General features: G+C 36.1%; 1 protein-coding gene across 1 annotated transcript; it reads right to left on the bottom strand.

Annotated features, from left to right (window-relative positions):
* Window positions 1-56,394: 56,394 nt before the first annotated feature.
* Window positions 56,395-115,203, bottom strand: LOC148944051 (uncharacterized). The gene is made up of 4 exons (XM_089100838.1): window positions 114,893-115,203; window positions 111,391-111,550; window positions 60,944-61,176; window positions 56,395-58,007 (listed from the first exon to the last, which is right to left on the bottom strand). The coding sequence occupies exons 1-4, from the start codon at window positions 115,028-115,030 to the stop codon at window positions 57,495-57,497; spliced, it is 1,044 nt and encodes a 347-aa protein (XP_088956964.1). The 5' UTR covers window positions 115,031-115,203; the 3' UTR covers window positions 56,395-57,494.
* Window positions 115,204-144,179: the final 28,976 nt, after the last annotated feature.

Genomic DNA, 144,179 nt, shown 5'->3' with positions numbered 1-144,179 from the left:
CGAGACAAAAGCGGAATTTAAGCAATATCTTCGTTTGGTTTGTTATAATGGTACTGAGTTCCCTAAAACTATATTACAAAGGAATGAAGTTATTAATTTGTCTAAATTTGATTCATTAAGGACCATAGATGTTATCCCAGATTTCCTTTTGCTTAAGCATTCTAAAAACATTTTTAGTAATTTTGAGTAGTGTCTATTATCATTTTTAAGGCTTAGTTTGTAAACTTTAACCTGCTAAAGTTGTGCCATGTCATGTTATTTCTGTATCAACTAAAATTATTGTTAATGGTATGCTTAAATTTAAGTCTAAGTCGAGGGATCTTGATGGGATTAGAGCTCGTCATTGTCCGGCATTAGTCACCCAACTCCAGTTACCATTCCACTTTTGTTTATCAATGGTACAGTTCATATATAATCCAGTATGATCATACTCTATCTCACCCATTATAAAAACCCGGACCGGGGTGCGAGTGCTCCGGAGAACGTTTCTGCAGATATAAACATAGGCGAAGTCAGATTAGCGGGAATGCAGGTTAGTATGTTTACATCAAAGTGCATTGAAACAATTGGAATCAGACTAACCCGCATTCCCGCTAATGCAGAAATAAGTGGGAGGAGCTTTTTGTTCGCAACGAGAACGAAGACCAGAAATGATCTGCGATAAGCTTACTGGTATATTCTGTCTACTGTGATCAATGGTGACTGATTCCTTTCTTTGCGGCTTGTTAACCCCTGTTCTTAAACATGGAACAACCTTTCGATTGCAGTTCATAAGAGCCTATCACTATTGCATGCAATATTAGTAAGATTTTTTAATTTATTTTGCTCCCATATACAGCCGAACAGACTGCGAAAAATTCAAACCAGTTTGGTTTTCAACCTCGTCTTGGGTATCAACATGCATAAAGTTTTAGCTTTATTTCTTTATGATGCCCAGTCTTTTGATGTGTCTATTGTCGATATAACTTGTCAATAAAATGAAAATTACGCAGGACTACAGCGCCAATTACATTCGCCATTCGTAATTTCTCGAGTTGAACACTGTTCAGCTTTCAAACATAAATTTCTTGACTGACCAATCAGAGTCAGCGTTTGAGGCATACTTTTTGAAACTAGAAAGATGGACACTTAGAACAGCGGTTTTTCTATCTGGGAGAGGAATTTGACAAAAGTTAAGAAGACTTAGCATTTGTAGGGAACAGTTGGACACAAATTACTTTTGGAGAAAACTCTTTAAACTAATTTCTTGCAATTTTAATTTTTGCTTTTTAAATAAAAGTGTGACACTAAAATCAAGAAAATTGCCATGTCATTCATGATATTTGGCTTTCTTTATCGGTAGATGTGACTATTATATAGCACGGGCATAAGAATTTCAATAGTGTTTGCCATGCACAAGTGTGGCATTTTTGGTCCGAGTTTGGATGAAATTCTTCTGCTGTACATATGCTTAAATTTTGGTGTAGTAATTCGTTTCTCCTTTTGAAATCGCGTACAGGGTTATTATTACCCTGTACGTACAGGTGTACGCGATTTCAATCGCGTACTTATTATACCAATATACCATTTCAGTCTGGAGTACAACTGGGTGGAATACTCCCACCTTATCTATTTAATGCTGGTATTCATAATGTGCTATCAGGAATTAGGCCTTCGTATTTCCTGATAAGGCCCTGAATTAGGCATCGATATAAGTTTATCTGATGTGTTTTATACTGCATACACAGGCGACCTGTTAGTTTTAAACCGGGCGTTGTTTACTTTGGTATCATTTCTACAACGTATTTCTATAAATAATCAGTCAATAACTTATTCATCAATAAACTTACAAGAAAAAACCTTCAATATAGGCTAGTCTCCCCCGTATGGCTCTAAAGCAAGGAAAAAACAGAGGCGAAATAAAGATGAAACAAATATATAACAAAACATTTTCAACAAAATACATTTACACCTCCAAGAGACTCAACACACGAAATTTTTTTTAATGCAGGCCAAAAGGAAAAAATATCCTATCATCTACCTAAAAAAAAAAAAAATCATAAGCTAGGCAAGGAATTGCCACATGATTCTAAATTCCATATTTGAAACCAAGCCACGAGATATGCTGCGCACAGGTCATACACGACTCACAGCAAAAATTTATAACCTGGACCGGATTCGTCCATCCCATCAGTAAAAACAATAATAATAATAAATATTTGAAAATAAAATAAAATATTAAAAAAAAAAAAAATTTAGAAAAGATATGAGGGCAACTATCCCCCAACCCCCCTCCCCTCCCGTACGTCTTCTTTTCCCCAAATGCATCTGATAGAAATCTTAGATAGTCATCTAGTTCAAAATAGGTCTAAACATTATATAGCAAGGTCTTCGGGGTTAAATCAACCCCTCAGAACCTGGGGACAAGGGCTGTAAGTTATGCCCTGGAGGATTTTATGGAAGGTGTGGTCGTAAAAACTTTAGAAGTGACTCATTTGATTGGAAACTGGAAGTTATAGTGCTCTTTTTAAGAGTCACAAAAGTGAATTGAGGGCAACCAGGAGCCTGCGCTCCCCCACGCCCATAGTTTTCAAAAACAAACAACCAATCACGATTTTCAGATATCTATTTTTGCAGCATTGTTAACAGTTCCAGTAATTATGCCTTTGGGGATGTCAATCATATTGCAGCCCCCAGGATAAGGGCTGTAGGCTAGGCAATTTGCTCACTGTTCCTGGATGTCCATAAGGTTTTTCTTTTTTTAACTCATGGGGTTCTGCTTTATAAGTTATCGCACAATGGTGTAAGAGTGCATGGTCAACCTTTGTTTGATTCTTATTTGTCCGCTCTTCGTCTGAAGTCGAATTTGGCGTTCGTCAAGGCTCTGTTCCTTGACTCCTGATTTTTATTTATGCTAATGACCTTATAGTGGCGGTTAAGAAACATAGACCTAAATTTTGCTGCCACCTATATCATCCTGAATCTTTCGATGCTCAAAAACTTCAATTAAATCGTCTCCATAGGATGAGGACACTCTCGTCGCTTTTGCCGATTATAGGACCCTTGGTACTGCATTAGGAACAGAGTGTCAGATGCTTCCCAAACTAGTAGATCTTTTTGAGAGGGTCATCAGTTGGTTCGAGAATGGTCTTGCTCTAAATGTTACTAATTCAAGTTGTTTATTTTCTCCTGTATTTCTCAGGCTTGCCCTCTGTTATCTAATATTTAGCTGTCAAGCTGTGTAAATGAGTGTTTTTTAAGGTATAGTCTCGGTACATTTTTCTTGTTTCAAGGCTGGTAATCAAGATAAACCTTTCAGGGACTGTTCTCTAGAGGAATATCAAAATCACTTCAAACTTAGTTTTGAGGATGGAAAGAATGCTTGTTTAGTGAAATTCATAAAAAGAGTACACCCTACGATTGTTTATTTTTCTTGTTAACGAGGTTTCGCTTCTAATTAGTGGCATTCATTTTCATATGTCAATTGTGCTTTCTTATAGAATACACAGTCGAGTGGCAAGAACTGGTAACCATGCCAGAAAAAGACCATCAGTAATAATAAACGACAAAATTGTGTACTAAAGACAAATGATAACTCTATTTTTTATGACAATTTCTAGCTACATTTCTAGGGTTCTTCTTCTAGGTTCTAATAAAATATCTACTGGCAGTTCTAGTACGATGAGGGTAATGAATACAAAGCTCTTTTTGTAGGTTACGCTAGATATCCTCCAAGGAATGCAGAGCGTGAGAGAACACGAGTTCAAAGTCTTCGAGATGCGTTTATCTCTCTCCAGTGTTCACTACCGGAAGTCCCTCCAGATACAAAACTCTCCAAACTGGATGTTCTTATCCTAGCTTCTACCTACATTGGTCATTTGACAAGACTTCTTCAACTTTCAGAAGGTAAGTTATAAGGGCTACTCTGACCCAGAGGTGGCTTGAAGGGGTGGGGAGAGTTGAGAGGGTGACTCATCCCCCCTCGTAATGTCGCAAAACCAGGTTTAAAGGGACTGGACTGGTATCATCTCATGCTTTAAAAACCTGCTTATGCTCGCGCATTATTTGTTTTTGTCTGATTGTCCAGACCTAGTCCTACTTTTTGTGATGTCATTTAAGTCCTTATTTTCACCTTATTCAGTTCTCAGGTGCCAAATTCTTTCAGAGACAGTCTACGTTTTATTTTCCTTCTCCTGAAAAGACTTGGGGATTTTAAGACTTCTCAGCAGAGAAATGGTTGATTTAGCTTTACTGTTTAACTTCAGTCGTAGATACCGAAAACTGAATATACATTTAAATAGCATAAAGTCGTTTAATTTTATCGTTTAATTCTTATTTTTAATCATTTTGGATTGAGACAGAGTCGTTTAAATTAAACCATATTTAAAGGGACTGGACTGGTAGCTTAGCAACTCGCCTTAAAAATAGGGTTGTGTTCTAATATGATTTATTTTTGTTTGATATTGATGGTTCAGTAGTCTGGGAGAATTCAATTGAAGCAGGACAAGATAATATGAACAAACCAAAAGCAAGAGATGAAGTTAAGTGTCGGTCAAACTTGGACTACGGATGGAAAAGAAGGGAAAAAAAATTAAGCACATTGGAAAAGTAATTAAAATTCAAAGAAAAGGAGTCCACGAGACCCTTTCAAAGCAAGTGTGTACAGAACAGTAAAAAAAAACTCGAATAAAATACGAGGTTGAGGCGGATACAACGCTTTACAAGGACAAGCAATATTTGGCTATGTATCCAGAATTTTATCCCAGGACAGGAGCACTTTTGAAGACACTGGAATACCTAATTCAAGCCCGGAGGTAAGTTAATGCCTGGGACGAAAGTAATTAGCACCATTAAAAGACATAAAGAACAGAAATTAGATAAGAAAATATTCCAAATGTGTGCCTACGGCTCTTTACGGTAATTTTTGTTGTCACGCCATCGATCAGCACAAATTATGAGAAGGAGTCATTATAGGGCAAGGCGTTTCCGATCAAAAACCCAACAAGGTATTTGTTTTTACATGTGTTACTAAGCTGGAATACATTATATCATTCTAATGAGTAGTGAGTAATGAGTAGTGAGGGCATTTCAGGTTTGAGCGCACAAGTAGCAGATTAACATGGGAATACCCCTTTTTCCATAGGATTCCGAGAGCATGCCCTGGCAAGATTCCCAGGATGCCAGGTGTTTATATTTTGGTTGCTATATAATATGGATGACGCAATATTGTCTCAGCATAATTGATTGGAGTGTGGACGGTATATACACAGGTAACAATAATAGGGGTCACTAGCCAATCTGTTCTAATATAGGGAACACAGCTAGTGACAAACCCTTGCCTTTTAAATGGTCAGATAGGGATATTAGCATGGGATTTTAAAGGGTCAGATAGGGAGCCTATAAGTGCAGCTTCTAGCCCCTCAAGCCGTTGCACATGTGCAATGCGGCTCCTGTTTCCTGTGTAATATGCTTGACACAATCTTATTTCAGATGTTGAGATTCGTACGACACACCCATCTGGACTCCAATGACGTCACGGGAACCAAATATAAAATAGAGAAAATACAGAAGAAGAAAAGAAGGCGTAAATTATGATTCAAAAGAAAAAGTTGACTCCCCCCCCCAAAAACAAAGTATTAGTTGGCTCATAAGAGAAGGATCAAGAGTAAAGATTAGACTTTATGTGATGCAGCAATTCCATTTTTATATTAGTTTTGCAAGCTAATGTTGAAGTTAATCAATAAATTAGGCTAGGCATTAATCTTACATTAGTTTTACAAGCTAATGTTGAAGTGAATCTATAAATTAGGCTAGATATTAGTTGGCCTCCCCCAGGCAATTCAGTGTGTCCCCAGTTGGCGATAGGGGAACACCCTACAGATATGTAGGGTGCCTCCAGAGGAGGCACGGACCAAGGGGGGGGACCTTGTCCCAGGGGGTCCATAACAGAAACTGGGGCACCCTCACCCGGGGCCATAAATACAGGCGGAAGAGGAAGAAGGCCCCTCAAATGTATACTCAAAAGGGCCCACTGGTTTGTCCAGAAGTCCCAGGAGTTACAAACCTTCTCCCAGTAATGGGTTAAATTGCATGGTGATGCAGAACACCATCGCGGGAGGATCCTCTATAGTAGGACAACTGCGGCAGGGCGTAAGATCCAGGTTAATGGACAACGGCCTCTGCAAAGGGTTGCCTCAACCCTTTCGGGGTACCTGCAAGACTGGGGACCTTGCGGTCAACTCTATTCCTACTTGAGGAGTGGCGCCCTTCGAGGAGTTTATAGCCTAGTAGACGACACAGCATTCGCACGAGATTCTGACTAATGGATAATTCTTCTGGGCTTGGTATGTTTTGACGGGAGTTTTCGGGCTGAAAAAAACTCTTCCTAGCTAAATTATCTATTATGGACTGCCTCCCCGTAGTAGCATAATATTTGTAGGCATGAATATATAATGAGTCGGAGGTAACAGGCTTGAGATTGTCTGTGCGGGATTTCGACTCTTGTTGATAGAAGAGCATCGCCAAGTGCTGAAAACCATGTAGTGACTAAAATGGGCTCAGGATTGCACAAAGCCCCCTATTCATGGAGGTACCAGGGACTTCTTGGTGTCCGGTCCTAAGCCGGCTTAAGCACTTCGGTGTAGACTTGAGAAGATTTGTGATCCCCGTCCTGCACTGGTATCCGGGATCATTGCTTTTCTGGAGGCGAAAATAATTTCAATCATTTAAAGAACATGAAAATTGGAACTTGGAGTGTTACGAATTTAAAAAATGACTATCGTATCGACATTTTGAATGACGAATTCAGACGATTCGAACTGGATTTATTAGGAGTTTCAGAAACTCATATCCCAGGGGTAGCAAGCATGAAATTAGGTAATATAGGATTTTTTTACTCAGGTAGTAAGGATGGGGTATATAGACAGGGAATAGGGTTCACTATTAATGAGGAAGCTGCTAAGTCTTGTTTAGGCTGGTGAGGTATTAATAATATGAATACTAATTGCTCATTTTATGACTAAAAAATTGAGGGTATCAGTTAAAGTAGTATATGCCCCTGTAGAGCCGACTGATGGAGATACTAGTGATTCAGATGGATTTCACTTAAAGTTACAAAAGCAAATAGACAGGGTTCCAGGTAGAAGTATGATGTTTTTATTAGGAGATTTTAACGCCCAGGTTGGTAGAAATAGAGATAGATGGTACCCTAGCCTAGGTAAGTTTGGTGTAGGAAAAGAAAACAGTAATGGATACAGACTTTTGCAATTTTGTAGGTATAACAATCTAGTTATAACCAATACGGTGTTTGGTCATAAGATGGCTCATAAGTTAATATGGTATTCACGTGATGGTAAGACAGCAAACCTTAGTTATTATGTTATTGTAAACCGAAGACTAGCAGGATCAATACAAGATAATAGGGTATATAGGAGGAGTGCCGTTATTGATGTTAAGAGTAAAGATCACCATCTAGTAGTGTCAAGGGCTAATTTAAAGCTGAAATATCGGAAGGGTAACTACCTTCCGGGAAGTTATGATGTTGGTAGACTCCAGGATAAGAATTTGGGAGAAAATTTCCAGGAACAGTTGAATACTAAACTTACGAGTTTAAAATTGGATACTTCTGGAAGATGGTGGGAATAATTTTAGAAAAATAATTTGCGAAGTTGCTGAAGGTGTATTTGGGAAGAAAGCTAGAACTGCAGCTAAGAATATTAGTGAAAAAGCTTTATGTTTGATAGAAAGGAGAAAGGACTTGTACAAGAATTACCTTAGTGATAATATGAAAACAAAAGGAATGTAAAGAAAGTGGAGAAAGCATTAAAATATGAACTAAGAAGGTGTGAAATAGAGGCCATGGATAAAATTGCCGAGGATCTGGAAGATGTAGTTAGACGGCATAATAGTAAAATATTGTACTGGCATGTTAACAAATTGAAAGGGAGTAGTCAATGCGGACTTGGCCCAGTTAAAGATTAAATAAAAAAAACAAGTATTTTAAACTGAAAGTAAGGAGCGACATTAAAACTTAAAACGGACAGAAATTATTCCGTATATGAAAGGGGCTGTCCCCTCCTCAACGCTTCGCTCTTTACGCTAAAGTTTTTTATTGTTTTAAAAAATTAAGTTGTGAGACAGAGTCAAACTTTAGCGTAAATAGCGAGGCGCTGAGGAGGGGACAGCCCCTTTCATATACGGAATAATTTCTGTTCGTTTTAAGTTTTAATGTCGCTTCTTACTTTCAGTTTAAAAAACTTATTTTTTTTATTTAATTTCTGATCGTTTTTTAGTTAATGCAGCTTTTAGTTTGGTTCACCGTCATTGAATAAGTAAAAAAAATTTGTATAAAAATTTTACTTTCCTTTTGCTAAATGGGTGTCTCTAAATTTGGTTATGACGTAATTTACAAATTAACTTACGTAACTAACTTCTATATTCGTATATTTTTCTTCTGGCAAAAAATACAAAGTTGCAGATTTTTGCAGATATGAGCTTATAACCTATAGGGTTTTTTGATACTCTGAATCTGACGGTGTGATTTTCATTAAAATTCTTTCACTTGTAGGGGATGTTTCCCCTCTCTTTAAAAGATCGGGTAAATTTTCTCAGGCTCGTAGCCTTTGATGAGTAATTCTAAACTTAATAAAATTTATATATTTAGAATCAGCATTATACACCCATTCTTTTGATACATTTATTGACATCAAAATTCCGTTTTTAAAAGTTTCGATGTTGAGCCGTATCGCTTGTTTTTTTATTGTTTTTCTTATTACGCATATGTTATTACGTATATGAGGGGGTTCTCCCCTTAGTCAATACCACGCTCTTTACGTTAAAAGTTAAAACAAATTTAATTCACAAATCCCTGAATCACAAAGGCCGTTTAATTAGAATAGATAGCTCTTTTGAAAGCACTAAAAAAAACTGTAGCGTAAAGAGCGAGTTAATGACTTGGGGGAAAACCCCCTCATATACGTTATAATTTCTGTCCGTTTTAAGATCTAATGTTGCTTCTTATTTTCAGTTGAAAAAAACTTGTTTTTTTTAATTTAATTTCTGATTGTTTTTTAAATAATGATTGGAAATCCAGCGCCCCCTTCATAGAAATGTCCCTTACCCCAAAGAAACACCCTCCACGGAAAGATTCTCCCGAGTAACCCCCTCCTCCAGCCCCACCCTCCAGAAAAAAATCCTTCCTGAAAATGTCTGTATATTTCCCAATAACCAATAAATAATGCTGGCAAGTCCGGCGCCCCCTTCATGGCAATTTCCCTTCCCCCATGAAAACTTCCTTCATGGACAGATCCTCCAACATAACCCCCGACCCAACCACCCCCCACTACCAGAAAAAAACCCTCCTGAAAACTTCTGTATACTTCCCAATAACCAATACTATATGTTAACATTGGGTAAAGTTCATAACTTTTAGCCCCCCCCCGGGGACTTCGGGGGACCAAGACATCCTAAAAGAAATAGTTATCACATTTCCGACCATGCTCAGCGAAATGGCCATCCCAATATTTTCATCAGGGCACTTTGGGCAAAAATGAGCGTGGGAGGGGGCCTAGTTGCCCTCCATTTTTTTGGTCACTTAAAAAGGGCACTAGAACTTTTAATTTCCGTTCCAATAAGCCCTCCGACGATATTCTAGGACCACTGGGTCGATACGATCACCCCTGGGAAAAAAAAAATAAACACGCATCCGTGATCTTTCTTCGGGCAAAAAATGCAAATTCCACATTTTTGTAGATAGGAGCTTGAAACCTCTACAGTAGGGTTTTCTGATACGCTGAATATGATGGTTTGATTTTCATTAAGGTTCTATAACTTTTAGGGGGTCTTTCCCCTTTTTTGAAAATCAGCCAAATTTTCTCAGGCGCGTAACTTTTGATGGGTAGCACTAAACTTGATGAAAGTTATATATTTGAAATCAGCATTGAAATCTGATTCTTTTGATGTATCTTTTGGTAGATACATCAAATGTATCCGTTTTCTAGAGTTTCGGTTACCATTGAGCCGGGTCGCTCCTTACTTACAGTTCGTTACCACGAACTGTTTGATAGGAATGGGGCCGCAATTAGCGATAAGGAAAAAACTAAAGAGAGATGGGCCGAACATTTTGAGAATTTGCTTAACCGGGATAGAGTTGAAAGAAGAGATATAGAGGAAAATGGAAAAGTTTGTGCTGCCTTGGATGTGAAGGAAGATTTGTTTTGTGAGGAGGAATTAGCGACAGTACTAAAAGGACTAAAAAATAATAAGGCTCCAGGTGCTGATAGGGTGGTAAATGAGATTCTTAGATATGGTGGCTCTGAGGTTAGAAATACGCTACTGAAGATTATGAATATGATTTTTGAAAAGGGGGAAGTACCTAACGATTTTAAGAAAACTTTAATTAATCCACTTTATAAGAAAGGTGATAAAAGTGAGTGTGGTAATTATCGAGGGATTAGTGTGGTCTCTGTAGGTAGTAAATTACTTAGTAATATGATAGTTTTTAGACTGAGAGATGCCGTAGACAAAGTTTTAAGAGAAGAACAGTGCGGTTTTAGAAAAGGTAGAGGATGTGTCGACCTGATTTTTACTCTTAGGTTAATAATTGAGAAGTGCCTGAGTTTTCAAACACCTTTGGTCCTCAGTTTTATAGATTATGAGCAAGCGTTCGATTTTATTGATAGAAGAGCTTTAGTAAAGGTTTTATCCTTGTATGGTATACCAGACAAATACATTAAAGTGATTAGTGCTATATACGAGAATAACACTGCTTCGGTTAAGGTAGGAAATGAGGTAAGTAGCTGGTTTATATTGAATCAGGAGTTAAGAAGGGTTGTGTTCTATCCGCTTTATATGGATTATTTTGAGGGACTTTGTCTTAAGGAGCACAGGAAAGGCAATGGTAGACCACGGAATCAAATGGGGAGGAAAAAGTCTCCTGGACTTAGATTATGCTGATGATTTAAGCATCCTAAATGAAAGTGTTAGCAAAATGAATTAAGTTTTAGAGGTTTTGCGAGTTCAGGGTGCTAGAATAGGTTTGAAAATTAATGTTAAAAAGACTAAATCACTAAGGCTAGGAATAAGTGAAGATGAAAAGGTGAAGTTGGGTAATGAAAAGATTGATCAGGTGGGCAGCTTCACTTACCTTGGTAGTATTATTAGTGAAGATGATGAGAGCAGTGAAAATGTTAAAAATAGAATAGCCAAGGCTCAGGGTGTTTTTTCACAGTTAAAAAAAGTTTTGCAGAACAGGAAGATAAGCCTGCAAATTAACATTAGAATATTAAACGGTAAAGCGATGACAGTGGTCAATTATGGCTTTGAAGCATAGTCACTTCGAAAAGCAGATGAAGATTTGCTATATGTTTACAAGAGAAATTGTCTACGGGTTGTTCGCGGTACACGGCTGACTGACCGTATTTCAAAAAATAGGCTATACGAAGAATGTGGTTCAATACCGCTCTCTAGGGCTATAATGAAAGAAAGGTTGAGGTGGCTAGTGCACGCTTTGCGGATGAAGGATGACAGATTGCCAAAGATTTTTCTTTTTGGTCAACCGTCTAGGGCTAAAAGGAAAGTAGTTCGTCCCCTTCCGGGGTGGAAGGACGTCATAAAGAAAGATTTAAAGGAAATGGGAACTTCATGGGCGGGCGTAAAAAGGGAGGCTTTGAATAGATTGGGATGAAGACGGAGCGTGCTTAGCTGTGTTGGCCTCAGGCGGCTTGGTACTGCAGTGAGTTGTTAGTAGTAGTAATATGTGTAATATGGATGACGTAAATTTATGTAACCTTGCGACAGGACCCGTATGGAATCCCCACTTGTAACCTAACGACAGTGCACACCTTACGTAAGGACGGCGCAAATCTTACGTAGTGACAGAGCACATATCACTGTCAGATGTTAAATTTTATGGGTTTTATTTTCGCCGAAACGTTCAAAGCGTTTTTTCTTTCCTTTAACTTAATGGCGGTGCAAACTTTATGTAAGGTCAGCAAACTTTGCGTAATGAAGGTGCACATGTTACATAATGACATCACAACCATCACTGTTACATAATACTTTTTTGACATTTTTTTAGCCGAAACGTACCACGCGTTTTTTTCTTTCTTTCAAAGCATTTTTTTTTCTTTAGTTCTTTGTCCTCGCTGGGACTCGAAAGGTCAATTTACTTCCAATGGAACAAGGCTCCAAGTCCCAGGACTAAACTGCTATTCCCAGTATTCTGTATTGAGAACTACGTTCTAAAAATAATCTATTGTACGACACCTGAGATTTCTCCATTTTTCGCACACTCTAGAACGGCATGTTTACAAAACATGTATGAATAGAAGAAATGTATGGCTCCTAGCAGCTAATGCCATGCTTGTTATGTCTTATCTTAGGAAAATGGTCGATTATTGCAAAACTTAATCTTAAATAACTGAAAGAGTGTATGACTTCTTCATTTTACTCATATTGCAAGGGTAATTAAGGAACATTTAATATATTTTCAATTTTTGTGTGTTTTCTTAGAGAAAAGGCCACCATAAATTCTTCATTTTAGTCATATCGCTCGGGTAATCAAGGAACATTTAATACATTTTTCTATTTTTGTGTTTTCTTAGACAAATGGTGTATTATTACTAAACTTAGTCTTAACTAACTGAAAGAGTGCATACATTTTTCATTTTAGTCATATTGCACGGGTAATTAAGGAACATCTAATATATTTTTTCTATTTTTTGTGTGTTTTCTTAGAGAAATGAACCATTATTACAATACTTAGCATTAACTAGCTGAAAGACTGCATAAATTCTTAAGTTTTCAGTCATTTCTATTTTTGTTTGTTTTCTTAGAGAAATGGCCCCGATATGCAAAATTTATCCTTAACTTGCCAAAAGAGAGAGTCTTAGTATTTTTTTTACTCAATGAAGTCAGAGTTGGACTCAGCGTTTGAAAAATGCATTGTTTTCTATGATAGTTTTACGCTTCGTAGATTATTTGATTTTGATTTTGCTCATTTTGGTTTAATGAAGTTCTTTAATTTTCTTTGGAAAAACCGGGATTTTGTTTCACTCCGAAAACAAGCTGGTGAATTTAAATTAAACACTTTAAATTTTTGAACAGAGAGAAGTCGGCATTCCTTTACTGGAGCGTGATACTGCAGCCAATTCACGCCGCATATCACACTATTACTGTTCTGTGGCACCCTGTGACACCCGTCATCTACATTGTAAGCGTCTTCTAGCGTTTGAACATCCTCAATGGATATATCTTCTATTGCTATTATTTGCCATCGATTCCCGGCACTGTGTCACGCTATTACTACTCAGCGACACCCCTCTGGCGTCACATCGCTATTTCTAAGACATTTTCAGACATTTCTTGTTAAAAATTATACATTCAACCCATTGATTCAAGCTTATCGCAACCCAAGCCATTCATGATAACCATCAAAACACTCCCACGCCATTACGGCTTTACACGCCCTGCCATCCACGTGGCATCCCTCCTCATCACCCGTAGGATATTTTCAAGCTTTCCACTTCAAAATTTAGCTGGTAAATCTAAATTAAACAATATATTTTTTCAACAGTGAGAAGTCGGCATTTCTTTGTTAGAGCGTGATACTCCAACCAATACACGACACATTGCCACACTATTACAACTCTGCGACACCCCACTGACATCACATGACTATTCCCAAAACATTTTTCAGACATTTCTTGTTAAAAATTATGCCTAAACCCGCTGATTCAAGCTTATCGCAACCCAAGCCATTCATGATGCTCCACAAAACACACCGTTGCTACGACATTACATGCCTGACATCCAAGTGGCACCCCCCCCCATCCTCCCTAGGAAATCTCCAACTTTTTTACTCCGAAAACAAGCTAGTGAATCTAAATTAAACGGTTTATTTTTTTTTGAACAGCTGGAAGTCGGCATTTTTTCCTAGAGTTTGATACTCCAAGCAATTAATGCCACAATTCCACACTATTTCTGCTTGGTGGCACCCTCTGATATCACATCATCCCCTCCAAGACATTTTTCAGTTATTTCGTGTTAAAAGTTATACTTTAATCCATTGATTCAAGTTTTCGCAGGCCAACCCTACCTTATACACAATGTCAATTCACACCACCATGGTATTATTACATTTTAAAATATTTTCATTGAAAAAGCAACGAATTCTACATTTCTTGTGGATAGACGCGTGAAACCTTTGATTCTTTAATTCACCAAGGTTCTTTGATGTGCTGTATTTGATGCTGTAACTTTTATCGAGACCCGTTACACCCTTTGAGAGTGTTTCCCCTTTTTCAAAAATCAAATTTGCTTCAATAGAATACTTAGATTACTGGCAGAGTTGTCGAGGATTTTTTCACTGATATAGTGAATAATCAAGATTTTTTAAGATTTTGTCCCCTGACTCTTCACAAAATTGAGAATTTGTTTGAATACTAGAACACATTCACTAATCTTACCACATTGAATTTTCCTTTTTTTGCATATTTTTATCGAAAAAGCAACAAATTCTACATTTCTTGTGGTTAGGCGCGTGAAACTTCGACATTAAGGTTCTTTTGATGTAATGTATTTGATGCTGTAACTTTTATCAAGACCCGTTATATCCTTTGCGAGTGTTTCTGCCTTCTTCAAAAATCAATTTTGCTTTAATAGAATTCAAAACTTAGATCAGAGGCAACGCTGTAGCGTTGCCTATAGTAAAGGCCATACGGCTCCAATGTTTTATGTTTTTATTCCCAGAGACACTTCAAATGGAAGGGGTCGTCTTAGAAACTTCAAAAGGGGCTCATTCGATTGGAAATCGAGAGTTCTAGTGCCCTTTTTAATAGTTGAAAATGATTGGAGGGCAACTAGCCCCCCCCCCCCCCGCCCATCCTTGCCCCAAAAACAAACAAAAAAAATTTGAGATAGCCATTTTTTTAAGCGGAGTGGATTTACATATAGAAAAAGTATTTATGAGGAGGACACTCCCCCACAACCCAGAGGGCAAGGGTTTTAAGTTATGCCCTGGGGGCATATAAAGTTTTTACAGAAGGCGTTGTTGTAGAAACTTCAAAAAAAGCTCATTCGATTGGATATTCACAAATCTAGTGCCCTTTTTAATAGTCGAAATTGATTGGAGGACAACTAGCCCCCCCCCCCCCGCCCGTCCATCCCCCAAACACAAACAATCAAAATATTTAGACAGCCAATTTTTTCAGCGTAGTTGATTTCCAGATAGAAAATATATTTTTAAGGAGGACACTCCCCCACAACCCTCAGGGCAAGGGTTTTAAGTTATGCCCTGGGGGCATATAAGGTTTTTACAAGGCGTTGTCATAGAAACTTCAAAACAGGCTCATTAGATTGGAACGTAAAGAGATAGTTCCCTTTTTAATGGTCGAAAGTGATTGGAGGGCAACTAGCCCCCCCCACGCCAATCAGTTCCCCAAACACATCCACTTAAAAAGTTTAGACAGCTATTTTGTTCAGCGTAGTTGATTTCCAGATAGAAAATATATTTTTGAGGAGGACACTCTCCCACAACCCTCAGGGCAAGGGCAAGGGTTTTAAGTTATGCCCTGGGGTATGTACGGTTTTTATAGAAGGCGTTGTCGTAAAAAACTTCAAAAAAGGCTCATTCGATTGGAAATTCAAAAAGCTAGTGCCCTTTTAATAGTCGAAAGTGATTGGAGGGTAACTAGCCCCCTCCCACGCCCATCATTCCCCCAAACACATCCAATCAAAATTTTGAGATAGCCAGTTTGTTCAGCGTAGTTGATTTCCGGATAGAAAATATATTTTTGAGGAGGACACTCCCCCACAACCCTCAGGGCAAGGGTTTTAAGTTATGCCCTGGGACATATAAGGTTTTTATAGAAGGCGTTGTCGTAGGAACTTGAAACCAGGCTCAACCGATTGGAAATTAAAGGGCTAGTGCCCTTTTTAATAGTCGAAAATGATTGGAGTGCAACTAGCCCCCCCCCACGCCCATCATTTCCCCAAACACATCCAAACAAATTTTGAGATAGCTGTTTTGTTCAGCGTAGTTGATTTCCAGATAGAAAATATATTTTTCAGGAGGACACTCCCCCACAACCCTCACGGCAAGGGTTTTAAGTTATGCCCTGGGGGCATATCAGGTTTTTATAGAAGATGTTGTCGTAGAAACTTCGAAACAGGCTAATTCGATTGGAAATTAAAGGTTGAGGAGGACACTCCCCCATAACCCTCAGGGCAAGGCTTTTAAGTTATGCCCTGGGGGCATATAAGGTTTTTATAGAAGGTGTTTTCGTAGAAACTTCGAAACAGGCTTATTCGATTGGAAATTAAAGGTTGAGGAGGACACTCCCCCACAACCGTCAGGGCAAGGGTTTTAAGTTATGCCCGGGGGGCATATGAGGTTTTTATAGAAAGCGTTGTCGTAGAAACTTCAAAAAAGGCTCATTCGATTGGAAATTCAAAGGGATAGTGCCCTTTTTAATAGTCGAAAGCGATTGGTGGGCAACTAGCCCCCCTCCCACGCCCATCACTCCCCCAAACACATCCAATAAAAGTTTTGAGATAGCCATTTTGTTCAGAGTAGTTGATTTTCAGTTAGAAAATATGTTTTTGAGGAGGACAATCCCCCACAACCCTCAGGGCAAGGGTTTTAAGTTATGCCCTGGGGGAATATAAGATTCTTATAGAAGGCGTTGTCGTAGAAACTTCAGAAAAGGCTCATTCGATTGGAAATTCAAAAAGCTAGTGCCCTTTTTAATAGTCAAAAGTAATTGGAGTGCACCTAGCCCCCCCCCCCACGCCCATCATTTCCCCACACACATCCAATCAAAATTTTGAGATAGCTGTTTGGTTCAGCGTAGTTGATTTCCAGATAGAAAATATATTTTTGAGGAGGACACTCCCCCACAACCCTCAAGGCAAGGGTTTTAAGTTGTGCCCTGGGGGCATATAAGGTTTTTATAGAAGGCGTTTTCGTAGGAACTTGAATACAGGCTCATTCGATTGGAAATTAAAGGTTGAGGAGGACACTCCCCCACAACCCTCAGGGCAAGGGTTTTAAGTTATGCCCTGGGGGCATATAAGGTTTTTATAGAAGGAGTTGTCGTAGAAACTTCAAAAAAGCTCATTCGATTGGAAATTCAAAGGGATGGTGCCCTTTTTAATAGTCAAAAGTGATTGGAGGGCAACTAGCCCCCCCTTCCAAGCCCATCAGTCCCCCACACACCTGCAATCAAAATTTTAGAGATAGCTATTTTGTTCAGCGTAGTTGATTTCTACATTGAAAATATATTTTTGAGGACGAAAATGCCCCACAATCCTCCGGGCACGGGTTTTAAGTTATGCCCTGGGGGCATATAAGGTTTTTATAGAAGGTGTTGTCGTAGAAACTTCAGAAAAGGCTCATTCGATTGGAAATTCAAAAAGCTAGTGCCCTTTTTAATAGTCGAAAGTGAATGGCGGGCAACTAGCCCCCCCACGCCCATCATTCCCCCAAATACATCCAGTCAAAATTTTGAGATAGCCATTTTGTTCAGCGTCGTTTATTTCCAGATAGAAAAAATGTTTTTGAGGAGGACACTCCCCCACAACCCTCAGGGCAAGGGTTTTAAGTTATACCCTGGGGCCAAGTAAGGTTTTTATAGAAGGCGTTGTCATAGAAACTTCAAAACAGGCTCAGTCGATTGGAAATTAAAGGGATAGTGCCCTTTTTAATAGTCGAAAATAATTGAAGTGCAACTAGCGCCCCCCCCCACGCCCATCATTTCCCCAAACACATCCAATCAAAATTTTGAGATAGCTGTTTGGTTCAGCGTAGTTGATTTCCAGATAGAAAATATATTTTTGAGGAGGACACTCCCCCACAACCCTCAAGGCAAGGGTTTTAAGTTATGCCCTGGGGGCATATAAGGATTTTATAGAAGGTGTTTTCGTAGGAACTTGAATACAGGCTCATACGATTGGAAATTAAAGGTTGAGGAGGACACTCCCCCACAACCCTCAGGGCAAGGGTTATAAGTTATGCCCTGGTGGCATATAAGGTTTTTATAGAAGGTGTTTTTGTAGAAACTTCGAAACAGGCTTATTCGATTGGAAATTAAAGGTTGAGGAGGACACTCCCCCACAACCCTCAGGGCAAGGGTTTCTAGTTATACCCTGGGGCCATATAAGGTTTTTATAGAAGGCGTTGTCATAGAAACTTCAAAACAGGCTCATTCGATTGGAAATTAAAGGGATAGTGCCCTTTTTAATAGTCGAAAATAATTGAAGTGCAACTAGCGCCCCCCCACGCCCATAATTTCCCCAAACACATCCAATCAAAATTTTGAGATAGCCATTTTGTTCAGCATAGTTGATTTCCTGATAGAAAATATATTTTTGAGGAGGACACTCCTCCACAACCCTCAGGGCAAGGGTTTTAAGTTATGTCCTGGGGGCATATAAGATTTTTATAGAAGGCGTTGTCGTAGAAACTTCAAATAAGGCTCATTCGATTGGAAATTCATTGGAAATGTTTTTGAGGTGGAAAATCCCCCACAATCCTCAGGGCAAGGGTTTTAAGTTATGCCCTGGGGGAATATAAGTTTATTATAGAAGGTATTACTGTAGAAACTTCAAAAAGGCTCATTCGATTGGAAATTAAAGGGCTAGTGCCCTTTTTAATAGTCGAAAGTAATTGGAGTGCAACTAGCCCCCCCCCCCCACGCCCATCATTTCCCCAAACACATCCAATCAAAATTTTGAGATAGCCATTGTGTTCAGCGTAGTTGATTTCAGGATAGAAAATATATTTTTGAGGAGGACACTCCCCCACAACCCTCAGGGCAAGGGTTTTAAGTTATACCCTGGGGGCATATAAAGTTTTTATAGAATGCGTTGTCGCAGAGACTTCAAAAAAGGCTCATTCGATTGGAAATTCAAAGAGCTAGTGCCCTTTTTAATAGTCGAAAGTGATTGGAGGGCAACTAGCCCCCCTCCCACGCCCATCATTCCCCCAAACGCATCCAATCAAAATCTTGGGATAGCCATTTTGTTCAGTGTAGTTGATTTCCAGATAGAAAATATATTTTTGAGGTGGACACTCCTTTACAACCCTCAGGGCAAGGGTTTTAATTTATGCCCTAGGGGCATATAAGGTTTTTATAGAAGGCATTGTCATAGAAACTTCAAAACAGGCTCATGCGATTGGAAATTAAAGGGCTAGTGCCCTTTTTAATAGTCGAAAATGATTGGAGTGCAACTAGCCCCCCCCCCACGCCCATCATTTCCCCCAACACATCCAATCAAAATTTTGAGATAGCCTTATTGTTCAGCGAAGTTGATTTCCAGATAGAAAATATATTTTTGAGGAGGAAACTCCCCCACAACCCTCAGGGTAATGGTTTTAAGTTATGCCCTGGGGGCATATAAGGTTTTTATAGAAGGCGTTGTCGTAGAAACTTCAAAAAAGGATCATTCGATTGGAAATTCAAAAAGCTAGTGCCCTTTTTAATAGTCGAAAGTGATTAGAGGGCAACTAGCCCCCCCACGCCCATCATTCCCCCTAACACATCCAATCAAAATTTTGAGACAGCCACTTCGTTCAGCGTAGTTGACTTCCAGATAGAAAATATATTTTTGAGGAGGACACTCCCCTACAACCTTCAGGGCAAGAGTTTTAAGTTATATCCTGGGGGCATATAAGGTTTTCATAGAAGTTGTTTTCGTAGAAACTTCAAAATAGGCTCGTTCGATTGGAAATTAAAGGTTGAGGAGGACACTCCCCCACAAACCTCAGGGCAAGGGTTTTAAGCTATTCCCTGGGGGCATATAAGGTTTTTATAGAAGGCGTTGTCGTAGAAACTTCAAAACAGGCTCATTCGATTGGAAATTAAAGGGCTTGTGCCCTTTTTAATAGTCGAAAGTGATGGGAGTGCAACTAGCCTCCCCACGCCCATCATTTCCCCAAACACATCCAATCAAAATTTTTAGATAGCCATTTTGTTCAGCGTAGTTGATTTCCAGATAGAAAATATGTTTTTTAGGTGGGCACTCCCCCATAACCTTCAGGGCAAGGGTTTTAAGATATGCCCTGGGGGCATATAAGGTTTTTATAGATGGCGTTGTAGTAGAAACTTCAAAAAAGGCTTTTTCGATTGGACATTCAAAGGGCTAGTGCCCTTTTTGATTGTCGAAAGTGATTGGTGGGCAACTAGCCCCCCCCCCCCCCTACGCCCATCATTCCCCCAAACACATCCAATCAAAATTTTGAGATAGCCATTTTGTTCAGCCTAGTTGATTTTCAAATAGAAAATATGTTTTTGAGGGGGACAATCCCCCACTACCCTCAGGGCAAGGGTTTTAAGTTATGCCCTGGGGGCATATAAGGTTTTTACAGAAGTCGAAAAAGGGTCATTCGATTGGAAATTCAAAGGTATAGTGCCCTTTTTAATATTCGAAAGTGATTGGTGGGCAACTACCCCCGCCCCCACGCCCATCATTCCCCCAAACACATCCAATCAAGGTTTTTAGATAGCCATTTTGTTCAGCGTAGTTGATCTCCAGACAGAAAATATGTTTTTGAGGAGGACCATCCCCCACAACCCTCAGGGCAAGGGTTTTAAGTTATACCCTGGGGGCATATAGGGTTTTTATAGATGGTGTTGTCGTAGAAACTTCAAAAAAGGCTAATTCGATTGGAAATTCAAAAAGATAGTGCCCTTTTTAATAGTCGAAAGTGATTGGAGGGCAACTAGCCCCCCCCCCCACGCCCATCTTGCCCCCAAACACATCCAATCAAAATTTTGAGATAGCCATTTTGTTCAGCGTAGTTGATTTCTAGATAGAAAATATATTTTTGAGGAGAACGCTCTCCCACAACCCTCAGGGCAAGGGTTTTAAGTTATGCCCTGGGGGCATATAAGGTTTTAATTGAAGGCGTTGTCATAGAAAATCAAAACAGGCTCATTCGATTGGAAATTAAAGGGCTAGTGCCCTTTTTAATAGTCGAAAGTGATTGGAGTGCAACTAGCCCCCCCCCCCTCCCTACGCCCATGATTTCCCCAAACAGATCTAATCAAAATTTTGAGATAGCCATTTTGTTCAGCGTAGGTGATTTCTAAATAGAAATTATATTTTTGAGGAGGACACTCCCCCACAACCCTCAGGGCAAGGGTTTTAAGTTATGCCCTGGGGGCATATAAAGTTTTTATAGAAGGTGTTGTTGTAGAAACGAATTATATTACAAATGTTTTCTTTTGTACTTAATATTGAAAATAAATATTAAAATTACAGTAAAATTTTTAACTGATGAGCTTCTAGCAATTAATATCATTATGCATCAAATATTCAGTTTAATTTATTAGTTCTTTTCGAGATTGGTCAAGACAAATATAGTTTCACTACAAACAAAATTTGGATACTGCCCCCTTCTTTAACTGTAAAAACCTAAAGCCTTCTGCGTCATTGGCGCTTACGAAAAGGTACTCGTATATGCCCTGGGGCATATACGAGAATGACTTTGTAACCAATGAGTGAATATAACATCTTATTGTCTTATATTACAAATCTATTCTTTTCCAGTTCTTACAGCATTGAAAATGAAAACAAAAATTACAGTGAAAAAAAATCTTGAACTGATGGATCTTTCAACAATTAATATCATTATATATCTAATATTCAATTTGATTTTGTTTATACTTTCCAAGACTGTTCAAGACTCATATAGTTTTCAGTAAGGCGCCTTACTGAATATAATTCGTTTTCAGTAAAGCGCCGATGACGCAGTAGGTTTTAGGCTTCTGCAGTGAAGCGATACCCAAACTCTTGTTTTTGTTATTTTTATTCGATTCAAACTTGATTTGCATATTCAATTTAAGTTTCACTCGTTTTAAGATTTATTTATTCATTTATATTAATATATATTGTATGTTTGTTCGCATTGATTGTTTATTTAATATATGTTCGTTTTAAGTTTCATTTATACTTTAATAGCAAAATATGTTTTTTCGCTTTAAGCTTGATTTTCATATTCAATCTAAACATTACTCGCTTTAAGATCTATTTATTCATTTATATTATTGCTTGTTGTATGTTTTTTGCTATGATTGTTTATTTAATTTCGGTTCGTTTTGGGTTTCATTTATTCTTTAATAGTATTTTCTGGTAGTTTTGAGTTTGAATTTAAAATGAGTTTGAGTTTAAAATGGCCTTTACTTTTCTTTGAAAAACTTATTTTTCGGAAAGTTTTTTTTAATTAATTACAGAAAAAATTATCGAGGATTTTTCACTAATACAGTGGATAATCAAGATTTACTAAGATTTCTCCCCTGACTCTTCACCAAATGTGAAATTGTTTGACTACTAGCACACATTCACCCATCTTACCACATCTAATTTGCCATTATTTACATATTTTCAACGAAAAAGCAGCAAATTCTACATTTCTTATGGATAGGCGCGTGAAACTTCAACATTAAGGTTCTTTGGTGTGCTGTAATTGATTCTGTGACTTTTTCTCTTCTTTGGAAAAAATACAGAACAGAAATTGATATTTTTCTCTTCTTTGAGAAGATTCAGAATCAGAGTTTAACATTTATCTCTTCTTTCGAAAAAATTCAAAACGTCAAAACGGAAGTTTAACATTTCTATTCCATGGAAAAATTCGAAAGAGAACTTGAACTTGTCTTCTCTTCTTTTAGATGATTCGGAAGTTAAGTGGAACTTTCTTTCTTCGGAAAAATTCAGAATCGAAGTATAACTTTTTCCGTCTTCTACCAAAAATTCAGAAGTGAAGTGAGACTTCTTTCTCTTCACTGAGAAAATTATTTTAACTTCTTTTAACTTATGAATTAATTCCCGTTCTTGTTTCTCTGGCATCGGTAAAAACCCTAAAAATTCTGTTAATGTACCCAACTTTGGATAAAATTCTCGTTCATCTGCCTCTAAATAATGATAAATCCAAATTAATTTTCTTCTACCTCTTAAGAAAACAAATCCGGTTAGCACATCTCTGTCTGGAGAAAAACATATTCATGTGGGTCTGATTGTTGAAAAATTTTGTTGATGCGTCTCTAGCTTTTAAAAATCCCATTCAAATGTCATTCACTTTTGAGTGTCCTGAAGAAATTCTGTTTGTATGTTTTTCAACTTTTTGAAAAAAATCCTGTTTTTGGTTCTCTGAGTTTGGTAATAACCCTTGAAAATCCTGTCTATGTGTCTGAATTTGGAAAAATTCCCATTCACCTGCCTCTGACTTTTGAAAAACATCAATTCACACGCATCTAACTATACAAAACGCATGTTTCTGACTTTCATAAAAATTCCCATTCATATCTCTATGACTGTTAAAAAACTCATGTTCACGTGTCTCTGGCTCTTCAAAAAAAACCTATAATTCACTTGTCTACGTCTCTTGAAAAATAACCCGCTCATGTCTCACTGCACCTTAAAAACATCATTCATGGGCCTTTGACTTTTAAAAAAAATCTGGTTTGCATATTTCTGACTTCGGAAAAATTCCCGTTCACCTATCTCTAATTCTGGAAAAAACAAAACGTGAAAATTCTATTCATATGTCTGAATTTGGATAAATTCCCATTCATGTCTCCTTGACTGTTAAAAAAATTATGTTGATTTGTCTCAAGCTTTTGAAAATCCCATTCACATGTCTATGACTTCCCTGTTCCATTGTCTTGAAAAATTGAAAATTAGAGTGTCCTAAAAAATAAAGGGAAACATAACAACATAATGTAAAGAAACATTTTTATTGAAATATTGTCATGTATTTATTGATACAATGCTATATACACTATTACGCGTTATTAATATCATTAACCAACTTTTAATATTTTGATTCTGTTCTATAAAATAATGGTAAAAAAGTGTTTAGAATTCAAATAAAAATTCTATTCCATTGTGTTAAAAAATGTCCAGAAATAGAAGAATCATAACACTAAAATGCAAAGGAACATTTTTAATGGAATAATTTTCGATACAATATTACACATTATTAATATCATTGAACAACTTTGGATATTTTTCATCTGTTCCATAAAATAATTCATCATTTTCTCTCTTTCTCTGTCCATTCCTCTCTATAAATGAGGAATATAATAATTGTGTATTTATGTATGTATGTAGGCTGATTTTTTTTTTCTTGGAAACGGCTCCATATTTATCGGGAAAATTTGTATCCTGAGATATTCTGGCTAAAACGATCTAAATCGGTCAGAAGTTTGAGGAATTCGTTAAAGACCTTAATTTTGGAAAAAAGAATTATGCTAGTGACATCATTTTAAAATACATCAGTATTGCAATGGCGTTATCATACTTGTCACACTTATGTGAAAAAATTGAAGATTTTCATGCTTGGAAAAGTGTACATTAAATTGCTTAAAGAGCGAAAAACTAGTAATTGAAAAAATATTTGTATATAGTTTTACAAGGGATTACAACAATTCAAAAACCTTGGAAAAGAAAAACAAAAATTTGAAGCTTAGTAGAAATCGCTGTTAAAACTCTGACTTCATTTAATAATCAAATATCTTTGAAAAGACTTCAGTATAAAAAGACATTAAATTCCGTAAAGAGAAAAAACTGGTAATTGCAGAAATATGTGTATGTGTTTTAATAAGGGATGAAAAAAATTAAAAAACCTTTTAAAAAGAAAACCAAAAGTTTGAACCTTATTAGAAATTGTTGTTAGAAAAACATCATTACCAAACTTGTTTTGTTATAAGTATAAGCAAAGCCTTTTTAAGACATAAAAAAAATTGAAAAAATCTGAAGTTCAGTTCATAATCTCTAAAGTTATTATGTAAACACCAAAGATATTTACGGTGCCTTAGAAATAATTTTAGTGCTTTAATTCTTGCTAGAAAATACCTCAAAATTTTAAAATTAGTTTGTTTGTTTGTTATATAAAATCCACTCGCTACGTGATTAAGTTTAAAGGTTTGAACGCAACCACTTATATAATGTCAGTAGGAAGGCCCAAAAAATGAAAATTTGCAATTACCACAAATGTTCGGTTCTCTATTTCGACAAGGGGTTACAAAAATTCAAAAACCTTAAATTAGAAAACCCAAAGTTCGAAGCTTAGTACATATCGTTCTTACAAATCGGACTTGCGTCAATTATCAAATATCTTTGAAAAGACAAAGTATGAAAAAACATTAAATTGCGTAAAGAGCAAAAAACTTGTTATTGCAGAAATACTTGGATATATTTTAACAAGGGATTACAACAATTCAAAACCCGTAAAAAAGAAAACCTTTTTGAACGCAACAAGTTAATGTCAGTAGGAAGGCCCAAAAAAAGAAAATTTGCAATTATTACAAATGATGGTTAACTATTTTGACAAGGGAGTACAACAATTCATAAACCTTAAAAAAGAAAACCAAAACTTTGAAGCTTAGTAGCCTACACATCGTTGTTAGAAATTCGACTAGCTTAAATAATCAAATATCTTTGAAAAGACCTCATTATAAAAAAGACAAAAGACGTTGCGTAAAGAGCAAAAAACTGGCGATTGCAAAAATATTTGTAAATATTTTAACAAGTGATTACAACAATTCAAAAACCTTAAAAAAAACAAAAGTTTGAAGATTAGTAGATATTGTTGTTATAAATTAGACTTACTTTAATAATCATATGTCTTTGAAAATACTGCAGTATGAAAAAACACTAAATGGTGTAAAGAGCAAAAACTGGTAATTGCAAAAACATTTGTATTTATTTTAAGAAGGGATTACAACAATAAAAAAGCCTCAAAAAGGAAAACCAAAAGTTTGAAGCTTAGTAGATATTGTTGTTAGAAATTGGACTTACTTTAATAATCAAATATCTTTGAAAAGACAACAGTTTATTTAGCAATTTCGTATTACGACTGTATTTCAATAAATAACGACGCATATCTTGATTTCTCAAGTGAAAATTTTAGAAACAAAACTAAATTGTTGCAATTTTTTAAAAATTATTTTATATATTACTCGAATGCTTACAAGAAATTGTGTTTAAAATTTCACAATTGGGCTCTACAAGAAACAACCTAAAATTACAGAAAACCACAAGAATATTCTTTAATGCTAGAAGTAAATTTGAAAAGGTTCTTTTTTTACATCTTTTTTTATTAAAATATTCTTGTTCGAACTTTTGAATTTTGTGCTTTTTCAACTATATTACATATGTCATGTTCCAGAGTACGATGATCCCATCGTGCCATGTTATAATTCCCAGGAACAGGGTTGAAGATTCTTGCTAATTATTCGTTTCTTTACTTGACCATAAACATGTTTTTTATTCCCAACATATCACTTGCACACTTAAACACAATTTATAAAAAAAAATGCAATGAACATAGGAAATAATAAATAGCATTTAATTAACATCCCACCTACACCAGTCAGGTCAAAGATAAATGTTAATCAAGGGGAAAAATTCAAAAGTCTATTTATAATGTATTCAAAGGATACAGATGGTGGAGACCTCAAGATCGGAGAGGGTTTAACGATAGAGTTATTGATATGAGGCTTTTAAAATAAAAAATACATCAAGTATTAAGAAAACTTCAAAGTAATTAAGTAATTTAAATAAAAAAATACGCTAGCTGATTCTTATTTCACTTAATAATACCTTTAATCTGCGTTTGATTGTATGTATTAAAAATGGTTTGAACACGTTGCTCGTAGAAGATACCTCAGTCCTCCTACCATTAAGCAGGCAAGCTTAAGAATGAAATTTGCTTTAATTGTGTTTTCCCGGTTCACCCAAAATTTAGACAATTTTTACGATAACAGATAAGTAAAAACTGGAGTTCAATGTCTTCCAGTTCCTAAGTTATATTCTGTCCTGTAATGAGCCCAGTAACAGTTTAAAAAAATGACCGTGGTCATTTTAAGAATTTTGTTTTATCTTTTTATATCCCCCAGCCATAGTGGCATCAATTTGCGGAAATGTAGAGGGAGAAAGAAGATTGAATTTTTTTTTTGAATCTAGGGGCCAAATTTCTTGTTTTTTTTTTGTATTTTTTTATTTGAAAATGCCAGAAGAAAGTGAATTTTCCAAGTTTAACACCCAAAAATATGTATCTTTCAAAATTTAGGGAAGGGGAACGAAATAGTCTTTCGAGGGTGGATTATCACCCCATACCTCAATTGACTTCAATATTACAGTCTTTGAATTAAATTTCATTTCCTTCCTTTTAAGTTAAAGGTAAATTTTGATGTAGGATAGCAGTTAGTGATTTCACTCATTGATGGCAATATTCACCTAGCAAGTATTTTCCCTGATTCAATGGTAATTTTGATAAGAATTCTAAATTAAATTTTAGATAACAAATTGGGAGAAGAACCTTGCACAACGAGTGACTGGATGAACAATTTTGGATGCATACATCCAATTAAGGTAAGTATTTATTCCTGAAAGAACGACAGAGATGAGCAGCAAGCCTTATCACTCCATGGAATTGGTGTTAGGTGTTTCCCTCGGAAAATTCCCTCACTCCCTCGGACTTTGCTCATTATAAATTTCCCCCCTGAAAAGTTCCCCTTTGAAAATCCCCCCTCACGGAAAATTCCCCACACAGGAAAACTGCTCCAGAAAAAACTGCCCCCGGATGATTCTGATCCTATGGAAAGTTTCCTCACATCCGAAGTTGAGCAGCCACGGAGGAATTAATAATTGGGTACCATAAAATGTCCATCAGATGTCCTAAGGGGTAATAAAATGACCAGATGTCTGATTTTTAAATGAAATTTAACAAGCCTTTTTCAGTAACAAATTTAAATGTAAGATAACTGAAATTGAAAATTTCATCTCATTTTCAGAACAAAAATGTGAAAATGGGCAGAACTTCTTATTCCAAATAAGCAAACAATAGTTTGAGTAAACAAAGAATAAAAAAGAATAATAACATCGAGAATTTTGTGATGACAACCGACTCTCTTCTTTAGCACTATAGGAGAAATTCTTAAGAGTATATGCTCACATTTTCTAAGCGAAAATTCGAAAATGAATGAAATTCCTTATTCCAAACAAACAAGTAATAGTTAAATAAAACAAACAATAAAAAAACATCGATCATTGGGTTTTTATAAGGCCAAGGAAAATACAGGAAGAACACTTCGTGAGAACAAACCGCTTCCCTTCTTTGGTGCTATAGGGAAAGGTCTTAAGAAAACACACTCTTGTTTCCACTGTTGGATCTAGGGGTGCCGGGGGGACCCTTCCCCCACCCTCCAGGATTCTTCAAACTGAATGAAAACAACACTCATGATAGCCCTGTTCCCGTTTAAGGATCTCCATGAGCTTTCAGAAGTTCTTATGGTGGCAGCTAATGGAACCTTGCATTCGGGACATCCAGTTCTTCACCAAATTATTAGTTCGGGGAAGGTTCTGTGTGCATCCATCGCGGGTGTTCAGTAGGCAAGGAGGAAATGGGGGGGGCCTTTGGTTACTTCTTAGATGACCTATATCGGTGTCCTCAAAGTAGTATGTTAAGCTGGTAAAATCGCTACCGAGCTCTTCCTGTAAATCTTCAAAACTGACAAAACGTTGCTGATATGGACAAATTTCAGAGATTCTATCTTTCGAACGGGCAAAGAAAAGTCAGAGTCCACTTTTGTGCCGCTCCTGGAGCCCAATTGCCTGAACTTTTCCATATATACTCTGACACAAGTGCAAAGGATAATCTTTTATTTCTGTTGTTGGAATCATCAACTTTAAGGCGTTAGCTGGTGCAGTTTCAAAGTCTACCATTGCTGACGGGGGGAAAGTTTGGGCTCCATGACTCTGATCTCATCCATGAGACGGATGCAGGTGGTCTGGGAATTGTTGGGGAAAAGAACTTAAGGGCAAAGGATAGTGCTGTTATCTTGAAGAGCATGGGTGGTGTAGAGCTGATATATCTTAAAGGTCCCGTCTACAAATCAATTATCATACCTGCTGAGGATACCCAAGTTTTCCGGGTTCCATATATCAGTAACCGTTTATAATCTTCTACGCCACTGTAAAAAAAAAAAAAAATTCTCACCGTTGTCTAGTTTTAAGACATGGTTCGGGATATTGATGTCGGCCCTAGAACCTAGAAGGGCAATTTCGGTGCTAATGGACTTCCTAACTGTCCTAACTTTTCAACTGAGGGACTGGATCATGCGAAGCCTAATGACAGCAAGGTCAGTCAAGCCTCTCGCAACAGTTGAAATAATTTGGAAAGAAGTGTCAGGACTTTTCTTGCGCGTCTCGTAATTTCTTGACGAGCAGCAGTAACCTCTGCAGCCTCTGGATTAGGGAGGTGGGTGTGGTCATGCAACTACCCTATCTTTTTGTCACCAAGCACCTTAATTTATTTGTTCTGTATAAGAGGAGACTGTCCCCTCCCCGTCCCAAGCCTTTCCCCCGAGGTCGTAGAAATTTCGAGGATGTTCAATCGATCGGAAATTGAGAGTTCTATTCTTTTTTTGTTTATCGAAAGTGATTGGAGACCAACCAGTCCTTGTCCTTGAATTTTCTTTGATATCTGGCCCTTTTGCTGCCCCTTACGACATCTGATCGACATTTTGAAGTACCTATTTTGTAAATTCCCTCTGGTTACTCAACTTTGCGTGTGGGGGAATTCTGCGGGGGGGGGGGGGATTTCCACGGAAGGTGATTTCCAGCGGGGGCAGGAATTTCCCTGTGGGTTAATTTTATATGGGGGGATTGGGGGAGGGATTTTCCGTGGAAGATTTTGCAAGGGGGAACGTTGATCCCCAAAATAAGATTCAGAGATACCCTTTGAGAAACAAACAGCTACGCTGAATGACAGTAATAAAATACAGAAGAAATTAAAAGACACACAGAAATATATCCAGAAGCTATACAGAAATATGTTTTTTTGAGGGTGAATAGAGCAATTCTATGTATCTCGAAGTTTCTTTGAAGGTAAGTTTGTTAAGAACTGATTTAGGTTAAGTCCTTCTCGCAAAACTTTTAAAAGCAGTTTAAAATAATAGAATACCACGAGCTAAAATTTTATAGATAACTCTCGATGAAAACATTTGTTTTTATGGCAGTTTTCAAATCCTGAATTAGGTTTTGAATTTTTGGTCTTTTTATTAAAGCACTCATTATTGCTTAGGCTTTTTAGTGAGATGCTGAAGCAAAATGCAAGCAAATTTTATTTGTACAAGTCTTTGCTCGTCCTAAGCTTTAATTATGATCCTTACAATCATTCAAAAGATTTTATGTTTTTACCGTAATTTCTTTTTCTTTACATCGTACCTAGGCAACTTCCACCGAACTTCCACTGAATAAAAGATTTTTAAAAAATTAAAAAATGAAGATTCAAAAGAAGAAGAAGATGAAGAAAAAAGAAGACGAAGATAAAAAAGAAGACTAAAAAGATAAAAGGTTGAAAGTGCTTCAAAACTTTACCATTGAATTTTCCTATCCTTTGAATTAATTGAAAATTAATTTTTGCGCCAGAATTAATATTTTGTTTCATTTCTTTTGTGTTTTTGGTCCATCTTGTCGTTCGAACAAGCCATCCTCTGGTGTCACACACCCTTCCCGCTTATCTTCCCATTGCCGCATTGATTTAGAAATGAATATCGCATCGTTCTATTAATTATCAATTGATTTTTTTTTTTTTTTACAGGGAATTTGCCATAGCCAATATATTTTTTCATGCTTAGTAATGAAAAACCGGATTGGATAGTCCATTCCATAATATCTCTTTACGCTAAAATTTGACTTTTTACCTAGGAGGGAGGTGGGACAACCCCTTCTTATACGGTATAATTTTTGTCCGTTTTAAGTTTTAATATTGCGCCTTAGTTACGGTTGAAAAAACTTGTTGTTTTATTATCAAACAATTCGTGGTAATGAATTGTAAGTAACTGACGACCCGACTCAATAGTAATCGAAACTCTAACAATCGGAATTTTGATACCAATAGATACATCAAAAGAATCCTATTTTTATGCTAATTTTGAATATATAAGTTTAATCAAGTTTAGTCTTACGCTTCAAAAGTTACGAGCCTAAGAAAATTTGCCCTATTTCCAAAAAAAGGGGAAACATCACCTAAAAGTTATAAAATCTTAATGAAAATCACACCATAAGATTCAGCGTATCAGAAAACCTTATTGTAGAGGTTTCAAGCTCCTATCTGCAAAAATGTGGATTTTTTTTCCCCGGAAGAAAGATCACGGGTGCGTCTGTATTTGTTTGTCTATTTTTTCTTTTCCCCAGGGGTGATCGTATCGAACCAATGGTCCTAGAATGTCGCGAGATGGCTCATTCAAACGGAAATTGAAACTTCTAGTCCCTTTTTTAATTAAAAAAAAGTTTAATTACAATAAAACTTTGTTATTGAAATTCCACTACAATCTGCATGTTTATTGCCAATCTTGATGAATGCCAGCTATCCTAACCACTAGTATGCTTACCATTGTACTACCGGAGACTTATGAACAAAACACGGCACTTAGCAACTAGAAGTTAAGATAATAAAGTTGTCTTTTGAATGGAAGTTAGCTGCCTGACTTTTGAGATTCGTCTTTTACTATTCCAAATAAGAATAAGACATAGGCTTTTTCCTGTTTGTAATCCGGGTTGCAACGGTAGCTAGCAACCTAGTTAGAGACAATCCCACCCATTGTAAAAAATGAAACAGATCATAACACCTAAAACTAAAATCAGATCAAAAAATGAAGTACACTATTAGAACCGCCTTGTCCGAAAATGCTATGTAGGAAGCTTACATTCCATTGACTTGAACAAAAAGGAAAACATATTGGATCTACAATCAAGAAAAGTGGCTGAAACCAGGATCTTCTTCATGTACGGCATCTTTTTTTCTTTTTTCTTCTTTACCTGAGGTAACGGGGCACTAGAAAAATGTAGATAGCAGTTTAATGGCTCATTTTAAAGGAAATTGAAAATTGAAAATGCAATTACAAACCTTTTGTAATTAAAAAAAATATATTTTTAATATAAGATCATCTTTTTACGAAAAAATTGCATTTTCATGGTCAAGATTGATGAATGACTTCATAATCGTAGGTATTATCATCATAATAAAGAGTTGTGGAATGGCTCATTTTAAAGGAAATTGCTATATATAGAAACCTTTTGTAATTAACAAAAATAATAATAGCTAAGAATGAATTTTACAGTAAAGAACGGACAGTTAAAGCCCATAATAACTGAATACTACTAAAAGACTAAAAGTTTGCAATAAGACCTTACTTTCCTAGAAACCAGCATCATCCATTTAAAATTAACAAAGAAAGTTACCCCGGGTGAGGCAAGAGCTCACGACCTTAAGATTATGAGACTTACGCTCAACCGACTGAACCACCGAGGATTTTATAATATGAAAGATTATTCATTTTGAGGCAATATTACATTAAAGAACGAACTTTTGTCCATAGTAAATGATAGATTTTCTAGTGAAGATCCTGGTTGTAGCGGTAGCTAGTTTATGGTAAAGAACGAATCCTAGTTCATAGTAATTAATTTAATTTTTAAAAGAAGGAACTACGGCAGAAACCTATATCGTAGTATAAGTAAGCTACACGGTATAAAAAGGCTCCACCGAGATTTGAACTCAGATCCCAGGATTCAAAGTCCTAAATACTAACCATTACAGCGTGAAACGTTCATATGGTAAAAAACTTTAACAGTAAATGATATACATATCAGGTTTGCAACGGTAGCTAGCAACCTAGTAAGAGATGATCACGTCCCATTGTAAAAAAACGAAATAGCCAATAACTCCTAAAACTAGAGTAAGATCAAAAAAGCATTACACTATTAGAACTTCCCTTTCCAATATCCTTGTATAGGAAACTAACTGCCCCTTGGCTTGAATAACAAGTTACATAAAGGATCAATATAGTTGATTATAAACGGGGACTATGTAAGTTCCATCGGATATAGTTATAGTAGAGTAATGATCCGGTCTCTGATTGAGTGGTTCTTTCCCCATTTCGTGAAAACAGTAGTCCAAAATAGTAAGAGTGATGTGTGGCATTTTTATAGCGACTGTGAGAATGATAAGCCCTGTTAGTCTTCCTGAATATGTTTTGGAGTGCGTACGTTTTCTGAATTATCCAAAAATATGATAAGAAATATGAAGTAATCTATGAAATACCAAAGCCATATAGGTCTTAGATCCACCAAAAGGCAGCAAAACGAGAACGCGAACAGCTAAAAAAGAAAAGAAAATCCATCCTATCATGTGTACACTGTATAACACTCAGTAGGCTCCAATTTCTGCCTGATCTAACTTGATATTTTGCTAATCCCATCGTCATCTAGTGATGCTCATTAACTACCATTTACTGGTGTTAGAATTTACTATTACTCTTAAAGAAGCCAGCACAACTTCCTCTTAAGTAGAATAAAAAAAGGGATTTACGCTTGGATAGGAATAACTGTTTTATTTTGTTTCGGCTGCAACAACTTCTTTTATTCTTTTTCATTGTTGTTTATTTTTCAGAAATGGCCTATGAGAGCCAGACTTTACGCAGGAATAGCCTCATTTTGTACTTGCTGTTCTGGCCCTGCTGGAGTAGCAGCTGTCGAAGCAAAGAAAATCGCAAGAAGGCACAAAACACAACCTTTTTTTGGTTCATACTCGGACTGTTTAACATATAGCACTACTAATACACCCATAGATTTTTCAACTGTATTTACGGTAAGCTTGAATTTAGATTTTTACGACTTCAAGGATCTCTCTCTCTCTCATCCTTTCTTTTTCTCTCTCCCCCGTCTCTTCCTCTCTCTGTCTCTTTCTCTGTCTCTCTCTCTATCTCTCTCTCTCTCTCTCTCTCTCTCTCACTCTCTCTCTCTAACACTCTCACGCAATCTATCTCTCTCTCTCTCTCTCTCTCTCTCTCTCTCTCTTTGCCGTGAAATGGTAGCCATAGGTTTTGATGCAAAAGGATCAATGGCTGCCATAAGTATATTTTTAGTTCTTTTTTCACGCTTTTTCACTGTGGATGACCCTTCGAGGTTTGGAAATGATACTTTTTGTATTTTTTCCATTAAGTTTTAAACAGAAGGTTACTATTGGTTTGCACAGTCCTAAAAACCATGCATTTGAAAAAAATTTAAGAACGCGTTCATTAGCAAAGTAAGTTCCCCTTGAAAAACCAACTGTTTATGGTTTGGGTCATATGGGTATTTCATTTACCTTGCATCGGGTAATAGGCTCTTACATTCATAGGAACTTTAATTATGAGAAAACACAAAACACATTTTGCATCATTTTCTTCAGATATGGATAGAATTGTTTCATTTGCGATGCTTAGAATACAAATAGATCTTGCAGTATTTTATTTTTCTTTTGGTCATGCATTATGCAATTAAAACTCAGGAAGAAATAATAATTACATATAAATATATATAAAAAACAGCTATATACCATTGTACAAAACATTGTTATAAGTTATTTTTTAAATATGAGATTATAAAACGGACAATGTATTGCTATTTGGCTGACAGAAGGTTTGTGTCCTCTCAGCTGCACTCACTATGCTAATAAAGTTATTGCTATATTAAATTCAGAAAATTATTTTCTCGACTTTTGTCTTTTATTAAATTTCTGAATCCTTACCTGTTTAACTGTTTTCTACCCCTTGCCATAATACTCAGGTCTATTTGTGTGGCCCCTCTCTCACCATCATTACCAAAATATAAGCAACATCATAGTAATGACGAGAAAAACTTCAGATTGGTGCCCCTCAGAGGTTCAACCCGGGGACAGCTGCCCCATTAGCCCAGTAACTACTCTATTGAATGTTAGCAAGGAATAGTCTAATTAAAAAAATGCAACGGACTCATATTGAGTCAATTTTCGTTTCTTAAAAGGCTATATCCAGGCATCAATGACAGAATGATAATTAATAGGTTAACGCTTTAAACAAATGTTTGGACACATTAGTTTCTAAGCAATTCATGTAGTGATTGGTAATGTTTGATTTCCAGTGTGCCACAATGGTCGATCAAGCGTTGACAAACTTCGAGAAAGCTGCTAAATCAACCGTTTTATAGAATTTGGGTCCTATTGAGTTTCGAACCAAATGTAAACTTTAATTCTGTCTTTTTTAGGTTTAGTAATAATTTATTTTCGTATCAGATTAGTTTTTGTTTTGCCAATGTTTATCAGTTTTTCATCGTTTTCGGTTTCATTTATTATTCCCTGCGATTTATTTTTGGTTATGTTACTATCGTTATTTGGTTTTGTTTTTACTGGTTTTAACCTCGAATTGTGTTTTACTGGTCTTTTAAAAAGTTTTGTTATGTGCTTTCAAATTCATTTTTTTTTATTTTGATTAACGTTGCTTTATCATATCTGGTGGAGAAATATTCTTGGTATTGTTTTTAGTTATAGTTGTTAAGAACTAGTATGCTGACTGCAGTTAAAATTTTATAAAGTATCAGAACTTGCTGGGCTTTTTACTCTATCTTCAGGCTCGTTTTCGTTTATCTTAATGTCCTTTGCCATGGAGACAAACATTTTTTTCTATTATTTTTTTGGTTGATTATTTAAATTTTTTACTTCTTGCTCCACACCACCCTCGGACTTCAAATTCGTGGCTCTTGTAATGAATGAGCGCTCTTACAATTGCATTTGGATCATCAGATTGATTCCCAAAATGTTTTAAATAAAGCATTTTTCAAATTTTGAGCAAATGCCTTTCAATTCACCTTGATCTAAACTGTAAGGAAAGACTAACAGCAGAAACACTTTAGGCCTTAAATATTTTTTTTTTAATTGAAATAAGTATTTTTGCCTCATTTCTTCGTACCAACAAATAGTTTAATTCCCCTGGTGAAACACTTAGGGAAAATTCTATCTTGATCCCCCCCTCCAAACTTTTTCTGAGATTGTACAAGTTGAAAATTCTGAAAAGTTCCGTAAACATGAGATATCTTGGTATTTTCAGGGGCGCGGGTCATTTTATAAGTAGCCTATATACATTAAAGAGTTTCAACCCAATCAGGGAGTCGAGATCAAACATACCCCTCTCTTCTACTCAAATATGTCTGAATAAATTAGGTAAATAGTGGACTTTGGGTATTTTATGACCGAAGAGCAGTTATACTGACTCAGGATTCATACTTCTGAGACATTTCAGCCATTTTGAACAAACAGGCTATCTATAAAAATTGTTGTGTAAGGCAACTGGCATATACAGAGGCACTCAGGAACATATTTGGCCTTGGAGAAGCCAAAGAATGGGTTCTGGCATGCGAAAAAGCTATTAGGAAAAATTTTTACGCTACACTGAGCATGGCTTCAAGTGACGACAATCCATCCATAGAATGTGAATATTATTATTAAAAAATAATAACTATGAGGTATCATTTGCCAAGAGTCTGCTTAAGCACCATTTTTGACAAAAAAAAATTATTGTTCCAATGGTTCTCTCTGATGATTTTAACACTATTTCTAAATTTTTTTGGCAGCCCTGAAAAACTTAATATGACCTAATTTTCTGCTAGACGTTGGATTCTGTAGAGCCCACTTTCTCAAATCTATTTTATCTCTTCGTCCCTTATTTATATATTTACCCCATACTGGATGAGGAAGGCAGGTAGGGATGCAGGGACTGACAGTTTCGTGGCACCTATGAGGCGACTTTCCCTGGTCCTGGTGGCACAGCAGTGCTGCCTAAGTAAAGAGTGGAGTAGGCTGTACGCATTAGTCGTGATTGAAATAACTCTTAATCGAGTCACTTTGTATGAAAGAAGTTGTCATGTAAACTTCGGAAGGGGCTCATTCGGTTGGAAATTGAAAGTTCATGTTTATATTTTATAAGTCACAATGATTGGAGGCAACCCAGCTCTCAGCTATGTCTAATTTTTACTCCCCTATTCCCAAAGACATCCGATCAATATTGGGAGATAAAGATTTTGTTCAGCATAGTTTAAAGGTCTGAAATATGTTTCTGGAAATGACAAAACCCCCACATCCCTCGGGGCAAGGAATTTTCATGTTGTTTACATATAAGATTTTCTATTGGGAAAGTGAGCATATAACTTCTTACTTTAGTAACTGCTAGTAACTAGATAGTAACTACTGTCATTTAAACTTTTTTATGTTTATTACGGATGAACTGTTTCACAAAGTTTAAATAATGATAGTAAGTTCTTTTGTGAATTATTTCTTGCTGTAGTAGAAGAGCAGAAAGGGCTTATACGTTGGTATTAATTTCATCGCTTCTTTCATACAATCCATCAAAGTCTACATTTCATTACTAAAGACATTCGAACCTTGTCATACCTGCTCTAGTAACTAAAAATTTCCTAGCGTTGTTTCTAGAGAGTACGAACAGTTCAGTCTTCATTGACATGCTCCGGAATAATGATGACTGATAGTATGTTGATTGACCGACCTGTCAAAAGATGACCGATCTTTGTCAGTCCAGATACTGGATTATGTCAATGAAGACTTGACTAACTGTAGTAGGAAGGTCAAATACGTTCCAAAAGGGGTTACAGGTTTTTGGGCACTTTTCATAGATTTTCGAAATTTTGTTTTGAGGGGTTTTTCCGCCGTCCAACAGAAAACTGTTAGCCAACATTTTCCCCAACAATCATTTTCCCGCCGTCCAACTAAAAATTGTTTGCTAACATTGTTAGAGGATTTCTCTAGCAAATCGAATACTTGTTGAAGGGAATTGTTGGGGAATTTAATGCGAAATGTTCAAAAATAAGCAGGAGCAGGATGGGTGCTTTTTATGCTTACAATATTGATAGAGAATCGAGCAATGCTACTATTTCTTTTTTTCTTCCTTTCCCCTTCTAGTTTTTTAGAAATATATTTTCTGGTCATCTCATTGAAAAAAAAATCAAATCTTCTTTTGAAAAATAGAAAAACAACGAAATTGCCACGTAGTCATGTCAATTTAATATGATCAAAAATCTAACGATTTAACTTATGCAATCAAATTATATTTTTTACTAGGTTGATCCACTTCCTCCATGCATGGGACAATTTATGTAAATGTACTAAACAGTTCCTTTAGAAATGCTTGAGCACTGGTGCTTTTATTTTCGTCTAAATTCAATGTACTTTGCCAATTAATAAAATGGTTTGTGCCTTTGTTTCACTTGCTGGCATTAATAGTTATGTTTTATTTCTGTAAGATATGAACACTTTGAATTATTCTATTAATTGAATTTCAAAGCTTTGGTGTCAGCTGGGTATGATCAATCTGAGATAAACTCACTGCAACACTATCTTGGTCAGAATTTTTCTTTTAATTTCCTGCCCAATATCATGTTTCTGCGAACTGTGAGCTAACTATTTCTGTTTGCTAACAATTCTGTTTCCGCCGTCCAAACAAATTTTTGTTAGCAGACATTGTTAGCTAGCAATTGGAACCCCTTTGGTAAGATTGGCTCACGCAGAGCCGGGGCACAGGTTTTCAAATTCAAAATCCGTGAACAGAGTGGAATCCAATATTTGCTTTCTAGTTAATTAAGCTACTTCATCCGAAAGTTTAAAGATGTAAGGGTTTAATCTTGATGTTTGGCTTCTATATCAACTGGTGCAATAAAATTTCCCAGGCCACTCTCTTTGGGCTACTGAAACTCATCAAAACAACGTTTAAGATGGGTTAGGGTGAAATTCCAGTGTTTTCAATTACTTTGCTTAGTAGGAGATGAACAGTCTAATAGACATGTCTTTATATTTTCTTTCCAAGTATATCAATTCATACCAAGATGTATTCTATTTTGGGCTCATAAAGTAACACCTAAGCATGGGCACTGTTTCTGTTTTTAAAGTACCTGTTTCTGTTCTTACAAAAAAACACAAACAAATGACCAGTTTTTAATTTACCTGTTCTGTTTTTGTTTTTATAATAACTATTTTGTCCTGTTTCTGTTTTTTTCTAACTTTTTTTCTTCTGTTCTTGATTTTACTTTATTGATTCAAGAATGAGATATTAAGAAATTTTGAAGAAGTGTGGTTATGCCCAATAGGCTACAGGTTTTGGAATTGGAGTGTTAGTATAAAGTAGATGTAAGTAAAATGATGCACTCAATGTGTCTGACATATCAAATGTGCTGCTAGATTGTTTAAGCTAGGCAAAATTAGGGCTTATGAGTCAGGTTAGAGTAGGTAGGTGTGTAAATGGGAGAAAAGTAAAGATGCAGTTTTGTTCACTAAAACAACTTATTTTTTAGTGTATATTATTCAGTCAATTGAGCAGCAAAGTTGCATAGATACTGTCTAGGTGAAGCACAATTCAAACAAATCACTTATTACTGTATATTCTGGTTCTATTGGTAGGGCCTCTGTATCCTACATTTCATGGGAAGTAATCTGCACCTTTAACCAGAAAACTTTAGTTCAATGTTTTTTATTGAATTTATGCTGCTAGATAACAGTGGCTTGCTATGATTACCACACTAGACTATACATGATAAATACTGATGATTAATTGCAAATTTTGTTAAATGTTTAGTCAGAGAGGAATGTAAATATATTGAAGTCTTGTCCAGTAGAAATATATGTTTTTGCTGGCATGTTTTATTGCATCAACATAACAACATATACTTTTTCAAGATGCCAAATATACTCTTCCTACCATCTCTAAATATATTCAATGGAAGCCCTTTCAGAGAAAAACCTAGAGTTAAAACAGTGACCTAACTAGCTGATTCTGGCCTAGCTGGCCAAAATCTTATAAAATGCTGATGCACTTTTCTCATTCTGTAGAATAACACATCTTCCAGTGAACACAGTAAATTTGCCATACAGCACAATAAATTAAAAAAGATGCCACTAAGCAGTATATTATTTCTTGTATCTGTCTTTTAAATACCTATTATAGACAGGCAAATTCCCGTAAGAATGAATATGATATAATATGAATTACTAACACTGAAAGCCCTACTGGGCCATGGTTAATACACGATATACTTCAAAAATAATAATAAATAAAAATAACCTTCAAATACTGTATATTATAATACTGTGCTGCAAATTTTCTAAGTTTGTAGGAAACCATAGTTAGTAGCTATCATTTTGCTTTTATTTGCCTACAGGTTTTCTTGGCTCATTGTGCAAACAAAACTGCTCAGTTGGAAATTGGCCCCTTTTCCCCTATTTACGCCACTGAGGTGGAAGAGGTCAGATATTTGGCTGGAGGTGCAATTTTCAAAATGGTAGGCTACTGGAAAGTGCTTCCAATTTTGTGAAAAATCCTAAAATCAACCTTTGTTTTAAGACAAGCATGATTTCATTTTCTGATGACAACTTGGATGTTCCAAGACATCTCTCTGGGTACCCTCTGGAGAAAAGGAAGCAAAGGAAGTATTAGGTGCAACTTCTGAAGAATGTCTCTAAAGGCTAAGGGAGTGTCAGAGTGTCTGCCATGACATTTATATATTATCTTTAAAGGAAGCACACAATTGATATGCACAAAGATAAAGTATACATGGCTGGTGCAGAAAATAACAAACCCAAACCAACTAAAAAGTATATCAAGTCAGGCAGCTGCCCTTGAGAGAGCTCCAGATAGTAAAGCAAGTGACACATAGGGCAATGGATTAGTGAAATTTGGAATAAGAAGAGCAGAGATACAATGGTTTTTTATTTCCAAACAATCAAAACAAGCTGGTCTGTGGATACTTTGCTGCAAAACCCTGTTTAAGGACAAATTGCCACTTTCTATGTTTGATAAGCCAGATATGAAACAGCTTATTAAAAAAAAAACAGGGGGCTTGAAAGCACCATTTGGGGGAACCATCCACCATCACATAAGTTTTGCAGCCAGAAAAAAAGAAGTTCAGAAGGCTGCTTTAAGATCTGCCACTCAGACTAGCTTGATTTTTCACTGCTGGTCTGCCAAAGGATCTGGCTTAATAGGTATCACTGCCTATTACCCCAGGAAGATGAAAAATAAGCAGAGTTTGCACAACTATCTTTCACATTTCAAGAGGCCTAAGCATTCTCATACAACTACTAACATCCTTTCAGCAATCCAAGTTGCAATCAAGAAGTTTTCAATGACAGATAAGATGTTCCACATTGTGGCTGATTCTGGGAAAAATGTCACTGAAGCCTGTAGGATATGAGCCCTTTCCTGAACTTCATGTTTTTAAGATTGTCTTCATTCATCTGTTGCATGCGTTCTTGGATTTTGTCCACTCAAAGCTTAGCCAATGACATCTTGGAAGAAGATTGCTTGGAATCCTTTGATGAAGTCAAAGATGTTGATCCAACTGTTGAAAACGTTTCAGACAGTCTTTCTGTGCCTTGTTCTGAAAACTCCTGAAATGAAGATAGCCTACACTTGCTGAAGAATCTGAATAAACTGATGCAGTGTCTAAAGAAGAGGATAGTGAAAGTAATGGAGAAAAAGAGTGGGGAGCTGGGAGTCTGTCAAAAAATGAGGTTGCAACACAAGCTATCCAATCCAAAGACACATAACACTTGCTCAAACATTGATAGTTGAGGTTGTCACTACCCCTTTTCCTTTGGGAATGGACCATGAAAACGTGCCTAAATAATCAAAAGCATGCCCACTCATATTCTTAAAACAAAAGTTTGATGTAGTAACACTTTCTATAATGAAGCAAGTGTATGGGTTAGAGAAAGTATTTTCTGCCGCAAAGTGAAAGAATTTTCGAAATAAGTTATCAAAAAGTACAATTGTTTTTATATTGCATCCCTTTGAAAACCTATTAAGAGAAGAGAATTCTTAAAGAAAGTATTGTGTAGCAAAGGGTCTAAGTTTCTTTGAAATTCAGAATTTGAGAAATTTCATTTTACATATTTACTTAAGAATGAATTTGGTGGAGGGCCTAGAGCATTATTTTCTAGCGCAAAGCGCCGTAAAAATATACAAAGTACCCTTAAACCATGAATTTTCCTTTTGTCTCACATACAAATTGGTTAGGAAATAATTAATCTTAAAAAGATGTTAAGCTGCAAGGCAACAAACATTTTTGACTTGGCAGTAAGAAGCTAAAGCAACTATGGGCTCTGCTTAAAAACTAATGACTTTGAGCTGACTGCACATTGGCCAAAGCAACTATGGGCTCTGCTTAAAAACTAATGACTATGAGCTGACTGCACATTTGACAATGAAAATTATTTTATTTTCAAAACATCTCAAATAATTAGAATGCATTTTTTCGCCCCTTTATTGAAAAACTGTTATTTTTGGTGGAAAATGCTGCAATAGTACTGATAATAAACAAAAACTTATCATTTACAAATTTTTTCTTCTTTAAGCTTTAGGTGTTCGAAAAACAGCTGTTTAAACAGCAGTTTTTTGAATGAAAACAGCTGTTTTCTGTTTTTATGAAACAACAGAACAGAAACAGGTCTTCTGTTTTCTTGTTGAACTGTTCTGTTTCATTCAAGCCCTGTTTTTTTTTTTTTTTCCTGTTTTGTCAGAAAAGCAGAACAGTGCCAATGCTTAGTGACACCTTGTTTCTTCCAACTACCCTAGAAATAACCTTGGTTAAAAAATTTTTATTGCATTGTAAATCCAATGTTAAGCTAGTATATCACAATAATGTATTTAATATGCATGTATTTATTATGGTCAAGTCTGATGTGCTTGGCAGTGTACCAGCTAAACATTATAATTTTGCCATTTAGGCCTATCCTAATTAGGCTAGATTAAACATGTTCCTAAATTTTTAGTGTGCTAGCCATAGGCGTATAGTGTAGGTGGGAAATGTCTGGGGTTTCCTCTCTTAATGAAGAAGCATTTAGGCCTACCCGATTTAATTTTTCAACCAATGCCATTTTCAGTACTTATGTATTATAACTAAACCAGCACTATACATGCCAGAAGTCAAGTTCTGTTAATGCTAATGAAATAAAGTAGGATGAATATACAATAGCTTAGAAACAAATTTGGGCTATATATTTGCACATTAGGGGTGGGGGTAAGCATAGCTTATATTAAATATGGAACCTAACCTAGTTACCTTCCCCCCTCTAAACCCCAAAAAACAATTGTTTAAATATTACAAACTCAAAGAGAAACTATGCTTTGCCATCAATTTATCTAGCAAATACCCGTTTGTCTGGTTTCCTTGTACAGTCTGTAGTGCTGGTTTAGTTATAATGCATAAGTACCCCATTTTCATATGGGCCTAAGCTAGGCTGTAATGCCCACTATTATGATACCCCTGCCCTCTACCTGAATGAGGTTAGGCTTAAACAAAATAACATGAAAACCCTATAATAATTCAATTCTTTGTATCAGTGTATGATCAGCTCTATTGAGAAGGAACTTGTTAAGAAAAAAATTATTACTTCATAATATACAGTACCAAAAAGTTGTAGTTAATCAGATTTGAAAACAGAGAAAACATGTATCTCAAGCATGGTTTTTTTCATAATTATTTTTGCAAAGTTGGAAAAAAGGAAAGAAGCAAGGATAAAGGTTCTCCCCTAGAAAATATGTTATCTAGGATTGTTTTCCATATTATGAAGTAAGAATTGTTTTCTTAATCTGTCTCCTTATGACCTGTAGTGGTCCCAAATTTATACTGTTAATTATTCCTACAAGTGCATTACTTTACTTTACCCCCAACCCCCCAATGTGCAAATATATAGCCCAAATTATCTATTTCATATGCATTCTATGTTTCTTGATTTTCTCGACATTGCTTCAGTTTACAGGTATTAAATTAAAACAAAAGTGATATACAGCAACATATATAACTTTTGGAGTAGCCAATATTTACACATTAGAAAGGGGGGTGGTTAAAGTAAAGTGAAGTACTTTTAGGAATTATTAACTGCAATTTTGAATATTATGAAGCAAGAATAGCTTTATTTACATGTTTTCTAACAGACTGATATGCCTAATAACACAATGTCCTAATACTGTGAAGTTTCTAACTTCACACTGTCCAAATCCTGAACCTCTATCCCCCCCCCCCTAATTTACAAATATATATCCCAAATTAGATATTTCCCATCTATTCTGTCATTTCTCTCTGTCTTGTATCATGCTAAGCTGAAAGAAGCTAACAAAGAAACTTCTTCAACAGTGCATCAATGGATGAAGAATTTACCATAGGCATTATAAAAGATAAGTACCAAGAGCATTATTGAAAGTTGTTAATATTGAGATTTTCATGTTTCTATCCATGTTTATCAACATTCTTAATATAATTTTGATTATTTGATTCTGCATATTATGAAGTAAGAATAGCTTTCTTAATGTGTTTTATTTGTAACAGGCCTAATTACACACTTTTATTAAATCCTTTCTTTACAATTTCCTGGAAGCTTTTATTATTGAGATTTTCATGTTTCTATCCATGTTTATTAACTTCTTAAGATCATCTTGACCAATAAGTTATGACACCCAGCCTAATCTGGGATAAATGTCTTGATTAAAATGTTGCCTATCTTTTACTAAGCATGGACAAAAGGCTCCCAATCTTAGATGTGATGATTATGGGGTTAGATAGTTGAAATGGAGTAGTAGTGCTGGGCTGGGTTAGCATTTGGGTAAAGATGTAGAGTAGGGTTTTCTTAGAATGTGAAATGCTAAGATGAAAAGTGAACGTTTTTAGATTGCTAAATTTTGCTCTTCTCTATGGTTATGTCATGTTTGTGATTCAAAATGTACAACATATTTCTTTTAATCAGATTATAATGTGTCTCCCAGAAGATTGAGATTTGTGGAGATTTCCCCCAATATCTTATGTTTCCCTTACAATATGCCTATTTTTTGAAGCTCTGTCTTATCCAATATAAAATCCTATTTTTGTGTTAATTAAGCCAAGGTGTAGCCAAAAAAATCAAGTCAACAGTTTTGAATTAAGATATTACCCCAACTTCGTTGATGTATTGAACACAGGAAGCTTTTGTTACTAAGCAAAAAAAAATACTATATTACCTGAAATCTGGTTTGAATTAACATTGTGCTGAACACTAAATTTCACTGTTGGAACTGCACTTTCATAAGTTACACTTTAAAAAAAATAAAATGATTACATGCATTGTCAAGCAATAGTAATAATTCTATTAACAACAGTTTTTAAAAGCTTTACCTTAGGTTCTCATATATTCAGTATTGTAGCCATACTTGAGTTCTTCTAAATAGTCAGAAATTAAAACAACTTTTTTATAATTTTAGAAAAATCTTATGCCAGCTTTCAAGAATTAATTCTGTGTTGTCAATGATAAAACAATGTGGCGTGAAAGATCCTATTGTGATAACATAGGTAACAAACATAAAAAGTAACAAACATTTAATTAATTGGGGTGTCAGTTTCCCATAACCTGTATTCTGGAGTTTTAAATTTTATAAATTATTGAATAGGGTAATTTTTTTTTAGTTGTCTGTTATAATTTTTAATATTTTCCAAATTTAGATATGTTTTCCTGAATTAAAAAATTAGATTTGCTGTAGGCTATGTTTATGTTAAAATTTATAATGTCACTAAAGAATTGTTGGTGTGTTTATATTTGTATTTGTTTGTTGTCTTATCAGAGGGCATGTTATAGCTTTGCCTATAGCAAAGGACACAAGGCTTCAATGTTTTAATTTTTTTCTGAGGCACTTCATATAAAAGGGTTGGGAAATCGGAAGTTCTAGTGCCCTTTCTAAGAGTCAAAAGTGATTGGAGAGCAACTAGCCTGCTGTCCATGCCCTCTTTTCTTCAAATGCATCTGATCAAATTTGTTTAGATATAGCCATCTTGTTCAAAATAGTCCTAATGTCAGATAACAAACTTTGCAGGGTTGACAAAACCCCCCAGAGTCTGCAGGAAATTTTTGTAAGTGATGCCCTGGGGGCATATAAGGTTTTTATGGAAGGGGTGGTTGTATAAACTTTAGAGGGGGCTCGTTTGATAAGAAATTGAAAGTTTTAGTTTCCTTTTTAAGAGTCAAATGTGATGGGGGAGGGGGGCAACTAGCCCCATGCCATCTTTTCCCAAAATGTATCCAATTGAAATTTAAAGATAATTAATTTGTTCCAAATAGTCCAAAGATCATATAACAATGCCTCCAAAATTGACACAACCCACCAGAGCCCAGGGGTAAGAATTGTAAGTTATGTCCCTGGGGCATATAAAATTTTTATGGAAGGGTTGGCTGTGTAAACTTTTGAGGCGGCTCATTTGATTGGAAATTGAAAGTTCTAGTTCCTTTTTAAGAGTCTGAAGTGATTGGAGGGTAATTATTTTTCACCCACCCTCACGCCCTCTTTTCCCCAAGTGTGTCAGATCAAAACTTTGAGACAACCATCTTGTTCAAAATAATCCAAAAATCATATAACAATACCTTCAGGGTTGACACAACCCCCGAGCCTGGGCGCAAAGGTTGTAAGTTATGCCCTGGGGCATACATGGTTTCTGTGGAAGGGGTGGTCATATAAACTGTGGAAAAGGCTCTGTTTATTGTAAATTGAAAGTCATAATTCCTTTTCAAGAGTAAAAAATAATTGAAAGGCAACCAGCCCCCCTCCTAAATTTTCTAAATTTTAGAAAAATTTAAATTTTAAATTAAAATTTAATTTAATTTTAAATTAAATTTTAAGATAGCCATTCTGTTCAAAATAGTCAAAGGCAAGACAACTATTCCTCCAGGGTTGGCTACCCACTCCCCCGCTGGTTTCTATGACAAGGGCTATAAGTTATGCTAGTTGCCACTTGTTACCATATTAAGTTTTTATGGAAGGGTTGGCTTTATAAACTTTGAAGGAGGCTCATGTGATTGGAAATTGAAAGTTCTTGTTCCCTTTTTAAGAGTCAAAAGTGACTGAAGGCAATTTTGTTCACAATAGTCCAAAAGTCAAATAACTATAGCTCAGGGGTTAAAACCCCCCAATAGTCCTCATGGCAAGGGCTGTCACTTATGCAAGTGTTTCATTTATAGCATATAAGGTCTTCTATTATGGAAAGAGGTTTTATTTAATCCTGGGTCTTAAAAATTGGAAATCAGAAATCCTAGTGCCCTTTTGACAGGTCAAAAGTGGTTGGACAGCAACTAGCCCTCCACGCCCTCATTTTCCCAGATGTATCCAATTCAAATTTTTATTTTAACTCTGCTTCCAGAGTTGAAACCCTTCCCCCAGCCGCAGGGTCCAGGGCTGCAAGTTATGCAAGCTGCTTATTTTTACTTTATTTACTTTGGTTTACGGATTTACTGTGCAACTTTGATCTATGGGGCAAGGGTTGTAGGTTGTGCAAGTTGCTTATTATTACTTTGATACTTTGTTTAATTTGATTGGCCTACTTAATGTTCTTCTACACTTTCCTTACTTTATTACTTTGATACTAGGTTTGATACTTTTATGAAATTTTGATGTTAAAAAAAATATATATTTTGAAATGAGGAATGATGAAAAACTTGAAACTTTGACTATCAAAACGAACAGAAATTAGTTTAAAAAAAAATTTCTGAAAAAATCTTTTCATAGAAAATTCAAGGCCATGTTAAATTTCGTATTACCAGAAATATAAACCTCAAATTCCAACTTAGAACAACCAGAAATTACTATTAAAAAATAAATGAATCCCAAAACGAATAAAATCAAATAAACTATCATAGCAAACAAACATGCCACAGGTACTAATATAAATGACTAAATTAATTTTAAAGCTAGTAAAGCTTTAATTGAATATGCTAGTCAAGCTCAAAAAGGAACAAAAATCACTACAAACAGGAGTTTCGCTACTACCTCCTTCCCTAAAGGGCTGGGCACACGTAGCTGTTTTCGGGAACTGATTTCCAAATCAGCGTCGATTTTAAAAGAAATCGGCGTCGATTTGAGCTGGAAAAAATTTCTGGTTTTCGGCGCCGATTTTCATCATGATAATCACAAAAAAAATAGGGATACAAATAAATAGTCAGCTAGAGTTGTCTATGGTGAAAGGCCCCGCTACTGAGCTAAGAACTAAACTGAGAACTAAGCTGAGATCAATCATGCAAATATTAATAAACTCCAGCTGACTATTTGTGTCCATGATTCTGTGTTTTGAAAATCTTGCACAATAAATTTTTCTTTCAACAAATTTTTCTTGCCGCTATCGTTTGTCCACTGATGCTGAAATCGGTTCCCAAAATCAGCTACGTGTGCCCAGCCACTAACTGTAAAGATACAAATGAAATACACAGTAAAGTATTTGAAAAGGCCAATAAAGTTAGTCAGCTGTTGATTCAACTCCGGTCCTTGAAAAAAACGCGATTGCTATGATTCTCAATTCTAATTCACCATCCCATCACTAGTATTGATATATATTTTGCGTGGTTTTCAGTAATCCTGTTTTATCTGTTTTTTTTTTAGGCCTTCGGAAACCACTGATACTATTAGGAATGGAAGATCTGCACGTGTAATGACATTGGCGCCAAGACCTAGGCCCTACAAAGCTCCTAGAAAACCACCAAGAATAGCTGATAAACAACTTCACGAGGAGATATTACACGAAAAAAGACTCAAAAAGATCCGCGAAATATGTAAACAAATCGATGCTGATAATTGGATGTATCCAGATGTTGACAAGCTGCTTGGGCATTAGAAGTCCTCTCATTTGTGGATGGACATGTCATTAACTAAAATCAGTTTGTTTGTAGATATGTGTAAACCAAATGTTCCTTTAAGAGCTACATCAATACCATAAGAGTTTTTTTCAGACAATACCCAAAAACTTAAATATTCAGGTTGAAAGTGCAGGTTTTGGAGTATTGGATTAGCATGAACAGCTGATAAAAGTGAAAACTTAGTGAACTCGTAAGGGAAAAAAATAGTTTTTGGCACTTAATGTTATATTGCACTATCCTAAAACTGTTTTTTTTAGCTATGTTTATTTGTGAAGTATTTTTTTTTTTTTTAGCAAAGCTTCTGCTTTTGGAGCTGTTGCTATGAACATTTCCATTGCGCTTTTTTCTTGTTCTTTTTTTCTGGGTAATACCTTATTTCTTGTAGTGCTTGCAGTTTTTATTGCTATTCCACTCATGTTGAACCATGCACTTTTACATGGCTAGCAAAACTCAAAACTTTGGCACAAATATCAGGATTTATCTTCAGTTGGTAGGGGTGTGGGGTCTGTTATATAAAAGAAGACATTTTACAAAACCTAGAATTCCTTTTGTTAAGTCTTTTTTCTTCAACTTCTTCTATTGGATTCTATGACGCTTTATAGAGAATTGTAATATCAGCTTCCCATACTCAGCTCCTGCTCTGTGTCTGTAAGTATGTGGATTGTAGGGCTCAGCAAGACAAAAATATATGAAAGAAAAAAGACTCACAACAGCATGCAACCAATAAAACCAAAAATTAAATTTTTTTTTCAAAGCAGTCCTAGCATCCTTACTTCAGCGAAGTTCAACCAGGACTTCGCTGAAGTAAGGATGCTAGGACTGCTTTGAATTTTTTTTTATTTTTGGTTTTATTGGTTGCATGTTGTTGTGAGTCTTTTTTCTTTCATATATTTTTGTCTTGCTGAGGACGGCCCTTGGACATAGGGCCGAAATATTCATTCAAATTATCTCCACTGTCTTGCAAAAAGATTTCCCTATTGTTCTTCGTTCTTTTGTTGTTTCCTAAAACTATCCCTCCTTCTTTTTTGGAATTGAGCTCTACATTAGATTCAGATATAAATATAGTAAAGGTATAACTATATAAAGGTAAAAAAAAGGTAAAGGGACAAAACCGTGAAGTGGTTATGAAAAATGCACTATTGTGATGTATTTCTTACATAAAAGAGAGCAATTGACTATGCCGAAAAGCTGTTTGTCAGAGAGTTCAAAACCAGGAAAATGGTGGTATCGCTGTTAAACGTGCACAATTGCAAGAAATTGTTTTAATTAAATGCTATTTATTTATTTTCATGATTTATAAAATAATATAAACTCACCCTAAACGTATATACTGAATGGCTCTAGTGTCCCCAAACTTTAAGAAGAGTATACTATCAAGAAGTTTTTGGGCCTATGCATTGTCTTATTATTATTTTTGTTATGTGTTATTTTTCAGTAATTATTAATCCTTATTTATTATTTTTTTTATTTAAGAGAGCGATAAACTGCGGTAAGTTGTTGTTCCATACGGAGTTCAAATAGCGAAAAAGTAGAGTTTTAGGCTACAGACTGTCAATGAAGGGGGGGGGGGGGTCTGAAATATCGTAAATTTTACTAAGTATTTCAAGTCCCGTGGTGGCAAAGTAGGTTTGATCTCAGCGTGGTAACACGGGATTATAGTTTGAATTCAGCTATAGCGACACACAGCACGGCCGACGCAAGGATCTTAGAATTGAAGAAGCGTCTTTAATACAATTAGTAAATTGTCTTCTTTTGTTCTCCTTTTGTGGGAGTACCGTGAAAACACTTTAACAGGGTAGTGGGAGGGCGTCCTCTCCCCCTCCAGAGGCTTCCAAAAATATCAATAAAACTGGCAAAATTTTATAATGTTGATAGATATAGAAAGGTGCATCCTTCGATGTTTGTAAATTTTGCTTTGTGAAAATATTCCTTTAGAAAGAAAAAATAGTTATTTATCCTTAAGTTATTTGTTTATGTTTTTTTGGTGGTGCTGTCAAAAATTTATTGATTATAGGTTACATGTTTAGTCTGACTTATTTTTGGTATTTTCTTTTTATGACGGGAGATACTTTTGATTTTTAATTTTCTTTACTCATGTGTAAACTATAAGCGTTAAACATGAGCACAAGAAAGTGCGCAGGAATTTATTTTGAGTGGTTTTAAATCTTTCAATAGATGGTAAAACCAGCTAATTAAGGGGGAGATAATTAGCATGTGGAAAATGTTCTGGTTTGGGTGGCGTCTCTCTAGCTCTCCTTGCTCTAGCCCAGATTGAATATGGCTGTTAAAAAACTAATTTTATATTTTGTAAGATTTTGAATTTTCGTCTACCTTTACGCCCCTCTGGTTAAAATTTTTTTCAAGGACACTAAAGTTAGGCAAAACTCAAAAAGACCAGCCTTCATTTGGTTTGTTGCATAAGTAGTTGGAACATTAAATAAGCTTCCTGAACGTTGATGAAACCCTGATTGGATATTTAAAATCTGTTCTAGTTGCATGGGTCTTCAACATAGTTTTAACGCTATTAAACTGCATAAAGTTCAAATCTTTTGAGCATTAAGTTGTATGGCGTTTAGGTTGCTGGAACCCATCAAAACCATAGAAGCTCCAGAACAATTTTGTGAATGTAAGGTTTTTCATGCCTTATCATCCAGATAAAATGATCCAGGAAGTCGGGAGACAGCCAATTCGACTGGAAGTATTTAGATCTAGCTCCTACCGTTATTGACAAGAATTATTAGTGTACTCTCCTCATTAAGGACTCTCCTCAATGAGGAGAGTCCTACTCTCCTCATTAAGGAGAGTAGTCCTACTCTCCTCATTGAGGAGAAAATTGAGTCTACTCTCCTACTCTCCTCATTGAGGAGAGTAGGGAGAGGGGCTTATCTCCTCTCCCTACTGTCTACAAACACCATTCTATTGATGTGACCAGGATAAGTAAATTTTATTTACACAAATATTTTCTAAAAGTGGAGATCTTAGAAAATTGTATTTTAAAGTAGCACATTCATTTTTCTTATCGTTCCCAAACTTCATCCCACTGATTGTTTTTGCCAAATCAAATCTCTGAAATAATCATTTTAATCAAGGGGTCTTTAAACCTGAACTTGGTAGAGATTCTAGAAATTCGATGCGTTGTCTCAGACATTGTGCTTAATACCCTGTATTCAAAATAGTTCCATATAAATATAATTGCGCTATTGCTTAGCCTATTTTTAATCGTTGGAAATTTGACCATTTTATTCATTATGCCATGCAAACTTAATGCTTAAGTGAAAATACATCAAAATGTATCTGTAAGTATAAGCCGGTACTTTATTAAAAAAAGTATGGCTTAGAAAAATTTGTAAAAAAAAAAAAATATTTGTTTAGAAATCTTAGCGAAATCAAACACTTTTTTCTAAAACATTAAATAAAAAAAACAAGTTTTTTTTAACTGAAAGTAAGAAGGGACATTAAAAATTAAAACGAACAAAAATTATTCCGTATATGGAAGGGGCTGTCCCCTCCTCGACGCCTCGCTCTTTATGCTAAATTTTTTTATTGTTTAAAAAATAGAGTTGTGAGAAAGAGTCAAACTGTAGCGTAGAGAGCTGAGTTTAGCTGGTTTTGATGGGTAAGACTAAACTTGATGAAACTTACATATTTGAAATCAGCATAAAAATCTGATTCTTTTAATGCATCTATTGGTATCAGAATTCCGTTTTTTAGAGTTTCGGTTACTATTGAGCCGGGTCGTTCCTTCCTTACAGTTCTTTACCACGAACTGTATGATGACCGAAAGAGGACATTCTTTGCACAAACTTGGCTATATCTGTGGTAACACTGAACCAAAGTATGAAATGTTTGTGGCATTATGCCCGAATCCCATCTTTGTCATATTTGTCGAAAAAAAATAACAACGAAGTTTCATTAATTACATGATGTTTTACTTGATTTTTGCGACACGCTTGTGTTTCAGAAGCAGAAAACTAAAATTAGTTTAAAAAGTTTGCACCAACACTAATTTGTTTCCAACTCTTCTCTACTAGTGCTACATCTTCTGAATTTTTGTCAGATTTCTGTTACAGATAGAAGAATTGTTATTACAAGCATCCATTTTTTCTAGTTTCAAAAAACTATGTATTAAATCTTGATTTTATACATACGGCGCGTAGTTGGCGCTATAGTCGTTCGCGATTGTGATTTTATCGACAAGAGTGACTATAATGGGGCATGGGCATTAATGTTTGAAATATATGCGATAATGTTGAAAAAGTGTTTGGAATAATATTTGCAACCAATGAAGAAGAAGAAGAACGTTAGGATCTTTTAGCAAAACTTGAAAAAATACGTAGGAAGAAGTAGTTCAATCGCGACGAATTATAAATGTTTCAGCTGAGCGTGTAAACTCAATGAACAGAAAATGGCACATCTGGATATACAGATTGCCCCAAAAGCTACCTACAATAGCTTGCCTTCATAAAGGTAAATATTCAGAACATGCAAATGGGAGGAATGTTCTTTAGTGTGAGCTTACTGGGACTTAGAGACAATGTAAAAGACTCCTAATTTTCTAACGAGAAACTACTATGAATGGTTATACATCTCGACCGGCGTTGTCAACGCTTTGAAATAAGAAGTACCAGTTTTTCTGACTAATATTTTACCGCAAGCGATCAATTTGTACCAGCTGAAGAGCAGATTGAAAATTTTCTGTTAGAAGAAAATTGTCGATAATTTAAAACTCGAAACAGATATCAGATTTAAAAAGGAGCAAGTAAAACCAAAATGTACCGAAGAATTTGATTGTACCAAAAAATTTCCAAAAGCACAGCATTGTACCAGGAACTAAATTGTACCCAAAACGGTACAGTTGTACCACGTTGGCAACGCTGATCTCGACTACTCTGTAAATAAAAGACACATGTTTCGCAATGCTCCAGTCGAAATTCCAGTTAAAAGGAGAATTATTCTGTGGTGGGGTGTCTGATGTTTTAAAAATTTGTAGGCTGGAGTTTAAAAGAGCTACTGGCTAGAACATCTGAATTTTATTCGTTTTTTCTAATTTGTGCAATATTTTGTGTTAAGGGACAACTGTCTGTGTCTCTGTACTGAAACTTATACAGGGGAACACAATTTTGCAGATCGCGGTATGGCTGGATAGTTTCACAATTCTAATATACAAATATGATATGCTTTATTCATATAATTTTTACAATATATCAATTATGTTATGCATTTCGATTTTGTTTTTTAAGTTCTGGTGATAAAATAGTTTTTTCACTTCTTGAGCAACATTAACCTATTTAACATTGTATAAAACTTTGATATTCAAATATTTAGGGCCTGCTCCGGTGGTTCATCCCTGAAGCTGGTGCCAACATCTGGTCTAGATCATGTTTTTAATTACCTCCCGAAGTCCAGAGACTGCTTGCGAAAAAAGCGTCATAAAGAATCCTATTATTTTTAATGTAAGAATGCAAAAATTATGGGGAAAGAGCAGAACGCTAAAAAATCGAAGGTTCATATGAAAAATTTAAGAAAATACAGGAGCATTTGAGAATTGCTGGACCCAGGGCATGCGTCCCTGCCCTCTCGACATTTAACAAAATCAAGATCATTCATACAAAGTGCTACTTTTCGAATTATGCGCCTTTGATGTAATGATATCCCATTTTTGGCATTATCGTCTTCCAAACATTCGTGTAAGGGGAGGGGGATCATCAAAATTAGGCGAATAATATAGGAAATCTGAGAAATCATGGCATAATCACAAACCTTTTGATATTTTTGGAGGTTGTGAGCACAAAGCCATGACCTCTTTTAGATCTTGAGTTTTAGCGTCTGGTTTGGCATCCTGTCCTTTCGTTATTTAACAACATCAGATGGTTTCTAGGATGCGTGACTTTCGGGATTATGTGTTTTTGGTACAATGGTATAACATAAAGGGCAGTATTGTCTAGTATGAACTTATTTCAGGGGATTTTTTTTGTTTATAACTCATACAATCCGATAATACATCAGGCAGAGTAAATAAATAGGGAGAAAAAAAATAGATAAATATTCAACAAATATCTGATAAGACGGTGGTGAGGGGATAAATGCGAATAAGCAATGAGAGTTCGTGATAGCCTATTATAACTCTGAAATTATATCAGAAGCATTTAAATTACTCACAAGAAACCGTTTTTTGGGGGGACGGTAGGAGATCGAGAAGAAATTTAAATAACGTAAGCAGATTCTTAAGAACCTGAATTCTTAAGTTACCTTTAATAAGAACAGGGACAAGACCTGAAGCATACAGAACAAAATTATCACAGAAAGTTGAGTATAAGCTAGGCCACAGCCAGGCCTGGATTTACCAATAGGCCCACTAGGCCCAGGTCTAGGGGCGTACAATGCCAGGGGGCGCAATAAATTATGACGAGTGATTTTTTTCTTAACAAAAACAGGACCAATGTTATTTGTCGTCAAAGAGCCAGGTGCACTTCCCCGAAGTTTGGAGACTTCCCCGAAAGTCTCGCAAAAACGGAGAGGCAAAAACGCTTGGGTCTGGGAGCGTCAAAGCTTTAAATCCGGGCCTGGCCAGAGCACTGAAATAAGCTAAGCCTCCACAATTTTAGGTAACTTTATATTTCTTGATTCCCAAAAATAGCAAGCCCCGACTTTAGAGCCGAGAAAGGCTTACCTGGATAACAAACCGTGACTTTTATTTTAACGATTTACCACTAATTTCTATATGAATCGTGACGTCTGGTTAATATTGGACGCTAAATAACGTAAGCAGATTCTTAAGAACCTAAATTCTTAAGTTACCTTTAATAAGAACAGGGACAAGACCTGAAGCATACAGAACAAAATTATCACAGAAAGTTGAGTATAAGCTAGGCCACAGCCAGGCCTGGATTTACCAATAGTCCCACTAGGCCCAGGCCTAGGGGCGTACAATGCCAGGGGGCGCAATAAATTATGACGAGTGATTTTTTTCTTAACAAAAACAGGACCAATGTTATTTGTCGTCAAAGAGCCAGGTGCACTTCCCGAAGTTTGGAGACTTCCCCGAAAGTCTCGCAAAAACGGAGCGGCAAAAACGCTTGGGTCCGGGAGTGTCAAAGCTTTAAATCCGGGCCTGGCCAGAGCACTGAAATTAGCTAAGCCTCCATAATTTTAGGTACCTTTATATTTCTTGATTCCCAAAAATAGCAAGCCCCGACTTTAGAGCCGAGAAAGGCTTACCTGGATAACAAATCGTGACTTTTATTTTAACGATTTGCCACTAATTTCTATATGAATCGTGACGTCCGGTTAATTATTGGACGCTAAATGAACCAGCAAGTAAATAAAAGCCATCATCTCTATAGTTTTTTTTTCTGCGTGCATTGACTTGAGCGCGAGTTCGGCTTGTCATATTCATTTTTTATCAACTATATCTTACCTAGAAATATTTTTTTTTTCAGTATTAATATAATAATATAAAATATCGCGACTTTTGGTTAATCATTGAATACCAGAGTTAACAAGTAAATGAACAAGTAAGTGAATTGAAGTGAACAAGTAAAAATAAAAATTATCTTGAAATATCTTTATTTTAGTGACAATATATTCGTACAAAAAGGCATAGCAAATGATCAACAAAATTAAACAATTTTCTCTAAATGTCAGAAATTAGAAACTATGTTTTAGTAGTATTTTAACAAAGGGTATAAAAATGACTGAATATGAAATATTTATCTTTTGATTTTCATACTCAGTGTAACAAATATACTTCAATTTGACAATAATAAAAAGATGAAATTCCATCTTTTATAAACCAACCAAGCACTATGTTAAAGCAATATGTATTGACGCATAGGTGTACGCTAGAGACGTTTTGGGAAGTAAATTACACACGTTTTTAACTTTTTTTTTCTTTTTTTTAGTAGTAGTAGTAGTAGTCATCAAATTTGATTCCTCATTTGAACTGACTACTATAATAAGGAAATTTTCATTTCATAAGATTGAATTTAGTGGAATTTAGTTGGGAGTTTTTAAGTTCCATTGTTAGTTTAGGTTAAAAGGTTAGGTGAAGAAACTCTGTTCTTTTATCATTTTTAGACTCTTTTTCTTTTTTTCCTTTTTCGATTTTTTTTTTTTTACTTTTGTGATTTAGGGGCTGGCATATGAAGTATTCCGAGACGTTGCTTAATTTATAAGATTTGCTGCCAGACTTGCTCAATTTACGAGCTAAAAACAGTAAAGATCAAAGCTCTGGGAACCTCAATGCACTATGTCAGTGATTCTAGTGCAGAAAATAATATGGCACAAACAGCTAACATGTTTTGTCAAGAACTATACCGTAAACAGGGTCTACTGATGTTTTCAATTTATAAGATAAATAGAGTAATGTTCAGATTTTTGGAGCCCTTATATACTTTGCCCGTAACTCTAGCATAGAAAAGGTTAAAAAGATAGTATGTTGTTTGACTTTTCTTTCTGTTTTACTCCTTTTTTTAATTCTCTTCCACTATTTTTTTCTTCTCAAATTCAGGGAATTTATTATGAAATATTTCGGGGAGCATTATACTGGATATACTATGCCAGGGGTACTGACACAGAAAGGGATGAAAAGACAGTATTTCTCCCCCCTTTTTTTTTTCGACTCTTATTTTTCGTCCTCTCTCAGTTTTCTTCTTCTCGGATTAAGGGGATTAACACATGAAACACTACGGGAAGTATTGCACTATGAAACAAGGGCGAACAAACTTGCTCAATTTACGAGCCAAATACGATAGAAATACTATACCAGTGCTTCTAGTACAAAAGAAAAGAAATCTTTGAGTTTTCTTTATTCATCTTTATTTTTTTCTTTTACTTTATCAACTCTTTTTCTTTTTTATGTTTTTCAGGCTTTTATTCTTCTCAGATTTAGGCAACCGATGCACAAAGAGAAAAATTGTACTATATAACAGGAGCTAACCAATTTACTTAACCAAAGGGTAAAGTGCAGTGAAGATCAAATATTTGAGGACCTTGGTGCACTTTGCCAGTAATTCTAACACAGAAAAGAAATAAAGATAGAAACGAATAAAATAAAAGCAATGCTCGGGACGGATCCAAAAACAGCTCTTTTAAAAGATGATTTTAACATGAAATAATAAACTCTGTACCAAAAATATGACAATAAAGCAAGGGAGACTGAAACCCAAGAATTCATCTTATCACAATCTAGATATTTCTCAGTTTTCTTAATAGCAATTTTCAAATCATCTTCTGGAATTTCTGGAAAATATTTTCTCACTGTTGGATACAATTCTCCTTTCTTAAGAAGACTAACCATGCCAAATCCACTGTCGCTAGTCTTGAATAGTCTTCTGCCAATGATTGAGATTGTCGCACCCTTTCGTCCTGGGTACCGTGTTAGGTACAAGTTGTGCAGAAGTTTATTTTCTGGGTGGAAATCTGTGAATATTGGGTATGTAAACTCTTGAAAGTGGGTATAGTCAACTTCTTTGTCATTGTAATCGAATATTTTGCACCATTCGCCGTTAAATGATGGATCTCGGACCTTAAAGAATGAAAATGATTATTTTAGGTGGAAAAAGTAATTCGATTAAACAAAAGTGATCATGCTGGAGCGAAAGATGATTGATTGAGAAAACGTCCTTGTGTTAGGTGAAATGGGATTCGACGAAAATGTGATGATGGTAGGTCAAAAAGGTGAGTGGAGAACGTGAATTTTACTAAAACTGAAAGCTTCCTGCTTGAAATACGTACTATTGAATGCGCAATACCAACACGATGTATTTCTGAGATTCTTCTTTAGATATGTGTATAAATGAAGAAATGGGGGCAATTACGTTGCATGACGAGACTTATTAGAATAAGAGATGATGTAGATCAATTTTTTGATGGAAGGGGAAATTTTCACTCTTAGATTGATAATTGAGACGTGTCTGAATCACCAGACCCCTTTAGTCCTCAGTTTTATAAATTATGAGCAGGCTTTAATGTAGATCCGCACGTTATATTGAAATATGAAATAATGTGATAATAAAATAATAAAAATAATATGAAATATGAATGAAATGAAGATATTAAAATAATGCCTACAGGGAGCTAACCTTGAATCGATGGTACCTATTATCAAAATACATTTTATGATCCACCAATTGAAACCAATAAAAAAAAAAAAAAAAAAAACATGACAACTTAGGGCAGGAAAGGGACAAAGGAGGCTACCCCAGCGTGGCAAATTCACAATATTGTACTTCAAAATAAGAATTATAGAATAACAAGTACCTTTCATCAGGACCGTATCCAGTATTTTGTCGAGGGCGGGGGGGTACAAAAGGATTTTTTCGAAGGGGGGAGGTACAAAAACGCATAAAAATTTGTTTGTATTAATTTTGTCACGTTTTTACGAGTCGGACAAACATTTCCGGGGGGAGGGGTTTCAAACCCCCTCCCCCTGGATACAGCCTTGCCTGTCATCAAGGGGAAATAATATATTCTGTTTACAGGTTTTCTTTAATAGATATCGGCTATTTAGGTTTTAAAATTTAATATTGAATTTAAGCTTATCTTCTGTGAAAATAAGATTTAAAATCTCATCGAAAATGTAGCTTTTGCACAATTTCCTGAGGGTAGTATATGTGATCCGAGACGAACAGGAGAAGAAACGAGTGAGCGAGAGGGGGTGGCAAGAATAGGTGAATCATAATAACAATTAGCAGAAAACTGACTATCGTAATGTCAAAGTGATGACTGCAAGTCTTTAAGTTGACTAGGCTTAAAATATTAAGCAATTTAGAGAGAGCTTTTGTTTCCGAAAGACTTTGAAGTCGTGTAGGTAAAGTCGTGTAGATAAAGTCGTGAAGTAAAGAAGAGTATCAAGAAATCTTATGGCTTTATTTTCTATTATCTGGAGAGGTTCAAAGTGAATAGGGAATGCATTTAAGTATATCATTGTCCGGTAATCTAGATAAGTACATAAAAGGGATTAGTGGTACACACGGAATTGTTACTTTGGTTATGGTAGGAAGTGAGGTTAGTTATTAGATTTGAACGGAATCAGGGATTAAGGAATGTCCTATTACTGTTTATATCGATTATTTAGATGGACTTCGTCTTAGACTTAGAATTAAACTCTCCTAGACTTTGATTAGGTAGATATTTTGAGTTTCCCAAAATGTTAGCGAAATGAATTAATTGTTTCCGGTCTTGAGAGCTCGTTGTGCAAGAAGAGGTTTGGTAACTAATGTTAGGCACACTAAGCTGCTTAGACTATGAATAAAGAGGTGATGTTAGGTAACGAGAAAATCGATCAAGTGAGTAGCTTTACTTACCTTGATAGTATTGTTAATGAAAAGTGAATGCAGTGAATATACAAAAAGTAGATACCACCCAAGGCACATGGTATTTTTGGCTGTTGAAAAGCTTAGAAGAAAGGGAATACTAGTCTGCAAATTCAGATTAGGACATTAGAAGCCACGGTCAAGAGTGATTCTCAAACGTGGACACTTAGAAAGGCGGAGGAAGATTTGTTTAAGTTCCAAGGACAGTAAATATAAATTTGATTGTATGTACTGGTTAAGTGGGGACTTACACAACCCAGTATATGTTAAAAAATAATAAAGAAAACCAGGAACTCAATTTTTAAGTAAAAGAGTTTAAGTTAAAGACTTCCATATGCGGTTGCACAGTTTTTGGTAATAATATGAGCTAAATTTAAAAAAAGTAACATGAGTGAAAAATTCCCCCCAAAATAAGATACAAACATAGCTACAATATGGCATCAAACAGCATGAGGAGGTTTGGCTTGTCCTCTAGTTTGTAGTTGCCTTTGAAAAAGAAACTAAAAGAAATAATTTAGAAAATCCTATTTTAAAGATATGAAAATTAATTAAGGTAGGTTCATGCAACCAAAAATGTTTTTATTTTGATGTTCTTAGTATTTTAAATGGTTTTCAAGGGGATTGTTTAAGGAAACTTTCCGACACTGTTTTGACTGACATTAGATCAACTGTACGAGAAATATACTGTACGAGACACGTGGCTCGATCCTAAGTTCTAGGGCTATAATGAAAGAAAGGTTCGAATCTATAGATCACGTGGTGGCTTGCCAGAGTTTGTATTTTTTTTTTTGGCAATCTATCCGAGGCCAAACGAAAAGCGAGTCGTCCCCAAATATAAGAGGTCATAAGAAAGGGTGGAACAAAATTGGAAATACATGGGAGGAGGTAAAGGAAACTTTGAATAGGTTGGAGTGGATGAGCATGTGAAGCACTGTTGGTCTCAGGCAGCTTGGTGATGTGGTGAGTTGTTAGTAGTAATATGTAAATGAGTTTTTTTTTTAATAAAGTTTCTTCTATTAGAGAATTTCAGTCTCAATCAGACATATGTTCCGTCATTCACATAGTAACATCACTTGGTAATTTTACCTGAAAAAGTTTGTCATAAACAGTCAAAACTCTGATTTTAGGGAGAAAAAAAGTGACAAACCTCCTTTGCCACAACGACATCTTTCTTGCTATGCCACCGTATATATCTTCCTTTGGCTGAAGATTTGGTAAACATGACCTGTCTTCCTGTATACACATAAACTTTTGGCAAATCAAGCAAAGAAAGAGCTTCAAACATTGGATAGCCTCCGATATCAACAAGATGGCGTGATCCTTCATATTCCATATTTTTGACTATGCATGCCATGTGGGCCTCGGGGAAAGGGGAAGCACCTAAAAAGAAACATTAGATAGGTTTCGGAATGCCGTAAATTTCAAGAAAACGTTAAAAGATATAGTAACTTGAAACAAATGAATAACATGTTAACAGTATACAAAAATATTAAAATATAATAAGGTAAAATAATAAAATAAAAACATGTACAAAAATATTAAAACAAAACCGGATATGTCAGAAATACATGCGAGACTAATAACCTAGGAATTACCTAGGATAACCTAGGAAAAAAAACATTTAACAACCAAAGAAAGAGCGAATAAGCATAGTTTTCCTTTTTTTTTCCTTTTTGGTGGAAACTTGACCCAAGGAATCCCCGTATCCTGCATATCTGCGTGATATAAACAAAGCATGAAGGAGGAAAAAATTCACCAGCCAAGAGAGGAAGGCCGTATCCAGGGGTTAGGGGGTTCTTCCGACTCGTAAAAACATAGCAAAAATAAATATAAACAAATTTTAATCGGTTTTTAAAGTTTTTTTTTAAACTTTGTGTATTGTGTATTTCTGGAAGGATCGGTCAGAACTTAGTTAAAATGGAGCTTGGGACCCTTTTGGAACAATGGATGAATCCTAAGGAGTAATCCTTCACTCCCTTTCTATACGGAGGCATGAACATTTTTTCCAGAGGGGAAATCAATTCAAAAGACACTAAACGTGTTTCAAACTTAAATGTCAGGGTTGCCGCTCACATCAACAAGACGGCTTTTTTTCGGTATGTCATATTTTTGACTATGCAGATTATGCAGGCCCTAGAAACACCTAAAAGTCAATATATCTTTTTACCTCTGACACATGTTAGTTGGACACAATTGAATACTAAATGTCGGTTCCATTATTGGACTAACAAAAACGAAAAAGTTATTTGAACCGTGGTGGATATAAATTATTAAGCTAAAAGCAAAATATTCCCTAAGAAAGGCACTGCGCAGTTAAAATCCACGAATCTATATTTTACCGCTTTCAGGGTTGTTCTTATTATATAAGCTTCAGCTAATATATGATATTATTAATAATATTACTGCAATGTGTCTTCGTCATATGTTTGAGACAGCTGCTGATGTCCATTGGCATGTAACGAAACAGGCTGGTATGTATAGAAGGCCTATTAGAGCAAGGGCGCCGGCAGAAAATTTTCCAGGGGGGGGGGGGCAGACGCCAAAATAGCAGTGGTGATTGGGTGACAGTTTGTGTGGTTTAGGGCACCAAACTACGACTTTACCCCGAATAGTTCAAATTTACAATCAATTAAAATCCTGAGAAGCTAATTGATTTAAAAGTATCAATAACTATATTTTAGGCTTCCCAGTTGCAAAAAGAGTCAATGCCACACGGTTGCAGTACTGGATTCAACCAAGTTGATTCGCTTTATTTGTAATGAAATTATGCTACTTTTGATGTCTGTAATTGCGTATCAGTTATAATGAGGGAGGGGGTGAGTCATTGTTTAGGTGGGGGTAGGGTAGATTCCTACAAAAGTACATTTTAATGGACAAACTACTTACTTTTTATGAGGCTTCAGATAAATTTTGAAAAAGGTAGGGGGGGGAGTAGGAATTAATTAAATTGTTTCTCTATACAGCTAATATGATTCTCTAATTTCTATATCTACCAGCACAGAGGTGTAAAAGGCAAGGCAGGTCATCATCAGCCCCGCCATGAAATTTCTTTGGGGTGGCAAATACCGCTATGAACTTAGTTTTCAGCAATTTTAAATGAGAATATTTTTCTTTTCTATTTATATGAAGTACTTCAATGTATTTAAAAAAATGTATGTAACGTATTTATCGATAAGAAAATTCTATTGTAGAGGTTGTGATGGCTTCAGTTATGTAGAAGATGAAAAGTCTCACAGAATGTCCATCCATACAAACAACAATACTCCTTTTCATTCAACCGAAATTCTTTAGTAGTATAATATTAACAAGGACTTTTCACCAAAATTACTATTCATTTCCAATTTTTAAGTTTATTCAGATTTGATCCAAAATTGAAATTGCAAATTTAAACGTAGGACAGTACTAATCAATTCAATTTATTCAAATAAAAATGAAACATAACACCAATAATAATAAGGATACTGGAAGCGAACTTGTTGAGGATCATAACAATAAGAAATTGAAAATGAAGAAGAGAGAAAAACAAGAAAAAAAAAAAAAAAGAAAGAGAAAACACGGGTAAATTAAAGCAAATTGATTAAAATTTAGAGAACTATAATATCAAAGTTTAGTAACATTGTTATACAGCATGCGAAAACTTGTGGATAGCTCGATACTGGAGGGTATTATATTCCATTGAAGTATAGATTTTATAAACGGGGGATCGCTGGGCGGAGCTAGAGACACACTTGGGGACAATAAAGGAACGGTTGGATGGATGGAGACAGAGGCCTAGTTGGGGAGGAAGATTTTTATGGTAAGCGGAGTAGGCAAGGGATAGATTTAATTTTTTAATGATTTGTTCAAAAGGGATAATACCAAAATCGGAGTATAAGTCTTGGGTGGGAAATAGTCGGGGCAGCCGAAACCTGCTTTGATGGCACGGTTTTGGGCAGATTTTAATTTATTGGTAACTGAAGGATAAGTGTTGCCCTAAGCAGATCCGCAGTATGAGATATATGGGTAAATAAAAGAGTAATAAAGGGTGACAAGGATATCAGGAGGGAGAAAATAATTCACACGATTAATCATACTTACCTGTCGCAAGATTGTGGCTCTGATGTAGGAAATATGTGTTGCAAATGATAGGGAAGAGTCTATGTGGACACCAAGAAACTTGGCAACTTCGACCTGCGGGAGGAGATTGGTGAATATGTTAGGCCAAGTGCTTGCTGAGCTTCATTTTTTTTGTAAGGGGTTCGAAATAACACAACCTGACTTTTCTTGCTGTTAATGGTCATGCAGTTAACTAGACACCACTCCTGTACTCTATTCAGAAGGATTTTGAGCTGAGGTGACGACGGATGGTAAATTAGGGCCGGTGATGGAAAAGTTGCTATCTTCTGCAAAAAGTGCTGGATGCACTGATGGACCCAGGTCCGTAACCAAATCATTATTACAAAGGAAAAAAAGTATTAGCCCAAGAACAGAGCCGTGCGGGGCACCCCTCCAGATAGGTAGGGGATGCGAAGTCACGCCACCCAGACTCACACTTTGTACTCTACCAGAGAGATAAGAGCCGAACCATGAGAAAGGAAGTCCACGAATCCCTATGTTCTTGATTTTACTTAATAAAACACTGGGATCAACCATGTCAAACGCCTTAGAAAAATCCGGAAATAAGTCCAATACAGCATTTTTAAGGTCAAGTTGGGAACGTATAAACTGTGTGGCGTCGATTAGTGCATGAGCAGTTGAAAATTTGGCACGGAGACCATATTGATGAGGAGAAATCAACGAATCTGAAGGATTAATCCCAAATATAAAGGGAGAAAGACGTCGGAAGATAATTATCTCGAGCACTTCGGATATAACTGGGAGAAGTGAGATTGGACAATAATTACTTATCTCAGACGGATCGCCTTTTTTATGAATCGGGATAATAATTGCTGATTTAGATATTTCTGAGAAGACTCCATTGATCATAGACAGGTTTGCTATGTGTACAATGGGTTCACAAGCATAGGAAGATGCGGTCCTAAGAAGCTTATTACTTATGCCAAAGCAGTCAGCTATACTACTATTATAGAGAGATTTAATAACTTGAACTTCATCTCTATCAGTTGGAGAGAAAAATATGAATCTGAGATTTTTGCTAGCGCATACTGACTGAGAGGGGGACGAGGAGTTGGCGTTTGCAATATTGGTGAAATAATTATTAAAACCACCCAGTACTGAAAATGGGTCAATTAATTTGCCACTGATGTCCTTAAGATTAATAGGCATAGATCTTGAATTCCTTTTTTTTAAAGAATTTCATTTATTGTGAACCAAATGTTTTGCACGTTTTCTTTGCAGTGAGAGATTTTTGAATAATAATAATTTTTTTTGCTTCCCGTACGAGTTTGGTATATAACTTTTTGTATTTTTTATAATTAGTTTGGTCAATAACGCTACTGGTTTTGCAAGCTAACTTATATAAGTCATTTTTACGGTATGAAGAGATTATCAGGCTATTGGACATCCAGGGGCGTATATGAGTAGTTTTTTGGTTTGATTTACGGACTGGAAAGGTTGAACTGATAAGATCAGTCAGTCCCTTAGTAAAACCATTTGTGGCTGAATTAACATCCTGACAATCAAAAACCTTGGACCAGTCAAAGGATTTCAAACGATCCGTGAACCGGTTCATATTCACAATATTATATGTTCTATTAGACGTAGGGGTATTAGTTCTAGAGGGTTGAGTAGTTGGCCGGGAGGGTAGGGAGGGATAGATTGGAAAGTGGTCTGACAGGTCAGAGAATACTATTTTGGAGGACAGGTCATTTCCCAGGGAAGTGGATACAACAATGTTATCACTTACAGTAGCAGTAGAACTCATAGGATCAACTCTAGTCAGAAAAAGGATTGTTGGAAGAAGACTAAAATATCAACGTACAATTATTGATTTGCAAATTTTAAAAGCAGTTAACCAGGGATTTAAGGGACGTGTACTTCAAATTATATCTTGGTTAGGCCTGGGTATGATTTGGAAAATAATCAGAAATGAAATAAAGAAAAGAGCTTTTCAACTGAAAGCAAAGAACAGATTTGAGATCTATTTGAACAGACTATTCTTTGTATGGAGAGGGGTGTCTCTTCCTTAGCTCCTAACTCTTTACTTAACTCTTTGGCATTTTTCCAATTTTTTAAAGAAAATGTGCAATTGGAAAAAAAGGATTTTCCGAAGTGCTTAAAAACTTCTGTTTAATGAGCAAGGTGTTGAGAAGGGGACAGTCCCCCTTATATACAGAGTAATTTATATTTGTTTTAAGTTTTAAACTTGCTCCTTACTTTAGTTGAAAAACCTTTCTGTTTGCTTAATTACATTTCATGAAACTGTAAAGTTTTATGAATACAGTACTTTTGGTAACGCAGAAAAAAGATCAATATTTCAATGATCTCTGTTTGAATTTTGATTGGTAATCAAACATTTCGTCGTAATGAATTGAAAGTAAGGAGCGACCCGGCTCAATAGTAACCAAAACTCTAAAAAACAGAATTTTGATACCAATAGATATATCAAAAATATTGGCTTATTATGCTGATTCCAAATATATAAGTAAGGGTATATATAATAAATTTATATTTCATTAAGTTTAGTCTTACCCATCAAAAGCTACGAGACTGAGAAAATTTTTGGAAAAAGGGAGAAAGACCCCTTTGAAGTCATAGCATTTTGATGAAAAATACACCGTCAGATTCAGCGTATCAAAAAACCCTACTATAGAGGTTTCAAGCTCACATCTGCAAAAATGTAGGATCCTGTAATTTTTGCCAGAGGAGAAATCACGGATGAGTGTTTTTTTCCAGTGGTGATCTTTTCGACCCAGTGAGCCTAGAATGTCGGGAGAGGGCTCATTCTAACGGAAATTAAAAGTTCTAGTGCCCTTTTTAAGGGATCAAAAAATTGAAGGGCAACTAGGCCCCCTCCCACGCCACTTTTTCCCAAAATCATCCGATCAAAATTTTGAGATACCGTAAGTTTTTGTTCAGCATAGTTGAAAGGCCCAATATACTATGTCTTTGGAGATAAAATGACCCCCTACAGCCCCTAGGGAAAGGTTTTTAAGTTACAAAATTTGCCCATATTGGGAAGTATGCATACATTTTTCGGGTGGGGAGAGGAGGGTGAATTTTCTGCTAGGAGAATTTTTCATGGAGAGGGTAGTTTCCAGTGGGTGAACTTTTCAGGGGAAATTTTACACTGGGTGAATTTGCCAGAATTCATATAGGAAATTTCTTTATATGCCTTGCTTTCTCTTTACCGATTCAATTTTACGCGTGAAGAAGTTAAGGGTAATTGTCCGGGATAAATTTTCGACAGGATTGAATCGTCCAGAGAATATTTCTATCGGGGATTCTTCCGTGGAGGTGGAGCCAGGTATCCTGGCGTTAGTTTAAAAACGATCAGAAAGTAAAAAAAAAACACGCTCATTTTCTCCCAAAGTCACCCAATCAAAATAATTACAGAAGAATAGCGAGGTATCTAAAGCGAGAAGTTAAGGGTAATTGTCCGGGATAAATTTTCGACAGGATTGAATTGTCCAGAGAATATTTCTATGGGAAGGGGGATTCTTCCGTGGAGGTGAGGCCAGGTATCCTGGCGTTAGTTTAAAAACGATCAGAAAGTAAAAAAAAACAAGTTTTTTCGAGTGAAAGTAAGGAGTAACGTAAACTGAAAACGAAAAGAAATTATTACGTATATGGGGGGGGGGTGACCCCTCCTCAACACCATACTCAATAGTAACCGATACTCGGAAAAACGAAATTTTGATACCAATAGATACATCAAAAGAATCAAATTTGTTTGCTGATTCCAAATATATAAGTTTCATTTAGTTTAGTCTTACCCATCAAAGGTTAAGAGCCTGAGAAAATTTGCCTTATTTTCAAAAAAGGGGGAAAACCCCCCTAAAAGTCACAGAACTTTAACGAAAATCACACCATCAGATTCAGCGTACCAGAGAACCCTACTGTAGAAGTTTCAAGCTCCTATTGACAAAAATGTGGAATTTTGCATTTTTTTTGGCCAGAAGAAAGATCACGGATGCGTCAGAGGCGTGTTTATTTATTTTTTTTTTTTGTTTTTTTTGTTCCCATGGATGATCGTATCGATCCAGAGGTCATAGAATATCGTGAGAGGGCTCATTAGAACGGAAATTAAAGTTCTAGTGCCCTTTTTAAGTGGTCAAAAAATTGGAGGGCAGCTAGGCCCCCTCCCACGCTCATTTTGTCCCAAAGTCACCCAATCAAAATTTTGAGATAGCCATTTTGTTCAGCATAGTCGAAAATCTAATAAATATGTCTTTGAGGATGACTTAATCCCCCACAGTTTCGAGGGGAAGAGCTGCAAGTTATAAACTTTGCCCATTGTTTACATAAACTATTGGTTATTGGGAAGTATACAGACGTTTTCAGGAGGGATTTTTCTCTGGTAGGGGAGGGGGGTTGAGAGTAGGGGACTACGGGGAGGATGTTTCCTTGGGGGAAGGGAATTTTCTATGAAGGGGGCCCCGGATTTCCCAGCATTATTTAAAAAACGATCAGAAATTAAATAACAAAAACAAGTCTTTATCAACTGAAAGTAAGGAGCAACATTAAAACTTAAAACGAACAGAAACTATTACGTATATGAGGGGGTTCGCCCCCAAGTCAATACCTCGCTCTTTACGCTGTCTAAATATTTTACCCCCCTCCCTCTAATGTGCAAATATATAGCCCAAATTATATTTGGGCCAAAAATCCAATGCTTTCTGTGAAACTAAATAAGTCTTGTAACTATGAAATATGGAACCGGTTTCTAAAGATCTACAGATCAAAATTCTTGAGTGTGTTCTGAATAATTAACAAGTACCCATGGTGTTTTCAACCAGCTTACGTCAAGGCTGGTAGTGTTGGTTCTAGGCATCCCCCCCCCCCGGCGATTAACTCCCGTGGAAAATACCCCCGCGGAAAGTACCCCCCGTGGCAAATAAGGCTTTCCAAATTTATGAATTTTTTTTTTAAAAAAAAGACAAACACTTCTAAAGGCAATGGAAAAAGTATGTCAATTAAAGTAAAATTATATAAAAATGAAAAAAGTAAGTAATTACAAAAAATACACATAACAATAGCCTACTTGCAGAAACTAAGATGTGTAGGACGGATATTTTGTAACAATATCGACAGTTTTGAACTTGGTTATCAAACGAAAACATTAAAACAAAGATTAAGAATATTAAATAAAATTTTTTAATTCAATATTTTCAATTTAATTTTGAATACCAAAAGAAAATGTATTTGACACCTTTACACTTCATAACTGTAAAAAATTAAATCTTTTTCGAAGCGACAACTAGATAGATACAATCACTCCTGAAAAAATGATAATAAAACGGAAAAACGTATCCGCTCATGGGGAAAATACAGAAATTTCCAGCATTCCGTCCAGGGGAAACATTTCTGATTTTAGTGGCTTCATATATCAGCTCATGGGTACTCTTGCAATGCAAACAAAATTTGACGGCAAATTCTTTCCGAAACTGCACCTTATTAAGTTGTTTTCCTTGTGTTTTCTATAATTATACGAACTTTCTTGTGTTCTAATAACTGCACTAATTATTAATAAACAAATACATATTTAGGATCACCATGAAAAGATGATTCTTTGATTAAATGTTATCAATAGTTAGGCTCTTATACCTTTGTTATTAACAAGGATCGTTATTTACTTACCATTCATTACTATTAAGAATTTTTTTTTTTTTTTTTTTTTTTTTTTTTTTTCCTCTCCAACCAAATCATATAGAAAAAAATGTTTGCGGGAAACTTGTTAGGGGTCACTCAGTCACAAATTAAAATTTATATTTTTCTTATTGAGGATCAAAATCTATGGGCAGGCAGCCAACAATGGGGCAAAACACATTTTTCCATGGTTTTTCCCTATTCTGCTCTCTTTCCTTTGGTTTCCTTATAATTACTTTGTAGTCCGAAATTTTCAGGGGTGCATTGGCCCCCCCTGCTGGCGCCCATGGATTACAGTGTTTGCGAGGTCTTTTTTCTCTGCTCGTCATATTCTTCCGGTGCTGTGGTCTCAAACGCCATCTTTTATTAGGGATATTGTTGAAAGCTCTGGCTTGCGTGAGCAGTTGAGACACCATTGCCTGCAGGTTTATGAATTGTGATTTTTTTTTTCTTTTTCTTTTTTTTCTCAAAAAGTTCTATATGTTTTATGTATTTTTTTGTTTTGTTGTGAAATGGGAACCCGAATGCACTGATGTTAATTAACCCTTTGATGCCTGAAGGTTCCCTCAGGAACCACAAATTTCAGAATTTTTTATTATCAAAACTACACAAGCTAGCCCCTCAGGGTTGCTATCATTGTGTGATAGTCAACGAGCTTTATTCCCAGTAATTTTTACAGTTTATGATCGTCTGCCTTTGGGTGAGATAATCACGTTCGAAGTAAGTACTTTTTACCTCATTGGATTTTTCAGAAAGGTGGGGATGAATTTTTGTAATTGACAACGTAGTGATTTGTTCTAGTGTTTTTATTTCCCTGGCCTGGCAGAGAGGAAGGTCTGACAGTTCAAATGAAGTGTCGTTTGCATATATAGTGTGAAAATTAAGGGAAGGGAGGGGCTCTAAAAATCGTGGTTCCTAGAGGAACCATCCATCAGAAATGGGAACTTTTCAGGCGACTGAACATATATGGAGTGTGCTATTCTAAGATATCCCGTAACCACAGTTTTTACGCCACTATCTTATAATTTCTGATGATTCGACCATACTAAATAGGATCTGTAGCTCTGAGGAGCTTGAGCTTGGGGTTGCCATTGTCAACAGTAAAATAATAAACTTTCTGTAACTTAATTACGAAACTTCCTATAGTTACAATTAGTAAGATTGACTAAGTTTCTCAACCCATATGTCTTTTTTAGGGTTGCAATGGACGCATCTATATCTATTACACCAAAAACAGCGGAAGATGAGTAATCTACAATTATGAAGAAACTACGTTCACGCCCGATTTCATTGGCACAAGCTGTGAATTTTGTTCTTTGTCCAGATGATACTTCTGACCTGGAAGACCTGCCAAGTGAAGATGAACCTGCCAAGTATACCCATCTGATCCGCAGTTTGTTCCTCCTGACGAAGTTTTCGAAGAACTGCTCCAAGCTGAAATAGAAACCGGCCGAATTGAGCCCAACGACTGTGACAGTCAGGATGAGTCTCAAGCTAATGAAAGTGAAGAAACACAACCACAACAAGCCTCAAGTATTCCTACTTACAAACCAATGAGACGATGAGACATTGCTTGGAGGAAAGTAGATTTTATCCCACCAGACACTCTTTGGAAAGATCAGCTTCGAGTCGACCAAAAAATGAGCGGCAAGACCCCATTGAAATATGTCATGTTGTTTTTCGATAATGAAGTAGTAAGCAACATACGCGATCAGACGAATATATATGCAATTCAGAAAGATGGCAAGCAGTTAGGCGTTTCTACGGCTGACATTGAGCTTTTTCTGGGAGTCCTTGCGTTTACAGGAATAGTGAAAAGGCCCTCCTATCACAGCTACTGGTCAAAGGAAACTCGTTACTCCGTGATGGCCGATGCTATGTCACATGACAGATTTGAACTGATAAAGAAGTATTTGCATTTCAATGACAGTGTATCGCACAAGCCTCAAGGTGACTCTGGTTACGACGAGATTCATAAAATTTGTCCCTTGATAGAGAAGGTTCGAGCCAACTTCATGAAGATACATCCGGAAGAACACCAGGTCATTGATGAGCAAAAAGTTCCGACGAAGCAGCGAATATCACTGAAGCAGTACACTCCGAAAAAACCACATAAGTGGGGATACAAGTTCATGTCCAGAGCGGGAATAAGTGGGTTTGTGTATGATCTAGTAATTTAAACTGGCAAGGGATCAGTTGATACAAGCGATTTGGGGGTTGGTGCTGACTTTGTCCTCCGACTTGCGAGGGGAATCCCAAACCACATGAACTACAAGCTCTTTTACGACAACTGGTTTTCGTCACTAGACCTGGCCCAAACGTCACTAGACCTGGCCCTAAATGACCAGGGTATACTTGCACTGGCTACAGTTAGAGTAAACATGTTAAAAGGTTGCGCTTTGGAACTAGATAGCAAAATGAAAGCGCAAGGAAGAGGCTCGTATGACTGGCGGGTGGAAACGCAGTCGAATATTGTAGTGGTGAAGTGGTATGATAATAAGCCGGTTCACTTGATATCAACCTATGCAGCTGTGGATCCTGAAGATACCTGTGAGAGATAGGATGGCAAGCGAAAAGAGCATATAGAAGTGAAGAGACCACACTGCGTGAAGGAATACAATCGCCTTATGAGTGGCGTTGATCTTGCCGATATGCTGATAGAGCTGTACAGAATTGACTTCAAGTCCAGAAACAAGTGGTACATGCGAATTTTCTTTTTCTTGTTTGACCTTACCATTGTAAATGGGTGGATCCTATATCGCAGGTGTCTTCCTACTGGACAAAAACCTATGAACTTGCTGCAGTTCAAAACGGACGTTGCACGCGCCTTACTGTCTGGCGCATCCTCAGCGACACCTAAGAGAGGCAGACCACTCAACGAAGCTCTATCCCACAAGAAAAGAAAGTATAGTTGCCGCCCACCAGACTCGACGAAACTAGACGGCCAGGAGCACTTTCCAGCTTGGATAGACAGCAAACAGAGGTGCCGAGCTTGTGTTCAAGCCTACTCCAAGTTGAAGTGTATTAAGGGCGAAGTGGTTTTGTGTTTCACGCCAAACAGAAACTGTTTCCTAAATTACCACACTAGCTAGGCGACGTGTGACTATGTGCTGTTACTGCCGGATGTTGCCTGTGGGAACCATCCTGTAGTTTCTTCACTTTCAACAATTAGTTTTTTTTCTTGACATTTTCGTCGCGGAATAACCTTAAATAAAGCACAGAAACAGGCGCAGAATTTGTTCCTCTCTTTTTTCAATATTCAGGCATCAAAGGGTTAATGCCTTTTTGGAGTGGCAATACAAACCCAGTTTAATGGGCTTCATGACTTCTTTTGTTTATTTTTTTTTGTGAATAAATTATATCTCCATTGGAAAAAAATAGCACTTATATCAGACAGTTCATGGTAACGAACTGTAAGTAAGGAGCGACCCGACTCAATAGTAACCGACCTCGAAAAAACGGAATTTTGATACCAATAGATACATCAAAAGAATCAAATTTGTTTGCTGATTTCAAATATATAAAATTTATTAAGTTTAGTCTTACCCATCAAAGGTTAAGCGCCTGAGAAAATTTGGCTTATTTTCAAAAAAGGGGGGAAAACCCCCTAAAAGTCACAGAACTTTAACGAAAATAACACTATCAGATTCAGCGAATCAGAGAACCCTACTGTAGAAGTTTCAAGCTCCTATCTACAAAAATGTGGAATTTTGCATTTTTTTTTTTTTTGCCAGAAGAAAGATCACGGATGCGTGTTGATTTTTTTTTTTTTTTCCAGAGCTGATCGTATCGATCCAGAGGTCATAGAATATCATGAGAGGGCTCATTTGAACGGAAATTGAAAGTTCTAGTGCGCTTTTTAAGTGGCCAAAAAAATTGGAGGACAGCTAGGCCCCCTCCCACGCTCATTTTCTCCCAAAGTCACCCAATCAAAATTTTGAGATAGCCATTTTGTTCAGCATAGTCAAAAATCTAATAAATACGTCTTTGAGGATGACTTAATCCCCCACAGTTCCCAGGGGATGGGCTGGAAGTTGTAAACTTTGCCCATTGTTTACATAAAGTATTGGTTATTGGAAAGTATACAGACGTTTTCAGGAGGGATTTTTCCTGGTGGGGGGGGGGGTCAGATTAGGGGGTTATGAGGAGGATCTTTCCATGGAGGATGTTGCCTTGAGGGAAGGGAAATTTCTATGAAGGGGGCGCCGGATTTCCCAGCGTTATTTAAAAACGATCAGAAATTAAATAACAAAAACAAGTCTTTATCAACTGAAAGTAAGGAGCAACATTAAAACTTAAAACGAACAGAAACTATTACGTATATGAGGGGGGTCGCCCCCAAGTCAATACCTCGCTCTTTACGCTGTCTAAATATTTTACCCCCCTCCCTCTAATGTGCAAATATATAGCCCAAATTATATTTGGGCCAAAAATCAAATGCTTTCTGTGAAGCTAAATAAGTCTTGTAACTATGAAATATGGAACCAGCTTTTACAGATCTACAGATCAAAATTCTTGAGTGTGTTCTGAATAATTAACAAGTACCCATGATGTTTTCAACCAGCTTACGTCCAGGCTGGTAGTGTTGGTTCTAGGCGTTCACCCCCCCCCCCCCGACGATTACCCCCCGTGGAAAATACCCCCGGGGAAAATACCCCCCGTGGAAAATAAGGCTTTCCAAATTTGAGAGTTTTTATTTTTTCAATTTCCGTAGGGGGAAGGAATTTTGGTACTTGTGTATTATGCGCATAGAAATAAATTTGGGCTATAGATTTGCACATTAGAGGGGGAGGATGAAGTATAGAGGTCTGCATGCAGAATGTGTTTGGTACAATTATTCTGCATATTAGATAGATAAATAAGTGTATTTTAAACCCAAATATACAGTCTGAAATAGGACAGTTGAAAGCCAAGTAGGACAAAAAATTACAGAAGAATAGCGAGGTATCTGGAAATTTTGTTAACTAAACAGAAAAAAAAGGAATAAAAATCCCAGTATAAAGAAATATAATGTTTCATTGAGGTGTTTTTTCCAAGTATTGTGTTTTTTTTTCAATGACCGTTTTTGCAAGAATTAAGTACTATTATTAGGTTAATGTAGTGTTTCATTTAAGTGTTTTATGATGATCGCTGATCAAAGTTTATGTTTTTTGTGCCTTTCATTTATGTTTTTTAATGTGTTCATGGCCGTATATTTGGCTTCTAAAATACACTTATTTATCTATCTATCTAATATGCAGAATAATTATACCAGACACATCTTGCAGGCAGACCCGCTATACTTTACCCCCCCCCCCCCTAATGTGCAAACCTATAGTCCAAATTTATTTCTAAGGTAACGAAGAAACTAACAAAAAAAAACAACAATGTTCTCGAATTTTACACAGCGTAAACTTGAGTGAGTGGCGCATAATACAGAAGCACCAAAATTCCTTCCCCCCACGGAAACTAAAAAATAAAACTCAAATAAAATTCTCAAATTTGGAAAGCCTTATTTTTCACGGGGGGGGGGGTATTTTCCGGGGGTATTTACCGGGGGCTATTTTCCGTGAGGGGGGGATTTTCCGGGGGGTGTTTTACGCGGGGGTATGTTCCCGGGGGGTAATCGGTGGGGGGGGGGGTAAACGACGGCCACTGGTAATGTGTATTATCCATGATGCACCTCAAGAGAATCCCGGAATTAAGTTGGGTTGGCTGAAGTTTCCCAGAAGATGGAGCCAGAGAGCCAGCGCAAGGTCCATCTATATGAGTTTTGGCTCATATAGATGAGCCCAATCTATATGACCAAGTTTTAGTCCTATCTATATGACCAAGTAAATTTGAACTTTCCAAGCTTGACTAAACCATCCATGCGAATAATTATTTTCCAGTAGTAGTTATCTAAGTACCATTTTGCCCACTTTATGTTCCATCCTGTGTTATTTGCGGCCTTTACATTCCCTGGCACCTTTCCATGGCAGATTACTAGACTGATTATTGCTATTGTTGTCAATTGAATATGGAATTATACAAAACCTACCAGACAAGTTTCCGGGCCAACCAGACATATTTCTGGGCCAATAAGACAAGTTTCTGGGTCAACTATAAGTTTCTGGGCCTTTACGTTCCATGGCACCTTTCCAGAGCATGTACCTATGGATTTGGGGCCTATAATCTGGTTTGGTGGGTAAAATCTGGTTTGGTGGGCATAGTCTGGTTTAGTTTTTCAAAGAGAGTGAGTATTTGACATTTTTGCAAAAAGGGATAAGGAATTCGCAAATTGGACACTATGAACGATATTAATTAATGTTTTGAATAATAGGAGTGGGAATGATTCTAATTAGTGATTGTATGAAGGTGGGGAAAAAAAAAGGATTAAACTGATTAACAGTTAAGGTAACCCCGAAAAGTTGTTAACTCAGGTAATTTGTTATAAATTTGAAACAACATCAGTCTATGAAAATGACTAACGACGATAGAATGACATGAGTTGACCTAGCTTTACCTCTCCGATGTGTCAATTCTGGAGGGAAAATCAAAAATACTCAGAATCGAAAATAAATGGGATCTGCCTCAAGGGGAAGGCTCAAAGACCCTTCATTCCCCCATTTCTGAGGGCAGAGGAGGGGGGAGGGGGGGTTTAATTTTGGAGGGAAAACCAAAATTACTCATAATCTAAAATAAATGGGATCTACCTCAAGGGGAAGACTCAAAGACCCTTCGTTCCCCCATTTCTCAGGGCAGGGGAGGGGGGAGGTCAATTTTGGAGGGAAAACAAAAAATACTCAGAATCGAAAATAAACGGGATCTGCATCAAGGGGAAGGCTCAGAGGCCCTTCGTTCCCCCATTTCTGTGGGCAGGGGCGGGGGAGGGGGAGTCAATTTCTGAGGGAAAACCAAAAATACTCAGAATCTAACATAAACGGGATCTACCTCAAGGGGAAGACTCAAAGCCCCTTCGTTCCACCATTTCTAAGGGTAGGGGGGAGGTCAATTTTGGAGGGAAAACCAAAAATACTCAGAATCGAAAATAAACGGGATCTGCCTCAAGGGGAAGAGTCAGAGGCCCTTCGTTCACCCATTTCTGAGGGCAGGGGGGGGGGGAGGGTCAATTTTGGAAGGAAAAACCAAAAATACTCGGAATCGAAAATAAACGGGATCTGCCTCAAGGGGAAGGCTCAGAGGCCCTTCGTTCCCCCATTTCTGAGGGCAGGGGAGAAGGGGAGTCAATTTTGGAGGGAAAACCAAAAATACTCAGAATCGAAAATAAACGGGATCTGCCTCAATGGGAAGGCTCAGAGGCCCTTAGTTCACCCATTTCTGAGGGCAGGGGGGGGGGGGGAGGGTCAATTTTAGAAGGGAAAACCAAAAATACTCAGAAAGTTTATTTTGAACTTCCTTCATTGAAATGCAAGACTTGGAATATTTCAGTAGTGTTTTGTTGTGCTTTACCTTGTCATAGTTACATTCTCTTAATTTTTCAAAGTTCATTTTGAATTTCTTTCATTGAAATGCAAGAGTTGGAATATTTCAGTAGTGACTTGTTGTGCTTTACCTTGTCACAGTTACATTCTCTTGATTTTTCGAAGTTCATTTTGAATTTCTATCGTGAAATGCAAGAGTTGGAATATTTCAGTAGTGTTTTGTTGTGCTTTACCTTGTCACAGTTACATTCTCTTGATTTTTCAAAGTTCATTTTGAATTTCTGTCGTGAAATGCAAGAGTTGGAATATTTCAGTAGTGTTTTGTTGTGCTTTACCGTGTCACAGTTACATTCTGTTGATTTTGATATGTCATTTTGTTTTTCTTTCAGTGAAATGCAAGAGTTGGAATATTTCCGTAGTGTTTTGTTGGGTTTTACCTTGTCACAGTTACATTCTGTTGATTTTTCAAGGTTCATTTTGAATTTCTTCCATGAAATGCAATAAATTGAATATTTCAGTAGTGTCTTACTGTGGTTTACCTTGTCACAGCTACATTCTCATGATTTTTCAAAGTTCATTTTGAATATCTGTCGTGAAATGCAAGAGTTAGAATATTTCAGTAGTGACTTGTTGTGCTTTACCTTGTCACAGTTACATTCTCTGGATTTTTCGAAATTCATTTTGAATTTCTGTCGTAAAATGCAAGAGTTGGAATATTTCAGTAGTGACTTGTTGTGCTTTATCTTGTCACAGTTACATTCTCTTGATTTTTCGAAGTTCATTTTGAATTTCTCTCGTAAAATGCAAGAGTTGGAATATTTCAGTAGTGTTTTGTTGTGCTTTACCTTGTCACAGTTACATTCTATTAATTTTCATAGTTCATTTTGAATTTCTTTCATTGAAATGCAAGAATTGGAATATTTCAGTAGTGTTTTGTTGTGCTTTACCTTGTCACAGTTACATTCTCTTAATTTTTCAAAGTTAATTTTGAATTTCTTTCGAGAAGTGCAAGAATTGGAATATTTCAGTAGTGTCTTGTTGTGGTTTACCTTGTCACAGTTACATTCTCTTGATTTTTAAATGTTCATTTTGGATATTTTTCGTTGAAATGCTAGATTTGGAATATTTCAGTAGTGACTTGTTGTGCTTTACCTTTTCACACTTGAATTCTCTTGATTTTTCGAAGTTCATTTTGAATTTCTGTCGTGAAATGCATGAGTTGGAATATTTCAGTAGTGTTTTGTTGTGCTTTACCTTGTAACAGTTACATTCTATTAATTTTAATAGTTAATTTTTAATTTCTTTCATTGAAAATCAAGAGTTGGAATATTTCAGTAGTGTTTTGTTGTGCTTTACCTTGTCACAGTTACATTCTCTTAATTTTTCAAAGTGAATTTTGAATTTCTTTCGCGAAGTGCAAGAATTGGAATATTTCAGTAGTGTCTTGTCGTGGTTTACCTTGTCACAGTTACATTCTTATGATTTTTCAAAGTTCATTTTGGATTTCTTTCGTTGAAATGCAAGAGTTGGAATATTTCAGTAGTAACTTGTTGCGCTTTACCTTGTCACAGTTACATTCTCTTGATTTTTCGAAGTTCATTTTGAATTTCTGTCGTGAAATGCAAGAGTTGGAATATTTCAGTAGTTTTTTATTGTGCTTTACCTTGGCACAGTTACATTCTATTGATTTTCTTAGTTCATTTTGAATTTCTTTCATTGAAATGGAAGAGTTGGAATATTTCAGTAGTTTTTTGTTGGGCCTTACCTTGTCACAGTTACATTCTCTTAATATTTCAAATTTCATTCTTAATTTATTTAGTGAAATGAAAGAATTTGAATATTTAAGTAGTGTCTTGTCGTGGTTTACCTTGTAACAGCTACATTCTCATGATTTTTCAAAGTTCATTTTGAATTTCTGTCGTGAAATGCAAGAGTTGGAATATTTCAGGTGTGACATGTTGTGCTTTACCTTGTCACAGTTACATTCTCTTGATTTTTCGAAGTTCATTTTGAATTTCTGTCGTAAAATGCAAGAGCTGGAATATTTCAGTAGTGACTTGTTGTGCTTTACCTTGTCACAGTTACATTCTCTTGATTATTTGAAGTTCATTTTGAATTTCTCTCCTGAAATGCAAGAGTTGGACTATTTCAGTAGTGTTTTGTTGTGCTTTACCTTGTCACAGTTACATTCTGTTGATTTTCATAGTTCATTTGAATTTCTTTCATTGAAAATTTCCTGCTTGTAATACTTAAGTTGCTTTGTGTTTCACATTACAGTGTCAGACCCACATTTTATTGAGTTTTCCATTTTAATTTCAAATTTAATTAGAATCATGAGAGAATAGTACTAGTTCAGTTGTGTCCTGTCATTGTTTATATTGTCACAGCTACATTCTCATGATTTATCAAAGTTCATTTTTGATTCTTTTCGTTGAAATGCAAGAGTTGGAATATTTCAGTAGTGACTTGCTGTGCTTTACTTTGACACAGTTACATTCTCTTGATCTGTCGAAGTTCATTTTGAATTTCTGTCGTAAAATCCAAGAGTTGGAATATTTCAGTAGTGTTTTGTTTTGCTTTACCTTGTCACAGTTACATTCTATTGATTTTCATAGTTCATTTTGAATTTCTTTCATTGAAATACAAGACTTGGAATATTTCAGTAGTGTATTGTTGGGCTTTACCTTGTCACATTTATATTCTCTTGATTTTTCGAAGTTCATTATGAATTTCTTTCGTGAAATTCAAGAATTGGAATATTTCAGTAGTGTCTTGTCGTGTTTTACCTTGTCACAGCTACATTCTGAGGATTTTTCAAAGTTTATTTTGAATTTCTGTCGTGAAATGCAAGAGTTGGAATATTTCAGTAGTGACTTGTTATGCTTTACCTTGTCACAGTTACATTCTCTTGATTTTTTGAAATTCATTTTGAATTTCTGTCGTGAAATGCAAGAGTTGGAATATTTCAGTAGTGTTTTGTTGTGCTTTACCTTGTCACAGTTACATTCAGTTGATTTTCATAGTGCATTTTGAATTTCTTTCATTGAAATGCAAGAGTTGGAATATTTCGGTAGTGTTTTGCTGTGCTTTACCTTATCACAGTTACATTCTCTTAATTTTTCAAATTTCATTTTGAATTTCTGTCGTGAAATGCAAGAGTTGGATTATTTCAGTAGTGGCTTGTTGTGCTTTACCTTGTCACAGTTACATTCTCTTGATTTTTCGAAGTTCATTTTGAATTTCTTTCGTGAAATGCAAGAATTGGAATATTTCAGTTGTGCCGTTTCGTGGTTTAACGCGTCACAAATACGTTCTTATGATTCTTCAAAGTTTATTGTGGATTTCTTTCATTGAAATGCAAGAGTTTGGGTTATCTCAGTTGTGAATTGCTTGGTTTTACATTGTCAGTGTAACATTATCATGATTTTTTGAAGTTCATTTTGCTTTTCTGTCGTTAAATGCAAGAGTTGGAATATTTCAGTAGTGTTTTCTTGTGCTTTATATTGGGGCAGCTAAATTCTGTTTATTTTCATAGTCCATTTGTGTTTTCATTTATTGAAATGCAAGAGTTGGAATATTTCAGTATTGACTTGCTGGGATTTACATTGTCTAAGTTACATTCTGATGAATTTTAGATTTTAATTTTGAATTTCTGTAGTGAAGTGAAAGAGTTGGAATATTTCAGTAATGTTTTGTTGTGCTTTACCTTGTCACAGTTACATTCTGTTGATTTTCATAGTTCATTTTGAATTTCATTCATTGAAAAGCAAGAGTTGGAATATTTCAGTAGTGTTTTGTTGTGCTTTTCCCTATCACGGTTACATTATCTTAATTTTTCAAATTTCATTTTGAATTTCTGTCGTGAAATGCAAGAGTTGGAATGTTTCAGTAGTGACTTGTTGTGCTTTACCTTGTCACAGTTACATTCTCTTGATTTTTCGAAGTTCATTTTGAATTTCTATCGTGAAATGCAAGAATTGGAAAATTGGAGTCTTAGTCCACCACCCTGAATGCTGGAAATCCACCAGCTCAGTATTAGGATCCCAGTCCACCAGCCTGAAGGGTCGAAAGTCACGCGATCAATAGTGAGAGCTCAGTCGACCATCCGGAACGTTGGAAATTCTCAATCTCAGAATTGGGGTCTTAGCCCACCAGCCCTAATTGTTTAAATTCAGTAGCTCAAAATTAGGGTCTCAGTGAATGTCCATAGTGGAGCATTGGGGTCCGACCCTCTGGGTTTTATTTGTCAAGGCGGGTGCCCACCTCACCTGCCCAGAGTTTCAGGCAAGTGACCCTAAATTTGAAAAAGTGGAAATTGGCTCAGATTTTCTAAACTGAGCTGAGACAATGAATAGATACTATTGGGAAAGTGATTGGAGACGTTGAGCATCCGTGAACAAGTGCTAAATTGAAAGAGGAATTTGAGACAATATTTGGGGGCGTCCACCCGCCCAGAGTCTCCGGCAGGTGACCCAAAAATTTAAAAAACATAGAGACGACATATACAAAGAGACGAATCACACAAAGATATGAAAAACACACAGAACCCACATATAGAGACGACACTTGCACAGAGATGATACACAGACACACAGAGTCAACACACACAGAGAGACGAGACTTACACACAGAAATGACAAACACACATAGAGAGAACACACACAAAGAGACTTCACACACACACACAGAGACGAAACACACATATGCACAACACACACATAGACACAACACCCACACACACAGACAACCGCCACACGAAGACGACAAACACACACACAGAGACGACACACACACAGCGACGAGTTACACATAGAGACGACACACACACACACAGAGACGACAAACACACAGAGACAACACACAGAGAGAAAACACACACACACAGACAAAAAATACACAGAAACCACTGAACCCTACAGACTACATACGCAGACAGACTAAACACACACCCGGACGACACGCAGAGAGAGACGACACGCACACCCCCCCGCACCAAAGCCACAGTCGCCAGACACACACATCCGACACACACAAAGCGATGACACACGCACAGAGAGGACAAACACACAGAAACGACACACACACACACAGAGACGACACACTCACAGAGACAACACAGACATAGAGATGACAGACACACAGATACGAAACACCCACAGAGACGACACATGCACAGAGATGACACACACACACACACACAGACCACTCACACAGAGAGAGGACAAACACACAGAGACGACAGACACAAAGAGACGAATCACACAGAGAGGACAAACACACAGAAACGAGACATAGAGACGACACATGCACAGAGACGATACACACACACACAGATACGAAACAAACAAAGAGACGTCACACACACACAGATACGAAACACACACATAGAGACGAAACACACACACAACCACACAGAGACGACACACATACATAGAGACAACACAGACATAGTGATGACAGACACACAGATACGAAACACCCACAGAGACGACACATGCACAGAGACGATACACACACACACACACAGAGTCCACTCACACACAGAGAGACGACAGACACAAAGAGAAGAATCGCACACAGAGAGGACAAACACACAGAAACGACACATAGAGACGACACATGCACAGAGACGATACACACACACAGAGTCAACACACACACAGAGAGACGAGACACACACACAGAAACGACAAACACACATAGAGACGACACACACAAAGAGACGTCACACACACACACAGATATGAAACAAACATAGAGACGACACACGCATAGAGACAACACACACACACACACAGAGACAACATCCACACTAGAAGACACAAAAACAGAGACGACACACCCACAGAGATGACACACACATTGAGACGACCCACGCACAGACACGACACACAAACAGAGTCATAGTGAGAGAGATATCCAAAAAGTTGGGATGATCTAGGTTCACTTAGAGTGGCGCGCCACTGAACTTCGAAAAATCATGAGAATGTAACTGTGACAAGGTGAGCTAGTGTGTGTGTCGTCTCTCTATATGTGTCGTCTCTATGTGTTTGTCGTCTCTCTATGTGTGTCGTCTTTGTGTGTAAGTCGTCTCAGTGGGTGTGTGTCGTCTCTATGTGTAAGTCGTCACTTTGTGTTTGTCGTCTCTGTGTGTGTGTTTGTCGTCTCTGTGTGGATGTTGTCTGTGTGTGTGTGTGTGTTTTCTCTCTGTGTGTATTGTCTCTCTGTGTGCTTGGTCTCTGCGTGTGTGTGTGACGTCTCTGTGTGTGTGTCATCTTTATCTGTGTTTGTCTTATCTGTGTGTGTCTCGTCTCTCTGTGTGTGTTGACTCTGTGTGTGTATCGTCTCTGTGCATGTGTCATCTCTATGTGTCGTTTTTGTGTGTTTGTCCTCTCTGTGTGTGATTCGTCTCTTTGAGTCTGTCGTCTCTGTGTTTTTTAAATTTTTGAGTCACCTGCCGGAGACTCTGGGCGGATGGACGCCCCCAAATATTGTCTCAAATTCCTCTTTCAATTTAGCACTTGTTCACGGATGCTCAGCGTCTCCAATCACTTTCCCAATAGTATCTATTCATTGTCTCAGCTCAGTTTAGAAAATCTGAGCCAATTTTCACTTTTTCAAATTTAGGGTCACTTGCCTGACACTCTGGGCAGGTGAGGTGGGCACCTGCCTTGACAAATAAAGCCCAGATAGTCGGACCCCAACGCTCCAATCTGAACACTGACTAAGACCCCGATTCTGAGCTAGTGAATTTCAATAATTCAGGCTGGTGGACTAGGACCCCAAATCTGAGTTAGTGGATTTCCACCATTCTGGCTGGTCGACTGAGACCCCAATTTTGAGCAAGTGAATTTCCACCGTTCAGGCTGGTGGACTGGGACCCCAATACTGAGCTAGTGGATTTCCAGCATTCAGGGTGGTGGACTAAGACCCCAATTTTCCAATTCTTGCATTTCACGATAGAAATTCAAAATGAACTTCGAAAAATCAAGAGAATGTAACTGTGACAAGGTAAAGCACAACAAGTCACTACTGAAACATTCCAACTCTTGCATTTCACGACAGAAATTCAAAATGAAATTTGAAAAATTAAGAGAATGTAACCGTGATAAGGTAAAGCACAACAAAACACTACTGAAATATTCTAACTCTTGCATTTAAATGAAAGAAATTCAAAATGAACTATGAAAATCAACAGAATGTAACTGTGACAAGGTAAAGCACAACAAAACACTACTGAAATATTCCAACTCTTGCATTTTACGACAGAAATTCAAAATGAACTTCGAAAAATCAAGAGAATGTAACTGTGACAAGGTAAAGCACAACAAGTCACTACTGAAATATTCCAACTCTTGCATTTCAATGAAAAAAATCCAACATTAAATATAAAAATCAAAAGAATGTAACTGTGACAAGTTAGAGCAAAAAAAAACACTACTGAAATATTCCAACTCTTTCATTTGACGACATAATTTTAAATTTAACTTCAAAAAATCAAGAGAACGTAACTGTGACAAGGTAAAGCGCATCAAGTCACTACTGAAATATTCCAACTCTTGCATTTCTATGAACGAAATCCAAAATGAACATTGAAAAATCATGAGAATGTAGCTGTGACAAGGTAAACCACGACAAGACACTACTGAAATATTCAAATTCTTGCATTTCACGAAAGAAATTCAAAATGAACTTTGAAAAATCATGAGAATGTAGCTGTGACAAGGTAAACCACGACAAGACACTACTGAAATATTCAAATTCTTGCATTTCACGACAGAAATTCACAATGAAATTTGAAAAATTAAGATAATGTGACTGTGATAAGGTAAAGCACAGCAAAACACTACTGAAATAGTCCAAATCAATGAAAGAAATTCAAAATGAAATTTGAAAATCAACTGAATTTAACTCTGACAACTTATTTCACAACAAATCATTTATGAAACATTACAAATTGTGCATTTTATTAAAGAAAATCAATATGAACATCTAAAATTAAACAGAATCTTACTGTGACAAGGGAAATCACAGACCGTCAAAACTTAAATATTCCAAATCATATATATCACTGACAGAAATCCAAAATGAACTATGAAAATCAACAGAATGTAACTGTGACAAGGTAGAGCACAACAAAACACTACTGAAATATTCCAACTCTTGCATTTCACGACAGAAATTCAAAATGAACTTAAAAAAATCATGAGAATGTAACTGTGACAAGGTAAATCACAATAAGCCACTACTGAAATATTCCAACTCCTGCATTTCAATGAAAGAAATCCAAAATTAAATTTGAAAAAGAAAGAGAATGTAACTGTGACAATGTAAATCACATCAAAACACTACTGAAATATTCCAACTCTTGCATTTCAATGAAAGAAATTCAAAATGAAATATGAAAATCAATAGAATGTAACTGTGACAAGGTAAAGCACAGCAAAACACTACTGAAATATTCCAACTCTTGCATTTCACAACATAAATTCAAAATGAAGTTCGAAAGATCAAGAGAATGTAACTGTGACAAGGTAAAACACAGCAATTCACTACTGAAATATTCTAACTCTTGCATTTCAATGAAAGGAATCCAAAATGAACTTTGAAGACTCAGGAGGATGTGGCCGTAACAAGATAAACCATGACAAAACACTACTGAAATATTCCAATTCTCGCATTTCGCGAAATAAATTCAAAATGAACTTTGAAAAATTAAGAGAATTTAACTCTGACAAGGTAAAGCACAACAAAAAACTACTGAAATATTCAAACTCTTGCATTTCAATGAAAGAAATTCAAAATGAACTATGAAAATCAATAGAATGTAACTGTGACAATGTAAAGCACAACAAAACACTACTGAAATATTCCAACTCTTGCATTTTACGACAGAAATTCAAAATGAACTTCGAAAAATCAAGAGAATGTAACTGTGACAAGATAAAGCACAACAAATCACTACTGAAATATTCCAACTCTTTCATTTAACGAGAGAAATTCAAAATGAACTTCGAAAAATCAAGAGAATGTAACTCTGTCAAGGTAAAGCAGAACAATTCACTACTGAAATATTCCGACTCTTGCATTTCAAGACGGAAATTCAAAATGAACTTTGAAAAAGCATGAGAATGTAGCTGTGACAAGGTAAACCACGACAAGACACTACTGAAATATTCCAATTCCTGCATTTCATGAAACAAATTCAAAATAAACTTTGAAAAATTAAGAGAATGTAACCTTGACAAGGTAAAGCACAACAAAACACTACTGAAATATTCCAACTCTTTCATTTCAATGAAAGAAATTCAAAATGAACTATGAAAATCAACAGAATGTAACTGTGACAAGGTAAAGCACAATAAAACACTACTGAAATATTCCAACTCTTGCATTTCACGACAGAAATTCAAAATGAACTTCGAAAAATCAAGAGAATGTAACTGTGACAAGGTAAAGCACAACAAGTAACTACTGAAATATTCCAACTCTTGCATTTCAACGAAAAAAATCCAAAATGAACTTTGAAAAATCATGAGAATGTAACCGTGACAAGTTAAACTAAAACAAGTAACTATTTAAATAGTATCATTATTTTTCTTTAAGTCATAAATTCAAATGTAACATAGGAAAATTAAGAGAATTTAGATTTGACAATTTAAAGCACATAGACTAACTTCAAAAATATTCCAAGTGTTTCTCATAAAGAAAATAAATAAAAAATGACCTATGAAAATCAACAGATTATAACTGTGAAAAGGTAAAGCACAACAAAACACTACTGAAATGTTCCAACTCTTGCATTTTACGAGAGAAATTCAAAATGAACTTCGAAAAATCAAGAATGTAACTGTGACAAGGTAAAGCACAACAAGTCACTACTGAAATATTCCAACTCTTGCATCTTACGACAGAAATTCAAAATGAACTTCGAAAAATCAAGAGAATGTAACTGTGACAAGGTAAAGCACAACAAGTCACTACTGAAATATTCCAACTCTTGTATTTCACGACAGAAATTCAAGATGAACTTTGAAAAATCATGAGAATGTAGCTGTGACAAGGTAAAGCACAATAAGACACTACTGAAATATTCAATTTCTTGCATTTCACGAAAGAAATTAAAAATGAACTTTGAAAAATTATGAGAATGTAACTGTGACAAGGTAAAGCACAACAAAACACAACTGAAATATTCCAACTCTTGCATTTCAATGAAAGAAATTCAAAATGAACTATGAAAATCAACAGAATGTAACTGTGACAAGGTAGAGCATAAGAAAACACTACTGAAATATTCCAACTCTTGCATTTCACGACAGAAATTCAAAATGAACTTCGAAAAATCAAGAGAATGTAACTGTGACAAGGTAAAGCATAACAAAAATATTCCAATTCTTGCATTTCACGACAGAAATTCAAAATGAACTTCAATCATGAGAATGGTGACAAGGTAAAGCACAACAAAACACTTCTGAAATATTCCAACTCTTGTATTTCACGACAGAAATTCAAAATGAACTTCGAAAAATCAGGAGAATGTAGCTATGACAAGGTAAACCACAACAGGACGCTACTGAAATATTCCAACTCTTGCATTTCAATGAAAGAAATTCAAAATGAACTTTGAAAAATTAAGAGAATGTACCTATGACAAGGTAAAGCACAACAAAACACTACTGAAATATTCCAACTCTTGCATTTCAATGAAGGAAGTTCAAAATAAACTTTCTGAGTATTTTTGGTTTTCCCTTCCAAAATTGACCCGCCCCCCCCCCCCCTGCCCTCAGAAATGGGTGAACAAAGGGCCTCTGAGCCTTCCCCTTGAGGCAGATCCCGTTTATTTTCGATTCTGAGTATTTTTGGTTTTCCCTCCAAAATTGACTCCCCCCCTCCCCTGCCCTCAGAAATGGAGGTACGAGGGGCCGCTGAGCCTTCCCCTTGAGGCAGATCCCATTTATTTTTGCTTCTGAGTATTTTTGTTTTTCCCTCCAAAATTGACCCCCCCCCTTCCTCTGCCCTCAGAAATGGGGGAACGAAGGGGCTCTGAGCCTTCCCCTTAAGGCAGATCCCATTTATTTTCTATTCTGAGTATTTTTTGTTTTCCCTCCAAAATTGACCTCCCCCCTCCCCTGCCCTCAGAAATGGGGGAACGAAGGGTCTTTGAGTCTTCCCCTTGAGGCAGATCCCGTTTATTTTCGATTATGAGCATTTTTGGTTTTCCCTCCAAAATTGACTCCCCTCCCCCTCCCCTGCCCACAGAACTTGGAGAACGAAGGGCCTCTTAGACTTCCCCGTTATGCAGATCTCTTTTATTTTTGATTCTGAGTATTTTTGGTTTTCCCTCCAAATTTGACCTCCCCCCTCCCCGGCCCTCAGAAATGGGGGAATGAAGGGTCTTTGAGTCTTACCCTTGACGCAGATCCCGTTTATTTTAGAGTCTGAGTATTTTTGGTTTTCCCTCTTAAATTGACTCCCCCGCCCCTGCCCTCAGAAATGTGGGAACGAAGGGCCTCTGAGCCTTGGCCTTGAGGCAGATCCCATTTATTTTCTATTCTGAGCATTTTTGGTTTTCCCTCCAAAATTGACCCTCCCCCCTCCCCTACCCTCAGAAATGGGTGAAGGAAGAGCCTCTGAGCCTTGCCTATGAGGCAGATCCCTTTTATTTTCGAGTCTGAGAATTTTTGGTTTTCCCTCCAAAATTGACCCTCCCCTCCCCCCTCCTCTGCCCTCAGAAATGGGGGAATGAAGGGCCTTTGAGCCTTCCCCTTGAGGCAGATCCTATTTATTTTCGATTCTGAGCATTTTTTATTTTCCCTCCAGAATTGACACATCGAACAGGTAAAGCTAGGTCAACTCACAATGTCATTCTATCGTTGTTAGCCATTTTAATATAATGATGTTGTTTAAAATTTATAACAAATTAACTGAGTTAACAACTTTTCGGGGTTACCTTAACTGTTAATCAGTTTAATCCTTTTTTTCCCCACCTTCATACAATCACTAATTAGAATCATTCACACTCCTATTATTCAAAACATTAATTAATATCGTTCATAGTGTCCAATTTGCGAATTCCTTATCCCTTTTTGCAAAAATGTCAAATACTCACTCTTTGAAAAACTAAACCAGACTATACCCACCAAACCAGACTATACCCACCAAACCAGATTATAGGCCCCAAATCCATAGGTACATGCTCTGGAAAGGTGCCTTAGAATGTAAAGACCCAGAAACCTATAGTTAACTCCAAAACGTGTCTGGTTGGTTTAGAAATATGTTTGGTTAGCTTTTAAAGTTGTTTGGTATATTTTTTACGATTACATGTTCAATTGACATAAGTAGTAATAATTAGGCTGGTAATCTGCCATAGAAAGGGACCATGGAACGTTAAGTACGGAAATAACACAGGATGGACCATAAAGTGGGCAAAATGGTACTTAGATAACTACTTCCAGTCTTCTTCTGTTTTCTACTTTTCCCTTTTTTTGATGATCTTGGATTCAAACCACTTCCCCTTTGACTAGATTAATGCTTCATTTACGAATGAAGTTGTTTGCCAGTTTAGTGATTATATCGTCAATATGAAAGAAAATTAAAATGTACTAAAAATTCCAAGGCAACTTCAACCCTTGTTTATACCTATTAGCTTTATTTTGCGTGATATCAAATTTATTAAGTATATGTTAGCGCTTTAAAGCACACTAGCGCTTACAGCCGGATGTTTAGAGGGCAGTGTCACCCTTCCTATTCAGGCTTATTTCTGCTTATTTAATTGTTAGCGCAGCTTTTTATTTCCCAGGAAAAAAGGAAACTCAATAGAACCAGCTATTAGATACCCGGTGTCAATTTTCCGATTTCTCAAATTGGATTCCAAAGAGGATCGAAATTGGTATTTACATTGAGGATGTGGTTTGGTACTGAAAATATGGCATCCCCCCTCCCTGCTTATTTGAAATCATTTTGAGTATAGAATGAAAGATCTTTGGGCTTACCTGCAAAGAAAAGTTTGACGTAGGGGCCATCTCCCAAAGTTCAATATTAGTCAAAACTAACTCTCATTGTCTTAAGAAACGGGAAATTATTATTTAGATACAGTATTCTTTTTCATTAAATTCATAAAATTTTCTTTCAGTTTCATAAAATGGGTGAATTGTATGAAGGTTATGGTAAAAACATTAAGAAATAAAAAAATCAGAAGAATTTGGAAAGTGTGGGCTTGGAGCAGCTCTTCCAAACCTGCCGGGCCAAGGTTATTACTTTGTCAGAGGGTCGAATTTGTCATCTTAAGACAAATAAAGTTGCCTAAATATTGAATTGCTGTTCCCCTGAGGATGTACCAGAAAACAGACAGGCATAGATCAGGCATGAACAATTTCAGTTTTAAGTGGATCCCAATCCTGTTAATTTCGTTTCATATCGTTACAAATGTAGACAAATTTGTAGACAAAATATAAATTTGAATACATATACATTAATATATATTTCTTCTCTCAACTACGATTATGTCGCACTTAAAGATAGCCTTCAGCACTTTTTTTTTCAAAATTACTATTTTCAAACACTTCATGGTAACGAACTGTTTGAAGTTAGGAGCAAGTCGGCTCAATAGTACCGAAACTCTAAAAAACGGAGTTTTGATATCAACAGATACATAAGAAAATTAAATTATTACGCTGATTCCAAATATATAAGTTTAATTAAGTTTGGTGTTGCCCATCTAAAGCTACGAACCTGAGAAAATTTGCCCGATATTCGATAAAGGAGGAAAATACCCCTGAAAAGTCAACGAATCTTATTGAAAACCGCACCATCATATTCAGCTTATCAAAGAAGCTTTCTGTAGTTTTCAGTTTTCAAGCTCCCATCAGCAAAAATGTAGAATTAGGTATTTTGTTTTGCCAGATTTTATTTTGTTCCTCCCAGGGGTGATCGTATTGAACCAATGGTCCTAGAAGACCGGAAGCGGGCTGGATGGAATTAAAAGTTCTAGTGCTCTTTTTAAGTGGCAGAAAACTGAAGGAAAACTAGCCCCTCTCCCACGCCCCCTTTTTCCCCATAAGTCGTCCAATCAAAATTTGAGATAGCCATTTTTTCCAGCACAATTGAAAGGTCCAATAACTATGCCCTTTGGGATAACATGACCCCCCAGGAACACCTGGGGAAAGGTCTGTAAGTTCTGAAATTTGCCCATTGTTTACGCATAGTATTTGTTATTGGGAAGTATTCAGCCATCTTCGGGGGAGGGGATTGAATTTTCTACCACGGGAGAATTTTCCTCGGGGAGTGAAGTTTCCGGAGGGTGAGCTTTCCAGAGAAAATTTACACTAGGGAATTTGCAAGAATTCCTATACAAAATTCTTTTTATTTGTCTTACTTTCTCTTTGCCGACTCAATTTTATATGTGCAGATTTTAAAGGGGAGTTAACCGGGGGAAATTTTAACCGGGTTGGAATTATCGACAGAAGCTTTCCATAAGACATTTTCCACGGGAGAAATTCTCCATGGAAAAACCTTCAGCGGGAGCAATTTTCCACTGGGAGGGGGGGGGATTTCTGGAAAAATTATCACGGAGGAAGGGATTTAACGAATTATTTGAAAAACAATCAGAAATTAAACTCTATTTCAAACAAAAGTGTGCGAAGAAGAATGTTTTTGGCGGAATCGTTCGCAAGAAATTTTCTTGGGGGAATTTTCAGCGAGAATAAAATTATCCGGGAAGAATTTTTATGACGGGAGAGGATGTGGGAAGAACTTTCGAAGGAGGGATTTTTCGTTGGGGGAGGGAATATTCCGTGGAGCAGCAGTCAATTTGCCCGGCATTATTTAAAAACGATCAAGAATTAAATAAATAAAAACAAGTTTTTTCAACTGGAAGTTAGCATCATTGGAACTTAAAACGAACAGGACTTATTACGTATGTGGGAGGGGTTCCCTCTCCTCAATACTCATTTTAAATTCTAAATGTATAAAGTAATTTTTTTTAAAATTTCAGTAAAATATATCATCATATTAAACAGTCATTTTATTTTCATTAGTTCTTTTCAGTCATCTTAGTAGAGGAGCGAGGATCTGTTTATACAACATTACATTATAGCTAATAAGTATATATACGTTCCTGAGAGATCCGCTTTAATCGGTTTCTTGTCCTGTGCAAACAGAGCATTTTCTAATCGATACTAGTAGTCTTGTGTTTCAAGTATACGATGTGTATATGCTGTGTTTGTGTCATGTGCAAACACAGCATTTTCTAATCGATACTACTAGTCTTGTGTTTCAAGTATACGATGTGTATATGCTGTTTGTGTCCTGTGCAAACACAGCATTTTATAATCGATACTACTAGTCTTGTGTTTCAAGTATACGATGTGTATATGCTGTGTTTGTGTCCTATGCAAACACAGCATTTTCTAATCGATACTACTAGTCTTGTGTTTCAAGTATACGATGTGTATATGCTGTGTTTGTGTCATGTGCAAACACAGCATTTTCAAATCGATACTAGTAGTCTTGTGTCTCAAGTATACGATGTGTATATGCTGTGTTTGTGTCCTGTACAAACACAGCATTTTCTAATCGATATTAGTAGTCTTGTGTTTCAAGAATACGATGTGTATATGCTGTGTTTGTGTCCTATGCAAACACAGCATTTTCTAATCGATACTACTAGTCTTGTGTTTCAAGTATACGATGTGTATATGCTGTGTTTGTGTCATGTGCAAACACAGCATTTTCAAATCGATACTAGTAGTCTTGTGTTTCAAGTATACGATAAGTATATGCTGTGTTTGTGTCATGTGCAAACACAGCATTTTCTAATCGATACTACTAGTCTTGTGTTTCAAGAATACGATGTGTATATGCTGTGTTTGTGTCCTGTACAAACACAGCATTTTCTGATGACTAATTTAAAAAAAAAACTTTCCGAAAATGAAATTTTTAAAATGAATATATATGCAACTTCAAAATTAAGCTCATCATCTGAAAGCAACTTCTAAAACTACGGCTCAAAACGACTATAATTTATTTTTCAAGAGTAAATAAAACTATCAAATAATAGATATTAATTAAAAAATCATAGCAAAAAAAATAGAACAAGTGATAATATAAATAAATAAACAGATCTTAAAGCGAGTAATGCTTAGATTGAATAAGAAAATTAATCTCAAAACGAAAAAAGTATTGTGCTATTAAAGTATAAATAAAACTTAAAACGAACGGAAATTAAATAAACAATCAGTGCGAACAAACATACAATATATATTAATGTAAATGAATAAATAAATCTTAAAACGAGAGAAACTTAAAAAGAATAGGCAAATCAAGTTTGAATCGAACAAAAATAACTACAAACACGAGTTTGGGTATCGCCTCACCGCAGAAGCCTAAAACCTACTGCGTCATTGGCTCTTTACTGAAAACAATTCTTTGAAATGTTTTCACTTTTGTAACTTTAAGAAATCAAAAATTAATTAAGATTTTAGGGAATAAATATCAGCATATGTATATTAAATTGACTATGCACATTTTTTTTCAGTAAACTCATTTGAATTTTTTTCAATAAAGTACAAATTATATTCTGGCTTTTAGAAAGCATAGGGGTTTTGAACCCTACTCATATTAATTTATGCTCGTTTTGAGTGAAAGCAAATGCATGTTCCACAAAGTTTGAGGTGCAGTTTTCCGCTCAAATAGAAATGCCTAGAATTCATGGAATGTTTTCATGACAAACGAACACGATTAGTTTGAAAAAATGGCAGAGTTAAAAAAAAAAATGGCAAAACTACACGAGCCTCCAACAGTCCTGGAGAGTATAGACAAAATCAAGTGGAAAATTAGATATACAATGATATTAATTGTTGAAAGATCCATCAGTTCAAGCTTTTTTTTCACTGTAATTTTTATTTTCATTTTCAACGCTGTAATAACTGGAAAATAATAAATTTATAACATACGGGTAATTTTTTTTCAGAGAAGCACCAATTACGCAGAGGGCCTTCGGTTTTTGCAGTTGAAGAAAGGGGCGGTATTCCAATTTGATTTGTAGTGAAAATTCTTCCTGACTAATTTTTAAAAGAACATTTAACTTAGACTGAATATTTGATGCATAATGATATTAATTGCTGAAAGATCATCAGTTGAAAATTTTACTGTAATTTTAATATTTATTTTCAATATTAAGTACAAAAGAAAACATTTGTAATATAATTCGTTTTCAGTAAAGCGCCAATGACGTAGTAGGTTTTAGGCTTCTGCAGTGAGGCGATACCCAAACTCTTGTTTGTAGTTATTTTTTTTATTCGATTCAAACTTGATTTGCATATTCTTTTTAAGTTTCACTCGTTTTAAGATTTATTTATTCATTTACATTAATATATATTGTATGTTTGTTCGCACTGATTGTTTATCTAGTTTCCGTTCCTTTTAAGTTTAATTTATACTTTAATAGCAAAATTTTTGTTTTCGTTTTAAGCTTGATTTTCATATTCACTCGAAGCATTACTCGCTTTAGGATCTATTTATTAATTTATATTATTACTTGTAGTATGTTTTTTACTCTGATTGTTTATTCAATTTCTGTTCGTTTTAAGTTTCATTTATACTTCAATAGCAAAATTTTGCTGTCGTTTTAAGATTGATTTTCATATTCAATCTAAGCATTACTCGCTTTAAGATCTATTTATTCATTTATATTATTACTTGTTGTATGTTTTTTGCTATGATTGTTTATTTAATTTCTGTTCGTTTTGAGTTTCTTTTATTCTTTAATAGTAATTTCTGGTCGTTTTGAGCTTTAATTTTAACAGGTATTTGTATCTCCTCAGCTTAAGTTTAAAATTGCCTTTACTTTTCTTTGAAAAACTTAATTTTCGAAAAGTTTTTTTAAATTAATTTTTGTTTGTTTTGATTGAAAAAAGTTTCATGTTTCTATTGAATGGGGGGGAGGGGTAATTACTGTCCGATTAATCTTGACTTTAAAATACAGATCTAGAACTTTCAATTTACATCGAATAAGGCTTTTTTCAAAGTCTATACGATTACCTCTTTGATATAAACCTTATGTATGAACAATAGACAGCTTGCATAACTTGTAGACAGCGATTGACAGCAATGAATGGGTTGAAAAAATAGCTCCAATAAGGGGGTTTAGACCATTTCACTTGCTGACACAAAGGGATCATGACTGTTTGGAATTTACCTTAATAGGATTTTGTGTGCCAAAGCAATTTTGTATCTATCACAGAGTATGTATTTGAACCTTATAATTGGATAATTATAATAGATTTCCTATGTGTTCTTCCCATACAAAACCCCTTCCCATAAGTTATAAACCCCCTTAATAAGTTATGCCCCAGGGCATAACATAAAACGCCTACCCCCGGGCCTTGATGGGCTATGTTGACACCGGAGTTTTTTGTTATCAGAACTTTGAACTATTTTAACAAAAAGACTATCTCAAAATTTTTGTCTGATGCATTTAGGGTTTGGAGGAGGGGGGGGCTAGTTAACCTCCAATCTCTTTTGATTCTTAAAAAGTGAACAAGAACTTTCAATTTCCCTTCCATAAGAAATAATAGGAAGGATTCGGAGAATCCTTAATTTACAACCCTTGCCCTGAGGGCTGTGGGGGAGTTGCCATCCTCAAAGACCTAATTTCCAAAACTTAATACTACGTTTAATTAAATGGCTATCTAAAAATTTTAATTGGATTTGTTTGGGGAAAGGGTGGGCGTGAAAAGGGGGTTAGTTGCCCTCCAATCACTTTCAACTATTAAAAAGGGCACTAGCCCTTTGAATTTCCAATCGAATGAGCCTTTTTTGAAATTTCTACGACACCGCCTTCTATAAAAACCTTATATACCCCCAGGGTATAACTTAAAACCCTTACCTTGAGGGTTGTGGGGGAGTGTCCCCTCCCCTGGATCCGCCACTACCTTACACTCTCTGTTTCTTTCCTTGTTAGGGAGGAGAGCAGATGCCTAATAAGTGTGTGTTAATACCAAAACATTTTAACTCTCATTGGACGTTCAGTTATAAACAGAATTAGTTCAAAGGAAGAGGTGGGGAAAAAGGGCGTGTGGAGGGGTTATTTTCCCTTCGATTAATTTTGACTCTTAAGAGCTGGACTAGAAATTCCATTTTTCAATCAAATGAGCCCTCTCTAAGTTTTACATGAGAATCCCGTCCTACCCCTGGGCCCTGGGAGCTTTTGTCGACCCCAAAGTTTTGTTACTTAACAACCTGCAACTATTTTTAACAAAATGTTATTTTTAACTGTTGCATATAAAACAGCTCTAGAGAGAAAATAACAATCAATGTTGAAGCGACATAAGATTTCTTTATGTATTTATGGTTTGCAGCAGCTATCTTTAAGTTTGTGCGATAGTTAATTTTCATTTCTTTTCGTTCATCTGGCCCAAATTAAATTACTTTTGAGTATTGAAAAGGGCACTAGCCCTTTGAATTTTTAATCGAATGAGCCTTTTTTTAAGTTTCTACGACAACGCTTTCTATAAAAACCTTTATGCCCCCAGGGATTAACTTAAAACCCTTGCCTTGAGGGTTGTGGGGGATTGTCCTCCTCAAAAATATATTTTCTATCTGGAAATCAACTATGCTGAACGAAAGGTCTATCTCAAAATTTTGATTGGATGTGTTTGGGGGAATGATTAGCGGGGGGGGGGGGCTAGATGCCCTCCAATTACTTTTGACTATTATATAGGGCACCAGCTCTTTCAATTTACAATCGAATTAGCGTTTTTTTAAGTTTCTACGACGCTGTTTTATATAAAAACCTTATAAAGAGACGGGGCATAACTTAAAACCCTTGCCCTTAGGTTTGTGGGGAAGTTTCCTTCTAAGAAATATGTAGTCTAACAGAAAATCCACTCCGCTCAACAACACAGCTATATAAAATGTTGAGGGTAGGTTTTTTGGGGCATCATGGGCGTGGGGGGGGGGCTAGCTGCCCTACCAACACTTTTGAATAATGAAAAGGGTCATATCCCTATAAATTGCCAATCAATTGAGCTTTCTTTAAGTTATCGTGACAACGTCTTCTATAAAAACCTTAGATGCCCCAAGGGCTTAACTGGAAACCCTTACCCTGAGGGTTGTGGGGGATTGTCCTCCTCAAAAACATGTTTTCTATGAGAAAATGAACTATGCTGAAAAAAATGGCTATCTCAAAATTTTGATTGGATGTGTTTGGGGGAATGATGATTGTGGGGAGGGGGCTAGTTCCCTTCCACTCACTTTGGACTATTAAAAAGGGCACTATCCCTTTGACTTTCCAATCGAATGAGCCTTTTTGAAGTTTCTACGACAATGCCTTCTATAAAAACCTTATATGCCCCCAGGGCATATCTTAAAACCCTTGCCCTGAAGGTTGTGGGGGAGTTTCCTCTTCAAAAACATATTTTCTATATGGAAATCAACTACACTGAACAAAATGGCTATCTCAAAATTTTGATTGGAGGTGTTTGGGGCAATGATGGGCGTGGAAGGGGGGGGGGGCGATTTTCACTCCAATCAATTTCGAATATTAAAAAGGGCAGTAGCCCTTTAATTTCCAATAGATTGAGCCTGTTTTGAAGTTTCTACGACAATGCCTTCTATAAAAACCTTATATGCCCCCAGGTTATAACTTAAAACTCTTGCCCAGAGTGTTGTGGGGGAGTGTCCTCCTCAAAAATATATTTTCTATCTTGAAATCAACTACGCTGAACAAAATGGCTATCTCAAGATTTTGATTGGATGTGTTTGGGGGAATAATGGGCGTGGGGGGGGGGCTAGTTGCCGTCCAATCACTTTTGACTATTAAAAATGTCACTAGCTTTTTGAATTTCCAATCGAATGAGTCTTTTTTGAAGTTTCTACGACAACGCCTTCAATAAAAACCTCATATGCCCCCAGGGCACAACTTATAATACTTGCCCTGAGGGTTGGGGAGGAGTTTCCTACTCAGAAACATATTTTATATCCGGAAGTCAACTACGCTGAACGAAATGTCGATCGCAAATTTTGTAGTGGACGTGTTTGGGGGACTGATGGGCGTAGAGGGGGGGGCTAGTTGCCCTCAAATCACTTTCGACTATTAAAAAGGTCACTAGCTTTTTGTATTTCGAATCGAATGAGCCTTTTTTGATGTTTCTACGACAGCGCATTCTATAAAAGCCTTATATGACCCAAGAACATAACTTAAAAACCTTGCCCTTATGGTTGTGGAGGATGGTCCTCCTCAAAAACATATTTTCTATCAGGAGATCCAATACGCTGAACAGAATAGCTATCTGAAAATTTTGATTGGATATGTGTGAGGGGAATGATGGGCGGGGGAGGGGGGAGGAGTCTAGTTACACTCCAATCACTTTCGACTATTAAAAAGGGCACTAGCTCTTTAATTTCCAATCGATTGAGCCTGTTTTGAAGTTCCTACGACAACGCCTTCTATAAAAACCTTATATGCCCCCAGGGCATAACTTAAAAACCTTTGCCCTGAGGGTTGTGGGGGAGTGTCCTCCTCAAAAACATATTTTATATCTGGAAATTTATTACGCTGAACAAAATTGCTATCTCAAAATTTTGATTGGATGTGTTTCGGGGACTGATTGGCGTGGGGGAGGGGGCTAGTTGCCCTCCAATTACTTTCTACTATGAAAAAGGGAACTAGAACTCTCGATTTCCAATCGAATGAGCCCCCTTTGAAGTTTCTACGACGACCCCTTCCGTATGAAGTGCCTCTGGGGAAAAAAATAATAATAAATATAACGTAGATAATTTCGGAGACCACACTGCCTTTCCATGACGATAAATAAAAGTTCAAATAGGGATAAAATCCTTTTAATAGACAGTGATGATAGAAATTCACAAAAATACCAGATATTTCGGTCACATATACAGTGACCGTCATCAGTAGTAAAACTAAAATAAAACAATTTAAAACAAAAGTTTATATACTAAATCAAATAACACTACATATTGTTTGAATCTCTAATTCTTTTCAAAGCAAAGGCGGAAGCTATTCTCCTTGACCTTCTTGGATTCGGTAGCTCCAAGCTTCCGCTCCAAGCTTCCGCCTTTGCTTTGAAAAGAATTAGAGATTCAAACAATATGTAGTGTTATTTGATTTAGTATATAAACTTTTGTTTTAAATTGTTTTATTTTATTTTTACTACTGATGACAGTCACTGTATATGTGACCGAAATATCTGGTATTTTTGTGAATTTCTATCATCACTGTCTATTAAAAGGATTTTATCCCTATTTGAACTTTTATTTATCATAATAATAAATAATAATAATAAAACATTGGAGCCGTATGGCCTTTACTATAGGCAACGCGAAAGCGTTGCCTCTGATACTAGTAGTCTTGTGTTTCAAGTATACGATGTGTATATGCTGTATTTGTGTCATGTCCAAACACAGCATTTTCTAATCAATACTACTAGTCTTCTGTTTCAAGTATACGATGTGAATATGCTGTGTTTTGTGTCCTGTGCAAACACAGCATTTTCTAATCGATACTACTAGTCTTGTGTTTCAAGTATACGATGTGTGTATGCTGTGTTTGTGTCCTGTGCAAACACAGTATTTTCTGATCGATACTAGTAGTCTTGTGTTTCAAGTATACGATGTGTATATGCTGTGTTTGTGTCCTGTGCAAACACAGAATTTTCTAATCGATACTAGTAGTCTTGTGTTTCAAGTATACGATGTGTATATGCTGTGTTTGTGTCCTGTGCAAACACAGCATTTTCTAATCGATACTAGTAGTCTTGTGTTTCAAGTATACGATGTGTATGCTTTGTTTGTGTCCTGTGCAAACACAGCATTTTCTAATCGATACTACTAGTCTTGTGTTTCAAGTATACGATGTGCATATGCTTTGTTTGTGTCCTGTGCAAACACAGCATTTTCTAATCGATACTACTAGTCTTGTGTTTCAAGTATACGATGTGTGTATGCTGTGTTTGTGTCCTGTGCAAACACAGCATTTTCTAATCGATACTACTAGTCTTGTGTTTCAAGTATACGATGTGTATATGCTGTGTTTGTGTCCTGTGCAAACACAGCATTTTCTAATCGATACTAGTAGTCTTGTGTTTCAAGTATTCGATGTGTATGCTTTGTTTGTGTCCTGTGCAAACACAGCATTGTCTAATCGATACAACTAGTCTTGTGTTTCAAGTATACGATGTGTATATGCTGTGTTTGTGTCGTGTGCAGCACAGCATTTTCTAATCGATACTAGTAGTCTTGTGTTTCAAGTATACGATGTGTATATGCTGTGTTTGTGTCTTGTGCAAACACAGCATTTTCAAATCGATACTACTAGTCTTGTGTTTCAAGTATACGATGTGTATGCTTTGTTTGTGTCCTGTGCAAACACAGCATTTTCTAATCGATACTACTAGTCTTGTGTTTCAAGTGTACGATGTGTATATGCTGTGTTTGTGTCCTGTGCAAACACAGCATGTTCTAATCGATACTAGTAGTCTTGTGTTTCAAGTATACGATCCTAAATAACCCTTGAACGCATGTCTTTTTAATTCGAAATCTTCTTGTTGGACTGGAATTTCGTTGTCTCAGCAAGTTTTTTTTTTTAGTGCTGGGTATAGGGCGAGTCTCCCCTCCTCCAATTTGATTACAAGCAACATCTTGCTCCTGATCTTGTAGCTCGTCAATTCTTGTTTTCTTGGTTAGATGATCTTCTATTGGAATAAAAATACCGTCATGCCACTCATTTTGTAAATTTCTAATTAGGGGATTGGTATTCCCTATAGCTTATTTTACTCACCACAGTGAGCAAGTAGCTGAAAAGCGCTATATGGCTGTTGTAAACCTGATTAACCAAATGTTTCATCATCCAAGTCATTTAAAAGCTCTAATAATAGAGTCCTCATTACTCATGCTGTCACCTTTGGTGAATATTACAGAGAATTTATCCATTTCTGAAAATATATACGTTGAGCGTTCACAATTTCTTAAAAACTGAAAATAATTTCAAATTTCCAGCCTTTTTGACTTGGGTTCTTTGGAGCAAGAGACTAGGGATAGCGGATCAGTGAGGAACTCATGGATTCAATCCAGAGACATCAACTTCAAGGGAAACCGGAAAAAAACTTAATTACTAGCTTGAAAATCTCTAACATAATTTTCGAACATACCAAACGAGTGGCAGCTTCGTGCAGACACAGGGAGCGTGTTCCAAATCCTGTTGCAAGTTGTCAGAGGGTTGAAGTCAGACCTCACTGATGGAGTATGAAGAATCTGTAAATTGCTGGAAGTGCGGAGATGATAAGTTGATTGATGAGAAACAAAACATATTTTTTTATATAGAGCAGCAGGAAGATGGCCGTGCAAATGTAAAATGATGAAAGAAGAACAAGAAAGAAAATAGAAAGATTGCAAATCAGGCAAGGGTTTAAGTGAAGATCGGTTAGTTTCCTTAATAAGAGTCCTTGCTTTATGATAAAGTTTTGAAAGTGGCATCAGAGACAAGGGGAAATTGACATCCAAATAACAGACCAATATGAAACATAAGACTGAACTAGGCTGCAGAACAAGATTCTAAGAATCGACCCTGGAAATATGTGTTTGAGCTTTCTAAGGATTCCAAGACTCCTGCAGACCTTCATTTTAATCAGGTCAATATGATACTTAAAGGAAAGATCGAATGTAACGATCCTTAGGTCTACTTAGAGAGCCTTTTGATACGTGTATTTTATTTAAGTCAGGGCAAGCCTTTGAAACTCAGGAGAAAATGAGAAAAAATTACTTCCCGACATTTAAGACAAGATAATTTACATCAAACCATTGGATTACTCTTTCAAAAAGGGCATTTATCTTTGAACGATGGTCAGACACAGTTCTACCAGCTGTGCCAAGAGTACTGTCATCAGCAAAAGCAATAAGTGTATCCGGTAAGGACGAATTCCTGTCACAATTAGTGACGGATACTGGTTGACAAAGACGACAGCAAATGGTAGGTTTTAAATTTTGAACCGCATTAATGAGGTCATTGACGTAGATTAAAAAGAGTATCGACCCAATAATAGATCCTTGTGGAACGCCAAACTCTATTCCCGAAGCGTTAGAAAAGAGTGGATCAACCGAGATGACTCGACCAGATAAATATGATAGAAACCAAGAATAAGCATTCACTCTTATACCAATATGGGACAGTTTCCAAAGAAGAAACTTGTACGTTAATGAGTCGAATGCTTTTCGTACATCGTGAAAAAGAGCAGCAGGTATCAGACCAGAGTCAAGAACTGAATGTAAATAATTCAAAAGAGTTGCGTATGCATGCTCAGTTGAGTGCTTCACCGTAAAACCAAATTGAAATTCATGAAAAAGTGTTTAGAATTAATAAAATCAAGAAGCCTAGAAAGAATAGCTTTTGCAAAAATTTTACTAATCACTGATAAAAGGGATATGGGACGATGATTTGCAGGATCATTCATTGATCCACCTTTAAAAATAATAATCACGTGATCATGCTTTAAAGCACTTGGGAAAACACCATTTTCAAAGGAAAGATTGATAAGTCTCGTGATGGCAGAAATGATGACAGGAAGAATGAACTTTACAACCTTAGTCGGAATACGGTCTGGGGCAGAAGATGAAGAACCCCTCAAACCATTGACAATTCTGGCTATTTTAGCTTCTGAGGCAGGTTCCAATGCCATTGATTTAGGACAAGGCGGTCCAAGGTAAGACCTAAAATCATTTAGAGAAGAAGATGGACTATAGAAGAGGCTGTAGTTTTGCCGATATTAGCAAAATAGGAAGTAAACGCATCTTGAAATTTTAGCTCACCCTCTACATTTTCGCCTTCCATCACAAAACTTGAAAGGGCAGAAGGAGGCAGAGAAGATGGCCTAATAACAGAATTGATTGCTTGCCATGTCTTCCTAATGTCTTTACCACACGCAGAAAATTTTCTGTAATAAAATAACGATTTGGCCTTTCGGCAAAGCGAATTGTAAACTCTTCTATAAGCGTTGAAAAGTTGAAGTCACGAATCAGGAAAAGATGGCTTAGAGGACCTGTAAGCCTTCCAAAGATCATTTTTCTTCCTCCAACTTTTAAGGAGGCCCGGAGTCATCCATGGATTCAAAGGGGTTGTTCTTTTCGATGCCAGATTCGACTGGGGTGCAACACATGTATCCAAGGTAACTTCTTTCAAAGAATCATAAAGAGTCTATATCAGATTCACTTTCAGAAATACTCCTCAAACAACCCTCCAACCATGACCTAAAAAGATGCAAACCCTGACCATTAAATTTTAAAGAGGAAAAACCAGCTCCTTGGTTCCTCCTTGGCAACGCATCGGAAAAATCATGCATGGAAAACTCGTCAACACAAAATTTTGCACCAAGGTCAACTATGAAAAAATATTATCAAGCAAAGAAGCAGTGGTGTTAGTAATGCGAGCTGGAATGCATGCAGAAGGTAACGTTCCACAAGCGAGCATTGTTGAAAGAAAATACAAGGACGAGGATGACTTCCGTCACACAAATTAAGGTTGAAGTCACCCATAACGTCAAGTTCACATAAATGAAGTTAGATTGTTTTCAAAATCTCATCAAGAATCTGAAGGAAAGAGGGAACAGACCCACTAGGAGACCGGTATATATTACCAACAATCAAAGTTTTAGCTTGGGTTTTAATCTCAATAAATATGGATTCAAAAATTCCTTCTTCATTTCTGGACAGGTCACGTCTAACAGAGTACGGAAGAAATTCTGAAACAAGAACAGCAAGGCCACCTTTTGCCATCTTACTTCGATTTAAACATTCCATCTTGTAACCAGAGAGATGCAATAGAGATTCATTTTTCAAATCAAGGAAAGTCTCACAAAGACCAATAAAATCAGTGTGGCCACTACGCACTTTTTTTTTCAACTCATCAAATGAAGAACAAAGGCCCTGTACATACAAACATTTTTCTCATAGAAAAAAATTACGACTGACATATTTATATAGTTCTTACTTAGTACTTTTAAAATATCATAGGTGATTTTAAGACATGAAAAAAAGGTCGAAAAAACTTCTGTAAAGAAAAAAATAAACGTCACTACAAACACTATTTTTCTAATAGAAATACTCATGACTGACATATTTATATCATCCTCATTTTGTAGTTTTAAATTATCATAGGTGATTTTTTGGCTATAAGTTTACTTCCTGTGATTTTAAGACATGGAAAAAAGTTGAAATAATTCACAAAAAGTTACCCCCATCCCTCTCCCCCAAGGGATATAGAGCCCTGTCATGTTCATTACGATACTATGTCCTTTGCTCGTTTAAAACCAGTATTTTTTTTAAAATGGGGTTATGAAGCCTGTCACACTCATAATACGTATTCTACTATTATTCATCATAAGGCTTGGGTTCAACAATAACCCATGGACCGAATGCAAAAGTTTAAGAATAACTAGTAGGCAGAGGTGTTTTTTTTTAATAATGATTATATACATGATGTCCAAATACATAAAATTCAGTAAATGCTCTTTTTTAACCGTCTCCTGAAAGGTTCAGGTTCAAAATATTCAACGTACTGAATTCAATTACTCAATCAAAGCTTGTAGGTTGCGGTGATTTTAAAACTTTACATACAGTTCGCTAACTAAAGGGAACTCTAAATGTCATTTGATAAACCGCAACTGAATAAGAAGCAGTCCCCATCCACTAAGCATGCAATGAAAAATATATCACAAACCTCTTTTTTATTGCAGTTCTCATCACAATTCCTTTTATTTGACATTTTGATAGATATAGTTCGATCCATCTATTAGATAAAACCGTGACGAGCATTCTTTTACATCAAAATATTTGCTTGAGATAACACTTTAGGCCCGCTTTAAAATCATGGCATGGTTTCAGAAGAAATTCAATGCCAAGAATTCCTTATCGTTCCAGAAGTTGAGGTAAGACCATATGGTTACCGTTAAAACTGCATACAATAATTTAGACGGTGTTTTTCTCTTATAACACCTGCTGGTTGTCATATGAATGGTATGATAGGGATGTCATGGGAATGGTGGGATAGGGCTATCTTAGGAATGGTGGTTTAGGGATGTCTTGGGAATGATGGTATAGGGCTGCCTTAGGAGCCTTTAATACAATACTACTCATAATATAATACTGAAATTTTACGACTAGAGGAGGGGGCGGTAACCAAACTCCTGTTTGTTATAATAGAGCTCGAATTCTTGTAATCTATAGCTTTCCGAAAAAATGCATGACTTGTATATTTTTTTCACACTTTCCCTTACTTTTTTTAATGTGTTTACCACATAGCTCAATAAGAATATGACGTAGTTTTAGAGTTTGATCAGATGATCAGCACAAAAAGTCAAAGATAAATTTTAAGTTTATAATTTCAATGAAATATACATTTTCCCGGAACAAAGCCAAATTCAAATATTTGTTTATAGATATACCTACCATAAAACAAACACTGAAATATGGAAATTAACAGAAGAAACCTCATAGTTTGAAGAAAAAATTAAAGGCCCCCATCAAAACGGATGTTTCATATGCCAATGGCAAAGAAGGCTCAGTTTTAGCACACATCTGCTACAAAAGAATTTTAATTTCTGCAAAGCAAATGGCGTCCTTTACCAGCACTATCATATCATGATACTTTTGTGGCCTTGCATATTGAGGCAGGGTTGCACAGGGGTAGTATATTCTTGTAAGATTAGGGGGTTATAATAAAGAAGCCCTCAGAAAACCTCTCCAAAAGGTTATTATATCCTCTAGCAACTGAAATATTTAAATTAAGAAAAGGGAGTCCCCTGGGAAGTGGTGGATCCAGGGGGTGATTTTGAGGGCGTTTGCCAACCCGGCCCAAAAAATTGAAGGTCACACTATTTACTGGGTGGAGGCAAAAATATCCATGAAGGAGCATAAGTTCCACTGGTCCCCCACTACATTAATTCTGTATCCACCTCTGCCATAGGGTTTTGACAAAATCAAAAATGTAAGGTCCCCCCCCCCCAAAAAAAAAAATCGAATGTCCATGCTTTAATCAATTTACCTTGAAAATAATCATTCAGGACCATTAATTTTGTATGGACTTCTTACATCTTCAGAGACAAAATAGCCACCGCATGGCATTGCTTTCTCTCAAATTGGAAAGCGCAAGGCGGTTTTTTTTTTCATTTTTAAATCGACTAGCTATCTCAGAACCGTCATTCTATGCCTTTATGGCACCCTTGGGAACGCAATTGTGATTCGGCACCACAACATAGCGAAACACACTACTTTGCTTGACTTGACTTTTCAGAACCACGTATTTGACATGGCTATCTAAGAAGAAAAATCAAATAAACAAACACGTATCCTCGATCGTTCGTCTCAGAAAAAAAAGAAAATTCCACGCTTTTTTTTAGACAAGTACTTGATAACTCCGCAATAGGATTCTTTGCTATGCTGCATTTAGCCGTATGATTCACGAAGGTCGTTTAAGCTTTTGAGGGACTTTTGTCCCTTTTTAAGAAAAAAAAACTAATTTTCCCAGGCTCGTAAATTATGATTTGTAATTTTAAGCTTCATAATTTTTATATATTCAGAACCGCAATAGCAACGCAAGCAACCCAGGTGACCGAGCTTTGTTTGGTGATGGCAAATTTTATGTATAAGAACGGTGTCCGGCATTTCCTTTCCCATTGAAAATCCCCCTCGCTTATGAAATATAATCACCCATAACCTGACTCATACAAAAAAGACTTTTTGTGTAATTTTTCTAGAATGATTAGTATTGGTACTCGTTATATTCTTTGGCTTAGTCAACAAAATATAACAATTTAATCACCAAGAACATAAATATCAAATTGAAAATCAGAACAATATCCAATTCAAAATCTACAAACAAAAAACAAGCCACTAGGGCTTAACTCAGCTATTCACTATTCGAATATAAAATTCAATTCAAGTATATAAGGAGCTATTGCACGGCATTGATATTATCACATTCGAGGGGCCGATCACTTTCAAAGCCATATACAGATGATGTGCACCGTGCCTGGAGGAATGAGCCACCCATAGTGGAACAGTAAGATGCTGGACACCCCTGAAACACAACTGGAAGCTCTTTAGAGCTGGCAAATGAAAACGTGTGAGTGCAATCTAGGGTGCTTATGCCCATAACTTGTATCTCTTTTAATATTGTTTACTTCTGAAATAGGAGATATCAGATGCAAACTAATCCTCAATATCGTATATCGTAATCCTCAATATCGTAGTTTGAAGCCCACGCCTGGACTGCATGGGGTCAACAGATCTTTGAGGTGGAAAAAATTAACATTGTACCTTAGTTTACAGTTAGGAGGAGTAAAATCAATGCTGACACTGATTTCATGCCGATCATAAATAAGCTAATAAGTGGAAATGTTGACTGATGTACAATGCAGCTATCGTAGCTGCACTGTAGGACGGAGCAAACGACGGTCCTAAGTAACTGAAATTTTGAAACTACGTTTTAAAGAAGCTACCTTATCAGTTACAATCCTCACGTTACACTGATTAGGGAATGTAACTACTAACCAGATTCAGCACAACAGTAATTGTAAATAAGAAAACAACCTTTCAGGATTTCTCAAAAAAGATTCTGAAACGTATCAAACATGACGCAAAATTAGAAAAACAAGCACACCGTTGAAATTGGCACCGTCGGAAACCCTTGATTGGGAGTAGAGAAATAAGAGTTCATACATAAGCATACACTTGTCTGGAATATCAAATTTTCTGTTATAAGACGGGGATGAGGTAGAAAAGTCATTGCTGAAATAATCTTATGGCCCTTATAAATGAGCCAAGAATTGGTTAACCTTTGCTTACAGACCATGCTGCTATGGTAAAAAAAACAAAAAAAAACAAACAAACAAACACTTAACCCCTAGGGCTAAGTGTTTATATAGGGCAATATATCCAAATGCAATCACTGAGGAATCTATCTTCCGTCAAAAATTTCTCCCTTGCAGTCCTTGTTGCCTCATCCTTCATCAGTGACGGTCTTTGGTTTTCTGATTTGTGTACCTCTCCATTTCTGAAGGACATTTGCAAACTTTCAAATTCTTCCTCTAGTTTTGGTCTTCTTATGTGCTTTCCTGTCTATTCCTGTAGGACGTTTGAATGTTCTAAAATTACTGATCCCTATCGTAGGAATTCCCAACGGAGGGTTATTATCGCCATTGATGACCTTTACCGCTTCGAGATCTTCTAGGGCACTGTGGCCCTTCAACTGGACTTTTCCGAAAATTTGAATTTGTAGTTTAAACTGTCGGTACTTTTTGCGAAGAAGTTAATGATTACGGTACTACTATTTTGCACCTCGTTGTGTAAAAAGAATTAAAAAGCTATATAAAAGACAATCTTTACATTACAAAAAGTCTTTAAAATAACCTACAACGACGAAAAATAACAAACGAGAAAACAAAAATAACATTACGAGAGAAATAAAATAAATTTATTCTTATGTCCCACGTAATTACTATCTTTGATGTATCAGCTAAAATGAGAATTGTTTGGCATGGTATATCGTTGGTGCTAATATTTACTATGATTTGATATAGCATTAGTAGGCGTTTTCAATGGTTGGTTGCCGTTTTGAGGGTTGCCAGTTTGCACACTTTTCGTGTGAAATGCACCCTTTTTTTAGCTCAGAAGGGATGTGAAAGAGTGAAAATCATTCTTTTTGGGTGTCAGTTTTCATTCGCTTTAAACGTCAGTAGTCGACTTGCATTCTTTTTTTTTAGTAAAATCACTTTTTTTACCTTGATTTGCACTCTCTTTAGACGTCTGCAGTTGGCGGCCTTTTTGTCTATTGCCATGCATGCAGTGTTGCCACCTGTAGTACGAAAGTGCTATTTTAGCGCTATTATAGTCAATTTTTTTACTATAGCACGGAAAATCGCTGTATAGCACGCAAATTTGGGTGATTATAGCACTTTAGGAACTGACCTTCGGGGCAACCCTGCATGCATGTGGTAATCATAGACGCACTATTTTACATTAGACTACAGTCAACATATGTCACGTCTGCTTTACTTTTACCACCATGGATTGCCACGATTCTTGTTAGATGCTAAATTATTGTTTAACTGCTCGCGTATTGCAATGCTTTTTGCATGTTAGCTTGTACCTATTCAGGTACTGAACAAATAATGGCATCGGTGTAAAAGTCTGGTTTATAGCTCTTATCATCTGTGAAGGCTTTGTGATATCCTGCTTTTTAAACAATTCTTTCTACTTCATTTATGAAACTTTTTTTTTAATAACTAATAAGTTAACCTCATCCTATCCGTATAAACGACCATAACAAATTCAAATATTTAATGGTATCCTGGAGACTAAAAGTAGAGAACTACCCCACCCCCATTCAAAGCAGTGAAAGGAACCTGATTGGGAGCATTAACTAATCGAATGACCAAAAACAAGAGACGGTCGCAGGAGCATCACTCTGTAATTGAAGAAAAAGAAAAGACACATAAAAAAAATAAACTGACTTCAAGTTCAGCAACGGCTTATTAACAGAACTATTTGTTTCAAGGATAAGGCTCCTTGACATTTCACAAACGCTTGCGAGCGGCATTAGAAGGGAAGAAGTTGACAGCCATTTAGTAGGGCAATATGAAACATAATACTGAATTAAAAAATAAAGAAGATTCTTAGGATTGACCCAGAAAATATGTGTTTAAGCTATCTCAGGATTCCAAGATTTCTCGATACTTCATTTTAATTAGACTAATATGATTCCAGAACGAGAGAATTTCATACAGAAGAATACCTAGGAACTACATGTTGATCACTAGGTCTGCTGAGAGAACCCATGAGACATGAATTTCCTTTGAGATATGAGCCCATTGAGAGACGAAAGTTAGGAGCAAGCCTGAGAAATTTGCTAAAAAATCAGGAAGCTCGGCTTAGCAATACTTAGGGCCAGGCAATTAGCATGGAACAATAGAACTACTCTATCAAACAAAACAGTCAGTTATACGGATTTCATGCTCTGTTCGGACAGCAGTGGCAAATATACTGCCGACAGGTGAAGGTAATTAGACTATATCACCTATTGATTGTTGATTTCTTGTTCGTAATCGTAACAATAGGAGCATTAACATAAATTAAGAACAGAATTGGCCCTAGAGCTTAGCCTTACGTCAAATTCAACTTAAGACGGTGAGCGGAAAATAGGATCTATGGAGATAACCATTCCTGACAAACAGGAATCAAACCAAGGGCTAGCATTTCCTCTTGTACCGAATTGAGATACTGTAAGGGGTAGAGATTTTGTTTGAAAAATCGAAAACTTTTTAGACGTGCAAAATAAAACCGCCAGGAATTTTACGAGACTCAAGAAGAGGGTATAGAAAATTTAAAAGAGCACCGCGTGCATGCTCGGTTGAGTGCCTAGCTCGGAAGCCAAATTTAAAATCGTAAAAAAAATTCCTTTTCTTCTCAAAAGGAAAGTAGAGAGGAAAGCATAGTCTTTTCAAATTTTTTGCCAAATGCAGCCAGTAAAGATGTTGTACGACAATTAGCTGGATCACACCCAGGCCTATGTTTATATAGAACAATCACTAGAGCTCGCTTAAGTGCACTGGGAAATATTCCGTTCTTGACAGACACATTTACTAGTCTTATGTACACAGTAATAATTGAACATCTTGGTTGGTATAGAATCACGACCTGATGAGATTAAAACTTTCAGTCCATTAGCAAGTCTACTTGTCTCACCCTCAGAAACTGGCTCCAGGACCATCAACTTCAAGCAACTTGGACTAAGATACGATTTGAAATTTAGGTTTAAAAGGACAGAAGCTTACTGAAGAAGCGGTTGTGTTTTTATTAACAAAAAAAAGGTGAAGGCTTCTTCAAAATCAAGTTTACCCTGAACAGCCGAAACATCAACCATCTAACTTAGAGGGATACAAGAAGGTAGAGACAAATGAAGAACACTCATGTCCTTGAAGGTAGTTCATGTTCAAGAAGGTAGAGACAAATGAAGAACACTATGCTATGCATGCCATTATATAAGAAAATATTTACATGATGTCAAACGAAATACTTTTATGATGTACTATCATAGTACATGATGTCATTTGCAAAAACAAAAATTAAGGCTCTTAACAAATTTTCTCAGACTTCTGACCTATCTAGATCTTTTTTTCTTTTATGCGAGAATATCCCAAAATACCAAATTTCCCGAAAAAATATGGAGCCTTTTTCGAGAAAAAAAGTACACATATATATATATATATATATATATATATATATATATATATATATATATATATATATATATATATATATATATATATATATATATATATATATATATATATATATATATATATATATATATATATATATATATATATATATAGTAGATGGAAAAGCAATCTTTTTTCAAAAAATATTTCCTTACTATAAGTTCCGTAAATTAGGTATACTTCGTAATCCAGGGCTTTCAACAGATGAAATATGAAATAGTTGAAATGAAAGCATAGGCCCCCTTTCATGTTGAGACTGTCTTCAAGAACTTCTTCCTCGGACGGCATGTGAGGGTTTTTCAGGAGCCAAAGATTCTGAAAGGATAAATTAGTATTTATGTGATTAAATAAGTTAAATTACGTACATACAAGGACCGCGCCCATAAGCATTTCCAATCGGCGTGGGCCTCACACCATTTGGGAAGAAGGGTTCAACTACAAAAAAAAGGCATATTGCATTTTGTTTTCACTAAGTGGCAGGAGGTGTATCAGAGCCTATGATAGAATTTTTAAAATTACTATTGTCTTATTATTTTAACCTGGAAATCTTCCTTGTGGGAACTATTGTGGTCGTTATAATTTAAAGTGCAATACCTGCTAATGCCTCGATGTAACTCTAGGCTAAAAAGTAGACTTGTGAATTTTGTTATTTTTTGGGACTTAATTCCCCCCAAATGTGAGTTCATAATACATATTTAGAAAATAAATAAAAATATCAGTAAAAGTAGTGTTAGACCCACAGCTATATCCAGGTATTTGGTAAACGGGGGGGGGGAATGAATGTTATACAATTAACTTAAAATACAATTAAATACACCAATAAAATAGTGTCGTTGTAATTTATGCATAATAGGTTTGTATTTTATTATTCTGCATGTCTAGCAGTATATAGGACAATGAAGTCGGCTTTGAATTCAATTTCTCCACGGGAGTAGCTCCAGCATTTTTATTGGGGAGGGGGAGGATCTACGTAAGAGGATCTTTCCTTGGAACTTTTCATGGGGGAAGAGTATTTCCATGAAGGAGGCGCTGGATTTCCCAGCATTACTTAAGAAACAATCAGAAATTAAATAAAAAATCAAGCTTTACAATTGAAAATAAGGAGTAACATTGGAACTTAAAACGAACAGAAATTTTTACGTATATGAGGGGGTTCGTCCCCTTCTAAATACCTCACTCTTTACGCTAAAGTAGTTTGAGTAATTTTAGAAGAGCGATTTATTCTAATTAAACGGCCTTTGTGATTCAAGAGTCATTCTTAAAGAATTGGAACAAAATTTGAACTTTAGCGTAAAGAGCGAGGTATTGAAGAGGGGGCAAACCCCTCATATTACCTATATGAGGAAGTTTGCCCCCCCTCTCATATTAGTAATGGGGAGATAGCCCCCACTTTGGCTATGTCCACCGAAATGGAACCTTAAAACTATAGCGGAACTTACGTGAAACGGCACTTCGACCTGCATAGATCTCATCAGCTCACTGAAGAATTTTTCCCTGTCATTTTTCACTTTATCTTCAAAATTTTCTATTTTTTAGTCTATCCTCTATAAACCGTTTTCCTTTTCGATCATATTTTCCAGCACCGTTTCTCTTTGTTTACTAATCACAGTTAGAAAGTGAAGTTTGCCCACCTCGTCAATACCTCGCTCTTTACGCTAAAGTTCGAATTTTGTAAGATAATGGCCGATATAAGGAATGATTTGTTTGTGTTATTTTCCGGCCAATCTTAGCATTTAATTTTACCTTAAGAAGCTTATTAACTATGATTTTTATATGATAATAAACCAAAGATATTGTATGTCTTCGGCTTAGTATTGTTATTAAATAAAAAAAAACAAGTTTTTTCCAACTGAAAGTAAGGAATAACATTAAAACTTAAAACGAACATAAACAATTACGTATATCTTTTAAAGATCTTTTCTTTCATTCATTTCAGTGATTTGAGAATTAATGGACTTGTGACTTTCATTTTCGTCAAAAATAGTTTCGATCTCTTTGGCCGTTTTGTTATTATGCCTTACAAAATTAGTTCTGCAAATATAGCTAATTTAATTTACGTGGGAGAATCTTTCCACGGAAATAATTTCTCGTGGGGGAAGAGAATTTTCCATGAAGAGGGAGCTGTATTTCCGTACATTATTTAAAAAACGATCAGTAATTAAATAAAAAACAAATTTTTTCAACTGAAAGTGAGAAGTAACATTAAAACTTAACAGGAACGGAAAATATTGTGTATATGAGATAGGTTTCCTCTCCTCAATAGCTCGCTCTTACACTAAAGTTTCTTTTTTAACTTTTAAAAGAGGTTATTATTCTAATTAAACAGCCTTTGTGATTCAGGAGTCATTCTTAAACAACCGAAACAAAAATCAAGCTTAGGTTATTATAAGGTTATTATTAGTTAAAAAAAGAAGTAAAATCAATATCCAAATTTCGTTTTAATTATTCATGTACGGTGAGCCAAATTCAAAATATGCATTAATTCAAAAACGTTCAGAAATCATATAAGAAAAACTAGTTTTTTTTAACTGAAAGTAAGGAGCGACATTAAAACTTAAAACGAACAGAAATTACTCCGTACATGAAAGGGGCTGTTCCCTGCTCAAGGTCCCGCTCTTTACGTTAACGTTTTTTATTGTTTTATAAAGCAGAGTTGTGAGAAAGAGTCAAACTTTAGCGTAAAGAGTACCAAATTATAGGGTGCCACGGGGCTCCTGCGTGGGCTGAAAGACTTTTTTGCACCCAAACTGACATTGTGAACCCAGAAGGACCACTCAAAGGGCATGGCATCCTTCTTTCTGACAAAAGGCACTATAAACATATATTGGAATTCATGCCCCACTGTATATATAATTAGACACATGGGCGCCCATATGGAGGGGGGCAGGGGGGGGGTCCCCCCCCCCCTGGCTGAATGATGCTGCCTTATTTTTATATTTTTGTTCTGAGATTTCTATTATATAGCATTAAAAGTGCCAATTAGACGAGGTTTGCCCCCCCTGGAATTCAGCTTATGGGCGCCCATGATTAGACATGCCCCTATTATATATACAGTGTTCATGCCTATACTAAACTTCCTTCGTCAACTGTTTCAACATCATCGACAGGGAAAAAATAATGAAGAACATAAGTACAGGGAAGAACAAGAAGCAAAACAACTATAGAGTTGTATTTATTACTGATAAAAGATATTGCAGTTCAAAAAACTTTTGTGCATAACCTAGAGCTGTTTCTGGTCCCACTGCAGAAGGTCGGGGGTTATCAGAAAAACGACAATGCTATTTAGAAAGAGTATAAAATAAGGAACTTAATGGTATTGCTCTTTTGTTTTATATTGTTTCCTTTAGAAAAGCAGTGAAACTGCACATTTAATCATTCCTGATTTGTTTTTTCTCCTACCAGAACAACTTTCCAAAACAGAAAATTTCCGATAGAAATGCTTATTATATTCATAATCAGCATAAAAAAAGGCATCGAATGGTGTATTCACTTTATTCCTAACTCAATAATATGATTTGGTAGATATTGACCTCTGTGTTGGCCTCAGGTGGCTTGGTACTGCAGTAAATTCTTAGTAGTGGTATTAGTAATGGGGTGATAGCCCTCACTTGGGCTATGTCCACCGAAACGGAACTTTAAAACTATAGCGGAACTTACGTGAAACGGCACTTCGGCCTGCAGAGATCTCATCAGCTCACTCAGGAATTTTTTCCTGTCATTTTTCACTTTAGCTTCAAAATTTTCGATTTTTAGTCTATCCTCTATAAATCGTTTAGCGTTTTCCTTTTCGATCATATTTTCCAGCACCGTTTCTCTTTGTTTACTAATCACAGTTAGATAGTGAAGTCACCTATTGAAACAAACCGGCTTTTCAAGCTGAATTAAAAACCCAAAAAACCAACAAATTATTTCCCAATCAAACCCAAGCAACACACATCTTAAAAGCAAGGGTTGATGTACTTCAACCAAGTAATGAAGACAGCCTACTAAATAAATAACGGGTAGTCGAGAGTAGAGGATTAATAAATACTCAAACGTGCTTGAAAAAACAAATTCAACCCCATGAGTTACCAACCCCAAGGTTATACGAAAGACGTTGTGTAACAGCTTTTCTCTAAGGCACATGAACCCCCAGTATTAAATGAGATACATGTATCGATTGTTTCGGTCCGAGTTTCTCTCTCTTATTTGAGTCTGAAGATATTTAGGAATTTCTACATTTCCAAAATCCAAAAAGGTCTCCTCTTCTAAAGTAAAGAAATAAGAGAAAGGCGATTTTTTATGCTTGCCTTCAGTAGAAACTTTTTTTGTAAAAACAACTGTTCGTCAAAACAATCAGAAAATCCCAAAGTATATTTTTAGTTTCGCACTCATGTGAAGTTTATCATGTGTAAAATACCACATTTTGGATTACCATATCCCATTAAACTCAGAAAAAGGAAAATCCTCAAGATAAGAAAATAATCAGGAATATTTGCAATTCGGGTCAGAAAAATCGAAGCCAATACGTTTTTAAGACTTCGGAGTTGGAGTCGAGAGCATAACTTAGTTCTCTTCGAAGTTGACGAGAATAAAAAGAATCTGACTAGTAACTTTTCGAGCTGTTATTTGAATAATTCCGGATATGAACTCCGGGTATGTAAATAACTAAACATTTTTCAATATGAATAAATACTATCCAAATTTGTATAAATTATTAATGCTTTGAGGTTTTCCCATCAGTGGCGATTCTGGCCTTTCTTGCACTCAGAACAAAATCTTGATTAGCCCCCTCATCTTCCAAGAATTTGCAGGTCAAATTTTAACGAAATTTCCGTTTATTAACGTAACTTTCATTTATTAACAAAATTTTCTATTTATTTAAATTTGAGTTTTTCTTACTTTGTATGGGAAAAATGAAATTTCGGATTTAATTTGCTCATACTTAATGCCAACTACGCCCTCTACTTTAGTTTAACAAAAATTATTTCAAAAATTCCAAAATGACTATTAATGTCAGCTTATGTGTTTAAAATGCGCACCCCCTAAAATTTCTGCACCCGGGACAAGTGCCCCCTCTCCCCCCTAAACTCACCTGTGTGCCATTGATATTAACTTCTCCTTTCCAAAAGACCCTTGTGTCTATTTTGCAGTGATGAAATACCAACATAGGTACTCAAAGTCCAAATACTTTGTCTCGGAGTCAGAGCTTAAACTGTCGGCCGTTCAAAGCGGTGTCAAAATCTTTGTTGTTTACCAAATTTGCTGTACATACGTTTTGAATTATGTTTCAATGTAAATTAAACACGTAAAACAAAACAAATTAGATCAAATTGGGGTAGATAAGTTAAAAACTAAACTAACTGAATTAAATTAAGCTAACTTTATTAAATTAACTAAAACTAAATTGGAAAATAATTTGAGCGACTAAGTTAACTGTGAGCTACCAGGGCAACATGTGAAGACATAGGGAGTGAGACTAGGACCCTTGTCGTGCAAAATGCCGAGATTTTGAATAATTTGTCCATAATATCTTGTTTAATAGTACAAATAGGGGTATGCTAAGTGCTTGTGGTATATTGTCATATAATTCGACTAATCTGAGTGCTTTTTCAAAGTTACCCCGCCACTAAGCCAATTCCCACCTTTTAACAGGTGTTTCACAGATCTTTCGCAAAATCCAACAAAAAAAGCAATAAAGCTCGAAAATTTCCGGATGGCATAGTTGCAGCTAAATCTAACCATGTCTCATTTAATTAGAGGAAAATGAAGCTTCAAATCGGAAAGGGCGCTGAGGTTTCAAAACTCTCACTGAGGTTTCAAAAATCTCACAGAGGCTTCAAAAATCTCACAGAGGTTTCGAAAATCTCGCTGAGGTTTCAAATTTTCTATGTTTCAAACACATTTAAGTTGTCTAATATAATCTCTGATTTAAAGAATTGTTCTTCAATGAAAAGGTGTGTCTTTTGAAGACTTTTTTTTTAAAGAACGATACACGAAACCAATTATTATAAGTGGCATCGGTTCACACATAATTATGTATGAAAAAATTTAATTTTCGATTTCACGTTATCCAACTCCACGCTTGATTTCACTATGTGTTTTTACTTGATTTCATTGACCGCACAAAAACGGGTCAACCTTGACTAGTTTTGGAAAGTTCCAGGGGCTTATTACAATAAATTTCGATAGTTTATGAACATTTTTCCCATTGGTGTGCCAACATCGCTAGGTGAGGGGCTTGGTAACCACCAAAACCTCATAATATATGCTCACGAGACTAAGTCTCTATACAAAAAGCCTGAAGGGCGGTGTATAGAATCTATGAGTATTTATTTTTAGTGTATTAGATCTTTTTAAATTCACACCCTCAACGGAAATATGAAAAAATACGCCCGGGATTACGTCCTTATCTAAAAGTAATCGTGTCGCCGAGTCTGTAAGGGTAGCATGAAGGGGTAGTTATCCTAAAAAAAAATCGCAAGTTTGTAGAGTGTGAATTAAGTAAATGAGTTCGTGCAAAATGGCATATAAAGATAACCGAGAAAAAAATTACACATACTAGGTAAAATCCTAACCACGCCAATGTTCTTTATCATCCTTAAAATTTAAAAAAAATTATTTCTATTTGTTGAATCTTACTCAAAGTCATGGGTCATTGGTACTTGGGCCAGTGCTCTGGGGTATAAAACTGAGGACTTGCTAATTTTGGTATCCTAGAGAAATAAAATATGAGAAAGGGTGGCGCGATCGTGTATCTCGGTATGTATCGTTTGCGTTGGATTATTACTCAATTCGGAAACTAAAGACATTCATCCAAGTATATTCCTCTAAATGAGGGGAATTTGGGGGGTAGTTGGTCCCTCCACACAGGATTGCATTTTTTAAGTTCGTATGCTCTTTGGAGGAGGAGGAGGTAGCAAATAAACGAGGATTTACCCCTTTTTTCTTCCATGTAAACAAGAAGGAAATATCTTGCAATTTATAATTTTTTATTGATTTTCCCGAGCACCGAAATTACTAAGTAATAACCCCGTCAATACCCTTTACTGGGCAATGTCATTCTACCAACATTACTTTGCCGATTTTCTTGAGTACCAAAATTAGCAATTCTTATCGCCGATTTAATGTTCCATTAAATTTCTTAGGTGCCGAAATTAAGGCCTCTTTATTTTTAGAGAGCCTCATTCCAGTCCATTCCTATCTTTCTGGAATGGAATAGGCAAACTTTTCTTGTTTTATCTAGGGATGATTCCTCCCCTGGTCAACCAAGTTGAGGAGTGAGAAGAACATGCTACGGTAACAAGTTCTTATAATTCCTTATCTTGGTTGGATAGGGACGGAACGGAACAATCCCTTAATAAAACAAGAAAAAACTGTGCCTATTTCTTTTTAGCTTACTAAAGTTCAAATTATTCCTTAATAATACATAGAGAGTGATTAATGAGGCTTTCTTAATAAAACAGGCCTTTAGTAAATTGCTGACCCAATTTTAGAGTCCCGGCCGGGACTCTGCAATAGTTCTACCGCTAATTGTTCAGTAATAATTGTGCATTCCACCTCATCATTTTGATGAGAAGCACGGGAATTTACTACTGATGCAAAAAAAAAAAAAAAAAAAAAAAAAAAAAAAAAAAAAACAGCAGGTGAATTGTCTAACTAAGGAAGTTGTAGATAAACTCGCTTTAGTCTTAAAACCACTTACCAGAACTTATTCCCCCCACCCCTGCCTGCCTGACTGAATAGAAAATACTTGAATGGTAATCAGAGACAAAACAGGCTGTTTTAACATTGTGGTTGGAAGATTCTGGGGGTAAAGAAACCCTAAAATTTAAAAGTTTAAGAAAATTATTAACGTTGTGATAATATGTTCATTATTTAGAGACAATTTTCTTAATATTGCTTATCACTTATTCCCCCCCCCCTCTAAAAAAAAATAACCCCTGGCCTGGAACCTCGTACGACACCCCTTCCTTTGCTCCCACCCAAGATACTTTAAAGGTCACTCCCCTCACTGGAAAAAATTGACAGATTTTTTTCTTTAAAAAATCCCGGAAAAACTAGTAAAAGTAGTAAAAAAAAAAATTACTAGAAAACCGCTGGTTATGCACAATCAACTACGTAAACTAATGAATGATTTTAGATTAAAATAAAAGTTTGGTTTTGGATCAAGACTGACGGGAAAACTGTGACAAGAAAAGTGATTGTAATCGGTTACTATATTGTGTTCATATTGTGAGAGAAAAGATGCTACTTTTTTAGTCAGTGATAAACAATTTATAAAATAATAAAGAATTGAATTGAAAATACTGGAAAACACCTGACTCAAAAAAGGCAGCTGAATGCGACAGAGGTAAAGAGAGAGGGCAGAAAGAGGGAGGGTAAGAGAAAGAAAGAGATTATTTTAGAATTTTGTATTCCAACATATGTTTTGAACTTATCATAGAAGCGGCATTTCCAAAGATATTAGTAGAAAGGCCCCTATTAACACGGTACGAACATAATTTATGCATGTTTTTATGGTTTTTGTCACTGAGAATGAAAAAACAGGATTTTTCTCACTTTGATTTATTTTCATGGTTTATTGATTCTACTGGGGTCAATTACACCTCCTTCAAGGTCGATTTATTTGTTTTTTCCAAGTGTATTGTCTCCGGAGTGAAGTTTGCACATGCGCATTAACGGTGGGGAATGTATTGATCTGGGATAAGAGGGGGGAAATGAATTTCCGAGAAATTGATTGCGTAATCGACTAGGACAAGTGAATTTCCGAGAAATTGATTGCGTAATCGAAGGGGAGAGAATTTCCGAGAAATTGATTGCGTAATCGACTAGGACAAGTGAATTTCTGAGAAATTGATTGCGTAATCGAAGGGGAGAGAATTTTTGAGAAAATGATTGCGTAATCGAAGGGGTCCGGGACGTACATAATTTATGCATGTTTTTATGGTTTTTGTCACTGAGAATGAAAAAAAACAGAATTTTTCTCACTTTGATGTATTTTCATGGTTTATTGATTCTAATGGGGTCAATGGCACCTCTTTCAAGGTCAATTTATTTGTTGTTTCCAAGTGTATTGTCTCCGGAGTGACGTTTGCACTTGCGCATTAACGGTGGGGAATGTATTGATCTAGGACAAGAGGGGGGAAGTGGATTTCCGAGGAATTTGATTGCGTAATCGACTAGGACAAGTCAATTTCCGAGAAATTGATTGCGTAATCGAAGGGGAGAGGATTTCCGAGAAATTGATTGCGTAATCGAAGGGGAGAGAATTTCCGAGAAAATGATTGCGTAATCGAAGAGGAACTAAATTTCTGAGAAATTGATTACATAATCAGTGGGGAGAATGTATTGATCTGATAACGGGAAACAGGATCACGTGTCCCCTTCTAAGCCAATCAGGGAGCCGGTTACATCTCATACTAAGCCAATCAGAGAGCCGGTTACATATGGTTCCCCATTACATCACAATTCGCCCTTGAGATTTCGTATATTGCGTTGTGATTAAATTATCATATAGTTCCAAGACACAATGCATAGAGCATCTGAAATTATTGACAAGGAAACTTCATCTACATTGATTAACAATGTGAGTTCTGTTTTATAAATTTTCATACTTTATTTTCAAATAAAATTATTTTACATAGTCACCCTCCAGTAAATTAAAATTCAGGTAAACCCCCCCCCCCACACAATACAAACTCCACTATATATTGTTTATACTCGCTAGAAAAATTAAAATATGTTCTTTTTTACCACGTAAACCTAACCTCCCCCCCCTCCACACCCCCCTGTTTACGACTTTAATTCTTCCATTGGAAATAATTTTGTTTTTTGATAAACTTATTCTTTCTGTAAGCCTATCTAAAAGTGACAGTCAACTTCTGTCAACCCTTAGCTATTAATATACCGTTTCCATTTAAGCTGCCGCTAACTTGACTTAAACATTTCCGCAATGATTTAATTAGCTGATAATTACTGTCACCCTTTTAAAGTACATCCGCCCTCTCAATCCTTATGTTAACGGTTTATCCTAAAGGTTTCACAGATCAAAAAGGATTGTTTTTCCCATCGAATTAAAACAGTTTCAAGCAAAAAGAGATTGCGATAATTAAGCTAAGCCTACGCAACCTGTATGGAAGTAGAAAAACGAGTTATTTCCAAAATTATGATCTTACAATATTTTTTAGGACATTATGTAAAAAGGGGGAAGGGGCAATGCCTCAACTCTAACACCTTCATTGCAAAGTGAAAACAAAGTGTTTCGTCGTGTGAAAAGTAAGGGGCCGGGATTTCTATGAAAAAAATAACTTTATTATGTGTAAATTGAATAGCATTTGATTTCCAAGCATAGTATATTTCTCGTAAAATTGTACTTTTTGCTTTGCTGAAAAAGGGGGGAGGGGGCTTCTTTGCGATAAATTCTTTCTAGACAAAATTATGGTTAGGGGGTTGGGGGGGGGGGGGGTACTAATTTTTCTTCTGTAAAAAAAGGGAATCATTATTTCAATACTAAATTTTTCTTCTTTTAAGGACAATTATGAACATTGCTCCCCTCATGAAAAGAGGGCTAGGGGCACCGACCCAACCCCCGCGCAGCGTTTGGAAATAACTGACACATCCAGGAACGTTCAATACCAGTCCCCTGTCCCTTTTCAAATCACCGCACCCTCTATGAAATCTCTCCCTTGGACATTCAAGGTTGCAGTAGAAGTGCCAAGGGGACATCGACTAGCCCTAGAATGGAATGGATATGCCAGTGATCTATTAAATGACATTGAGAATAAGAAGGAGATCCCTAATATCACCAAGGAAATTAAAGACATTGTGTTATAGATTTCAGAAATAAAGTTTCATATATTTATTATTATTATTTTCTTATGCTTAATGGTCGAGGTTTGAGAATTTTAAGAGACTATTTTCCCTATTTTAATATATTTATTCAGATGACTACTGACTCAATACGGAATACAACCTGATAACCAAATTCAATATTTGTTATCTACCAGAAACTTCACGGAAAATTAACGCCACCCCACCTACTGGTAAAGGTTAGGTTAGATTGATTTCAGACTGAACAATGTAAATGGGGAAAAACATGAAATGGGTTTAAAAAGAATGAAATAAAAAGCAATAACCATTGCAATTTAAGGGAAAATGAGAGGAGAGGACTCCGGGGGAGGAGAGAGTGTCTTTGAGGGACGGAGAGCAGTTTTTGGTCAACAGCTCAACATTAAATTTTTTCCGCTGGATCGTTTTCAGACTGAACAATACAAATGATGAAAAACATGAAATGGGTTATAAAAGAATAAAAAAAAATAATAACACGCTCAATTCAAGGGAAAATGAGAGTAGAGGACTCCAGGAGAGGAGGGAGGGTCTTTAAGGGACGGAGGGCAGTTTTTTGGTCAACAACTCAACATTAAATTTTTTTTCCGCTGGATCGTTTTCAGACTGAACAATGCAAATGATGAAAAACATGAAATGGGTTATAAAAGAATAAAATAATAAACAATTACACGCGTAATTTAAGGGAAAATGAGAGAAGAGGACTCCAGGGGGGGAGGGAGTGTCTTTAAGGGACAGAGGGCAGTTTTTTTGGTCAAGAGCTCAACATTAACTGTTTTTCGATTGATAGTTTTCAGACTTGACAATGCAAAAGATGAAAAACATAAAATGGGTTATAAAAGAATAAAATAAAAAAAGAAACAATAACACGCAAAATTTAAGGGAAAATGAGAGAAGAAGAATCCAGGGGAGGAGGGAGTGTCTTTAAGGGACCGAGGGAAGTTTTTTGGTCAACAACTCAACATTAACTTTTTTCCGCTGTTATATTTATAATTTATCTTTCGTTGTGCAAAGTAGTAGTTTTTAAGTGTAGATTTAATGTTACCCAACCTCCTTAAGTGAAAATGATTTATTCTAAGAAAGTGAGCTGTATTTGTTAGAGTTTCAGAAACATTACATATTTATTTAATTTAAGCCCTTTTTTTCAGATATAATAATAATGTTTGGTGTGATTGACACCGAATATATTGGTCTGAAATATTCCTCAACTGGCATTTTTTTCGAAGCAGCTTTCTTACTCCTAGACGATCAACGGCATGAAATTCATAGCTATAAATGGAACGTCAGATATTTTCAATAAAGATAAAAAACTCCAGTGTGAATATTTTCCAGAAGGACAAAGTTGTACTTCAATGTTAAATTTTCTCAACGAAGTGAAGAAAAGTTCCACTTCTCTTCTTAATTTTCTCAATAAAAAAAGAAATTAGTTATTGATCAATTCTATTTTTTCAAACAATATAAAAAGGTTCCACTTCAAATCAGATTTTTCCCCAAAGACATAAATTTAAAGTTTTCATTCAAATTTTTTGTAGAAGATATAAAAAGTTACACTTTGATCGTGAATATTTCACTATAAAGATAAAGAGCTCCACTTTAATTCTGAGATTTTTCCCAAAGACATAAAAAAATTTAAAGTTCTATTCCAAATTTTTCCCTAGTAGATAGAAAAAATTATACCATAGTTGTGAATATTTTCACGGAAGATAAAAAGTTCTAGTTCAATTTTTAATTTTCTCAACGAAGTGAAGAAAAGTTCAAGTTCTCTTCTGAATTTTACCAAAGAACACAATTCAATTCTAATTTCTACAGAGAAAATAAAAATCTTCTACTTCAATTCTTTATTTCACAAAGGCATAAAGAAATTTAAAGTTCTATTATAAATTTATCGGTGGAAGATAGAAAAAGTAATACCATAGTTGTGAATATTTTCCCGGAAGATAAAAATTTCTAGTTCAATTTTAAATTTTCTCAATGAATTGAAGAAAAGTTCAACTTTTCTTCTGAATTTTCTCAACGAAAAAGAATTTAGTTATTAATCAATTTTATTTTTCCAAATAATATAAACATTTTCCACTTCAGTTCAGATTTTTCTCAAAGGGATGAAAAAATTTAAAATACTGTTCCAAATTTTTCATAGAAGACAGAAAAGTTTAATTTCTCTTCTGAATTTTACCAAAGAAAACACTTCAATTCTAATTTCACCAGAGAAAATAAAAATCTTCCACTTCAGTTCTTTATCTCACAAAGACCTAAAGAAATTTAAAGTTCTATTCTAAATTTTTCGATGGAAGATAGAAAAAGTAATACTATAGTTGTGAATATTTTCCCAAAAGATAAAAAGTTCTAGTTCAATCGTAAATTTTCTCAACGAAGTGAAGAAAAGTTCCACTTCTCTTCTGAATTTTCTCAATAAAAAAAGAAATTAGTTATTAATCAATTCTATTTTTCCAAATAATATAAAAAGGTTCCACTTCAAATCAGATTTTTCCCCAAAGACATAAATTTAAAGTTTTCATCCAAATTTTTTGTAGAAGATATAAAAAAATACACATTGATCGTGAATATTTCGCTATGAAGATAAGGAGCTCCACTTTAATTCTGATATTTTTCCCAAAGACATAAAAAAATTTAAAGCTTTATTCTAATTTTCCGTAGTATATAGAAAAAGCTATGCCATAGTTGTGAATATTTTCCCGGAAAATAAAAAGTTCTAGTTCAATTTTTAATTTTATCAACGAAATGAAGTTTTCTTCTGAATTTTACCAAAGAAAACACTTCAATTCTAATTTATCCAGAGAAAATAAAAATCTTCCACTACAATTCTTTATTTCACAAAGGCGTAAAGAAAGTTAAAGTTCTATTCTAAATTTTTCGGTGGAAGATAGAAAACTTAATACCATAGTTGTTAATATTTTCCCGGAAGATAAAAATTTCTAGTTCAATTTTAAATTTTCTCAATGAAGTCAAGAAAAGTTCAACTTTTCTTATGAATTTTCTCAACGAAAAAGAATTTAGTTATTAATCAATTTTATTTTTCCAAATAATATAAAAATTTTCCACTTCAGTTCAGATTTTTCTCAAAGGGATGAAAAAATTTAAAATACTGTTCCGAATTTTTCATAGAAGACAGAACAGTTCAATTTCTCTTCTGAATTTTACCAAAAAACACACTTCAATTATAAGTTCTCCACAGAAAATAAAAATCTTCCACTTCACTTCTTTATTTCACAAAGACATACAGATATTTAAAGTTCAATTCAAAATTTTTTGGTGGAAGATAGAAAAAGTAATACCATATGTGTGAATATTTTCCAGGGAGATAAAAAGTTCTAGTTCAATTTTAAATTTTCTCAATGAAGTGAAGAAAAGTTCAACTTCTTTTCTGAATTTTCTCAATGAAAAAGAAATTAGTTATTAATCAATTCTATTTTTCCAAATAATATAAAAATTTTCCACTTCTGTTCAGATTTTTCTCAAAGGGATGAACAAATTTAAAATATTGTTCCAAATTTTCTCAACGAAGTGAAGAAAAGTTCAAAATCTCTTCTGAATTTTACCAAAGAACACACTTCAATTCTAATTTCACCAGAGAAAATAAAAATCTTCCACTTCAGTTCTTTATTTCACAAAGACATAAAGAAATTTAAAGTTCTATTCTAAATTTTTCGATGGAAGATAGAGAAAGTAATATCATAGTTGTGAATATTTTCCCGGAAGATAAAAAGTTTCACTTTATTTTAAATTTTTCTTAAATTCAGTTCCGATTTTTCTCAAAGAGATGAAAAAATTTAAAGTTCTTTTCCAAATTCTACATAGAAGATAGAAAAAGTTATACATTGATCTCGAATATTCGCCATGAAGACAAGGAGCTCCACTTTAATTCTGATTTTTCTCGAAGAAGTGCAAAATTTTCAAGTTCTCTTCTGAATTTTCTTAAAGAAGAGAAAAAATTAGCTCAATTCTGAATTTTACCAATGAAAATGAAAAAAGCTTCCATTTCAGTTCTTAATTTCTCAAAGACATACAAAATTTAAAGTTCAGTTCTAAATTTTTCCCTAGAAGATAGGAAAAGTTATACTATGATTGTGATTATTTCCCAATGAAGATGAAAAGTTTCACTTTAATTCTAAATTTTCCTAAATTCAGTTCCGATTTTTCACAAAGAGATGAAAAAATTTAAGTTGTGTTCCAAATTTTTCATAGAAGATAGAAAAAGCTATACTTTGATCATGAATGTTCCCAATGAAGATAAGGAGCTCCACTTTAATTCTGAGTTTTCTCGAAGAAGTTCAAAATGTTCAAGTTCTCTTCTGAATTTTCTTAACGAAGAGAAAAAAGTTAGCTCAATTCTGAGATTTACCAATGAAAATGGAAAAGCTTCCATTTCAGTTCTTAATTTCTCAAAGACATAAAAAGTTTAAAGTTTTGTTCTAATTTTTTCATAGAAGATCGTAAAGTTTTACTTGGATCGTGAATATTCTTCATGAAGATAATGAGCTCCACCTTCTATTTCAGTTCTTAATTTCTCAAAGACATAAGAAATTTAAAGCTCAGTTCTAAATTTTTCCGTTGAAGATAGGAAAAGTTATACTATGATTGTGTTTATTTTCCATGAAGATAAAAAGTTTCACTTTATTTCTAATTTTTCTTAAATTCAGTTCCGATTTTTGACAAAGAGATGAAAAAATTTAAAGTTCTGTTCCAAATTTTTCATAGAAGATAGAAAAAGTTATACATTGATCGTGAATATTCACCATGAAGATAAAAAGTTCCTCTTTAATTCTAAATTTTCTCAATGAAGTGCAAAATGTTCAAGTTCTCTTCTAATTTTTCCAAGGAAATAAAAAGGTTCTGTCACTTTTAAAGTTGACAGTCACTTTTAGATAGGCTTACAGAAAGAATAAATTTATCAAAAACAGAATTATTTCCAATGGAAGAATTAACGTCGTAAACAGGGGGGGGGGTGGATCGGGGAGGTTAGGTTTACGTGGTAAAAAAGAACATATTTTAAGCTTTCTAGCGAGTATAAACAATATATATTGGAGTTTGTCTTGTGTGTGTGTGGGGGGGGGGGGGGGGTACCTGAATTTGAATTTACTGGAGGGTGACTATGTAAAATAATTTTTTTTGAAAATAAAGTATGAGAATTTACTAAACAGAACTCAAATTGTTAATCAATGTAGATAAAGTTTCCTTGTCAATAATATCAAATGCTCTATCCATTGTTTCTTGGAACTGTATGATAATTATTTTCACAACGCAATATACGAAATCTCAAGGGCGAATTGTGATGTAATGGGAAGCCATATGTAACCGACTCTCTGATTGGCTTATAATGAGATGTAACCGACTCCCTGATTGGCTTAGAAGGAGACACGTGATCCTGTTTCCCGTTATCAGATCAATACATTCTCCCCAGCGATTATGTAAATCAATTTCTCGGAAATTCACTTCTCCTTCGAGTACGCAATCAATTTTTCGGAAATCCATTTCCTCCTCGATTACGCAATCAATTTCTCAGAAATTCACTTGTCTTAGTCGATTACGCAATCAATTTCTCGGAAATCCATTTCCCCCCTCTTGTCCTAGGTCAATATATTCCCCACCGTTAATGCGCATGTGCAAACTTCGCCCGGAGACAATACACCTAGACGAACAACAACAACAAATAAATCGACCGTGAAAGAGGTGTCATTGACCCCATTAGAATCCATAAACCATGAAAATACATCAAAGTGAGAAAAATCCTGTTTTTTCATTCTCAGTGACAAAAACCATAAAAACATGCATAAATTATGTAGGTTCAGCGTTAGACTAAATTGTAGATGGCACCACGCAGTGTAACCAGTATTCAATAAGGTGGTTCTACCGATATTGTAAAACAGAAGTTGCCAGAGAAAAAGAAATTAACGATACAAAAGAATGATAAAAAATTAAAGACGTCTGACAAAAAAGAAGTTAAACAAACATTAGAGACTCACTGACTCCATCAGGGGTGAGGGAGGCTCATGAGCAAACTCGCAGAACCTTAATGGTCTTTGTAATTTTCTCCATAATATTCTACCAATCTAAAATAATTCACCAACTTGGTTTCTTTCTCTGCTTTGACAAATCAGTAAAGCCCATCCTCCCCATAACAATGAATTCGTGCGGACAGACCCACTCTAAAGCTCGAAAAATCTTGTACATCGATAATAGCAACGACAAATTAAACAGGCTACAAAGCAGCTACTGATAAGTTGAAAAAGTAGTTAATTGAGTCGAAGAAAAACTTTTAAAATATACTTTTTGCCTCTTATTCAAGGTGTTCAGAAGCTAGCCTGACCGAAACACGTTTTGTTGTTGCTTAGGGTTCAGTACCAAAGCGTTTGACTGACTCACAACTATGTAGTTACTCGGATTCGTAAAGCTAACTCTGGGCAGGTTTGACTCGCTACTGTACATCTTCAAATCTAAGCATGACAAGCACTGTAGTTTCTTGACTTCTGCAAGAACAGTTGAATTTATTTCCTTACCTTCAAGTCCAGCATTCCCAGAGTGGGGCGCATGCCCCATCGGTTGGGCCTGACAGTATTTTAAGGGATATGGGCAAGACGTGCACCCTTCAGCTGGATACACTTTAGAGCCTCAACTTTGAAAGAAAAACTTTTTGATATGAATAACGCCACATTCAATTCAATATAAAGAGCAAAAAGATCCATGATAGCATTGCAATGACGTTATACATAGTGCAATAGGTGTTATATTCAGTCAATATTTTCACTAGTTTAAATATGCCTAGAGGAGCCCCCCCCCAAAAAAAAAAAAATACCAAGCTGGTGGCCTTTTGGTGGCGCCACGAAATTTAGGGAGAAGTTAGGATTGTTTTTCCTTTTTTTAATGAAGATGCGAACAAAAGAACAAGATTGAGCAAACATACTTAAAATAGAGAATAGCGACAGTAGGGACCCATATTTGTACACTAATATAACAAGAGGGCGCCCTTAACATACTAAACTAGCAAGATGACAACCAATCAGAGGCCTAGAATCCGTGTACGAACAAGACCACGTGCCTCTTTCTAGACAAATCAGGGAGCCAGAAATACTAACGGGAGTTACGCAACTAATATAAGGAAGGATTTTTCGTATAGTTGTTATTAGTATGAGACTAGAATTTGAGAAGAGAAAAGTTTGACTATAATCTTATATTTATTCATTGAGATATATTTGCAATAATGAGTGGAATGTTTACACTATTAGAAGTTGATAGTGGAGCTGGTAGCAGCAGCAATGATACAAGAGCGCCAAACATTGCGGTAGAAATTAAAAGAGGATCACGGCTTTGTCTTGAATGGGAACAAGTATATGCAAGATACGTGTTATCTTTGAGTAAAATTAAAATGGAGGACCAAATTATGCTTCGCTGCAAAACTTGATATATCACATGTGAATAGACTTCAAAGTGCTTTAAATGCAATAATGAAGTATATAGAGGACAATAAGTTATATCGGTAATTGGATATGTGTAATATATGTTAGTGTTGTAATTATGATCACGCACAATAAAATTGTTTTGAAATCGAAAATGTTCCCTTTCTTTTTTGTTAGCTTTTTTTAGGTTATCGAATATTCTTGAGCAAGAACGAATCGTGGTTAGTCTAGAGTCAGCAGTGAGAGTATTAGGATTGAAAAATGAATAAATTTGAGAAAGGGAGAATTAAGTCGAATCTTGTGATTATTGAAAAATATTTGATTATGGATGACGATTTTCTCGAGTTATCTCTTCAACGGAAGATATTCTCTCTGGGAACACTTGAAAATATAATGAAAACTTATTCTCCGCCATTTGACTATTGTATGAAGCTTTTACGACGTGACTCAAATACTTTTACTCAATTTATTGATATATTAATTGAAACAAAGCAGAATAATATCGTGGATATACTTTTGAAAACATTGCCATATATTCTTTGTAGATGACTCTCCCTTCAAAACAGATTGTGTAACGTCACAGAGTTACTCCTCTCCCTCTCTCTCTCTCTCTCTCTCTCTCTCTCTCCTATCCCCCTCTAAACTTATCGAGCGTGGATCAGTTTCTTTTTAGCCGTGAGAGAGTTGACACCGGAAACCAAAAACATGTTCTATAAATGTCCACTATGTATGTACAGTCTTGGCAGTTGGCCATCATGTGAGAATTAACAATTATTGATGAATATAATGAAAAGTGCAAATTATACAATCCGTGTAAATTACACAGAGGAAATGCAGTACAATTTAAAGGCTGTAATTCAAGTCTTGAAGAGATTTGTGACTCTCACACTAGAGGCCAACTATGCTCCAATTGCCAGTATGACAAATGTGATCAGTGGGAGAATACTTATCCTGGTATGATTGGAAAGAACCCTAAACGTGATTTTAGTTTAATTCTACAATATTGGTATTGTCGTGGTTTTAAATTATTTTGGGAGGAAGAATCAGGTCTACGATTCAACTGTTGGGGTAACAAGACAATTTGGTTTCTACGTCATCGTTGTTACGACACTGCCTATTATGACTATAAACCTAATGATTTTTATTTGGCTGTTATCGAATCTAATTCACCACTTGAAAACACTGTATGCGATATTGTTTCAAATAGACAAATTGAAAGACGTGAATTTCACAGTATCAATACAAATAGTATCATTGACTATACAAATAGATACGATAAGAGTGAAGTTACATTGTACTGTAAAAAACGTGACCCTGTGAAAATGGGTACCGTGAATTCAAATGATCTACCAGCATTAGTGGTTCTCGACAGTTGCCTATACACCGAAGAAGAAGAAATCTAAAGTGTAGAATAAAGACAGTGTTGCTGTATACATTTTTTTTTATTAATAAACAAATTCACATACAATTTTGAAGCACTTTACTCGTAGGGCACTAAAATCGATATTATACAGATCAAAGAGGATATTTTCCACCATAAAGTCATTCAGACGTGGATTGTCTACGTAAATGTTGAGAAATTGCTTGTAAATATAACCACGACATCTGAACACGAGATATAGTAGTGCATGGAAACCGCAACTTTTAGTCGTTAGATCTTGTGCTCTCTTCCGATTTTTAATAATAGTTTTCCCACTACTTTCAATATAGTTGTTGATGTGTGGAGTGTAGAATTTATAGGGTAGGCCGAGAAGATCAAAAAAATCAATAGTCTTCATTGTTTGAAAGCTGCACCACCAATGGCCGGTATTCACAGTCGACAGACTGCTATTAATTAGGGTATTGTTTGCACTTTTGAATTTTTCGAAATAAGTCCTAGGGTAGACAATAAGATCTGTACTTGGACATGTAAGGGTGCATATTAAATACATTGATTAACTGATGTTCATGGTGCAAGGTGTAGTAGAACACTGCCTTCGGGAGTGATTTCCCAATAGGTTTCAAATTGATTTAATAAGATTAGCGCGTTACTCTCAGGTCAAGGGTCGGCAAATTTACACTCTAAACGCACACTCCGTTCATACTATACTCATATCTTGAGTACCAGCCAGATCTAGTGCAATGATACCATGAGATTTAGCGAACATTTCTTCGGTTATACCATTTTGAAATAGTTGTGAATCATGGTGTAGTGCTTGCATTGTTAACTCATACAATGTCCTATAGGATTTATCAAAAGATAGATTATAGAGTGGGATTCCATTTACTTTGCAGACAAAAATGAAAGCCCAAGTATCTCAAATTTATGTGGGTACCCAGTCCACGATCCTATTGCACTAGCGCTTTTTACAAATGCTAAAGCTAATTCTGATGGAATTTCGAAATTGATAAGGGATGAGTCACTGAAGGTGTGCGAGCCTGCAGCAATATGACGTTGATTGGTGATTGTATGAGGAACATTTAGTTTAATATAATTTCCACTGGCTCTCAGTTTTTCCACTGCCAAAGCAACAGAACTCATAACCTGCTGCTTTCTTACATGTAGTATTGCCGAGGTGAGGGAGAGAGTAACATCAGGATTGACAGGAAGTTCCTTTCGTAAAATGAAATTGGATGAAGCAAGCGTCACTTTCATATCCACCTTAATATTTGGTGGTAGCCATTGGGGTATATTAAATAGTTCATGATGTATTTTTCCAACAGAATATATTTGTAGGGTGTATTGTGCCGTCCTTGAATCTCATCTAGATTTAAAAGAAATGTTTGCATTATATGCAGTGGGAAAAAGGCTTTATTTTGTCGATATTGTTTGCCACGATGCCTACGATTCCGAAGCAGAGTGTAACTCTTATCATTTTCTAGACACTCTTTTGTATTTTTAATGTGTTGCCACCTACGTCAGAAGCAACTTTAGAAAGTGTTGTGGGGAACTTAGACTTCCCACATCACCAATATTTTCATAGACATGTTTTAAAACTTCATCCATTTTGAACGCAAACACGTAGTTTAATGCCCACTACCTTTTGCACACTGAACGGTGGTGCTTGTGACGGTGAGTTGATATCAATACGTCTTCGGTTTTGTCTAGCCGTCATCGTCGGTGTTATCAAATCCGTGCTGCTGCTAGGAGTGCTAGTATTTTCCAATATTTATTTAAAATCTTCTTCTTCTTCATAAAATGGCGTTGTTAGAGGGCTAGAGCCTCTATTATATTCCCTTAATTTCTTTAGAATTTGCTGATTGCCAATAAGACTTTTGGGGAAGTTTGATGTATTTAGAAAGCTGTATAGATTATTGTCAAATGAAAAAAGTCCTTTACGATTTGTAACCATGGCGCAAATTAAATCGAGTAGATTATAACTTTTTCCCTGAATTGTAATTCGTTTCCTCGTGCTATCGACTTGAACTTGATAATCATCACTTTCCAACATGAGATATGTTAATACTCTTTTACTCTGTTCCAGATAGGTCAATGGCAAGAGGTTTCCAATTGATCTCACTATTGAATTCAATTCTTTCTCCTTTGATTGTGTTGCTGCAGAATCTTGAGGAGATGTTTACTGTTTGGGTGGGGGGGTGGGGATCTGTGACATTGACGGCTGTGGCGGGTCTCTCACGATAAGGTCTATGTTTGTCCACACGACGCCGTGCATCTTGAAATAAAACTAGCTTTTTATCATCGGTAATATTTTCATCATTAAGGAATTTGCTTAGTTTGTCTTCTAGGTGTTTAACTGGTGAAGGACAAGTACTATTGGAATCAAATTATAGGGTTTAGCTATCTAGAGAAAACTGTTTACAAGCCCTACGATTATTGGTAGTAAAAGTGTAAAAAAGCTACCGCCCGCTTGAAGGAGAAATTGTGTTTTAAAATCTTTTCCTTTGTTTCTGCAAGCCAAGGCACGTACAGTGGAATGATTTTGCTTTATCTGTTGTCTAGCACCTTTTGGCAACTGTATATTGCCTTCAGTTAAACGTAAACAAAGTTCAGATATTAGATTAATAAATTCTTCGTCAACACCATGTTTGAGTATGGCCTTCCTGACTGGGGGTTTTGAAGTGCTTAGAACGGAAAATAAATGTCTATTTTAGTGTAGTTTCTTCGGTGTCATGATGGCAACTAATAATCTTTTCTACTGCTCACCGGAAGATGCACAGTAATCTCTTTGTCGAAAATATCTGTGACTACACGCAGATCCTCGGGTGTATTCTGACTAAGATCTAGCAAAATGTACCCGTAGGGCTTATTTGTCGCCTGACTGTACGCTGAAAGTAAAAATTTGGAGGCACCGGGATATATTTGTTTATTGAGAGCTATTAGAGCACTTGAATCACGAACAACTTGGTAGATAATATCGATGGTGCAGTTCAAAGCAAGGGTCCTCATGGATGGATGGATTCAAAGCAAGGATGAAGGATGATGTATAGTTGATTGAGAACAAGGTTTTATGAAAATTATTTTTCTATTTTTAATGTATTTCCACGGTGAAAGGGGTGCCCTATGGCAGAAGGGCACCCTGCTAAACCGGGAATCGTACTTTTTTGTGGTTTTGATTTTTTGTAGTATACCTTGTCTTTGTCAGTTATGTTTAGCTACCCAAATCCAAATTTCAAAAAATAAAATTTTTTTTTAAACTAGTATAGGTGACATTAAAGTTTGAAATTAGTTGAAAAAGATTATTAGGTTACCAAGAGCAGAGGAGGTGGGATTTTTAATTAAAAAAAGAAAGGGTTCTCATACACTTGCTCGGATGAAACAGATTGTGTAGAACTAGGGTTATGGAAATGTGTTCATGATGAGAGCGAACGGTAAACAGTTGTAGCATTTCCTGTGAGAACTGTTTAATGGATTCAGCTAAATCATCAATAATCAGCCTTGAGTTTGACTCAATACTATTGAAAACGTCAAGTCCTCGCATAAATTGTATTGGCATTGATGTAGCAGTGGTAATGGCTTTTATTTGGTCATAGGACTCTTGCCAAATACTAAAGCAATAGTAAATTTTCTTTGGTTTTTCCAAAAACATTTTATTACAATTTTCAATTATTTTAGCTAAAAGTGTTGTTTTCCCTGACATTGACGGACCGCAGAGAAACGACCTGAATGTATTGTTTAAATTGATACATACTGCTGCTGACAGCTGTTGGACTACAACTAACTGTAAACCATACTTTTTTAATGAATAAATAACAATAATTTTCCCTTAGATCTACCTAGTACGTTATTCAATAGCAACAAGAACAACAAAAACATATTTTTTCTTTTATTAACAACACTTTTTTTACAACAATAGCAACAATAACAGAACACCAATTTAATATTTTTTCATTTATTGGCAAAAAACAAATTAAAATACAGCAAGAACAGCAAGAACAGCAGTAGCACAGTTGAATATATTTGTAGACGAAAATACGAGAAAACACTGTTTACAACATTTAAAAGATGAGAAGTCCATTTTTCCAAGCCCTCCGGTGGGGGGGGGGCGAAGCGTGGCCGCTGCGGCAGGAAAAAAAACTCTGTATACAATAGCAGCAGTAAAAGTTTAATGATGATGGCAATGAAGATTTTATTGAGAAATTGTTCCCCCCCCCATCAAGTACTATTTTTTGAATTTAAGTTAATTTATACAGACCGAGTTGTTTTCGATAGTTCATACATTCAACTCGATCTGAAATGTGGTAGTAGCCTAGGGTGAGTACCCTTACACCATCATCGTGTACGTAGACCTTGTCGGATATGCAAGACATGGCATTTTTTCCACTGCAACAGTATAGTTCTTATATTGTAGAGAGCGAATTGCCAGTACTTTTGCTTTTGGCACTAGACAACTCTCCACACAGTTTCTGTAGACACTCATGTTGAAATTATTTTTTATAAAGTGTGTAGGCACCTTTTTGCACGCTTGTTTTACATCTTTATCGTGTGTTTCCACACAGTATACTTTTCGACCGGGGAATACCCCATTGGATAATAAATCGCTCCCCGTCTCTGATTTTAGCATTGATAATTGATTGGGGGCCTGATTGGGGGCCTGACATTTCACCAGCTCGGGATAGATGCTCTCATTCCAATTCGTGTAATCCATCCACGGGCCAACGTACACACCATTTTCCAAATCCACCAATAAATTCTCGGTTATAACTTTTAACAATAGAGAATCTGTGTCCCCATAGTACACTTGAACCTCCCCTCTCTTGGCCATTGTACCTTGCACAAATTGTAAAAGAAGGACAACATGAGTTTCTTAGAAATTCCAAGTACTGAACCCGTCCCCCCCCCCCCCCGCGATATTCTTATTCAGAACAACATTTGTCTTTTTCTGTGTAGCAGAATCATATTCGAGTCTATGGTCGTGAATATTGTAAAGTTAGGGTCAGCGACAATTCATGCACATTCTTTGGGACAGGATACAACGTCGCAACGCGATCTGTTTCCTACGCTTTCACACATTTTCCCAAAAGCTGAATTTAAAATAAATTTATACATTTCTTTGTGAAATTTACTTTTTTGCCTGTGAACGTTTACTGACAAAAGTGTCAATAAACGTTTTCAAGTAGGGTTTCTGATCAAATTGCAGGGCTTTGTGTATCTTTGTGACCCTGAAACGATTGGTCACCATCCACTGCAATAGGAGATGGTGAACAACAATATTCTGTTTCGGGTCCAAATCTGCAATTAGTTTCTGCTTGGAGGCGCTCCAATGCATGCCGAAATCCTCGACCAAAGGCCGATTGTATGGGCTCAAAGAATCCTTTGCAACCGGTATATTTACACATGGAAAAACAAAATCTTTTACAGTGTCGTGGAGTTCCAATGGTATGTTACCGTCAATTTCAAAAAACCATCCTTGGGGACCATTTTCTTCGATAGTGTGAATGGCAGGGAAATCTAGGGCACAAGGATTTTCAAGCCATTTGTAATTGCCACACGGTAAACTATAGTGAGACATCCCTGAGGGGTAGAAAGAGTTCATGACAAGAAAAACAGAATTGGACTTTACACCATCAACAGAGTTCTGACCAGTTGGATCAGGTTTTAGGATGCGATCCCCGTGAAAAACATATTCCCCCTTCATAGATCTTCTACAAGTAGGTGTTGATCCACATCGGTGATCAAACCTATTTCCTCCCTACTAATTTTTAGATTTAAGTCCATGATGAGGTGCGGTGTTGAAAAATAATAGCCAATGTCTAGCCCGATCTCCGAATAAATTTGATCTGTTTTTTTGCAGACAATGTCTAAAAGATTTAACACATCACTGGACAAGTAAATTCTACAATAATCCCAACCATTATCGGTAAGTGAATTATAGAATGTATCAATAGGAGCGAGTTTCTCCTCACTTATCCTTGCGCCAGAGCAGTAATAGTCATATGCATATATGCCTTAACAAGTCAGTAAGTCATACATTTCACTGTCGGGAAAGCGCTGTTTAAGCAGAGGGAAACTATCAAAATTGTCACTCTTCTGCCTTGAATTAGTTGACTCAGAGCCTTGGGGAAAAGACTATAAGAATCTAAAAAACGGATTTTATTCCAGCACGTATGCCCATTATCCATCCACTGCCTGCCATTTCAATTGTAAAGGCAACAGCATCTCAGCAGATTTAGGGATAATATTGTAAGTAAATGAGTTATTTATCCATGGACTATCTGCTCCCCCTCCCTCTCTGTGCATACGTGCCAAAGCCGGTAAAATAAATCTCAAATCATAATTTGAGTTGTGAATGAAAACCGGTATAAAAAACTGTTGGCTTACATTCACATTGCACGATTAGTGTGCCACACCACGAAAATTACTATCCCCTGAAGATATTTCTTGCCACAAGTGATCGTGATCGCGGACTTTCCCCTTCCCTCCCCTAGTCTTTTTCCCCCCAGTCCCTTTCCCCTGAGTCTCCTTCAAATTCCCCCATACATACCCAACATATTTTCTTATTTTTAATGGCCAGGAGATCCTCTGCTGACAATATCATTGGATAGTGGGTGTTTCTCAAACGGAAAATTAGCCCCATTTGCAGTGACAATTAATTTAGTCAATGCTTTGATCATGCAATCATTCTCATTAAATGTTTCGACTATTTGTAACAATTGCATAGTGTTAGAGCTGTCTCTTTGTGTGTGGGCATAGGAAACTGCGATGGCTTGATGTTCTTCGTTACGATTCAGATATTGTGGGTCATTCACATCCACCAGCTTGGCCTCACAATCCAAACTTATTTTATCGCTTTGCATAAGAGTATTCTGAAAATTTTCAAAACGTAAAATTGCACGGTCACCCGAAACTGTTTCCACCGATTGATAGCCGTGTCTTTTACAATGTTTCATGTGATTTTTAAAATTTAATTCACTACGAAACTGGGACAAATACACTGAGCAGTAGTAACGTACACCCCCACCCCTTTTTACCGTCACATAAAACTCTACTGATATCCGTAATGGGACTGAAATGGCCAACTGAATCGGGTTCACTAGGCGGTGTGTACAACAACCAAACCCAGTGTTTCACTGATTCAATCGACGGGGCCCTTACTGGGAATATTACATCCTTTTTATTAGAACGCATACCCTCTTCAAATTCCGTTTCGTACTGCAGCACTGTAACACCGATATCTTAATGGGCGTTGGCCCGTTCAAAAATATCTATTGGCCTGAGTGTTACAGGAAATTTTTCCGCTAAACAAGAGAAATAAACTGGGGGAAAATCAGACCCCTCCTTCCCATGCACGGCCCAATAGTCCAAATTTTTCTTTGTAGTTTCAAATGCTAAAGGTTCAAAAGCTGATATGAGGAAAGCGTACATGAAACATTTTTGACCTGTTTCGAAATAGATTCGTTGAATGCCCTTGCATCCTTCTAAACGTGATTGTATTTTACTTAAATACCTGTGTCCCTATGTCCCCCTCTAAAAATAAAATCTTTTTTTAAATTTACATACATTTACACTTACATTTTCAATAAATAAAACTAAGGAACCACTCCCATTCTCATTATAATTCTCTAGATGAGTGATCGTATCGTCGACCCATTGCATAAATACAGTCTCGTAATTCTCCAAATGAGGTTCCCCCTCCAACCTCTCGGTGTGTATATAATGGTCATACACCTCTCAATGACTCTCATTTAGATAAGATATTTTTAAAACAATTGAGGGTTTGATACTGTCCCGACCCCCCACACCTGAATCCGGTTTTCTAAAAGGGCACGAATTTTTTCTATATATTCATAAATAATATAAATGGGTTTGGTTATAAAATTTCCCCCAATAAGTATATTAAATGGATCGCTGAAAGTTGCATTAAAGACGTCTATTGTATTCAGTATCGAATTTTTTTGTTGAAATTCCAGTAGTGACGAGAATTGTGTATCATTACCACCTCCTCCTTGTATATCATCATTACCTAAACCCTCTCCCCCCTTGTATGTCACTATCTAAGCCCCTTCCCCCACTTTGTTCAACAATAGGGCTGGTGTGTGTACTAACATCCCCAAGTTCGCCTAGCATAGCCTCTAGTGTATTACCTTAGCTGCTCCTGTACCTCCAGAGGCACACAGGGCGTCCGTTAACAGCCTCCAATCATCCCGCAAATGAGCTGCGGCGTAAATGTCCTCCCACTCTGGGATTAAGGATGCGTGAAGGGCTCTCCTGTCCCGCTCATATATCCTATGAAGCGTGTTTTTGAAGCCTCTAGTGTATTAGGGCTATGTAAATCCATCCAAGCCATTTCATGATCAATTAAATTTGACCAAACCGGGACAATATTAATTAAATCTGAGGGGCAAGGACTCTCATTTAACTCTCTGGAAAAATTATCTAAAATCTGCATAGTATTCGGGCTTAACCAAGGTAAATCCCCCTTTGAAGTAACTGCATTGCATTGTTCAACTATACTATTCTCACCATCTAAATTCTTACTACCTTCATAGCACCCCCGTACCTAAATATCACGAAACTCCCTTGGCGCTTCAATTTGGATCATTTCATCAATGTGACTAGTTTCTTCAGATGGGGGAGAAGGTAGTGCGTATGAATCAGTTCTAACCTATAAAAACAGCCACTTAATTTCAAAGTGCATAAAACACCCTATTTTTTCTTAAGAAAGTCGAAAATTGAATTAATAGTGACTATATTTTCTAATTGCTTAAAACATGTGCTTAAAAAAAATACGAACTTAGTTGTAGTACTAGAAGCAGTGGCATTGCCACTATCTGTTTCAGCATAGTTTCATTTGGCTAGTTTTTTAAGCTTTGTAATTATGTCTATTTCAAAAACTGACATCAGGTACTTATTTCTATACCAATAACAATAGTGAAACTACTTTTTCAGTTAAAAAATTGAATTTTAATACTCTAAAGTAATATTCATAGTGTTCTTAGCGGATTATCTAGTAGAAAGAAAAAAATAATCGCTCACACTAAAATAATGAAAATCATAACATGTAACATACTTAATAGCAGCAGTATTCAGCATTATAATAGCCATAAATTTGAAATACTCATTATACTATCTCAGGGAATTATCTAGTATAAAGAAAAATAAGCAGCGCTTGCGCTGTCTATAATAAAAATGACATTCTAGTTTCATCTTAATTTACTCAAAATGGAAAACAAATATTATATGAAAATGTTTATCATAAGCAACACCTGCCCCCCCCACCCCTCTTGCAATTCATAAGATTTACTGTAGAAAATTTGACTGGAATAAAAAAGCATCTTTTTTTTAGAAACCTTTCCCATTTCCCCACTCATAATTCATAGAATTATGTCGGAAATATTATTAGTATCAAAAGGATTTATTTCCTTTGGGAGAATTAGCCGTTAGTGACTGCGAGCCTATTTTTCGAGAAATATTAATAAATTTAAACTTACATTAAGATCTGCAGTAGCAGCTTGTGGGCCATCAACTTCACTGGCATGGCGCGTAGGTCTTGAAGCCTGGTCAACTTCACTTTCTTGCATGGAGATGACAGAGGGCTTTGCATTGTGGGCAATGACATTCTTGCCTTGTATAGAGGGCGCAGAAGGGCTGGCATAGACAATAGCTGTAGGTGTTGAAGGCGCGGTGGCTTCAACATCTTGCATGCGGAGCATAGATGGGACAGCATTTCTCCTTTGGGGTTTTGGGGGCAAGGAAGAACCAGCCATCTCCAACCGCTGCACGGGAGTAGCATCATTGACCCTAGCCCTCTTGTTGGGAGGGGGATATTGCTCAAAACTGTCTTTAAAAAGATATTAAATTTTAGTTTTTCATTTAAACCGTACAAATTGTAGTGGAAAACCAAACTCGTCCCCTATTATACACCCCACCCCTCGCCCCTCTTTAAAATCGAAATGGCACAAAAAAGCCCCAATACAGCATAGAGTCCTGTAAATATTGTATAAATTATGTTTCTAAAAACCAGGGCTAATGAAAAAACCTGGTATTTTGGGGATGGGGGAGGGGGTAAATTTTCAAATTTAGATAATTGCATAGTCATGATAACACAGTTCCAGCATATAGCCTTAAAATTGGATGAAAAAGATCGTTAACATACACACATCATGTAGGCCTAAAATTTGAGATCAGAGGTAAAAATGCTAGTCAATTAAACTTAATATAGACTTCATGCAACCCCACCCCCCTCTAATTTGTAAATATATATATATATATGTATATATATATATATATATATATATATATATATATATATATATATATATATATATATATATATATATATTTACAAATTAAATGGACCCATCCCCTCTCCTAAACCATTATTTCTCTTCATAACGGAGGTATTTGCCTTCATCAAAGCCATTTGAAAATAGAACACTCCCCTCATAAGGTATAATTGTCTGCAAAAACAATCCCTTCCGCATTGTTAATAATAGATGTCTTTGTTTAGAGTACAAGAGACATAGGTCTAATTTTACCAACCCTTCCCCCCTAAATTAAAGACATTGCTTTCTAGCCTTGTATGTCAAAGTTAAAAACCTTAGTTTTCATGCTCCCCCTGCGAATATAAAAGAAACTTTTTCGAAAGAAAGGTATAGAATTAAATAATAGACACTAATAAAGTTAGAAAAAAATAATGGCTCTCGTTTTCCCTCGAGACATTTCAAGAAGTACCTGCACTCTAAAGGGCTGTTAGCGTCCCCCCACCTTTTACATAATTTCCATGTCTTAAAATATCTCTATTAAGTATCAATTTTGCAGACGATTCTTTCCTCTCTTTCAGACAACATGGAATTACGCAAAGCACTGAAACCTCACAAGCTCAATTAACGATAAAGCCTCCTGTGAGAGTTTGTTTACGAAGCTCCTCTCTTGCTCGAGATTACAGCGTTAATCACATACGGTTTTGTTTAGACTGCAAAGAGAGCCGATTCTACTTTGATGGTTTTAAACGCATGATGGGAAAAAGGCACTTTTTGAGTAAAAGAATAACTTCATATGAAAGAATTAATTGGTGACGAATAGTGAGAGGAGGGGGGGGGGGGGGCGTGGTGGAAAAAAGAGTATATTTTGAAACAAAGCATTGTATAAAGACTGTTTTTTGGGGGGGTGTATACACTGATTTTGAATATATTGGAGGGGTGGGGGACTAAAATTCATATCCGACAAAAAAATGATTTTATTCGGAAAAACTAAAGAAAATTTACTAAACAGAACTCACATTATAAATCTGTGTCGCTAAAAATTCTGAGTAGCTAAAACTTGAAGTCTGTATTCGATGCTCCCTCCATAATGTCTTGAAACGGTATGTTACTTTAACCTCAAACCGTGATCATTATAAACATAACCTCAAGGCTGAATTGTAATGAAATGAAGAGAAACCTTACGTAAATCCATTGACCTAGAAATAGGTGTCAATGATCTTGTACCGTTAGTATTTCCGACTCCCGTGATTGGCCTAGAAAGACACACGTGATCTTGTACAAACAGGGATCAATAACATTGTCATGCTCGTATTCAGTGAACATATTGCGTCACTCTCGACAGTATTTCTGAGTCCCTGATTGGCCTAGATAGAGGATGTGGTCTTGTACAGTTAGAATGGTTATAGATGGCAGCAGAGGTGCCCCGTCTGGAGTAATTATCCTTCTCCTACTCTTACAACCCTTGTACTGATGGCTCTGAGGGGTTTATCATCCTAAAAGACCTAATTTCCAGAACTTTCAACTACGTTAAACAAAATGGATATCTCAAAATTTTGATTGGATGTGTTTTGGAAAATGGTAGGCGTGAGAGGGGCGTTAATCGCTTTCCAATCACTTTCAACTATTAAAAAAGGCACTAACCCTTTCAATTTCCAATTGAATGAGCCCTTTTGAAGTTTCTACGACAACCCTTTCAATAAAAACTTTTTATGCCCCAGGGCATAAGTTACAACCCTTGCCCTGAGGACTGTGATAGGAGGGGTTGTCATCCTTACAGACCTAATTTCCAGAACTTTCAACTACGTTGAATAAAATAGCTATCTAAAAATTTTGATTGGAAGTTTTTGAGGAAAAGTTGGGCGTGAGAGGGGGGTTAGTTGCCCTCAAATCACTTTCAACTATTAAAAAGGGTACTAGCCCTTTGAATTTCAAATTGAACTAGCCCTTTTTCAAGTTCCTACGACAAAAGTTGAAATAAAAGCCTTATATGCCTCCAGGACATAACTTATAATCGTTGCCCTCAGGGTTATGGGGGAGTGTCCTCCTCAAAAATATACTTTCTATTTGGAAATCAACTACGCTGAACAAAATGGTTATCTCAAAATTTTGATTGGATGTGTTTGGGGGAATGATGGGCAACTAGCCCCCTTTCACGCCCATCATTTCCCCAAGCACATCCAATAAAAATTTTGAGATAGCCATTTTGTTCAGCTTAGTTTATTTCTAGATAAAAAATATATTTTTGAGGAGGACACTCCCCACAACCCTCTGGGCAAGCATTATAAGTTATGCCATGGGGGCATATAAGGTTTTTATTGAAATCTTTGTCGTATAAACTTGAAAAAGGGCTCATTCGATTTGAAATTCAAAGGGCTAGTACCCTTTTAATAGTCGAAAGTGATTTGAGGACAAATAGCCCCCCCCCCCGTCTCACGCCCATCTTTTCCCAAAACACATCCAATCAAAATTTTTAGAAAGCCATTTTATTCAACGTAGTTGAAAGGTTTGGAAATTAGGTATTTAAGGATGACCGCTCCTCCCCCCACAGCCCTCAGGGCAAGGGTTGTACTTTATGCCCTGGGGGCATATATAAGTTTTTATTGAAAGCGTTTTCGTAGAAACTTCAAAAGGGCTCATTCAATTGGAAATTGAAAGAGCTAGTGCCTTTTTTAATAGTTGAAAGTGATTGGATAGCGACTAACGCCCCTCTCACGCCCACCATTTTCCCAAACACATCGAATTAAAATTTTGAGATATCGATTTGGTTCAACGTAGTTGAAAGTTCTGGAAATTTGGTCTTTTAGGATGATAACCGCCTCAGAGCCCTCAGTGCAAGGGTTGTAAGTTATGCCCAGGGGCATATAAAGTTTTTATTGAAAGCGTTGTCGTAGAAACTTCAAAAGGGCTCATTCAATTGGAAATTGAAAGGGCTAGTGCCTTTTTAATAGTTGAAAGTGATTGGATAGCGACTAACGGCCCTACCATGCCCACCATTTCCCTAAACACATCCCATCAAAATTTTGAGATAGCCATTTTGTTCAGCGTAGATGATTTCCAGATCG

This window comes from Artemia sp. Qi Xiang Cuo, chromosome 14 (assembly GCF_049724085.1).
Source record: "Artemia sp. Qi Xiang Cuo chromosome 14, ASM4972408v1, whole genome shotgun sequence".
NCBI classification, from domain to species: Eukaryota; Metazoa; Arthropoda; class Branchiopoda; order Anostraca; family Artemiidae; genus Artemia; species Artemia sp. Qi Xiang Cuo.
Note: the sequence above shows the minus strand (reverse complement) of the source record. Positions and strands in the feature narration are given on the sequence as shown.

What these genes read in the sequence shown, in the direction of transcription:
- LOC148944051 (XM_089100838.1), bottom strand. Translation starts at nt 115,030, where the DNA reads ATGATCGAAAAGGAAAACGCTAAACGATTTATAGAGGATAGACTAAAA. An exon ending in AGGCCGAAGTGCCGTTTCAC is followed by an intron (nt 111,551 to 114,892) that starts GTAAGTTCCGCT and finishes TTATCCTTTCAG; the next exon opens with AATCTTTGGCTCCTGAAAAA. An exon ending in ATGTCGTTGTGGCAAAGGAG is followed by an intron (nt 58,008 to 60,943) that starts GTTTGTCACTTT and finishes TCATTCTTTAAG; the next exon opens with GTCCGAGATCCATCATTTAA.